Source organism: Zalophus californianus, chromosome 10, assembly GCF_009762305.2.
Source record: "Zalophus californianus isolate mZalCal1 chromosome 10, mZalCal1.pri.v2, whole genome shotgun sequence".
Classification (NCBI taxonomy): Eukaryota; Metazoa; Chordata; class Mammalia; order Carnivora; family Otariidae; genus Zalophus; species Zalophus californianus.
Genome location: NC_045604.1, coordinates 43409030 through 43549257, shown reverse-complemented (window position 1 = coordinate 43549257; position 140228 = coordinate 43409030). Strand labels below are relative to the sequence as shown.

The 140228-nt window shown below is 43.6% G+C and overlaps 2 protein-coding genes and 2 long non-coding RNA genes across 5 annotated transcripts; 3 read left to right on the top strand and 1 right to left on the bottom strand.

Moving 5' to 3' along the window:
- Positions 1-22251: 22251 nt before the first annotated feature.
- LOC113933363 lies at positions 22252-29069 on the bottom strand. Its single transcript, XR_003523332.1, has 3 exons — positions 28958-29069; positions 25079-25185; positions 22252-23048 (listed from the first exon to the last, which is right to left on the bottom strand). It is a non-coding gene; the product is annotated as an uncharacterized LOC113933363 (long non-coding RNA).
- Positions 29070-30689: 1620 nt separating this feature from the next.
- On the top strand, positions 30690-36529 carry RGS16 (regulator of G protein signaling 16). Of its 2 annotated transcripts, none has more exons than XM_027613374.2 (5): positions 30690-30882; positions 31823-31933; positions 32709-32770; positions 33053-33219; positions 34646-36529. In XM_027613374.2, the coding sequence occupies exons 1-5, from the start codon at positions 30839-30841 to the stop codon at positions 34865-34867; spliced, it is 606 nt and encodes a 201-aa protein (XP_027469175.1). In that variant the 5' UTR covers positions 30690-30838; the 3' UTR covers positions 34868-36529. The 2 variants fall into 2 exon arrangements, with proteins under 2 accessions (XP_027469175.1, XP_027469174.1); XM_027613373.2 differs by having other exon boundaries at positions 32706-32770.
- A 6658-nt stretch (positions 36530-43187) lies between these two features.
- Positions 43188-70221, top strand: RNASEL (ribonuclease L). Its single transcript, XM_027613389.2, is given in 8 exon segments — positions 43188-43435; positions 45971-47631; positions 55706-55791; positions 56964-57169; positions 64419-64548; positions 67291-67427; positions 68093-68201; positions 68203-70221. Coding segments are annotated over 7 exon segments (2193 nt in total). The 5' UTR covers positions 43188-43435; positions 45971-46157; the 3' UTR covers positions 68254-70221.
- Positions 70222-108854: 38633 nt separating this feature from the next.
- LOC113931865 lies at positions 108855-139672 on the top strand. The gene is made up of 3 exons (XR_003522899.2): positions 108855-108979; positions 127945-128126; positions 138290-139672. It is a non-coding gene; the product is annotated as an uncharacterized LOC113931865 (long non-coding RNA).
- The last annotated feature ends 556 nt before the right edge of the window (positions 139673-140228 follow it).

Below are 140228 nucleotides of genomic sequence, written 5' to 3'. Positions count from 1 at the left end.
CAGAATCGGATTTAGAAGCCCAGCTCTGCGAATCCAGAACGGGTGCCCCCAGCCCCTGCTTTGCTGTGGACCAGAAAGGAATGCAGGGCTGGGGTGGAGTTTATAGGTGCAGGGGAGGGGAGGAGGTGCTGGAGCTGCGCTGCCCCTGGAGTGGGAAGGATGCATGTCAATGCCAACGCAGGCCGAGGTAGAGGTGAGGGGAGGCTGTGGAAATGGGGGTCAGTTCTTTATCTTTTGCTCGCTCAAAAATCCAGGCTCCTGGAGAAGCTGAAGGCCTGGTGGAAAATGATGGTGGCTGACACGCACTGCAAAGCCGGCTGGAAATTGGATTAGCCGATTATCTGCCCGAACTCTTCCCGAGCTGGGCGTTCAGGAGCCGTTGCGCTCGTTTGTTTTGTTTCTGCCCCGCTCTCGTATTCTCTCTCCATTACGACGGAGATCAGTCCACTGCCATCTCGCTCGGCACGTTCTTCCAAGGGAGGCTGAGTCACGGCCCCGCCCCCAAACCCGGACAAGTGTGGTCTCTGTCTCCCGCAGCTGCAGGGGGCGAGCACATCCGTGGGCTACGGGCTCCAGGCATGCCCTTCCCGCGGAGGGAGAAATAGCCCCATCTCCTCAGGCACTAAGACCCGTCTTGCAGGCATCCAAAGGGGCAGGGGCTCTCCTCTTAAACACGTGACAGAAAAGAACATGGGGGTTCGGATGCCTGAGACTGAATCCTGAAACTGTTACTTATTCTGGGTGTGTGACCCTGGGAAAGGAACTTGGCCTCTCCTAGTCTCAGGTTTCCTATTAGCAAAAGAGGGACAATAGTTCCCATATTTCCAGGCAAGGCGGCTGTGACGATTGGGGAGGAGCTGGGCAAAGCACCCGGGCAGGAGCTGGTCTGTGTTGGTGTCCCCAAAACAGTAGCCACAACTAGTGGAGATCCAGACTCTGGTTTGCAGAGCCTGTCCTGGGGCGGTTGGCAAGTGTATCACGGTAGGTCGAATGTAAGCTTCATTTGAAAAACAGGACCTCTGTCACTAGAACCAAAACAAGGTGCCTTTCATTCAGCAGGGTGCTCTGCCCTAGCCAGGGTATTGGGACCCCTCCTTACATGCCCTATGACCTAAATAGAACAGGGATCACTCTCACTTGTCATTCAGGCTTTCCAATGAGACACACAAAATGCAAACAAATTAACTGAACTTTGAATTGGCAGAGTCTAAAAACAAAATCCCGTGTCTTGCAAAACCAGATCAACTGCTCGGCACTTTTGGTATGCCCTGACCTAGTTTATGCTGGAGCCAGAATTAGACTTTTGACTTGTAGCCTTTGGAGAAACATGGGAAACATAACTGATGGTGGTCATTCTCACTCAAGGTGCAGAGTACTAAGTGGCTCTGGAGTAGGTCAAATGGAGCCCGCCTCGAATACAGAATGGCAGTGTGTTATGTTTGCCGGGATGTTAAGGGAAGTTATCTTAATCCCATGCTTTAAGAATGAAATGGTCAGGGTTTTCCAGTAGGTGCTTTCTCAGGTCAGTTGTAACCAATAATGAGGATGATTTAAATCCACAACTCTGCAGGACCTAGTTTGGCAGCGGCTCCTGAGAAATGGCAAGGAAGAGGTGAGGAGCTAGGAAAGGAGCTTCTAGGACCTTCTGCATCATAATCACATTCAAATCACAGAATCCCCCAGACAGTAGAGTGCTGAGTAGGGCAAACTTCCTCTCCCTGCATGGAGGGGAGAAAGGGAGTTGAGTCCTGGGGAGATGAATAGACAGCAATTACCCAGGAGAATATAGTGGTTCGCTTTCCTGACTCAGGGCTGGCAGTTGCTAGGAGAAAGGGAGTCTTGCAAGAGAAGAGGGGAGGTAGTGCCTGTGGGCAGCCAGGGGAGCTGAGGGACTCAGCCCCTCCCCCTGGCAAATGGCCCTTTTCAGGCAGCTCTGCTGAGGGACTTGTCTCAGCCAGGAGGAAACATTCTCACGCAGAGGGGTGGCATCTGGGCCTGCTTTGTAGCCACGGAGACAGTCTTGCTCTGTCGAGGGAGCAGCTGTTGGCCACCTGCTCACCAGCCTGGGTTAAGCCCTCTTTTGAGGAGCGAGGGAGCCTGGCCTCTAGAATAAAGGATGCGTTCAGCACGGCCTGCCTGGGCCATTAGCTTTGGGAGGTGAGCTGTGAGCGGGGTGCCGCGGCCCGGGTGCTTGTCCCATGTCCCACCCTGCCCCACCTCAGGTCCCACACACAGGGCCCCCTCCACACCCTGGCAGCTGGCCTGCCAGGCTTGTTTTTTGTCTTGGTAGCACCTGCCCCTGCTTCCACTTCCCTGTCTCCGGGGAAGCATCTGTCCCGGAGCCAGACGGGCGAGTTGCAGGCCAGGCGGAGGCCCGTCAGGCTGGGCTGCTGTGGAGAGATTCGGGGGCTTCGGCCTACTGCCCTTGCCCTTCCACAGGGACCAGTCCAGCTTACCCTCCCAGGCCCCACCTTTGGGGGAGTGGTGGTTGGGGGGAGTTGGTGGAGGGGGGCTTGGCAGGGATAGGGGAGCAGGGAGATACTCTTTAAAGCTGTAGGAAAAAATGCTATATATACACATCTACAACCAATCAGGAAAGGGAGGAAAGAAACAGACAAGGTGAGGAAATAGAACACGTCTGACAATCGTCGAGTTGGAGCAGAGAACTTGACGGGGGCCCGCAGTTCTTGATGGAAGCATCACTGCTATTTGTGAAGTGCATACTATAAGCCCACGTTCTACAAACACTTTCTTCCCCCCCCCCCCATCATCACGAGGCAAGGCTATCCCTGTTTTTGCTTTTGTTTTTTTTTAATTGAGCTATTATTGACATCTAACATTTTATTAGGTGCAGGTGTACACCCTCATGATTTGCTATTCGTATATATTGCAAAATGGTCACCGCAGGAGGTCTAGTTAACATGCATCACCTCACATAGTGACAAGTTTCTCTTCTTGTGATGAGAACTTTTAAGATCTACTCCCTTAGCAACTTTCAGACACAGAGTACAGTATTGTTAATTATAGTCACCCTGCTGCACCGGACATCTCTGGGACCGACTTACTTTATAACTGGAACTTACAAACATCCTATTGTTCAATCCTCACCACAGCCCGAGGGAATAGGCATTATTGTCCCATGTTACAGAAAGGTACATGTGGGCCTCAGGGGTTATTGCCATGTCTCCAGGTGAATGGTGGTGTGGGATTGCAGACCGAATGCGTCCAATGAGCACCGAGCTCTTGGCCGTGGCCTTCCATCACTTCCTGGGTCTGGGCTTTGCCTTCCGGAAGAAAAGACCTCTCTAGGTCACTTCTTCTATGGGAGTGCTAAGCCATTTATTTAACTTTTCATCTGTCATTCATCTTCTTCCTCTTTTAACCCAGAGTATAAGCAAGGGCAAGAGTCAAGTCTGAACCTTCTTGGAAGGCAGTCTCTGCTGTCTTCTAGGGCTCTTATCTGATGCACGGTGAACACCTGGATGCTCCCCGATGATCCAAGGTAACACGGGGCTGTCCTTCCTGTGCATAGATATCCCTGACCCTCTACTTATAGGGCTTCGATATTAGTTTTTCCAATTCCAATCTCCCTTAAAACGGATTGCAAATTCCATTAGAAGGTGAAGGCGTGGGTGAGGGCAGGTCTGTGGCCTTGGGATAGAGTGAGGCCTCTGTCCAGAGGAACAGGATCTGCACCTGGGGGCCCTCTGGGGAGGGGTTTTATAGGCCCTGCCATTACTTAAATGTACACAGATCTGGGAATCCTGTAAGCCTGAGGCCAGTGAACAGCTGCTCTGCCAAGGGCGTATTTGCCTGGTAATTCTCATTTTTATTTGAATGCCCATCTGCCCCATCACTGACATCAGAGCACAGATGCAGGTCCTGTTTTCCCTTCCTGTCGCCTCTGCCTGTGGTGTGGCCTTGCACTCAGGATGATTAAATAGCTCTGTGGGTGGCCTCACTCTGTAGTGTGTGTGCCTGGGGTGGGGGGGGCAGGCGGGGCCAGGGCGGCAGAGGATTGAGGCTGCCCATCAGGAAGGACAGGGGAGGCTCTGGCGGGGTGGTGTGGCCCTGGGGGAGGGTGGCACTGGGCAGGGGCAGAGTCTGGGAGCACCTTATGTAGTAAGAGGGAGGAGGTACCCTGGGAACGGGCTGCTTCTGAAACCCAGAAGGCTTTGCCACTTCAGTAACTAAGCAGCCAGCTCTGGGGATTAAAGGGCAAGTGACTTCATCTAGAACCAGGACTGGCTGGAGGTTCTTCCAACCTCTGGAGCTTCCCAAGCCCAGCACAGGCCAAAGCCATGAGGACAGGTATGCAAAGTACTGAAAACATCCAGTAATTATAAGTTCTAGTCTCAAGATAAGATGATAAAATGTAAGGTTCCTTGTTATTCCAATTGCCCCCTACATCCCCTCTCCCCCAGTTCTTCATGGCAGTTATGGATTCAAATCCTGGATCTGGTTATTTACTTGTTGTGTGATCTTGAACAGTTTCCTTAACCTCTCTGAGCCTCAGTTTCCATATCTGTAAAATGGGCCCAGCTCTTTCCATTCCTAGATATATAAACCTCAGAAATATTTTTATAGATGGACACCAAAAGAAGTGTCCAAGACTGTTCTTAGTGGCGCTAAGTAGCAACAGTAGCACTTAGTAACAATAGCAAAAGACTGGACACCACACGAAAGGCCCTCAAAAGAAGAGTAGATAAATTGTGGCCCATTCACACAACGGAATTCATAGAGCTGTGAAAATGGATGACCTCCGGTGATGCGGTAGCAACAGTACGGATGAATCTTGGCAAAATAATGTTAAGCTAAAAAAGCAAGTCCTTTTATTAAAATTTAAATATAATCAAAATAAACAATATATTTTAAGGTTTCCATATATATACAATAAAACTAAAAAAGAACAAGGAAATGATTGCGGATGGGGTTGGCCTGTTGTAAGGGGAGGTAGGGAAGGATTTTTCTTAATCACCTAGATAAAATTATTTATTTTGTTATTTCAAGAGATTATGGACAGGACAGTTGAAGCCAGTCTTAATAGCCTCTTATGAAAATTAACTACAGGAGAGGGCTGGTACATTATTTTAATTTGTGACAATGTAGGGAAGGAACACATGAATAGAGGTAAATTACCATTAGTGTTCTTATTCTTGGGTCAGATGTAGATTCAAGGGTGTTTATCAGATCACTAAAATAAATGATTGAAAAAAAATAATTAAGACCCAAGCATGGATCAATAAGGATAGTATGAATGAATAAAGTATTATAGAGATTAGTTCAGTTTTGTGCACCGAAGTCCATTAAAAACAGGATTGCAGACATTACAGGATTTCATTAAATGAGGCAATGTTCATAACAACCTACTAATGCACTGTCTGGCATCCAGTAGTTACTCAAGAAATCGAGTTGATATATCAATTTTCCCAGCCAACGATGGACCTGATCTTGCTCCCCATAAATCAGGATCCTTAGTGCTTTGGTCCTTTAGGGACGGATCCTAAGTCACTCATTAATTTCCTTCTGCTTCCTTCCTCCCTCCCACTACTCTCCTCTCCCTTACTAGAGCAAAGGAAGCTCACCTATCCTGTGGGACAGACGGATGGGGACAGTATGTATAAGAAGGCTTTGAGACTGTTTAAGTTCTCCCAGGAAACGCTTGCTTTCCTACATGCCCTGCGTTATATCAGTGGTTGGAAGGAACAAGACACAACTCCCGAGTCTGGGCAGCTTCTGCAGGTAAAATGAACACGTGGCCATGCTGCTGGTGTTCAGAGAGGTGAGAGCCCAATGTGGTATGTAATATTCTAGGAGGATGCTGGGGGAGGTGGCCTGGCTTTGCACCTGGAGCAGCATCTGTAGTCTAATGGAAAGAACAGTGGACTTGGACCTGGGGCTGTAAACTTCGGTTAGAAACCTGACCTTTCCCCTTGCTGGCTATAGGTGGGCAAGTCCCTCAGCCTCACTGAGCCCTATTTCCTCATCTGTACTATGCAACTGGGAATAGAAATTAAACACACACACACACACACACACACACACACACACACACACACACACACACACACAAATACAAGGCCACCTGACACACAGCAGGCATCCAAAAACTGTTTGCTGAATCTGAAATCTCTCCAGAGCTCCAGCTTTCCTCCAGGGGATTGATAGACTCAACTCCAGTTAGAGTGAAAATGCCTAATTCAGATTTGACAAGAAAGTGTCATCTTGAGTTTCAGTGCTGTTAAGGTTGGTGAAAGAGCTGGGTGACATCTGTGATGGGTTTGGAAGCAGTCCCCTGATTTCTATCCCTGCATCCCAAGCCTCCTATCTGTGGGAACAGAATACCTGGAGAAGATGTGGCAATCACACGTACTGACCCCTTTTCTCAGCTCTTGTGTCAGATAGGATCAAGGGAAGGAGACAACCACAGCAGGCCTAGAAAGGAAAAGAAGTCACAGGAAAGCAATCCTGGAAAACCCTAATGGTGATGGAAGTTGGGCAGATGGTTTGGGGGTGCGAGTGATTTCACAACCCATGGATTTTTCAAAAATCATCAGGCTTGACCTGAAAGTTACCTCCTCTTCCCTCAAAAAAGTGACTTAATCCAACCCAGCAGCATGATTAGATCTAGGTCTGTGAGACAGACCGGAAGCCCGGGGGTGAACTCTGTGCTTATTTTCAAAAGATATAATGAACACTCATGATGTGTTAGGCATGGTGCTGAGCTTCTTATATACTTAAGAAAAAATCTTCATAGTATCTAACCATCGGAATGTCTCCAACTATTCATTTTCTAGGTGTGAAACAGACCTGGGACAGTTTCTTAGGTCAGATGGGGTTACCCCAAGATCAATAGTGAAAATGTGGGGGCGGAAACCAGGCGCTGGGGTGGAGGTGGCTGCCACAGACAGGAAGTGAGGGCATCCTGTATTTTAGGTCACACCTGCCTGTCTAGAGACGGGGGTGGTGGCTGTGGATTGTGACCAGAGCGCCGTTGTGAGACCTAGAAGGGAGAGCCTGGAGGTCCCTAGTGTCTCCACTGGAAATATGTCCCCCCATTGCCATTACTGACCTTCTCACACCACCCATCCTGCCTCACCATGTGGAAACTGGAGGGTGACTGGCATTTGACTGGGATGAAGGCCTTCATCTGAAGGGATAAACCTTGGTGAGATCTTGAGCACCAGTGGGAATTTTGGGGAAAGGGGGGCCACTTGAGAAAGGGTCCTTTCAGTGTCCTCATCACTCCAAGGGCTCAGAATCTGTCCAGCCTGAAAACATGACCAGCCTCCTCACTCACTGAACCCTCCCAAATATTTGAAACTCCAGGGTGTTTGCCTTTTTTTTCTACATTTAGGAGCTTTTTTTGGGGGGAGGTAAGGTATATGAAGGTGTTTTATAAATAGTAAAAGGTTACATAAGTGTAAGGCAATGCTTTTCTTACTGCTTCCTATGGAGCTTGCTGCAGGCAGAGGCCTCTGATCTCATTCCCACTGGGAGCCTTTCTCCCCTCCTAGGAACCTGGCCCAGATTTGAAGGCCAGGAGTACATATTATGTAAGATTTGGCTAAACTGAATAAAGCCTCTCTTCCCATTTCAAATTTGGTTACGTTTATTTCAATTAAAAATTTGTATTAAGTGTTCACAAGGTGCCCAGGCCCTGTGCATAGCTGAGGACATAACAGAGAGTAAAAGATTGCATAGTTCCTGTATTCAGGGAATTTACAGTCCAGTGGAGTGGCCAGAAAGAAAAAAAGAAAGAAAGAAAGACAAAGTGGAAAACTTTCGGTTAAATGACGTTTCAGTTAAAACCCCAGGATAGGGGCGCCTGGATGGCTCAGTCGGTTAAGTGTCTTCCTTCTGCTCGGGTCATGATCCCAGGGCCCTGGGATTGAGATCGGGCTCTGTGTTCAGCTGGGGGGTCTGCCTCTCTCTCTCTCTCTCTCTCTCTCTGCCCCTACCCCCTCCCGACTTGTGCTCTCTCTCTCTCTCTCAAATGAATAAATAAAATCTTTAAAAAAAAAACAGTACATAAAATGAAGAGGGAAGGCTGCTTTGATTGAGGTGGAGACATAGGAAGGAGGAAGCAAAGGAGGTAGAAAGTCTGGGTCAAGTTGGCTAGGCCTCACCATTTCTCCGCCAGGCCTTTCTAGGGTTTCGCAGAGGCCAGTTCAAAAAGCATAAGGCTTCTAGAAGAAAACAAGAGAATAGTTTTCTGGCTTGAAGATAGGGAAAGCCTTCTTAGGACACAAAAAAAACACTAAGCATAAAAGGGGAAAATGATAAATGAGATTATATAAAAATTTAAAACTTCTGTTCATCAAACGACATTGTTAAAATAAACAGGGAAGCCAGGCTGGGAGAAGATATTTACAATACATATATTAGACAATAAACTTGTAGCCAGAATATGTAAAGAACTGCTCCAACCCAATGCAAATCAAACAAATAACAATTTTAAAAATTGGTCAAAGACTCACATAGACACTTCACGAAAGGATGTATATTAATGGCCAATAAACCAAATTAAAAAAAACTGGTTGACACCATCAGTCATTAGGAAAATGCAAATCAAACAGTTTGCCAACAGCTAACTTTGTAAATAGTGGTACCAGCATTTGAGACAGCTTTGTGTCCTTAACAGTTGGATGGATTCCCAAGAGCCTCTTCATATTTTAGTTATAAAACATTTTCTTATATCCTTTCTCTGCCTCCAGATTATTTTTATCCACAGCACTGAACCCATGAAGGTACAGCTAGATTTTTTTTATAGATGTCAATGGTTATATAATCTTTCACTTGTGGCCTCTGAAGCCTCTTTTCTAAGTTCACAAATGATATATTAATATTTCTCTTTGCCAAGGATCGATCTCTCAATGGGCTGCAGTCCCCGCCCTCTGTAAACACAGAAACCCACGTGACTATTAGCATAGTATCATAATGATTCTCCCTTGCCCATAAACAGCTGCACTTGTGAAGGACAAATGACAACCCAAAAGAGGGCTCAGAGACCCCTGTCCAGAGCTCTAAGAGCTAGGGACTAGGGAACGTTTGGAAAAATTATGCCAAAACCAACAGTGAGGATACATTGCACACCCACTAGAATATGTGAAATGAAAATCCTAATCACAAGGGTTGGCAAGGATGTGGAATAACTGGAATTCTTATACAGTGCTGGTGGGAACATAAGATGGTACAAAGTACTTTGGAAAGCAGTTTGACAGTTTCTTTAAAACTAATTATGGATCTACCCTATGGCCCGGCCACTCCACTCACAGGTCTCAAAACATGTCCACGAAAAAGGCATGTACACAGACGTTCATAACAGCTGTATACACAATAGGCAAAAGCTTGAAACAACCCAGATAAACAGGACGATGGATAAGCAAATCATGGTCTATCGATTCATGGAAAACACTACCCAGCAATGAAAAGGAATGTACTACTGAGAAACATAACTCAAAAAAGAAGCCAGATACAAAACACTGCATTCTGTATGATTCCATTTATGTGAACTTCTACAACAGGCAAACTCATCTTTGATAAAACAGCACCAATAACAGCAAAAACAGAAAAGTAAGTACCTGGTTGCGGACGGGGCGGGATGGGAGCAATGAAACTGTTCATGAGAACAACTCAGAAACAACTAGGAGAATAAGAAACAGCAAAATAAACTTCAGCTCGGTGAAACTAGATAACATCTATAACCCACAATAATATATGGAGACAGCAGATAGAGAAATGACAAATGACTTCCGAGAGGATGGAGGTTGAACCTGACCCCAGAGGGGTAAGGTGAAAAGATGGGGTTGTTGACGGACAAGAGGCAAGTTCATTGGCCTGCAGAGTCCCAGAAAGGCTCAGGTACCAGAGGAATCAGGAGGGAGAAGGAGGGGTGGATGCTGCAGCAGGACTGTTTGAGAACCTGGTGAGAAGTAGTCACTACACCCTCCCCACTACCTCCCTAAGACACAATCATTAGGAACACACAAAGCCCTTCTTTCACTTTTCTGCAAACTCGTACCCTTCTCAAGGCTTAGAGTCGGAGAAATCTAAAGCCAGGGAGATCTGCAGGCTACTTCCATTTTCCCACTCTGCACAATACTTCCCTGACAAAAGAAGGTATAGAGTCAGGTATTTGCTTGAAGAAAAGAAGGGGAAGAGGACATTTTAGGCAGTGAAAAAACCCTCAGATGAATATTGTCAAATATCATCTAGCTACACACATGCGGTACATTATACATCTTCTAGTATTATGCCTTATGCAGTTTTCTACCATAAATGAATCTGTGAGGTAGTGCAGATGCTATTATTCCTCATCTTACTGATAAGGGAAACCGAGGCACAGAAAGATGACATGACCTGTCCAAGGTCACACAACTCATTACTATCTATTCAGAACAAGAGCCCTGGTCCCTTGGTTCCAGGATCAGTATTCCTCCACTATTCAGTGGTAAAAGCTACCCCTCTTCAAATTTATGAGTGGGCAGACAAAAAGGAGAATATGCTGTGATTCCCTTTATACGCAACCCTAGAAAATGTAATCTAATTCTTCGAGACAGAGGGCAGATCAGTGGCTGCCTGCGGACAGGAGAGCAGGGCCAAGTGGGAAGCAAGAGATCACAAAGGGACTTGAAGGAATTTGGGGGGGGGTAATAGATGGCTCACTGAGCTTTTGTTTTGTTTTTAAAGATTTTATTTATTTATTTCAGAGGGAGAGAGAGAAAGCACGAGGGGTGGAGGGGCAGAGGCACAAGCAGACTCCCTGCTGAGCATGGAGCAGGGCTCCATCCCAGGACTCTGGGATCATGACCTGAGCCAAAGTGAGACGCTTAACTGACTGAGCCACCCAGGCGCCTGATTGCTCACTCTTTTATTGTGATGATTTCACTGGCGTTTACATATGTCAAAACATCAGATTTTATACTTTAAATATGTACACTTTATTGTGTGTTGATTATCCCACAATAAAGCTGTTTGAAAAAATATGGGCAGAAATGAATCAGTTGCAGGGAGGCCCTACATTTATCATTTCCACTTTTCGAGCCTCTACAAGACATCAAAAAACATGCTAGACTTACAGAATAATATAGACTCTGCCTTTGTAGCGATATTCAAAAAAGAGAGCCAACATTTACTGAGCATCTGTTATGGACTGATTATTTTTGTCCCCTCCCCCAAATTTGTATGTTGAAACTCTAACCCCCAGTGGGATGGTATTAGGATGTGGGGGCTTTGGGAGATGATAGGTAAAGATGAAATCAGGAGGGCGGAGCCCCCATGATTATGTTAGTGTCCTTATGAGAAGAAGAAGAGACCAAGGTACTCACTCTCTCCACCACGTGAGGACACAATGAGAAGGTGGCTCTCTACAAGCCAGGAGTCTGGCTCTCTGCACGGTATCCATACCATGATCTTGGACTTCCCAGTCTCCAGAATTGTGAGAAATAAATGTTTGTTGTTTAAGCCACCTGGTCTGTGATATTTTTGTTAACTAAGAAACATCTAATGTATTATCTGAGAATTTTCACTGAACCCTATGAGATGGCCATTACCATCATAACCCATCATGTTGGTGAGAAATGCTCAAGCCAGTAATAGTTGGTGTTTCAGGGAGTCAATAACTAACAGTCCTTTTCCCCACTCACGTCCTGAGTTCTGAACTCTGTCTGACTCGGGAGTCAGGCACACAATGATGAAAATGTCAACTTTATTACTGATAAAAAAAGCTGGTTTGGAAGGCTTGGCTGAGAGGTGCTGCCAAATGGGTCTGCTAATAGGCTCTCTTGAACTGAACTGCACTCTGAAATTGCAAGCTTGCCCTGGGGCCCCACTAAACTTAGCATAGAGTAGGGGTTGCAGGCTTTCTGGAGACAAGCCACTTTGGGGATGCCCACTTCCTTTTCCCAAACTCACAGACCAATGTGTTGCTACTTCCATGGGTAGGACTGAGTAAGTTGGGGAACAAGTTGGGGATAGAAGCTACAAATACAACAAAACACAACGAATCAGAAAAACGTATACCCCCAACAGTCAAGAGGGATTCAGACACAGGTCTACATTCCAAAGCATTTACCATTTCAATGGGTTTCATCCTAAAAATTGTGTACAAAAATAATTTCTGTGCACTAGGTTCTAAATTAAACGGACTAATTTCTTTTTTTTTTTTAAAGATTATTTATTTATTTATTTGACGTAGAGAGACACAGCCAGAAAGGGAACACGAGCAGGGGGAGTGGGAGAGAAAGAAGCCGGCTTCCTGAGGAGCAGGGAGCCCGATGCGGGGCTCGATCCCAGGACCCTGGGATCATGACCTGAGCTGAAAGCAGATGCTTAACGACTGAGCCACCCAGGCACCCCAAAATGGACAAATTTCTGTGCATCTCTTCTGCACAGGTGAGCCCATGGTGAGGCAGACTAAGATAAATGCCATGGCCCTTGTCCTCAGGGAGTTCAAGTCCTGATCAGCCATTCTTAAGTTACAGTTTTGGCCTCAACTTGCTTCTTCAGTATGTCTTCCACTGATCCAGTTTGTGCCTTATAATACCACAAACAGGACTACTACATGTGGCCCCAGTACACAGAGCTCAAACCCCTTGCCTTTATTATGCTATTCCTTTTGCCTGGAATCCAGTTCAATATAGTTTTTGAGGGGCGCCTGGGTGGCTCAGTCGTTAAGTGTCTGCCTTCGGCTCAGGTCATGATCCCAGGGTCCTGGGATTAAGCCCCGCATCGGGCTCCTTGCTCGGCAGGAAGCCTGCTTCCCCTTCTCCCACTCTCCCTGCTTGTGTTCCCTCTCTCGCTGTGTCTCTCTCTGTCAAATAAATAAAATCTTTAATATACATATATATATATATATATAGTTTTTGAGCATCTTCTGTGTTAGGACTGCAGGAGTTGGAGCTACAAAGAAGAATCCTATCTGGCTACTGGATATTGCAAAGCTTGGTCTTTGAATGTCTAAACTCTATCCATCTTTCCAGGTCCACTTCCTTTAGGAAGCCTTCTCAGGTTTCCCAGCCAGGCGTGATCTCTGATCTTTGGTTCTTTGGCGTATTTGAATTGTAGCTTTGAGTGGTGCTTCTAACTGCTCATCGGTGACTCCTCAGCCATACCTACCAGGGGGAACACAATGGAAACACTCAATTCCATGACTCATGTCCATAGCAGAATCCTTGAAAAGCTGGTCTTTCATTCTTTCGTCCCAAAATTTTGCTGCCTAACTTACAACGGGCAGAAGAGGACATGTTAATGGGTGGCAAGGCCACCACTTATTGGCCTGCACCTGAATCTTGCTCTGTCACATCCTCCTCTAATTCACCTTTGCCTTAGTAGCTGCTGAAACTCCTTTCACCTTCTGGTTGTTGTGGTTACTGGCCCTCTTTGCCTTCCCGTCAGTTCTCTCACCTCCGCCTCTGCACTTCAAGCGTGAATGAACCTCAGCCAGATGGCCTTGACTTCTCCCACAGCCCACAGTCTCTGTCTACTCTTTCAGCCCATTCCATAGTCCAAGTCCATCCCAGGAAGCAGAGCTGCTCTCGCCCGGGGCCAGAGCCAGATTCTATCTCAGTGCAACCCTAGGGACTCCTTTAGGTTTTTCCGGGTTTAGACTTACCAAATGTCTCCCCAGACCAGGGCATGTGGTCATATCTTTTTTTTTTTTTTCCTGCCTGTACAGGAGCAAGGAGTGGGAGGACCTTCTCTATTACTAAAGAATTTTGGTTTGCAATAAAAATTCAACTCAAACCAGCATTAATAAACGGGGGGAGGGGTTGACCAGAGTATTCAGGAATCCCATGGAAGCTAGACAGGGATGTAACCTGGTTGGGATCGGAAACAATGAACAAAACCTCAGGAACCCAGAGGTCCTGTCTCTCTTCCCACTTTGGTTTCTCTCTGTGTATCTGCCACACTCTTTTCTCTGCTTGCAGACTGTCTTTCTGTTTCCTAGTTCCCAGTTCCCATGGCAAAAAATTGCTAGTAGCTTTCATGTTTATATATGAGTCCTGACACAAAGAAATCGGGAGAGAAAACAGTCTATCTCTCAGTCTTGGGTCTGAAATTCCCAGGTAAGAGCCTGATTGGCTCAGCTTGATTTGAGTGTGTTTCCTGGATCAAGGAAGCAAGAAGGCAGGACACAGCAGCTTCTGCTGCTACTGTGTGGAGGCAAGAGGGGAAGGAGAAATTCCTAGAGAAAGAGGTACTGAAGAGTGTCTAAAGGGGCATCTAAAAAGTGTCTCCTAGACCCTTCTATGGAGTGGAGCACATATCGACAGCCACTGTCTCTAGGAAACAAGTCCCCCCATTCTGCAGCTGGCTACTGGTCACTATTGCTGGTAATATCCTTATTTATAGGTGTTCCCTCTTCCCCAATCCCTAACCCTCCTTAAGCTCCTAGAGGGCAGGGACAGGCTTAGAGCTCTTTGTAATCCACACACCCCCAACACACACACACACGCACACACACACACGCACACGCACACGCACACGTACACACACACACTGCTTATCCAGTGCCTGCACTCAGCAGATTCACCTGGTGGCTGCTGAGAGAATACTGAGATGTACCAATAATTGTTTTGAGCCCCTTATACATTAACTCATTTAATCCTTGAAATAATCCTACGAGGTAGAAACATTTGAGGAGACCGAGGAGGGTAAGTAATTTGCCCAAAATGACACAGCTAGTAGGTGGTAGAGCCAGGATTCAAACCCAGGCAGTGTGATACTCAGGTTTGCAGTCCTAACCTGCAGACACTACCACCTTTCCAGGAATGTTTGGTGAGTTTCTACCTTGCTTCTCAGGTTTTTTCTAGTGAGCCACATCTGTATATGCACACAGGCCGCAGTGTCCCTGGATAAGATGAAAAAGTAGAAGTCAGGAATTAATTGGCCCTCCTTCCTTAGGTGGAATTATCTTTCTCTTTTATGTCCACACCTTACCTGTGTATAGGTAGGACCTGTAATTCTTTTCTCTACTGATCTGTTTATATGTCTGTTTTGCATACATGACCAGTGGGATTCATTTTTAATATTTACTTAACATACTTTTATTTTAAATAAAAGTATTCCTGGGTAATTAGTTTTAAATTATATATGTAGAAAAAAAACATAATAAAAATTAGCTATTTCTTATTCCTCTCTCTCTGCCGCACTTCCTTTTCCAAAGAGAAAATCACTTTCAACTCTTAAGTTATTCATCTGGTATGTCCCCTACATTTCCAACTCACAGAGTGTGCTGCTTGCTTATCAATTTTAGACATTAGTAATAAACTTCCTATAATGGTAATGAGGATTTTAAATTCATGTGCATTCCCTCCTTCTCTTCTTCCAGCTCTCCCCTATTTCTGGTTAACAATGCTTTTGTTATCATAACTGTATAAATATTGTTTACTATTAAGCCAATTAATGTATTTTAATTACATATCGATTCTTGCACACATTTTTTTGTTTTTCCTGGGGTTAATATTGCCTCTAATTTCCCTTTGTTTGGTTTTATATCAACACTTGACTAAGTTCCCTCACATACTCCCATAGCTCTGTGAAACACTACTCGGTAACATTTCCACAGAGTTAAGCCTGTCCGGTACCCCGCACCCAGACGGCTCTCCTGGAGTTCTCGGACTCCCTGATTAGAGATTGGTTGAGCTTTCTGCTCTCTAGCTCTTGTAACCCTTTTCTTTGCCAACTTCCTGAGAATTCCTTTCACCTCTCTTGTCCCCTAATTCTTGTCTCCCACCTATCCTCTGTTTTTATTTTGACAGAGCGTATTTTCCAGTAGTAGCTTTCTAAGAAAGAGTACATTGAAGATAATTTTTTTGCGACTTTTCTGACTGAGAATCTAATTATCTGCCTATTCTTGATTTGGGTAGTACAGAATTCCAGGTTGGAAATGGTTTTCACTTAGAATTCTGGAGGCATTACTATTGTCTTCCATTTTCAATATTGTGATTGAGAAGACTGATGTCATCCTGATTCCTACTCAACATTTTTGGTCTGTTCCCCAGTCCCCCTCACTGTGTTCTCTCAACTTTTAGGATCTCCTTTTTGTTTCAGGGTTCTGAATTTACAATGATGCAGGGCTTGATGTGATTCAATATGAACACTCAATATGAACACATGATAGGCCTTGTCAGTTTGGAGATTTATGCTTGACTTTGGGGAAAATTCGCTTATATTATTTCTTTGATAATTTCTTTCCCACTGTTTTCTGTCTCCCCCTTCCCCCCTTGCATTTCTATTAGTTAGAGATAAGACTCCTAGGCTTTATCCTCTAATTCTTTTTTTTTTGCTATCATATTTTTAATTTCCAAGAGCTTGTACTTTTTCTCTGATTTTTTTTTTTTTTTTTGCAAAACAGAACTCTGTTCTTGTTTCACAAATGCAATATTTTCACCTATTTCTCTAAGGATATTAATGATGGATTTTGTTTTGTTTTAGTTTGTTTATTTTTTATTCTGTTCCCTTCATTGTTTCTGTTTCTCTCAGGTTCCTTTTTGCCATTTGTTTTAGTCTCTTTCATGTTTGAGATTTTGCTCTAAGGTCTGGCAATCCTTGGTTGTTCACTCATATTTAAGAGCAAAGCACTAAGAGTGTCATTGGAAGCTCTGTGTGCATGAGCAGGGCTTTTAGAACACTGTTTTTTTTTTTCCCCCATGGGGAGCCCCAAATGTCGGCATCTGTAAGTCTCCTTTATGAAGGAGTTTTGTCTTACTATTCAAAAGAGATTCCTCTGGGGCTGGGGCAGGAAGGAGTAAAGAGCTTCTTGGTTATCAAAGCAGAGGGGACCTGTGATCTGTTTTCCAGGGTTGTCTCCAGGGAGCAGCAAGATGCTAGAAAGGAAGGGCTGGGAGGGCAAGGGGTCCATGAGACAATACTGTAGAAGGTTCCTGTTCAGCAAAATAAGTAACACAGTAGCAGGGGGCTGCTGGACCTGATCACAGGTAAGGATTATAGCTGTCTGAGCAGAAACCTGAGTGGACACAGGATCAAAGATCAGAGGGCCACTCATTCCTGCTACTTCATGCCTTGGTGCTATAACACCTTGGTGCTTCATAACACTGATACCATTTTGCAGAGAGGTACCTTAGATAGATCTGATTCTTATTTTGTTTTTTGCTTCTCAAGCAGTCTGTGCTCAAATTGAAAAGATTAGGTTAAGCTATAGGAAGTAAAGAAAATAGTTAATGGACTGGGATTCATAGCTGATATATATATATTTGCATATAAACTAATGCCAAGTGTACCAAATAATATTGACGTAAAATAAATTCCTAGGCCTCAAGTGCAAGAGTTCTGGATAGGCTTTTGTTGGCTCCCTGGCTGCCCTCAGCTTCTACATGGCAAGTCTACCTACATCCATCATTGGAGGAGGCTGCAGAATGTGTCTTCCTGCTTGCACATCAACAGGGGATTGCCAACCCTCCAATGGGAAAGGCAAATGAATGCAGCTGAAACCACTAACATTTCTGGAGAGAATTTTAGTCCTTTAGCTTAGGAATCACACGTGTGTGTGCACACAGGTACACATGTATGCACACATGGAGAAGGTTCCTAACTCAAGAAATCAGGGTACAGATGGGGGAACCAAGCTCATTTCCAGGCTGATTCCTGCCCTGGGACCTCCAGGCAGAGCCTCCAGTGCCCCTAGAGATGTAACCACAGTCGCAGGTGTCTGGGGCAGCTGGGGGCTTGCTCTGCTTCTTATATAGTTTGATCGTTCTCGAAAGTTAGGGTGGAGAACAGAGATGGTGTCAGGGCATGGAGGCACACAGGAGGATGGCAATGGGACTGCACTCCCTCCTGAGCACTAGTGGGGAGCCGTCCTCCCTCCTCTCCCCCATCTCCCCGAGAGTCCTCGTGATGAGGCAATGTGTCACCATATTTTCAGCAATTCCGCTAAGTTGTGTCTCAGAGAAGTGAAAGACAAATCTCCAGAGGTTTGCATGTTTGATTCACACCTAGCACGGCAGCTGTCTGCTACCAGGGGAAATACCGCCATGCAGATTTCCAGCAGTAGCCAGAGACTAGGTCTTCAACCTTACAGCCATTTTGCTTGTCTTGTTGTTGAAGCCTTGGGGAAAAGTGTGAATGAGGCAGTACCACCCCTCCTCGCTAGGAATGATCCAGGCACCAGCACTTTGGGAAAATAGAACCCTGGCCGGGGGTGGGGGGCACTTAGCCAGCAGTGGCAATAGCCTCTTCATCATACCCATAGGGGAGAGGCCGCTCTCTTAATAGATGCATACTGATTGCATTCTAATAATACTCTGTGCTTATCTCAAAGGACCTTAACCAGAGAGCCTCATTAAAATCTCATGACAGCCTCATGAAAGATACAAAAGATTCTGTGCTCTGTGTGTCAAAGAGAGAAACTGAGTCCTGAATGACTGGCTGTGTGACCCACGATTAACCTGTAACAAAAAGCTCCAGAGATCCCTATTTATTCTCATTGCCTCTCTCTTTCTTTCTTCATCGTCTTTGAGCAAATTACCCATTTAACAGTACGGTTTATTACTAGACCGCTAAGTATGTACATGGAATCTGATGCATTAAAGCCAAGGAAAAAAAAAGTCCAATTCATAATACAAATGTCTTAGGGGATGATCTTTCTTATCCAGGAGCAATTTTTTCACTTTAAGATGATTCCCCTTGGACGTCCATTAATGGTAAGCTTCCCTGGTACATTTAAATATTGGCTGATGGATCTTTTCACAGAAAAGTAGAGAAGGCAGAGGGGGATGTTATTTGAAGCTGAAGTACCTGGCTGTCAAGGAGCAGTGAAGAGCAGCCAGAGATGAACAATGATTTCTGAAACGATGGTGTAAGCCAATGAGTATATAGAATTGAGTCACAAAAATGCAACTCACACACAGTTTCAGGGCCATATGCATTTTATGAAAATGAGCCTTGTCCTATAGCAGCATAAACCCAGAAGTGTAGAATCCCAGAGAGGCTTTATGGAGCCTTGGTGGGGTAAGGCTCAGGGGGGTGGAGGGGTCTACCTTGACCAAGAAGACACCAGAGATCCCTGCCAAATGGCCTTACAGAGCGTGGCTACCTGAAAGGCTGGGACAGCTGCAGTCCTGGAGTATCAAGAGGGCCATAGGTGATTGGCAGGTAAAGGTCCTAAATCCAGATGGAGTTTATTATTCCCTTCCCCCATGTATGATGTCCTGGATTCGGAAGCAGGGGATCACTTCAGTGCTGAAAATTTGCCTGAATTTTAATGCCCTTGGGAGGCAGCAGGTACTCCTGAGAACATAATAGAGCTGCATTCAGCTATGGGCTCAGCCACTTCCTGGACGGGGTTTCTCACTTCTCCCAGCCTTAGATTCTGCATCTGACAATGGAGACGGTAACTAACTACCTTGCAAAGAGGTGGTAAGCCATAGAAATGATGCCTGTGAAGGATTTGCACTGAACAGGCACTCAAAATTAGTAGCTATTAGTTTTCTTGGCAGAGAGGCTGAAATCCCAATGGGGGGAAAGAGAAAGGCTGTCCCTGCCACACAGGGTTGGGAGAGGACTTCGATAAAGAGCGGATGGATAGTCAACACCCCCTCACACCTCCCCCTCCCTGTGCCTTAAGTGCAGGCTTGCACACATCCAGCAGCACTGGGGCCAGGCCTGGCCGGCACAGCTTGGAACTTTGCATCAGAAGCAGCATGGTGCCAATTAGGTACACCCCTCTGGGGCCTTGAGTCAGGAGCCGGTGATGCAAAACAATGAGGTGGTGGAGAATCCACTTTGGGGCTAGCGGACGGCAGCATCCGCTTTCCAGGGCGGCAGAGCCGGCTGCGGTGTCTGGGGAGTCCCAGCTGTGGTTGTGGAGCGGGCTGAGGCATCTGGTACCTGCTGGTACCTGCTGGGCGTTCATCAGAGTGGTTTTGTGGAGGGATTTTTGGCTGCTGAGCCTCCCTTTGTTCTTATCTGTGTTCTGAGACTGTCTGAAAATTCTTCGGGTTACCCCGAACCGCCTTCAAAAATTTTTTTTTCTCAGAGAAAGTTCATTTCTGTCCTTAGCAACAGGAACTTGACTCGTATACCTTTCCAAACCCCTCAACTTAAAGAAGTTCCCCCTGTTTCTGTTTCCTTGATTGTGTTAGTCATTATTGGCAATCATTTTTCCCAATTTGCTATTTGTTCATGACCTGTTTTCCTTCCCTGAACGCAAGCTGCCTGAGGGACCTCCTCCCCATCCTCACGGGGGGGCCCCTCAACTGCCAGGCACTGAAGTCTGCCCATTTTTTTTGCATAAGCATCCCCAACTTAAGCATTCACAGCCTGGGAAGTCAAGCTTTTCTGAAACCAGTGAGTCATGGAGCCTCTCCCCCAGAGGCCCCTCACTGACTTTCCCCAGCCTGCTGCGGCTCGTGGGACTGCCACTGCTTCCACAAAGAGCTGGTCCTTGGCGGGGCCCAGGGCCTTGGAGGATACAGAAGCATCAGGGCAAAGCATCTCATCCAGACGGATGGAGCTGGGGCTGGGCAGCCACCCAAAACACTGCATTCCTGGATGACCGCTTTTCTCTGGAATCAACGCATGACTTTTTCCATAGCCTCGGTCTTCCAGCTCAGGGGGCTGGGTGCCACGTGAGCCAATTTCTCTGTGTGTGTGCTGCGTAAGTTCACTGGTGGTGCAACTGAGCCTGGGGCAGAGAGTTCAGACATTAGCTGCTCTATTTTAAGATCCCCAGTTTTGTCTGTTTCCCAGCAATCATCACTTGATCAGAGGAAAGGGAAAGAGGGGTGGGGAAAAGGAGGCCCAAGCCAGCTGGGTGGAAATTCCCATTCTTTATGGACGCAAAGCACCTCCCCTGCCCTAAAAACCAGTGACTCAGAATTCTTCACCAGTCAAGGTCAGGACAAAGTCCTGCTCAGTTTAATAACAAAAATCAGGATAGCACTACGTTCTTTGCATGTATCTTAGACTTCTCAGAGCTCATTCACACACTCTTTCCCCATTTCATGGCTAAGACAGACATCATTACTCCCTGTTTACAAGTGAGAAAACTGAGACACAGAGAAGCTGGTGGTTGCCCATGGTCACACAGCTTGCTTAGTCATAGAACCAGTGACAGAGACTAGATCTCCTGAGTTTTAAATTACGTTTTGTCAATCCAGTAAATAGCCATGGTGTTATCTTCCCTCCCTATCCAGGTGCCTTTCCTGTGCTCATGAGCATCCATGTGATGGAGAACGAAGCCTCGGGGGGCTGGAGTACGGTAACTTCCTGTTCCTATGGCTTATTGCTCCTTCAGCTCAGCCTTACAGGAGAGGACATTCATTCATGCAAATAAACAGTTATTGAGTGCCTACTGTGTGCAGCTACTGTGGTTTTGCAGGTTCACAATCTATGGAAGAGAAAGTTGCTAGACACAAAATTACAGGAAAATGTAGTAAAGTGCTGTATTGTTGCAAACACAGAGTGTTATGGGAATGTCAGAGGCAATGAGGAAACTATCAGGGATGAGGTCATTTTTTCCCTCCAACTTATAACTGAATTTTTTCAAGCATATGGAAGAATTAAAAGATGATTTACAGTCACCATTCAGATTCAACCATGGTTTGCCATATTGTCTTTCTCTCTCTCGCGATATACAGATCAGTGGACACAGACACATAGATAGGTAGGCATTTGTGTAGGCATATAGCTGAATCATCTGACAGTAAGTGGTAGGTGTCATGACATCCACTCCCAAGCATTTCAGCACGCATCTTCGAAGAATAAGGGTATTCACAGAGGTGAATTTTGAGTTGGGTCTTGCCAGATAAATAGGAGTTTGTCAGACAAAAGAGGAAGGTCATTCCAGGTCTCAATGACAATGCAAGCAAAAGCAAGTGGGTGAGCAACATGGAGTATTTGGTGGAAAGGTTGAGGGCGTGACCAGAGCTGAAGGGGTAGGGGAGCTGGTAGAAGAACAGGTTGGAGCAACTGATTGGAACCAGACTGTGGAGGAACTGGAATGTCCTGGTAAGGAGTTTCAGGGTGACCCTGGGGAAGGTGGGAGACACTGAAGTCTTTGAAAGAGAGAAATGCCATGCTCTGGTTTATCTTTATCTGGCACCAGAGTAGGTGGAATGGGAAGGACGGTTAGCATATGAGAGGGTTAACATACAAATGTTGTGAAGATGGAGGAAGATTCCAGAGATCACATCCCAGTAGACGGGATTTGGAGGCTGACAGGTTAGGAGGGATGGAAGGGAGGGTCACCGATGGCGAGTGTGATTTCTTTCAAAGGCAGGTGAATAGATGCTTTATTGCCATTAATTAACGTCATTAATCTAGTCAAATGCGGCGGCAGGTACATAATACTGAATCCATTTTAGACAAGTTAAGTATGAAGGCACCTAACTTGCCTTAAACTCTAGCAGGGGCCAGAGAGGTAGGTTTGGTGGTCATCAGCCTACAGACATGGTTACAATAACAACTTACTCTGGAAGAGGCCATCATACAAAAAGAGAGGCGGGTCGAGGCCACAGCCTGAGCAAACCTGTACCAGATGGACAGACAGAAGGCGAGAGGAGTGGCCACTGAGGTGGGAGATGAGCCCCTGTGGCAGCCCCTGTGGCAGGCTCACAGTGAGCATTATATGAGCTCATATGTATGAAATTCCAAACGCCAGGTGAGGACTCGGTAGTTGCTGGGTAAGTGAAGAACCATTTCTAGATTGGAGGGATGTTCTAGACGAACAGCATGGCCCTAGGGTCAAAAGCTGCTGGGGGTCCCAAGGCTGGCCCTCTATAAACTGAGTCTTAGAAGCAGAACATTCTTTTCCTGTGCCTTCTCTACCCTTCCTGAGAAGTGAAGACCAGATTGACCCATAAGAGAAGACAGAACTTCATCTCTCAAATCCTCTTGGAGCTGGAGAAATGAGCGCTTTGAAACCCAGAGCAGGAGAGAGCTTTCTGGAACTCTGGAGGAGGCGGGAGCAGTGTGTGGAGTGAGTGGCTAATGCACGGGTGCTGGAATCAGATGACCCCATGCGGGGTCATTGCTCGGCCTTCCGTTCCTTCCTCAACCTCTCAATGCCTCCATTTCCCCATCTGTAAAACAACAACAGGAGAGTACCATCCCCAGAGGTTAGTGCAAGGATTAAACAAGCTGAAGACTAGAATTAGCATAAATGTAGAGCGCAGAAAATGCTCACTAAAGGCTAGCATAATCACTGTTATTACTGCAGCCTGGGGGTTCGGCAAGCCTGGGGGTTCAGCAAGCCCGGGGATTTGGATCCGGCGGGTTCCCCTGTGGCCACACTTGGAACAGCACAGCCAGAGGGCTGGTGGAGAAGGAGGGGCTCGGGCGGGCTCAGTCACCCAGCTCGCCGCATGTCTCCCTGTGCTCAGATGTGTGGGGCCCATTAGGGAGAGCTTATTTCTTTCTCTGCAAAACATCACGCACCCCCCACTGTGCTCTTCCCTCTGTCCACCTGGGCCTGTTTCTAGGACAGCTGCTGTGTCAGGGGCTGATGGCCTGGGAGCTTGTGAAAGGACCACCTGTTCCCATTGCTCCCCCTGCTCCCTCCCCACTCGCCCAACCGCGCCAGTCCCAGCCTCCGACTGCTCACACAGCACAGCACGTTTCTCCCTCTGCTCAGGTGTCGCGGGCACATTGTGAGAGGCACGTTTCCTTACAACTTGTCCGGCGCCCACAGCTACTGTTGCTGCTCCTCGAGCCTTCTCTGTTTCCTACAAAACTGCTTCTCCTCTGTTTCCCTGCGATGGCCCTCCGCACCTTCACCCCCCTCTCTCTATGGACATGGGGGAGCATGGGAGGTGACTCAAAGGAGGGAGAGAGGCTGCACGGAGGGCAGGTGCCTAACTCCCAGGGGATGGCAAAAGCCCTCCTAGAGCTCCGACCTATCATCTCTGCACGTGCCAGTGATGTTCACATGTTGGGTTTGCTGTTCCACGGGCCTTACATCTCATCTGTGGCTTACGTAAGCACCCAGAAATCCCTAACTAGGGCAGTGTGGAGACAGGGCCTGAAGTAGCACCAGCGTCCGCTGCTCAGAAGCAAGAGTTCAGACCTAGAGTAGCCGGGGGTTGGAACCTGCTAGACAGAACTGGGTTCCAATCCTAGCACCTCCGTTTCCTGGGTATGTCACTTTGGTTGGATTACTTACCCATGGCTGTCTGGTTCGCCATCTGTGGTGGTGTCTATATGGCACTGAGCTCAGCGTTAGATGGCGTTGAGGCCTACAAATGGCAGTTACCCTTCCTCCTAGATGGGGTTTCGAGCAGGCCAGGTGTCAGCCAAGCAGCTGAAGTCTGTTCTTACTGGGTCCAGCCCCCAGCTTCTTCCCAGCACATGCCTCTCCGAAATGCCTATGAGAGGGGGTGAGGGGGCCTAAGTGTGTTGGGGTTTTCCTTGCTCGAGACCATCAGGGAAGTAGAATGATGTGGCACAGATTCCAGCTTAAGCTGGGCTCTGGAACTCTTCATGCCTGTCAGACCCTTCCCTGACTTAGTGCCAGTTTGCCTACCCTGGGGGACTCCAGAAGCCACCGTGGGAGGCACGCCTGGGAGGTGTGTAGTCATGTTTCACTGCGTAATCCGGCCTGTCTGTGACCCATTTCCAGAAAGTTGTCTGGTTGAAGTTCAGCCAAGAATGTCTGTGATCCCCAAGATCCTGGGAAGCTAGGTTGACAATGACCCCGAAGACATCCACTGCATCTAGAGTGGGATGCATTTCCTTTATTCCTCATTCACCATTGAAAAAGTCCCCGTGCTGTGCGGGACACTGGGCTGGGCATCAAGATTCAGGGGGCCAGGCCTCCCTAAGGCCGGTTTAGATCTGCCCAGGAGAGCACCCATATCTCAAAGGTGGCTTTCCAACCACGGAGAGCACATCGTGTGTCTCTGGAATCAGGGATCATCTGATGTGCTGAGGTTTCCTGAGAAAGGGGGGGGGGTGGGTTGGGGCTGAAATTAATGCAGTTGAGGGTTTCCTCTGTGGGGGTCTTTCAGTCCCCTGCCCTACACACACACACACACACACACACACACACACACACACACACACACACACACATTCACACACATAGTTTGAGAGTAAAACAATGCTTCCTCCTCACCTATTCTGTATCCCTGTCCCCCTTGAAGCAACAATTAGGCTGTCGGCAGAGTCTTCCCAGAGAGCAGTGTTCCTTCTCCTTATTCACATCAAGCACAGGGGGTTGTCCTGGTTGAGGAATGTGACAGAGTGAGTTGGTCAGAATTCCCCTTTCCTCCCCAATTAGGGGGTGGCATCTATTAGATTTCCCCCCCCCCGCCCCCCAGTGCTCATTTCCTGTCTGGAAAGAGGCACAGTCCAGCACAGAAACTCCAGTCCCGACTTTCCAGTTCTGTAATCCAAAAGTCCTCACTCCTCAGCCTGGGAAGAATCAGGGGTTGGAATTGTAAACGGCACCTTTCAGTGACAGGCAGGTCCCAGAGCTCCCTTTTTTCCCCTCTGATCTTTCTTCCTAAATGGTTCCTCAGGGCCTTGAAGAATTATTAAATGAGAAAAATTCACATTGTGATAAATGTGTTTCTATGTCTCCAGGCGTGGAAGTGAAATGCTCTCAGGAATATGACATTCGTGACAAAAGTGAACAAAGGGAGTGAGGAGGGAGGGTGAGAAAGGGGAAGACACTTAGAAACCCAGGGTTCTCGGGCACTTCTCCTATTTTGCAGTCTTAGGATGAGACGGGGCTCATTTATTGCCATTAATTTAGTCGGTACTTTAGGGACTGCATCAAAATGATGGCAGGAGCATTTGCAGGTGAGAGCGGAGGCAGCAAGGGACGAGTGTGCCGATAGGCCAGGGACAGGCCCGCTGTGGGGAGGACGCCGGGCACTGGCAGCCAGGGACAATTCAGGAGTCGGGGGCAGGCCGACGGTTGGTTAAGGTGTGGGGTGGGGCCGACCATCACGGCCAGGATGGCAAGCCCACGCATGAGTGTCAGACCACAGACACCTAGCAAGGGGCCTGTGAAGGGCCACAGCCAGCCTTTAAGAATCAAGAAAGCATGAACCCTGGAAGCGCCATCTATCAGCAGTCAGGCTCCAAGGAGGCTGAAGGTGAGCAAAGGTCCCCAGGGCCCAAAACCCCCACAAGACTTTGGGAGCTGAAGATCTGCCTCCCTTGGAAGCTGCCCCAGGGCTCCCTCCAGGTGGGAACCAGGGTCCCGCATGAGCCAAGAGAGATGGGGAAGCACAGCCAACGTTTATTTAGAACATACCCTGAACTGGGTGTGGTGCTACGGGCTGAAGATGAAAAGGTTACCAAGGCAATGGTCCCTACCCTCCAGGAGCTCATAAGTAAACAGACTGGAAATCAAAATTTGGCCTCAAAATTAAGTTCAAAAGTCAAGAAGAGTCAACACTGGTGCTATGGTTCTAGGAGTAAGAATAGTGGTTGCCTCTGATGGGGGGTCGGTAGGACTGGCTGGAAGGAGCATGAAGGGAATTTCTTTTAAAACGAGTAGTACAGACAGGAACGGGATGTTTAGGCCAAGAGAACCTCAGGCTCAGGGCTTTGTACGTGCAAGGTGGCGTGGAGTCGTGGGAACCTGCCAACTGCTGAGTTCGGTTGGGATTTAGGGTGTGAGGTGATGGATATGAGATCAGGTGGTCAGAGCCTTATATGCCGTACAGAGGAGTCTAGACATGCCCTTACCAGCCATGGGTACCACTGACGATTTTCAGCTTCCTCCCCAAGTGGCTGAGACTGCCCTGCCTTGGAAGCTAGGGGTCCATTGGCCTGGGTGGGGAGAGAAAAGCAGGCTTCCCAAACTCCCATGCCCTTGGAGCTCCTCCCAGACAGGAGGGAGGAAAGAGGAAGAGAAGTGGGAGAAGCATAAAACAGCCATCAAAGTGAGCTGCACCCCGTGCTCTGAAGGATCATCGGGAAAAACAATTGTTTGATGTATCCAGCCCCTCTTTCCCGTCTTCAGGCGGGGATCTCTCTCTCTCTCCTTACCGAGCTGCCTCACAGTATGTGCGGCTCCTGCTGTTTTTATGTTCTATCAAACAGTGACATCCAGTTGTGCATCCTACATGCCTGAGAGTCTCTGCTGTATATAGGGAATTTCTAAATCATTCTGCACCACCAAATTACAATTGGCTTTTCCTAGCTATTTCTCCCACGTGGAGCATCCCCCTTCCTACATGTCTGGCATGTTCCGGCTGTATTCCATCCTGCTCAAACCCCACTCTCTCCTCTTTCAATACTGCAGACCCTCCTGGGCTGACCTTTCTTTCTGGACTTCTGTTGCCACTCCTGTCAACAACTTCGGTTCACCCCTCCTTCCCTGCTGTGCTAGTTCCGTTTCCTCCGAGAGGAGGAAATAGAAGGTCATGAAACTCAGCGAAGAGCCTAAAAGTTGTGCGATTTCCCCACCGGCTAGGGAACATAATAAATTCTTAATAAATATTTATCAGTGGATCGATGATTGAATTGGGAACATCCAGACCCCTGTGGGGACCATCTGTGCCAAATCAGAAGCCAAGAAAGTGTATCCATTTCCCCTAACCCTTTTCAGGAGATAAAGGTCTTCTGTGGCCTTCTGCTGAGGGGAGAGCGTGGTGCTGGGGATGGGGAGGGCAGAGAAGCAGAGGCGGGTGGAGGGCCGTGTGGCTGGGATGTCATGGGATAGTTAATCCAGCTCCCGGATGACCCAGGCTGCAGAGCTGTGTCCCCACACCCTCCATGACAGACAGCACAGCTGTGCGGCGAGCGCTGGGCAAAAAACGAGGTCAGGTTCATGTCAAAGCCAGTGCGGTTCACAGGTGGGCTCCATTTGCTGGATTTACAGCAACTGTCGAGTCATTACTGAAATTGCAGACGTGAACCAGCCTACCTGCTGGGAAGAGAATTTGGGATACATTGTGAACTTCAAAAAGTTTATGCCTGGAAACTGAAGAGGTAACCATGGCAACCGGGAAGGCAGGTTGAACTCAGAAAGGGCTCTTCCTCTTGAGCCCCGAGCTTTGTGCTCTTGGATTGGATGTGCCAGACTTCAAGCACCGCTTTGTCTCTCTTGCCTCTTTTGCCTTCTTTGTCGAGTGGGAGAGAGCACCAGCTCAGGAATCTGGAGAGCTGGGCACGATTCAGCTGTTTTCTGATCCAGGGCACTTAAGAGAGGGCACCTTAGGCACTGGCTATTTTGTTGTCTGCAGAATGGAAATTAAAAGGCTCCTCTGGCCTATTCACAGGGATGCAGATGGAACAGGAAGGTTTAGGGAAATTCTGTGCATAATCACGATTATTATTGTTATGTGCCTATGTCTGGGCTGATTCCAACATGGTGCTCCTGAGGGCAAGACCGGGCATTTGATTCATCCATAGACTTGTTTTCGTCGCTTGAAGAGAAGCTGTCCCAGACACCAGCAGCTGAATAATACAATCATGCCCTGGAGCCTGAGCAGCACGGGTGAAAGAGCAGGCCTCACCTCAGCCGACCAACTCCTCCACAGAAGTCCTGCTGATGGCCGCGTGGGCTTATGGAAGAAACAGACATTCAAAAGGCATCCTTCCATTGCCTGGCTGCACACCACAACCCTTGCCCTCTCCCTGCCCCACGCCAATGCAGTCCTGCACTTGAGAGAAAGGAAGAACCGGAGACGGGCGGCGGGGGCGGGGGGCGGGGTGGGGGGTGGTGGGGGAGGCTGACATCTGGGATGATGCTGCCAATGTGTGAGCTGCTCGGCACCGGCCCGTTTACTAACCCACTGGGAGGCTGGGGAAGGATTGGGCTCTACTCTTCAGAGTGCATTATGTTTTGACCAACTGGGTCATCTTCTGCAGGCCCTGGCTTACCCAGAAACTCTCCTTTGACATATGACCCCACATGTTGCTCTGCTTTGGGCCTCTTTTGCTCAGCTGCTATCTCCAGGCCTTCCCGTCCCCTCCCCCTTTGTGGTTTCAACCTTTCGTTCCCCAACCAGGTTTTCTGGGCTGTCTCACCCACCTCTCACAGCTGGGGACCTCTTCTCCTCTTATATCTCTCTCTTCTGACCCTTTATTTCCAGGCCTTGCTGAGGAACAGCAACTCCTAGATGCCCCTCGTGAAATAAAAACCTAAATACCAAGACACACAAAAAACTACTTTTCCTTATTGTCTAGCAATTCCTGTGTCCCTCATAAATAAATCTGAGAGCTAACATTTATTGAGTGCTAACTATGTGTTCAGCACTGATCTAAGCACCTTATTGAGGGTGCTACGGTACACCACCAAGATCCCCTATTTGGGACCCCGGCCCTCATTCTCCAGCCTGTTGTCTGCTGTAGGCTGCCAGCACAGTCCCTCTGGCCTTAACAGAGGGGGTGGCCTTGCTTAAGATTAAGCCACGTTCTTGGAGGCAATCACATTCAATGAATGGTCAATGTGGTACAAGGGCCCTGGGGCCAACTGTGGTCTCTGTTGCAGCAACCTGGCATTTAACTTCTTCCTCTGAGCAACGCTGTTTCCCTCAATCCCTCTCTGGTCTGAGAACTCTCCCTAGCAAGGCTCTGCCTCAGGGGAACTGTGTTTCCTGTCTCCTGGGGAATTCAAACTAAGAACTTACCTAATACTCACATCTTTATGAAATAGGTGTATCATATTTTCATCTTAGAGAAAAGGAAACTGAGGCACAGAAAGGTTAAGGAGCTTGCCCAAGGTCTCCTATCAGTAAGTGGTGGAGCCATGATTCGAAACCTGGGAATCCAGCTCTGGATTCCACACTCTAAACCTCACACGCAGCCTCATTAATAGCAATCCCAAGGGGGAACTGAGGGGCCACGGTGGGAGGCGAAGGGTGCTGTAAGGCCTTTATGGGAAGGTGAGGAGAGAGGGAGGGTATTTCTTACCTTGACCTTAGAGATAAGGACACTGAACTAGCTGCTGCTTAAACCCAGGATCATTCATCACTTTACAGAGGTGTGGGGATTCTAATTTTGGCTGGGAGGGCAGTGGAAAAAGCATGGTAAATTCGTATTTGAATTCTGGCGTAACACTAATTGTGTAATGTTGAGCAAATTAATTAACCTGACACTTAGTAAAAATGCCTGGCTCACAGATGCTCAATAAAGAGCCCCGCCCCGCCCCGTCCTCACCCCACCCCGGGCCATTTGTCTAATTCCAACCCCCAGATCTTGGGTAAGTCTCCTTAACTTTCTGACTCAGTTTCTTCATCTCTGAAACGGAGGAGATGAGATGAGGAGCTGCGGTAAAGGGCTTACTACTTTGCCCCATGAGCATTCGGGTAGGAGCACAATAAATGGTAGTCATCAGTGCAATCAAGACGTTGCCTTGCGCGGCTTGCACTCCTTGCTCCCGTCCGTGAGGACCGAGCAGGATCAGGCGCAGGCTGTGGTCCGCACGGTGTGTGCCTCCCCAGTGCGTCATCCCCCGCGCAAATCCGCCCGCTACCGCTGTGTTGGTTTTCTGATTTTACTAGGGGCCGACGGGTTTTTTTCCTACTAAACTGAGTGGGCGCTTCTCGGGCCGTGTGACTTGCCCGCCGCTCCTCCTTCCGCACCCCGTGCAGCCCAGAGGCGAGAGCAGCCGCGTGCGCCCGGCGGTGCGCAAGTTGCGAGCGCCCCGCCCCGTCGAGCTCCCGGGCCCCGCCTCCACCTTCCCCGCGCGCCGTCCCGCTCTCCGATTGGTCGGCGGAGCTCAGCCCCGCCCCGCTCCCTCCGAGGTAATAAAGGCCGGGGTAGCCGCGACTCCGCGCGTGCTGCCTGATCCAGCTAAAGCGCCTTGACTAGTGCCGCCCGCCGCCCCTGCCCCTCTGCCTCTTCACGTTCGCGGAGACCACTGGAGCCCGTCACCATCCTCCCCACGACGTGCTGCCCTGAACCCGCAGCCATGTGCCGGACCCTTGCCGCCTTCCCCACCACCTGTCTGGAGAGGTAAGAGGAGCTTGTCTCTGGATCTTGACCGCTGCCCGCAGGAAGAAGTCCAAGTCCCCCCCGCCCCCCCCAATCCTTAGGGAGTGGAGCGGCAAGCTTGGGGACCGGGCGGGCGGGAGAATGGGACTCTAGTGACTCGAGTGGAGAGGCAGAGGTCACCTGGGTTCCACGTTTTCAGATGCTTCCCTTAGAGTCCTAGAGAAGCGACGGGCCGAGAGAAGAGAGAAGTAAGAACCACGGGAAGCAGAGGAACCCCTGCTTACTGTCATTCCCCATCCTCTGACAAATGGCAGTCCTCAGCGGACCTGCCGAAGACCGGCTGCAGGAAGAGCACATTGGCATCCGCAGGCAGAACTCCCTTTTCTAGTTTCTTCAGCACTTGGTTTTCATTCTACAGCCCAGATCTAGGAGCATGGCCTGCCCGGGGCCCTGAGATGGCAGGGAGGTGTTTTTTTGGGTCCACCAGTGAGGGATGTGCCCACTTCCCAGGGAGCTACTCAACCACCTCTAGTCCTTGCTGGAGCTGGTGGCTGGGAAGGAAAAGGTGAAGAAAGTGAAAGCAGGAATCAATTTACACACAGTTCCAGAAATCTTCAGGATAAGTCTACAGGGTGCTGAACTGCCTTCTGCTAATCAGCAGGCACAAAGATAGATCAGCGTGACTTAAGTGGGAAAAAGCCCATGTGTGCTGTGCTCTAAACTCAGAAAGTGTAAGTCCTACTGAGGAACAGCTGAAACATTACTTTCTGGGCTGTTTCTGGGCTGGTGATATTAAGAGACAAGCAGAGTTTAAGCCCTGGGAACAGCAGAAGAGTCCTAGGAACGCTTGAGGCTGGAATGAGGGTGACACCAGCCTAAACTCTTCTTCGGGACCCCATAAACCTTTTAGCCCCGGCTGAGCCAATGTAGGATCCTTACGTGTTCCTGCTTTGCCTTTCAGAGCCAAAGAGTTCAAGACACGGCTGGGGATCTTTCTTCACAAATCAGAGCTGGGCTCTGATACTGGGAGTGTTGGCAAGTTCGAGTGGAGCTGCAAACACAGCAAAGAGGGGTAAGTCCTGCTAGCTGGCCTCGGGCCCTGGAGGGGAGGGAGCCAGATTTAGGAAAAGAGCCATAAGAAAGAAGATACAGGGAGAAATTAGGACATGCTAGGGTGGGCCTCGATGACCCCTTCCTGGGGATTTTAGTGAAGATTCCTGCTGGTTTGCTATGGGTGACTGGGTAGGTAGCTCCAGGGTTCTGAGGCCACCAACAGATGTGTGTGTCCAGGGTCGGAATGTCTAGTTACCAGACTGTCCCCCCTGGAGTTGTCATCGTCCGTGCAACCAGGGCTAGGACAGGGTCTAAGAATACTTGAGGCTTTTCAGTCAATGACTCTTCTTCCATTAGCATGCGCTTTGCTATGAGCCCTTTCATATTGAACATCAAGGGTGCAAGGTGGTGTTCTAGTCTCTGGGGTTATGGGTATACTTAATCTCTATTCCTGAGGCCCTGATTTCCATGGGGGAAGTGTAGAAAACAAAGTTCAGAGTCAGAGGAACAGAAACAATTTTGGACAGTGAAGAGACCGTCTTAGAGTTATTTACTGAGGGCCAGAAGGTTCCTGGCTCTGGTTTCTTATTATTGAACTGTCCTCTAGAAAAATACCTGTAGCCTCAACTAAGAGTTTGAGAAGTCAGCTCCAATAATCACCGAGCAAGTCTTTCTGTGAATTATACAACCTCTATCAGAGTTCTGGCTAGGATTTATGCTGTGCATTAGTGTGTTGGTTTTTTTTTTTTTTTTAATTAAAATCTTGGCTTTTTTTTTTTTTTTTTTTTTAGCAGAAACTTCTCAGAAGATGTGCTGGGGTGGAAAGAGTCATTTGACTTGCTACTGAGCAGTAGAAGTGAGTAGGACCCTGTTGTGTCTGTCTGTGGATGGTACATGTGTACCCATGTGCTCTGGAGCCAGCCTGAGGGATGCTGAAAAGCATGGGCAAAATAATAGTCATAGTAATAATGATGATCCCCTAGTGTGCCAGGCTCTGTTCAGAATACAAAGGCAGGTCCTTGTTCAAGAAAATTACATCCTAAAAATAGAGCCATTAACTACAATTGCTGGCTGTCTTCTTTTATTCCCCGCTGTCGTGATGTCTAACCTGTCTCTCCCTCTCTCCCCTCAACCCCAGATGGTGTGGCTGCCTTCCACGCTTTCCTGAAGACGGAGTTCAGTGAGGAGAACCTGGAGTTCTGGCTGGCCTGTGAGGAGTTCAAGAAGCTCCGGTCAGCTACCAAGCTGGCCTCCCGGGCTCACAAGATCTTTGAGGAATTTATCTGCCGTGAAGCCCCCAAAGAGGTCAGAGCCTCAGCATGTTCCGGGGATCCTGCCGCCCTGCCTGCTCCTTCCCCACTGAGGATTGGGGCTGGGGGCTGTCCAGCAGGGGGAGGGTTGGGTTTAAATAGTGATCTTTGGCACGGGGCTGGATGGGCTTCTGGGGCCGGAGACTAGGAAACCCAGGTGCTCTGCTGCTCCTGGTGCCCTTACCCTCAGTCTCGCTGATGGTGCTAGAGGGCTTGGCAGGTGGTGTGGCTTCTGTCCATACCCACTTTTGCAAGCTAAGGCCTTTTTAGAGGCTCAAAACACACGAGTGTGGAGACAGGGCAACCTGGGGACCTTGTGTGACCCGGTTCAGTCCCCTGGCTGACCTGCCTCAGGCTGGCTGGTCCCTGGGCGGCGAAGTTTCGCACCTGCCCTCAGGTCTCCGCGGCGGGCCACCAGCGTTTGCTAAAGCGAGTGGGGCCACCTTGTGGAGAGAGCTAGTAATGCCTTGCTTTTGTCTCCTACGCTGTATTGTATTTTCTGAGCACTCGAATTTTTTCCTTGTTATTCCATAAAGATTTATTGAGCACCAGTTACATGCAAGGCACGGTTATAGTCACTGGGGACATAGCAGGGACAAAAGGTCTCTGCCCTAATAAGAGAAGATGACAATAACCGATGAAATGAGTAAATGCAGGTCAGGGGACGGTGTGTGTTCTGATCCAAGCAAAGCAGGTTTTGATCAAGCACACCCCACCAGAGTATGGGGTGGGCGGACTTGAAGACTTTTTGCTTTACAAAGGGAAGTGAGGGGTGGGCTGTCGCATAAGGTGACAGATGAACACTTCCCTCCCTTCTAAAAGAAGGGAGGGGAGAACATTCCAACCCAGGAAATGGCAAGTGCAAACCCAGCAGCGAGTGGGCCCGAGTGGAGCACTGAGAGTGAGGGAGGCAGACTAGGAGAGGGGGTCGGACCAGTGAGTGGCAGGGCACCAGATGAGGGCCCAGCACGTGCGCTGGCTCTTCCTTTGAGTGACACGGGGGGACGACCCTGACGCTGGCAAACTGACTCGAGTTTTCAAAGGCTCACTCTAGTTGCTGGCTGGAGAACAGACCACAGGAGTGAGGGTCGAGGAGAGAGAGCAGTTAGCAGGCTCTGGCACTAACCTGAGGAGAGAGCTGATGGCGAACTGAACCAGGACTGTCCCGAGGCAGGAATGAAAAGGCGTTAGATTTGTATGCTTGATAACTTTGGGAGATTGGAGGGCAGACCCTGGGTCCGAGGCGCGGACAGGCCCAGAGTTGAAAACCCAGTTAATGGTCAACTCAGGAGACCCCAGGTTCCTGGTTCAGAATCCTGCCAGTCAGCCCGTCCCCCCCCCACCTCCCCCCGCCCTGGCCTGCTGGACCCCTTGCCTGGCCCACCCTCCCCTCACCCATGTGCTTGCCTTCCTCCCCACAGGTGAACATAGACCACGAGACCAGGGAGCTGACCAGGATGAACCTGCAGGCTGTCACGGCCACATGCTTCGATGTGGCTCAGGGGAAGACTCGCACCCTGATGGAGAAGGACTCCTATCCACGCTTCCTGAAGTCCCCTGCTTACCGGGACCTGGCGGCCCGAGCCTCGGCCACCGCTGCCTCTCCAGCCAGCGGCGGCCCCGCAGAGCCCTTGCACACTTGAGCCTCCTGGCAGTGAGGGAGCCAGCCGGGAGGAGAGGTGGGGTCACCCATCCCTGGGGCAGATTCTACCAAACAAATGCGAGAGGACAGCGAAGGAAGATGCCCATCTGGCAGACTCTCCTCCAGATACTGTGGGACTGGATTCCATGCATGAGAGGGTCCCCCCCACCCCCCCCTCCAGGGCCGGCACTTAAGGGCCGAAGGGGAGGGTTGTGTGGGGCTCTCCGGGGAAAGGGAAGGTGGTGAAGGAGTTACCATTGGCTTTTGTCGTTTTCCACGGGGCAAGAAATATTCCGGGGTGGTTTGGGAAACACGGATAAAGGAAACTTGAAAATGAGACAGAGCAAGACGACCAGATCAGCTCTAATGCCTGGCGAGGAGCTGACTCAGACGGCACCCCGTTTCCCTAGTTCCCAGGCTGTCAGGCCCAGAAGGGAGCTGCGGATGCGGTGCCTTCCCACTCTGTCCTCCTCACCTGCCTCTGGGCTGCCCGGGGCCCCCTTAGCTTGCACTTCTTCCCATTCCTGTGTCCAGCCTCACGGTCTTCTCAAGGCCAGAGAACCAATTTGACCCTTGCCCAAAATGAGATTTTTTTTTTATACCTCAAAAACTGGCCTTTGGAGCCCCTTTCCCACATCGGTAGAGAGCCTGGAAAAGGGGCCATCTTGCTCCTGGGAAATTGATCTTGGTGCTCTTGGTGACCTTTGCAGGCGGTCCCCGAACCTGTGCTGGCAGCAAGGTCCACGTGTGGGCAGGGCCCGCGAGGGCCTGTTGCGGGGGTGGGCCCTCCCTCGGCCCCGGCCCCGGCCCCGGCCCCGGGCTGCCCTGGACCGTAGGGCCCATGGGGAGGACGGTGTGGGGCCTCTGCAGTGTGGAATGAGGGAGAAAAGGATCCTAAGACATCTCTTGGCAGTTCCCAAAAGTTCCGTTGAAATCAAGCCAGTATCTTTTGTGGGTGTGAGAACAGGGAGAAAAGATGCCCAGAATGGAAGGGGAACCTTATGTCTCTTTCCTGTGGGTGTGAGGTGCACTTACCGGAGGCTGGGGAGAAGTTGGACCAGGGACCACGATGGCCCTCGGAAGACAGAAGCCGGGGGTGCAGCTGGAGAGAGAGGCTGCTTGGAAGAGCCGGACTGGGGGAAATCAGAACGCGCTGTCACCTCAGGGCAACACCAAACACACATTTTTGTGGTGGGACTTCTGCACGAGCCCAGGCCCCGGAGGTGAATGAACCAGGCAGCCCCCTTCTGCCCTAGGACAAGCAACACTGTTCTCTCTGCACTATGAGCTCCTCCAGGAGAAAATTATTTTAAGTATAATGTGTGGTCGGTTTTGTGACCATTGTCACAGCATATTATTTTTATTACTGTTGTGTTGTTGCTCCTGTTATTTATTATTGTAATTTCAGTTTGCCTCTGCTGGAGAATCTCAGCAGGGGCTGGTCGCCTGACCGTCTCCCTCTCCACCAGACTCTACCTCTGAACGTGCTGGGAACCTCTGAGCACCTGTCAGGGGCTCATCGCCGTTTAAATATTTATTTATTGTTGACAATGGAGCTGGTTTCCTAGATAGGAATGATGTACTTTATCCTTGTTTCCCTGTTTCAGCATGTTATAGTCTTGTAAAATAAAAATAAAACCCAAATATGAGATCCTGTCTGTAAGAGCTGTGTGGTCTGGCTGAGGGAGGGGAGGGGCCGGGGAAAGACTTGGGGCAGAGCTGGCCCCCTGGAGGTCCCTCCCCACGCATGGGAGAGCTCTTGGATCACAGGCAGAGGCCCAAGTGAAAGACCCATGTCTGCCTGGTGACTGGCAGGGTTGATGAGAAGGCGATAGGTGCTAAGGGTGGCCACTTTAGACCAGTTACCAAAGATCGGTAACTTCCTGTAGCCGATGATGGCCCCAACTTGTGTCAGGCTGTTGTGTCGTGTTGATGGGACCCAGTCCACCTGCTGTCATCGGAGAGCCCATGTCCTTCGCCCAGAGCGAACCATTCCCAACTTGGCCTCTCACAACACAAGGGGAGGCTCCCCTTGGTCCAGTAGCCACAGGTGATCAGTTAGATGGTGGCTTTCGGGGCATATTCACTTTTGCCCATTTTTAATTTGCATTAGAATTTCATATAATTCTAAACAGTATTTTGCAAATAATGTCATAGAAGTCTCTGAGATGAGCTATGGGAAGCCACTCTGTACGTAAGGCTGCTCCATTCCATGGGCTGAGGGAGCAAGAAGGTTGAGCTGGGCTTGAAAGAATCTGGGGGTAGGTTTGCAAGGATCATATCTGCTCTTCCGTCACCAATAGCCTTTCTTACCCTACGAATCCCCTCCCCCCTTACCACTATTTAAAAATTCCCTTTCTATTGAATTATCTGTTTGTACTCTCTGGTTTATTAACTTGGAGGTGGATGATATCTAGTTAAAAATGTGGGACGGGGTGAGCTCTGGGTCTTCCTACTGCCATCTTCCCAAGCACTTTTCTTGAATTATCTGTTTGTACACAGATCTGGGCCTTCTATTGGCTTTTATTCCTCCCCTATTGTTAGTCCAGTAAGTGTAAGTGACCAGACTGCAGGGATGGCGGGTAGAAAACCCGGTGGATTCACACTCTAAGCCCAGGTCTAAGGGAGGGTTCTGTGGGCAGCTCCAGGAGGAATTCAGAATTGAGGGGCCTGAGAAGGAAGATTGGATCAGATGCTGTGGCAGGCCCCGATCTCATGGAGTCCTTCCACCAGCCCCGTGAGGTAGGTATGTTAGCCTGTGATTCAGGGGACTGAGGCTCGTGGGGTAAGGAGCAGACCCCGGGCAGCTGGCCAGAGAGAGCAGCGGAGATGGAGATGCGAGGGCAGCCCGGTTCTACCATCGGGGGCGCATATCCGGTGTGCAAGAGACGGGTGTGGAGACTGATGAGGGAAGAAGAAAGCTGGGGACCCGGGGAGGCGGGGAGGTATTCACATTGTCCTCTCTTCCTTCCTTTCTTTCCTCCTTTTTGCCTTTTTACATGCATTCGAATGCATCACGTGTGCCTGGCAAAAAAACCAAAAGCAGTAACTGTACTTTCAACAGAAAGTAACCTCATTTATTTAATAGTGGGTGGGGATTCTGAATATGGTTAGACAAGGGCACCAATGTGCGCTTTTTGAAGCCATGTGGGCAGCCAGTAGGAAAAGGCAGGCGTAATCAGTGAGTGATAGAGAAATGAACGGGGACAATGGACATCCAGTGGCGGCGGTGCATGCTGGTGGGGCCCCACAGTCCAGTGAGACCATCCTCAAGGCTTGTTCCCATCCCACTAACCCCCCCTTCACATAAAAAGTAGTCTTGGCTTCCGTGGTGTGGCTGAAGGTGGTAGGTCCACATTAGAGAGGAGAACTGCTCTTTGCTGACCTTTGACATGTCCCAGGTGTCAGGCTCAAAACAGTCCCATGCTGTAATGCTTCGCTGAGAGTTTAAGGGATTTCCTGAAGATCACACTGCTAGCAAGTGGCTCTGATATCTTTGGACTCCCCAGCTCTGCCTCCTCCCCAGAGCACTCTAGGCTTTGGCTCAGCAGGGCAAGCATTTCCTAAATAGCCTGTGGCTGGCCTCCCAGGCCTCTCTCGCTACTCTCTCCCCTGCTCCTTGAAAACAGATCTGTCCCAGGTCCCAGATTCGCTGTTACTGTCTCACCTTTCCAACTTTCCTGGACCACCTCCCTGCTGTGTCCCCTGCTCTCCTCACTGCTGCCCTCCAGCCACCTCCTTAATCAGCTAGGGAGGCAACTTCCAAGGGCCAACTCAAGGATCTTCCTGGGGAGACTTGCCTGAGCCTTTGGGTCTGATTATGGATGCCTCTCCTTCATGTACCACTGCTGCTGATGCTCACCCGAACTGGAGCACTTAGATCCCTGCTTTCCGCCTCTCTGCCCCTGATGGCAAACTCCTGGGATTAGGCAGGTCTTTTTCTCCCCAGGGCCTTGCATCTAAGCTTTCAGCAAATGGCTCTTGAGTTAATGATTCGTTTCAAATCCAGCAGGAGGAAAGTTCAGATTACAACTATGTCCTGCAGGGTCTTCACACATAACACATTTGAAACCAGGGTCATCATTGTCCCCAACAGATACGCACCGACTTCCATTTCTCTGACCTTGATACACAGAGGCACTGGCCACCCAAGTTCAGGCTTCTCCATCTCTTCCACATGTCATCTCATCCAGTCTTGGAAATGGGTTGAGTCTAGCTTCTCCTCCCCAGGCTCACCGAGACTTCCTTAGAAGAGCCTTTCGCCCTCTCCGGTCTGAGCTATAAAGACAGCTTTCCACCTGGTCTCCCTCTCCTGGCCTCTCCCACGCATTGCCCACACTGCCAGTCTTCATCCCTAAAGCACAGATCTGAGCAGGTCGTGGCTGCACTCAAACCCCTTTGATGGCTCCCCTTTGACTCCCAAGAGAAAGTCCAGATCTGACCATGGCATCTGAGGCTCACTCTGAGCTGACCCAAGTCCCTCTCCTGAGCTGTCTCCTGCCCAGATGGCCTCTAGGCACACGCTGTTCTCTCTGCTTGCAGTGGCCTCTTCCTCTTCTTCTTTTTTAACTGGGGGGTGGTGAGGAGGGGAATGCCCTCCTCTAAACCCAGCAAAAGCATCACCTCCTCTGTGAAGCCTTCCCAGATGTCTACTGCGCAGAGTTATCTCTCCCATGTCCGTGATTCTAGGACACACTCTTTTGACTTTGCTGTCTACACTGCAGGGCGGACTTCACACGTTTTCCTTCCCCTACACTGGTCTCTTTGCGGCCAGAAGCCATATTATCTACCTTGATAAGATGGCACCGAACAGACTGCAGCAAAGCTGTTCACAGCCCTGGCCGTGGAATCAAAATATTTGGGTTGGAATCCTGGCTCATTCTCTGTATGACTTGGGAAGTTATTAGGGTCGTTCGCTCATCGGTAAAATGAAGATAGGAGAGTGAACCCCTCAGAGGAGACATTGAATGAAATAAGTGTTTGGAACAATGTTATTGTCCCATGAATATTAGTTACTATTATTATTATTATTATCTGACTCCTAGTACTTAGGACAGCGCCTTGTACACAGTAGGCAGCAGTCAGTAATCTTGTACTGACTTCTTGAGTAGAATGGAAGAACCAGGGTCCAAGTCTACCTTTCGTTCAAGAACAGTACAGCTGTTTCACTATTGTATATCATCTGATGTGCAGAGCATTACAGAATTTCAAGCGAGGAAATCAAGGCTCGAGCCACTCATCAACTCCCTCAAACCCGGGTCAGCTAGCACTCCTTCCAAATCGGTGCTGTTGCGCCCACGTGACTGGAAGCCACGGCCCCAAACTCTGGCCCATCCTTCACCCTCTGCTGCCCCCCTGTGTCCATATCAGGCAAGGCAAACTTTTTCCTTGGTTTTGCTTGACTTTTGTCCTATTTTGTTTGCCTCCTTCCTTTGGAATGATATCCAAGAGGTATAACTTATAGCTCTCTTTACTAACGCATTTTATTGAATATGTGAACGTTTAATATAAATGAGAATAATTAGCATAACTGTTAAGACAACCAGTGGGTATAGGGTTTAAAACAAGATTTTCTTTAGTCAATAGGGCTAAATTAACTTTAGAAACTGAAGCTCTTAGGTAAAGAGAGAAAGGTGTTCAGGGCATATTAAGGGCTGATCTCAAGGTAATTCCCTTTCACTGAAACTTTTAAATTGGTCCAGCTCTTCAAATTGCTTTAGGGAAGAAAAGAAAGATTTGAAATTTAAATAACGGAGAAGAGATCCCAAGGGTGAGGGATGTAATGCCGTTAGCTGCTAGATGGAGCTAACAGTTTGAATCTCCATCATTTAGAAAAGATACCTCTTGACTTACGGTGTTGGTGATTCCCAAACTTTGGTCACCAACCTAGACAAGGATTTGATTTAAACTTCGAGAAAAGTGATAATGCGTGGATTAATCCCTTATTTGGATTATAATTTGGGCCCCCACTTAAGAGAGAGTTCTGTGCTGGAGAGTATCATTGTCTTAACTTACTCCATCCTGCCGGTTCCAAGGGGCGGTTTCACAGACAATCAAGATTTAGATAGCAGGCTCTGCATCTAGTCCCACATCCGCTACTGATTAGCTGAGCGATCTTCAGCACATTACCGGATTTCTCACAGACTCACTTTTTCCTGTAACCTGTGAATGAGAAATAGGGTTGGCTTCAAAGGACTTTTGTGATGACAGAATGAGAAAATTTATGGAAAATATTCAGCACAGTGCTCCACAGATTATAATCCACAAATTATAGCTATGTATGTGTGATAAGCACTATTCCAGGTGCTTCACATATATCCATTTCTGTAATCCTCACCATATTCCTGTGAGGTAACTTATGTTATTTGATATCACCATATTGCAGATGTAGCAACCAAAGGCCTAGAAGGTTTAAGGAAATTGTCCAAATTCAAAGATTTAGCCGGGGGCTCTATTAGTGAGCTATTGCTGCATCACAAACCATTCCAAAACTCTGGCTTGAAATAATAAGCACTTATTATTGCTCATGAGTCTGTGGGTCAGCTAGGCACTTCTGCTTCTCTGGGCCGGGCTCAGCCAATCTCAACTGGCTTGTTCTTGTGTCTGTGATCCACTGGTGGGCTGGTGAGAGCTGGCTGGTCTAGGTTGGCCTGACTCATATATCTAAGGATTGGCTGGTTGTTGGCTTGGGCAATGGTGGTGTCTGGGCCACGTGTCTCTCTTATCACCCATCAGGCTAGTCCAGGCATCTTCATATGGTGGCAGGGTCCCCAGCCCAGAGTCAAAGAAGGGAGTAATCAGAGTACTTAAAGAGGAAAAAGTATGAAGTTAAATTGTAAAGGGCACGGGTATAGGGAAGGTTGAAAAAAAATGTGGCTACTTTTTGTAATTATTCTATCACACAAAGTGGGAGAGTCTAGATTTGAAGCGAGGTAATCTGGTACCAGAGTCCTTGCTCTGAAGCATTCTGAGACTTAATGCCTTTACATCTGCTAGCAAGAGTCTTGCCATTTCCTGCTCCTGCCTGTGGGCATGGAGTGCCCTGGCAAAAGCCTTCATTCACTGGCAAGTGCTAGGGAGTTTCCAGCCATACCAGCTGTTTGGCCTTGCCCACATTTCTTGCCACTCCTTTGTTTATTCCTTTGGAATTATGCTTTATGATCACTTGGGTCCTGAGCATTTTTGTTTGTTTTGTTCGCAAATTTTAATTTCCTATTTTAGCCACATCTCTACTTCTTCATCTTTTTATTTTATTCTTAACGAGTGACAGAGTAGCTAAGATGAATGTTTACTACAGTCAAAGGAAAGCGGGAAAATCTGGATTTAATCAGCAAAATTGTGATGAAGCTGTGAGAACATCAGTAATATATCTGATTCAGTTTGACCCCACTGTCTTCTTGCCAAGATTGAAGAAGAGGAACTTCTGGTAAGTCCGATGCAAAGAAGGTCCAAAGAAGGGAAGGGTGAGACACGGTGTCCCGATATCTAACATGCTGTGTGTGGAAACAGGAAGCCAAAGGGATGGAGGGAGACATCCTTATATTTAGCCTTGGCCTTGGCCTAGGCTTCTCTCTGCATGTCCTCCCCCTTGGTTTCCCATCCGCTCCTGAGTCGGCTTGCCTATGCTCTTGGTGGTGGCTCCTTCTTCAGAGTCTGGAGCTCTGGACTCAGCCTTGTGCCTGGGGTCTCTGTGGGCAGACTGAAGTCTCCTCCTACCAGAACAGTTGTCACACTCTACATGTCTCTTGGGCCACCCCTCCTTGATTCTCCTGGTTCAAGATGGGCAGGAGTTGGTCTCCCCAGCAAGACTGGCTATTCCTTGAGGACAGGAGTATTTCCCACTGCAGCGTTGAGTACACAGTATGCATCTCAGTGCTAGGAAAGTGGCAAGAACAGAACTTCTAGAGCAGAAAGGAATCTTAAAAACCACGTTACACCAGAGAACTGAGACTCCACATGGTTAAACCATCCACCCACCTGAGTTCACTCCCCTAAAGGGCCCCAGCACTGGCTGCAGGACCAAGTCTTTAGACTGCCAGACTGGTGCCCTTCTGGGGAGGGGGACTCAGGGCCTCTGCGCAGTGAGTGAGTTGAGTGTGCCCAGATGAGTGAGGGAGCTTGGGCTCTGGGTTTATTTAGCTTCTCTGAGCCTCAGATTCATCATCATCAGGGTTGTCAGGGGTTAACTGGGGTCATGTCACTTGTGAAGCAATGGGCAGGGCGCCCCGCACCCAGTCGGTGCTCAATAAATGTTTCTTTACCACTTATTTCCCTCCATAGGGGATTTGGAATAACGTGGTAAAGATGAAGCGGGCTCGGCTCGGTGTGGGCCATCAGATGGGCCCCCTGCAGTCAGAGCGGAGGCCTCGCTGTCCGACCAAGGGTTAAACGCGCTGTGGGCTCCGGGGCGTGCGGCTTTTGCTTCCGGCCTTTGTCCTCACTCCTTGTCTCTCTCCGCCCCACCCCGCGGACTCAGTGATCACAGAGAGTAAGTGCTTTGCTGCTCGCCCCGCGATCTGACGATTGAACGCTCTCCAAGGAAGAGCCGAGGGGCGTCTGAGTTTAGAAGGTAAGAGGGGCTGGAGAGCTGCGGTAGCTTGAGAAATTGTTCCATTTGAGGGATTCCTTGGGCTCCGGGCTCTGGAGACGGAAGGGGGTGAGTGAGTCCTGATCGCCCCCCCCACAACCCCGGAATTCCAGGGTTTGCCCGCAGTCAGTCCAATCCACGCGGTACCTAATCAAGCCGTCTCTCTCTGTCCAGCACCAATGGCGAGAGCGAGAAAACGAAACCGAAATCAGGCTTGTACCTGACAGCGCTCTGGTGGTCTCTTCACTCAGCTATTTCACTTGGGGGTTTCTTCGACTTCCCTTCTCTGCTCCTTTCTTTAGACCAGCCTGTCTCACACCTGTTGTAGCAGGAACTTTGAGCACAAACATGTGTCTCAAAATTTTCATTGCCAGGTGATCGTGCTTTCGTAGCACAATCGATTTAGATCTCTGAGGGTGGGGGCTTGGAGAGTGTCCCGGTGGCCAGGTTGCTGAAAAACGGGTGCTTCGTGGGGTCTGTAGCAGGTGCAGTTTTACAAATCTGCAAGGACCAGTTCCGTGCTGTCTGGTGGCTGAACTGCGGCTCTGTTGCCCTTGAGGGAGGGCAGTTGGACTGACTCAACACCACCAGCTCCCCCATTTGTGTATGGCGAGAGTAGGAATCGCTGAATTTTGTTTTCCTGAAGGGACATTATTAAGTCTCTCAGTTAGTGAATGCCTAATATTTGCCATACTTTATATGCATGAGGGGACGGAAAATTGAGAATAACCTAATGTTACACAATTAGGAAGTAACAGTCTGAAGTTAAATGATCAGGGGTTCAAACTTAAATCTTGTGAGGTTGGAGTCTGAGCTCTTTCCACTTCTCTCTGCTACTTTGAATAGAAGCACACATGCATAAAGAAGACATGCCCAGAGCCAGTAAATGCACTGAGAGGTGTAAGAAATGCAGATTGACACAAAACACATTTTTTTCCCTATTAATGAAGGTTCTTTTTCTTTTAAGAGATCATCTATTTCTAGTGAGGGTATGTTAATATGACACTGGAAGAAATTTATTAAGATAGGTTGAGAATTTTTTAAAACAATGATAATCCTTTTGTTACCGGACAGAGAACCGGTTCCAAACTCAGGTTTGCCTGCTGGCTGCTCACAAATCAGTACTAGAGAGGCAGGTAATGGTGGGAAAGGAAAGGCTGCTTTATTCAGGAAGCTGGCAACCTGGGAAGATGGCAGACTAATGTCTCAAAGACCATCTTCGTCATCCTACGGGAAGCTGGAGGGCTTTAGGGGAAAAGGCATGGGAAAGAGGGTGGGGGTGGGAGCTGCGTGCAGGAGTGGCAGGTGTGCAGGCAGTCAGTCGTATGTCAGTATGACCCTAAACAGGTAGGCTAGCATCTCTAGCAGCTGTTCCTGAATGGAATTAGGCCTTCTCTTCTGGGAAAGTCTGGTCCTTCATTCCTCAAGGCCAGTGGTCTTCAAATCTCAAGGAAAGTAAGTTAGTTCTGCTACAGATCAAGGGACTTAGGTCAGCAAGCAAAGAGTGGATAAGCTTGAAGCCAATTAACACTTAAGACCTGTTGGCATGCTGTTACACTTTGACCAGTCATTCAATTCTTGGAAATCTATCATAAGAAATCTATTACAAGATTTATCATAAGAAAACACACTTTAAAAAGCTAAATTAACTGCAACATTATTTAGAATGGTTAGAAAATTCCAATTTTAAAAATCTTGCTGAAAAGTTGTTTTTAAAAACTGTTTAGTAATAAGGAAATGAAGCAAGTGACTGGTGGCCTATTGCAGAGCCATTAAAAATGTTTTAAAAGACTTTGTGGTAACATAGGAAATTATACAATGGCATTAGATGAAAGAAAGGATATTTATACAGTATCCTCACATAGCATGATCTCAGCTATTTTTAAAAAAAAATTTATAGAAATATACTAAAATAGGGGCACCTGGGTGGTTCAGTTGGTTGGGCATCTTACTCTTGATATCAGTTCAGGTCATGATCTCAGGGTTGTGAGATTGAGCCCTGTGGCGGGCTCCCTGCATAGTGCGGAGTCTGCTTGAGATTCCCTCTCCCTCTGCCCCTCCCCCTGCTTGCACTGTCTCCCTCTCTAAATAAATAAATAAAAAGTTAAAAAAAAAGAAATATACTAAAATCTTTTTTTAAAAGATTTTATTTATTTATTTGTCAGAGAGAGTGAGCACAAGCAGGGGGAACCGCAGGCAGAGGGAGAAGCAGGCTCCCCATTGAGCAAGGAGCCTAATGCGGGACTTGATCCCAGGACCCTGGGATTATGACCTGAGCCTGAGGCAGACGCTTAACCAACTGAGCCACCCAGGAGTCCCCTAAAATCTTAACAATGCCTATTTCTGGGTGGTGGGACTGCAGTGTAAAAATTTTCTTGTTTTTAATTTATATATGTTCATAATATTCTATAGTAAAAAGTTCTATATAAATAAATAGATGTATTTTGAAAAAGTTGCTAGTAAAATTAATTTTTTCTAATTCAAATGCTTTCTCACTATTATAAAATTATAAAATAGCTCATCTCCAGGTGGAATGTTAGAAGACTCCGAGAGTATTTCCTTCCTCATATTGCTGGTCTACAGCCAGATAATCTCTGTTTAACCTGATAGTTCAAAGAGCTCCGTGTCTCTTTGATCAAGTCCCAAGGAGATAAGTTTGCATTTTCTCAAAGGCACAGAGTTGTAGCCAGTGGTAATTACCATCATGGAGACCAAGAGCCATAACAGCCTTCAGGAGAGACCCACACCCTCCAGCAATGAGGAGACATCAGTGGATGGCAATAAGTTAATCAAAGCTGTTAAAGAAGAAGACATCAAGCTGGTCCAACAATTCCTGGAAAGAGGGGCTGATGTTAACTTCCAGGATGAGTGGGGCTGGTCACCTTTGCATAATGCAGTACAAAGTTGCCGGGAGGACATGGTGGATCTTCTGCTTCGTCATGGGGCTGACCCTTGTCTGAAGAAGAAGAATGAGGCCACTCCATTCATCATTGCTGGGATTGTGGGAAATGTGAAGCTGCTCAAACTTTTCCTTTCTAAAGGTGCGGATGTCAATGAGTTTGATGCTAATGGCTTCACAGCTTTCATGGAAGCCGCTGTGAATGGGAAGGATAAAGCCTTAAAATTCCTGTATGAGAATGGGGCAAATGTGAATTTGAGCCGAAAGACAAAGGAGGATCAAAAGAGGCTTAGGAAAGGAGGGGCCACAGCTCTAATGGATGCTGCTGAAAATGGACATGTAGATGTCTTGAAGATCCTCCTTGATGAGATGGGGGCAGATGTCAAAGCCCGTGACAATATGGGCAGAAATGCTTTGATCTATGCATTTAGGAATTCTGATGTTAGAAATGTGGAGGGCATCACTAGCCTTCTGCTGCAGCATGGCGCTGATGTCAATGTGAGGGGAGAGAAAGGGAAGACACCCCTGATCCTGGCAGTGGAAAAGGAGCACTTGGGTTTGGTGCAGATGCTTCTGGAACAAGAACATATAGAGATTAATGAGACAGACAGTGAGGGCAAAACAGCACTTCTGTTGGCCGTCCAACTCAGACTGAAGGAAATTGCTCAACTGTTATGCAACAAAGGAGCCACCACGAACTGTGGGGATCTTGTGATGATAGCGAGGCGCAACTATGACAGTTCCCTTGTAAGGCTTCTTCTCTCTCATGGGGCCAGAGAAGATTGTCCCCCTCCCACTGAAGACTGGAAGCCTCAGAACTCACGCTGGGGGAAGGCCTTGGAACACCTCCACAGAATATACCGCCCTATGATTGGCAAACTCAAGATCTTTATTGATGAAGAATATAAGATTGCTGACACTTCTGAAGGGGGCATCTACCTTGGGTTCTATGAAGGGCAAGAAGTAGCTGTGAAACGATTCTATGAAGGCAGCACACATGGACGACAGGAAGTCTCCTGTCTGCAGAGCTGCCGAGCAAACAGTGACTTGGTGACATTCTACGGGACTGAGAGCTACAAGGACTGTCTGTATGTGTGTCTTGCCCTCTGTGAGCAGACCCTGGAGGAACACTTGGCCAAGCACAGTGGGCAGGCTGTGGAAAACAAGGAAGATGAGTTTGCCCGAAACACCCTCTTATCTGTATTTAAGGCTGTTGAAGAACTACATCTGCGGTGTGGATACACTCACCAGGATCTGTGCCCACAAAACATCTTAATAGGTGAGTCTCCAGTCTTCTCTTAGAAATTGCGGGGTCTTTATTTACAAAAAGAAAGGATTTTCATTACAGGGAGGAAAGGAGTAGAGTAAGTGTGGATTATTCAGTTTGAGGATTAATGCAACAGATTCATAATTAGAGTGCTATCTCTCCTGCTACCAGGTATAACCCTTACCCCATGTGGAGGTGACAGATGCCAATGGAATACCAGGCTAATGTCATATTTCCTTTGGCAAATACAAATATGAAGGTTATGTCTTAGATGGAGTCAGCTCCAGAAATTTGAATTCCTAAAGTAGCCTGCCAGTCAGAGAATCCTGAAGGTGTGTTTCTGCAGCCAAGATGGTAGCCACTGTGAATTTTTTTTAGGTGATTTTATTTATTTATTTGTCAGAGAGAGAGAGTAAGGGCATCCAGGCAGGGGAAGCGGCAGGCAGAGCAGGCAAAGGGAGAAGCAGGGTCCCCTTCAAGCAAGGAGCCTGGTGCGGGACTCGATCCGGACCCTGGGATCATGACCTGAGCCAAAGGCCGAGGCTTAAGTGACTGAGCCACCCAGGCGTCCCTCCACTGTGAAATTTAATGGCAAAACCGAGGTCAAAACTGGGCATGCCAGGATAAGACGCAACAAGTGAAACAGACTCCAAGTGGGCAGAACGAGTCAGCACCCACTGGCCTCAGCCAAAAACAAAATGAAGGAAAGAAACATTAAAGGAAAGAAGCAGAGCTGAGTGTAAAGTCCCAGGAGGTGACGTGGTGCAGTAGGAAGAGTCTTGGCTTTAGCCACGTGTAGGGAGACTTGCGGCCTAGTCACGCCACTTTGTAGGTTTGCAGCCTCAAACAAGTCACTTAGCTCTGTGAGCCTTAGTTTCCTCATTTAAGATGAATAACACCTCTTTCATAAGGTTGTTATGAGGTTTAAGTGCAGTGTGTTAGACAAGTTACCTGTATGTTGTAGGTACTCAGCAAAGGCCAGGTCCTTGTCTAGAGGGCTAAGCAGAAACAGATACCTAATCTACAGACATGTACTGAGATTTAAGGTAGGTGTAAGGGAACAAGACAAAAAGAGGGTTCAGGTATTGAAAGGCAGAGAACAGTATTTAAGGTCCTGGACAAGACCTGGAAGGAAGTAGGTGGACCTCAGAATACAACTGGAATCTGGCTTTTAATTTGAGGACAGGTGCTAGTGGCACTCCTTCCTGGTTTTAAGCAACTTTGTTGGGGAGCCTGACAAAGGCCAGAAATATGTGCAGCTCTACAAAGTGAAGCAGAGTTCTCAAGATGCAGCCAAGGGCAGGGTCCTTCCCAGTTCTAACTGCTGATCTTGATGCAAAAGAGTCACATGTCACATTATAAAGAAAAATTACTTGTCACTACCTCTTCTTCAGAATTTCTGGCACCATCTCTTCTATTCTTAAGCTTGAACAATAGAGAATTGAGAATTGACTCTATTTCTGCCCCCAGGTGGTGAACCTAACACATACTACAGACTATTCTTTGTATTAGATCCCTAAAATGATGGGAAAATATTGTTAAATGAATTCTTAGCTAGGATCAAAATAGCAAAAGAAGTTTTACAGGACAAAATCTTTGAGGAATCATAAAGAGACTGAACATGATAGGATGGGATTAAAGAAAGACACGGGAGCCCAGGACAAATGCAGGATGCCACAGCTAAATATTACTCATAAAAGTAGGAACAGTGCAAAGAAACTCCACTCAGGAGTAATGGAAGCCAGAAGCAGGAGAGGACAAAAGATCAGCTAACAGGTAGATTGCTGCATCAGTAGAAAATAGGAAGATCACACCTTGTGCATTCCCCACAGACCAAGCATCTGTGCCAGGCCTGTCTGTCTGCAGACAGGGCTACTACTTGAGACACTGGGTGGTTGATGATCTCAAGAGAAACAAAGAGCAGTTAAAACCACAAGATTTCTGCCAAAGCACCCTACTAAGTGGCACATCCTGCTTACCCCCTAGTTTCACTGAATAAAACGCAAAGCAGAAGTTCTGACAACTGCCTCCATCTCTCCCCCATGTTGGGTGGCATTAACAGAAGCAACTCAAAGGGATCAGGGATTCTCAACTGCAAAGTAAGGCTTACAGTCAAAAATCACTGAAGATATTTATGAAGTGCTGATACCCTGAAAGAGATGCATGAAATAGAAGAACTTAGACCCAAAGAAACAAAGCTAACTGAGTGTATTAGTTTCCTATGGCTGCTGGAACAAATTATCACAAACTTGGTGGCTTAAAACGGTAGAAATTTATTCTCCCATAGTTCTGGAGGCAAAAGGTATGAAACCAGTTCCACTGGCCCCAAATGACGTGTCAGCAGGGCCAAATTCCCTTTGTAGGCTGGGGTGGCGGGAGACCCTTGCCTCTTCCCCGTTCTGGTGGGCAGCTAGTATTCCTTGGCTTGTGGCATCACTCCAATCTCTGCCTCTGTAGTCATTGCCTTCTCTTCTGTTGTCAGATCTCCCTTTGCCTGCCTTGCACAAGGGTATGTGTGATTGCATTTAGGACTCACCCTGCTAACCCAGGACAATCTCTACTATTTCAAGATATTCTCTCTCTTTTTTTAGAGAGGGAGAGAGAGTGTGAGCAGGGAGGGGCAGAGGGAGAAGAGAGAGAATCTTAAGTAGTCTCCACACTCACCACAGAACCTGACATGGGGCTTGGTCTCACTACCTTGAGGTCATGACCTGAGCCTAAATCAAGAGTCGGATGCTTAACTGATGAAGCCACCCAGGTGCCCACTGTTTCAAAATTCTTAATCACATCTGCAAAGCCCTTTTGTGTGAGTGTGTAACTATATAAAGTAATGTTTGCAGATTCCAGGGATTAGGGCATGGGCATCTACTTAGTTTGCCATCCTGAGTAACCACAGTACTTTAAAGTAAGTATAATTAATAAAACCAGAGAACCAAGATAGGTTATTTCATCCAAGAAGCAACGATAAGCATTGTGAAGAGAACGAATAGAGAATTTGGGAATTTAAAATATAATTGTTTAAAAATTTAAAACTCGAGACTGGATTGAAGATTAAATTAGCAAGCTAGAAGACATGCCCAAGAAATTTTCCTAGGAAATAATAGAAAAGCATAAAGGAGTGGATAGGGAAAAAGGTTTAGAAGTCAAGATTTAGGTCTGAAGTTCTAGTAGGCATTTCAGAGGGAAGAAGAAATGAGGTTGAAGCAATATTTGAAAAAAAAAAAAGTGAGAATGTCCCAGAAATAAAGATAGATATATTTCTCTTATTGAAAAACTCACCAAGAGCTGAGGGTAAGTAAGGAAAAAAACCCATTGAGTCACATCTTAAAGGAGTATCAAAACATCAAGGGAGAGAGAGAAAATCTCAAAAGCTCCCAAGAGAAAACAAATTACCTACATAGAAACCAGAATCAGATTGCTAAGAGACTTCTCTCCTCAGTAACCTGAATACAAAAAAAGGAACTGAGGAGAAAGAACCTACTAACAACTGAATCTTAGTATTCCCCCAGAATTCATATGTTGAAACTCTGCAGATATCCTTTCAAGATAGTGTTTTTATTTCCTTCAGATACACTTCTGTTTTATTTTTAATTTTTTGAGAAACCTTCATGCTGTTTTCTATTGTAGCTGCACCAATTTACATCCCCACCAAAAATACACAGGGTTCCCGTTTGTCCACATCTTCACCAACTCTTGTTATCTCCTGTTTTTTTGATAATTATTCTAACATGTGTGAGATGATATCACACTGTAGTTTTGATTTGCATTTCCCTGAAAATTACTGATATTGAGCACTTTTTCATGTACCTGTTGGCTCTTTTAATGTCTTTGGAAAAATGTCTATTCAGGTCCTTTGCCCATTTTTTAATCAGAGCATTTGATTTTTGCTATTGAGTTGAATGAATTTCATATATATAAATATATATTTCATGTACATAAATATATTTTCATATATAAATTTCACATATATATTTCATATGCATGGAAATTTCATATATATAAATATATATTAATATGTATATTTACTCCATATCAGATACCTGATTCGTAAATATTTTCTTCATTTCTATACATTGCCTTTCATTTTGTTGATGGTTTCTTTTGCTGTGCAAAAGCTTTTAGTCTGATGTAGTCTCACTTGTTTATTTTTGCTTTTGCTGCTGTGCTTTTGGTGTCATATCTAAAATATCATTGCTAAGACCAATATCAAGGTGCTTTTTCCCTATGTTTTCTTCTAGGAGTTTTATGGTTTCAGGTTTTACATTTAGGTCTTTAAGCTATTTCAAATTAGTTTTTGTGAGTGGCATAAGATAGGGGTCTACTTTCGTTCTTTTGCATGTAATTATCCAGTTTTTCCAACATCATTTTTTGAAGAGATTATCTTTTCCCCATTGAGCATTCTTGGCTCCCTTGTCAAATATTAGTTGACTGCCTATGTGTGGGTTTATTTTTGGGCTCTTGATTCGGTTTCATTCATCTTTGTGCCTGGTTTTATACCAGTCCTGTACTATTTTGATTACTAGGTCTTTGTAATATAGTTTAAAACCAGGAAGTGTGATGCCTCCAGCTTTATTCTTTCTCAAAATTGCTTTGGATGGATCAGTGCCCTTATAAAAAGAGCTAGCTAGTTGTCTTTCTACCATACGAGGATACAGCAAGGAAGATGGCTGTCTATACACCAGTATGCGGGCCCTTACCATGAACGCAATGCTGCTGACACCCTGAGCTCAGATTTCCAATGTTCAGAGCTGTGTGAAATAAATCAATTTCTGTTGTTTAAGCTACACCCATCTACTGTAATTTGTTATAGCATCCAGAATTGACTAAGACAACCATCAAATTATACATGATTCAAAATAAATACATATTTTTGATTGAAGTATTATTAACATATGGTGTTATATTAGTTTCAGGTATACAATATAATGATTCAGCAATTCTAGACATTACTCAGTGCTCATCATGAAAAGTGTACTTTAATCCCCTTTATTCCCCCCATCCCCCTACCCACCTCCCCTCTGGAAACCACCCGTTTGTCCTCTGTATTTAAGAGTGTTTTTTTGTTTGTCCTTTTCTCTCCCTTTGTTTGTGAAATCATATGGTGTTTGGCTTTCTCTAACTGACTGACTTCACTTAGCATTATACTCTCTAGGACCATCCATATTGTCACAAATGGCAAGATCTCATTTTTTTGATGGCCGAGTAATATTCCATTATATATGTGTGTATATATGCCACATCTTTTTTACCCACTCATCTATTGATGGACACTTGAGATGCTTCCATATCTTGGTTATTGTAAATAATGCTGCAGCACATAAGTGTGCATATAACTTTTCAAATTAGTGGTTTTGTTTTCTTTGGGTAAATACCCAGTGGTGGAATTACTGGATATATGGTATTTCTATTTTTAACTTTTTGGGGAACCTCCATACTGTTGTCCACAGTGGTTGCACCAATTTACATTCCCACCAACAGTGTGCCTAACGGTTTCTTTCTCTCCACATTATTGCCAACACTTATTATTTATTGTCTTTTTGATTCTAGCCATTCTGACAAGGGTAAGGTGATATCTCTTGATGGTTTTGATTTGCATTTCCCTGATGATGAATGATGTTGAGAATCTTTTCATGTGTCTGTTGGCCCTTTGTTTGTCTTCTTTGGAAAAAAATGTCTATTCAGGACCTCTGCCCATTTTTAATTGAATTGTTTGTGTTTTTTTGGTGTTGAGTTGCATATGTTCTTTATACATTTTTGATATTAACCCGTTATTGGATATATCATTTGCAGATATCTTCTCCCATTCAGTAGGCTCCCTTGTCGTTTTGCTGATAGTTTCCTTTGCTGTGCAGAAGCTTTTTATTTTGGTGTAGTCCCAGTGGTTTAGTTTTGCTTTGGTTTTTCTTGCCTGAGGAGACATATCTGGAAAAATGTTCCTATGGCCAATGTCAAAGAAATTACTGTCTGGTTTTTTTTCTAGGGGTTTAATGGTTTCACGTCTCACATTTAGGTCTGTAATCCATTTTGAGTTTATTTTTGTGTATGGTATAAGAAGTGGTCCATTTTCATTCTTTTGCATGTAGCTGTCCAGTTTTTCTAAGTACCAGTTGTTGAAATACATTTTTTAAACATTTAAGGATCCAGGAAGACTTCCTACCCACAGACCATATATGAAAGAACTGCTAGAGGATATGCATAAGGAAGGAGAGAAAGAGCCTGGTAGAAAATAGTGACTTACAAGCAGCAAAGAATAAACAAAAAAATTAATTGTTTAAGTAACCTAAATATGTGTTATTTTTAATGAAAAATTATTTGTTTATTTAATTAAAATCTTTAATTAAAAAATATCATCTTAGATGATATTGCAGTGCTGGGAGTGAGGATGAAGAGACTCTTGATTCACTGACAGCAGGGTGGAGTGCGCAAATTTTATCCTAACTCTGCCCATCAGCTGTTAGCAGTCTGTGATTCTATAAGTGCAGAAACTAAGTGTAAGAGTTTAAAATTTTTATAGCACTTTAGCAATGTTGATTGCATCTAAAAATAAATAAAAAACCCTGGGGCTCATTAAAAAAAAAATCAAGTGTTAGAAGAGATGTGAAGTGTTCCCTTAGGCACTTGCAAATTTAAGTAGCAGAGAACTCAAAGTGGCTTAAACAGTGAAGGGGATTTATTAGTTGGAATAGCTGAAAGCAGTCTCTGGTTTCCAGTCTGCACCCTCTGCCCCTTCAACCTCATTGCAGGCTACTTTCCAACTTCATTCCTTCTTTCCAGGCTGTCAGGCCTCCTTTCTGTCAGAGTGGAATTCCTCAGGTTCCTTTCTGCCTTGGGAATTCCTATCTGGATTTCTCTCTTCCCTGTTCCATTCTCCCATGTGAATTCTACTGATCTCTGTTCTCAGTGTCCTTTCTTAAAGGAAGACTTTTCTCCCCCACACAGCCATGTGGCTCTTGTTATACACTTTCAGAGCATCCTGCACTTTGGGCTAGCATTTTTAAAGTTGCAATTAGGGTCACCTGGGTGGCTCAACCGGTTAAGCATCTGCCTTCAGCTCAGGTCATGATCCCAGGGGGCTGGGATCGAGCCCCGCATGGGGCTCTATGCTCCGCGCAGGGTCTGCTTGTCTCTTTCTGTCCCTCTCCCTACTTGCTCTCTCTTTTTCTAAAATAAATAAATAAGTCTTAAAAAAAATAAAGTTGTAATTAATTTTACATTCACTCATTGCTCAGAGACTCAAAACTCCACAGGGCCTGTGCTGTGTTCTCCTCTTTCACTGTCATTTTCCCCCTCACTAGACACTTGTTGAATAGTTTAATGGGTTCATTTTTGTTAGACTGTGGGTTTACACCCAACTTTGCTATCTAAGTTCAGAACCAAAGGGGTTTGAGAAGCACACAGTTGTGCTGACCATCCTGCTGCCTGGAGTTACTCGGTTTGCTTTCTTAGACGCCTTCAAGCCAGAAGCAGGAGCTACTCCTTCAAGGACAGGTCACTGACTGGCTCTTCTTTCATCTTGTTCCTGACCTCACCCATCCATGCATCCTTCTTCCTGAGGACTCAGTGGCTTCCTTCAAGGGAGAAAGATTCTGAAGAGGGCAAGGAGGTAGTGGCTCATTTCAAGCACATAGTTAATCCATAATAACTGATTACAGTGTCACAGGGGGCTGTGGTTGGTGGGCTTGATTGAGTGGCGCACTGTGGTAAGCTGCTCTTGGATTTGGAGTCTCATTGGTTAGTTGTTAATTAGCCTTGGGAAGTCAACGTATCTCCTGCCAACAGTCCCTTTATAAATCTGTGCTCATTGCCCCCAGGAATTGCCTGAATGGGGAACTGGTCAACTTTATCCTCATCCTTCCCCATGCCCAGGCCTGGAGAAAATGAAATTTAAATCCTGCCCTTGGCAGATACCTAATAAGTCAAATGACACTGTGCACATGGCTCTTTTGAAGAGTAAATAGCCATGCAGATATAAGCTTTATTATTGCCTTCTTCAGAGATGATAATGCATTGTGGTACATAATTATTTAAGTTAATTACAACATGAAGAGAGAGGATTTTCACTGTATCTCTACAAACTATCCCTTAGATTCCAAGAATGCTGTTTGCCTGGCAGATTTTGATAAAAGCATCAAGTGGACTGGAGAGCCGCAGGAAATCAAGAGAGATCTACAGGTAAATTCTACAATTGGTTTACTTTTCCATCTTTCTGCTTCCTTATTTGTTTCGTTCATTCCCTTATTTCCTATGGCCAGTTAGACGTCATTTCTGTTTTACCTCTTCTAACTTCCAAGGCATTCCCCCAGGGCTTACTGTCTTCACTCTCTTGCGGACAGTGGCATTTCTCTGGGCTGCTGTGGCCCCTTTCTGTATTTCTTTGGCTCTCTCTCTTCCTCCACCAGCTAGATAGGAAATGAATTGAGCATGACATACCTCTTCTAAAATTACCTCCAGGAGGTATGTCCAAATGGCCTCCCAAATTCCTGCATGAGGTATTTCCTGCCTGCAGACAAAGCAGATGGGATTTCTTTTCCCATTTTGTTCAAACTTGTATGCTAAACTCCTAGGAGGGCCAGATACGAAGGCCCTCCGAAACCCATGGGAGGGATGGGATTGGTCCTCAGCTTGAAAGAAACTAATCTTGGCCACAGAGGTTACGAGCTTGAAATAGCTTTTTCTCCTAGAAGGAGACAGCAGAAACAGAGCCTGACCCCTGCAGACCAAAGCTCCCAGGTTGACTCTGACCCTGTCTGGGCAGTTTCCTCCTGGGAGGTTCTCCAGGATGCAGAACGTTCAACCCCGGGGCAAGAGCTCTCCAGCCACATCTGGCCTTTGCTGCTAAAAGGATTTTAGCTCCTTCCGTGATTGGTGTCTTGCCTGCTGTAGGAAGTGCGTATATTGGCCTCCTGCTTGACCTTTCTTCCCTGTCATGGCCTAACTCCTGGAGCTGTCACCGTGTCCCACTGGACCTGGACTGGCTCCTTTATCTGCCATCTCACATAGTCCCAACCCAAAGTCTCAGTTTCCAGCCAGAGTCCTGGCATTTCCCTTGTTGAAAACAGTTTTCCTCTCCCCTGTTTTTTGACATTCGATCCATACTTTAAGGTCCAGCTCAAATTCCTCTTCCTCTAAGCAGTTTGCCCTGACAATTCTGGCTTAGGATTATCTTTTGCTCCTCATAAACCTAAATTGTGGGGACCATATATTGTCTTGAAGGGTTCTACATGTAGAACCTGTAAACTCCTTGAGATTTCTCCCACTTTCCATTTGGTCATAACCTGCACCACACCTCCATACAGAGTGAGAATTCATAGACAGCTTTGGCTTGATTTGTGGCTTTCATGCAGGCCCTTGGACAGCTAGTCCTATATGTGGTAAGGAAGGGAGAGCTCCCTTTTGAGACACTGAAGACTGAAAGTAATGAAGAGGTGATTCAACTTTCTCCAGATGAGGAAACTCGGGACCTCATTCATCAACTGTTTAACCCTGGAGACAATGTGCAGGGGCACCTGAGTGGCCTGCTGGGTCATCCCTTCTTTTGGAGTTGGGAGAAGTAAGTAAAAGTTGATGGCATATTCCAGGCCTCCAGAAGGGAGACAATGAGTGTATTAGTCATGAGATATATATATGTTCAAATGATATATAGATAGACAGATATATAGATATCCAAATGATAAATATAAATATAGATTTACTTATTAAAAATATTTTATTTATTTATTTAGAGAATCTTAAGTAGATACTGCTGTGCTGAGCACAGAACCTGATGGGGGCTCTATTTCAGGACGCTGAGATCATGACCTGAACCAAAATCAAGAGTGAGGCACTCACTCAGGCACTCACGCCTGAGCCACTCAGGCGTCCCTATGTATTTATTTTTTTAGAAAGAAATGCAGTATTAAGGCTGAGAATTCTCACGATCTGCCTCTGCAAGCTGGAGGCCCAGGAAAGTCCATAGTGTAATTTAGTCCAAATGCAAAGGCCAGAGAGCCAGGGGCACTGATGATGTGGGTTCCAGTAAGGGTCTGAAGGCCTGAGAGCCAGGAGCGCTGAGGGCAAGAGAAGATTGATGGCCCATCTGAAAAAAATCAGACAAGAAGGGGTGAATTCCATCTTTTATTCTATTTCTTTTTTAATATTTATTTCAATAAAATTTATTTTTTTACCTTTCTTTTTTTTAAATTTTATTTTATTATGTTATGTTAGTCACCATACAGTACATCATTAGTTTTTGATGTGGTGATCCACGATCCATTGTTTTCATATAACACCCAGTGCTCCATGCAGTACGTGCCCTCCTTAGTACCCATCACTGGGCTAACCCATCCCCCCACCCCCCTCCCCTCTAGAACCCTCAGTTTGTTTCTCAGAGTCCACAGTCTCTCATGGTTCGTCTCCCCCTCCGAGTCCCCCCCTTCATTTTTCCCTTCCTTCTCCTAATGTCCTCCCTGCTATTCCTTATGGTCCACAAATAAGTGAAACCATATGATAATTGACTTTCTCTGCTTGACTTATTTCACTTAGCATCATCTCCTCCAGTCCCATCCATGTGGATGTAAAAGTTGGGTATTCATCCTTTCTGATGGCTGAGTAATATTCCATTGTATATCTGGACCACATCTTCTTTATCCATTCATCTGTTGAAGGGCATCTCGGCTCTTTCCACAGTTTGGCTATTGCGGACATTGCTGCTATGAATGTTGGGGTGCATGTGGCCCTTCTTTTCACTACATCTGTGTCTTTGGGGTAAATACCCAGTAGTGCAATTGCTGGGTCATAAGGTAGCTCTATTTTTAATTTTTCGAAGCACCTCTACACTGTTTTCCAAAGTGGCTGTACCAACTTGCATTCCCACCAACAGTGTAAGAGGATTCCCCTTTCTCCACAACCTCTCCAACATTTGTTGTTTCTTACCTTGTCCATTTTTGTCATTCTAACTGGTATAAGGTGGTATCTCAATGTGATTTTGATTTGAAGTTCCCTGATGGCTAATGATGATGAACATTTTTTCATGTGTCTGTTAGCCATTTGTATGTCTTCAGAGAAGTGTCTGTTCATATCTTCTGCCCATTTTTTGTGACTTGATTATTTGTTTTTTGGGTGTTGGGTTTGAGAAGTTCTTTATAGATCTTGGATACCAGCCCTTTATCTGTAGTGTCATTTGCAAATATCTTCTCCCATTCTGTGGGTTGCCTCTTTGTTCTGTTGACTCTTTCCTTTGCTGTGCAGAAGCTTTTTGTCTTGACGAAGTCCCAAAAGTTCATTTTTGCTTTTGTTTCACTAGCCTTTGGAGATGTATCTTGAAAGAAGTTGCTGTGGTCGATGTCAAAGAGGTTACTGCCTATGTTCTCTTCTAGGATTTTGATGGATTCCTGTCTCACATTGAGGTCTTTCATCCATTTTGAGTTTATCTTTGTGTATGGTGTTAGAGAATGGTTGAGTTTCATTCTTCTGCATGTGGCTGTCCAATTTTCCCAGCACCATTTATTGAAGAGACTTTTTTCCATTGCATATTTTTTTCCTGCTTTGTTGAAGATTATTTGACCACAGAGTTGAGGGTCCATATCTGGGCTCTCTATTCTGTTTCATTGGTCTATATGTCTGTTTTTGTGCCAGTACCATGCTGTCTTGGTGATCAGCTTAGCTTGTAATATAGCTTGAAATCGGGCAACACGATGACCCCAGCTTTGTTTTTCTTTTTCAACATTTCCTTGGCGATTTGGGGTCTTTTCTGGTTCCATACAAATTTTAGAATGATGTTTGTTCCAGCACTTTGAAAAATGTCATTGGAATTTTGATCGGGATGGCACTGAAGGTATAGATTGCTCTGGGTAGCATAGACATTTTAACAATATTTATTCTTCCAATCCATGAGTATGGAATGTTTTTCCATCTTTTTTTGTCTTCTTCAGTTTCTTTCATGAGTGTTTTGTAGTTCCTAGAGTATAGATCCTTTACCTCTTTTGTTAGGTTTATTCTGAGGTATCTTATGGTTTTTGGTGCAATTGTAAATGGAATTGTTTCTCTAATTTCTCTTTCTACAGTTGCATTGTTTTGTATAAGAAAGCAACTGACTTCTGTGCATTGATTTTGTATCCTGCCACATTACTGAATTGCTGTATGAGTTCTAGTAATTTTGGGGTGGAGTCTTTTGGGTTTTCCACATAAAGTATTCATGTCGTCTGTGAAAAGAGAGAGATTGACTTCTTCTTTGCCAATCTGAATAGCTTTTAGTTCTTTTTGTTGTCTGATTGCTGTTGCTAGGACTTCTAGTACTATGTTGAACAATAGTGGCGAGAGTGGGCATCCTTGACGTCTTCCTGATCTTAAGGGAAAGGTTCTCAGCTTTTCCCCATTGAGGATGACATTCACTGTGGGTTTTTCATAGATGGATTTTATGAACTTGAGGAATGTTCCCTCTATCCCTATACTCTGAAGAGTTTTAATCAGGAAAGGATGCTGTATTTTGTCAAGTGCTTTTTCTGCATCAATTGAGAGGACCATATGGTTCTTCTCCCTCCTCCTATTAATGTGTCCTATCACATTCATTGATTTGCGAATGTTGAACCACCCTTGCATCCTGGGGATAAATCCAACTTGGTCGTTGTGGATGATCCTTTTAATGTATTGCTGGATCCTATTAGCTAGGATTTTGTTGAGGATTTAGGAATCCGTATTCATCAGGGATATCGGTCTGAAATTCTCCTTTTTGATGGGGTCTTTGTCTGGTTTGGGGATTAAGGTAATGCTGGCCTCAGAATGAGCTGGAAGCTTTCCTTCTGTTTCTATTTTTTTGAAGTGGCTTCAGGAGAATAGGTATTATTTCTTCTTGGAATGTTTGGTAGAATTCTCCAGGGAATCCATTAGGCCCTGGACTCTTGTTTTTTGGGAGGTTTTTGATCACTGCTTCAATCTCGTTACTGGTTATTGGCATATTCAGGTTGTCAGTTTCTTCCTGTTTCAGTCTTGGCAGTTTATAGGTTTCCAGGAAGGCATCCACTTCATCCACATTGCTCAGTTTATTGGCATAGAGTTGTTGATAATAATTTCTAATAATTATTTATATTTCCTTGGTGTTAGTTGTGATCTCTCCCCTTTCATTCACAATTATTAATTTGGGTCCTTTCTCTTTTCTTTTGGATAAGTCTGGCCTGTGGTTTATCGATCTTATTAATTCTTTCAAAGAACCAGCTTCTAGTTTTGTTGATCTGATCTACTGTGTTTCTGGTTTCTAATTCATTGATCTCTGCTCTAATCTTAATTATTTCTCTTCTAATGCATGGCTTAGGCATCGTTTATTGCTTTTTTTCTAGTTCTTTAAGGTTTAGATTTAGTTGGTGAATTCGGGATTTTTCTATTTTTTGGAGTGAGGCTTGGATGGCTATGTATTTCCCCCTTAGGACTGCCTTTGCAGTATCCCATAGGTTTTGGACCAATGTGTTTTTGTTCTCATTGGTTTCCATGAATTGTTTAAGTTCTTCTTTGATTTCCTGGCTGACCCAAACATTCTTGAGCAGAGTGGTCTTTAGCTTCCAAGTGTTTGAATTTCTGCCAAATTTTTTCTTGTGATTGAGTTCCAGTTTTAAAGCATTATGATCTGAGAATATGCAGGGAATAATCTCAATCTTTTGATATTGGTTGAGACCTGATTTGTGACCCAGTATGTGGTCTATTCTGGAGAAAGTTCCATGTGTGCTCAAGAAGAATGAATATTCTGTTGTTGTAGGGTACAATGTTCTGTATATATCTATGAGGTCCGTCTGGTCCAGTGTGTCATTCAAAGCTCTTGTTTCTTTGTTGATTTTCTGCTTAGATGATCTGTCTATTGCTTAGATGAGGTCTCCTACAATTAACATATTGTTATGAATGTGACTCTTTATTTTGGTTAACAGTTGGCTTATGTAGATGGCTGCTCCCATGTTGAGGGGCCTAGATATTTACAATTGTTAGATCTTCTTGTTGGATAGACCCTTTAAGAATGATACAGTGTCCTTCTGTGTCTCTAACTACAATCTTTAGTTTAAAATCTAATTTGTCTGATATAGGAATTGCTACCCCAGCTTTCTTTTGAGGTCTGCTGGCATGGAAGATGGATCTCCATCCCTTCACTTTCAGTCTGGATGTATCTTTAGGTTCAAAATGAGTCTCTTGTAGACAGCATATGGATGGGTCCTGTCTTTTTATCCAGTCTGCAACCCTGTGCCGTTTTATGGGAGCATTTAGGCCATTCACATTGAGAATGATTATTGAAATATATGAATTTATTGTCATCATGTTGCCTGTGAAGACCTTGTTTTTATAGATTGTCCCTGTAAATTTCTTTTCTATATTTTTCTCCTTTTATAGAACCCCCCTTAATATTTCTTGCAGGGCCGGCCCAGTGGTCATATGTTCTTTCAGTTTCTGTTGGTCTTGGAAGCTCTGCATCTCTCCATCCATTCTAAATGACAGCCTTGCCAGATGAAGTATTCTTGGCTGCACGTTCTTCTCGTTTAGTACCCTGAATATGTCTTTCCAGGCCTTTCTCTCTTGCCAGGTCTCTGTGAATAGGTCTGACATTATTCTGATGTTCCTCTCTCTGTACGTAAGGAATCTCTTCCCCCAACTGCCCTTAAGATGGTTTCCTTGGTTCTAAGATTTTTGAGTTTTACTATTACATGCCGGGGTGTTGGCCTGTTTTCCTTGATCCTGGAAGGGGTCCTCTCTGCCTCTAGGACATGAATGTTTGTTTCGTTCCCCAGATTAGGGAAGTTCTCAGCTACAATTTGCTCAATTATATCTTCTAGTCCTCTCTCTCTCTCTCCACCCCCTCAGGGATCCCAATAATTCTGACATTGGAACGTTTCATGGTGTCACTTATTTCTCTGATTCTATTTTCATGGATTTTGAGTTGTTTTTCCCTAGCCTCCTCTTTTCCCTTTTTATCTATTAAATGGTCTTCCAGGTCACTAATTCATTCTTCTGCCCTGCTTATGCTAGCTGTTAGATTATCTCGATTAGATTGGATCTCACTGGTAGCATTTTTAAATTCTGCCAATTCAGCTTTCATTTCTGCCCTTAGAGACTCTATGTTGTCCTTAATTGATTTCTCCATTCTAGCCATTGTCTTCACAATTGCTAGCTTGGATTCCATCTCTGATATCTTGGTTATATCTGAATCCATTTGTAAATCTTTGGCATAAATCATAATCTCTGAGTCTTTCTTATTTTGGGGGTTCCTCCTCCTAGTCATTCTGTTGAGGGGTGGTTGAGGGAATGTATAGAGTCCAAATTATTGACCACAACCCAAGCAAGATGCACCTGTTTTCTAGGGACCTTAGTGTTGCTGGCCTCTTGTTTTCCCAGCCTGTCTTCTGGGGGAGGGGCCTGCCTCACTGTTACTCAGGCAACCCTGTTTGGGCAGAGTTGCCCTGCCCCCTATGGTGGGGGATGGGCTCAGTGAAAACCGGTTTTGTGGGGCTTTTGTTCTCTGGGGGCTTTCCCTGGCAGCTTTCTGCATCTCTTCTGAGAGAGCAGAAGAGAGCGTTTCCAACTCTCTGCCTCAGAACAGAGAGATGGCCGTCTGTTCTTCAGTGAGCTCTCCAGGCCACACTATCTCAGTTTCTGTCCGTGCTGCTATAAACAGCAGCGTCCTGGGTTGTGCGCCCCTCCACAGGGCTCCCAGTCCTGCCTCCAGGTCAGGGCACATCTCTGCCCTTTGTGCTTCTAACACCTCCAGCCGCCCCCAGTTCGCACACTAGGCCCCGCTCTGGGTTTCCCTCTGGGGGGGCTGCCCTAAAGTCCTTTCCCCACTGCTACCGGTCTGCAAGTCTGTGCCCCAGCCCCAGCACAGGTGGCCATTGCTCATCGGTGGTGTAGGATACCCACAGCCCCCTCCGCCTCTGTTGATCCTCCGACATCTGCCCGTGGAATCCCGGCTCCCTGCTTGTACCTTGAAACCAACTGCCTGCAATATTCTGTTTGTAGAGATCCAGATCTATCTTCTTACATCTCAGGCTGATTTCATGTGTGTTCAGAGTCATCTGGTAGATATCCAGCTCCGTTCCGGGGACTGGTTGGAATAGGGTCCCCTACTCCTCTGCCATCTTTTCCCCTCCTCCATCTTTTATTCTAAATAGGCCATCAGTGGGTTGGATGTGCCCCATTCACATTGGGGATGGTGATCTGCCTTACTGAGTTCACCAGCTCAAATGCGAATCTCATCTGGAAACACCTCACAGATACACCTAGAATAATATTTAATCTGGGCCCCTTGTGGCCAGACAAATTAACACATGATATTAACCATAGTGGTAAGGAGGTGTGGGAATGAGTCAGGCTAGGAATCAACAAACCCAGGCTCTCCTCTCAGTTTGGTATTTCCTGGCTGTGTATCTTTGGATCAGTGACTTAACCTGTCTAGATTCTGTTTTTTTGTTTTCTTTATTTTAAAGATTTTATTTATTTGACAGAGAGATAGAGAGAGAGCACAAGTACGCAGAGCAGTAGGCAGAGGGAGAGGGAGAAGCAGAGTCCCCGCGGAGCAGGGAGCCCGATGTGGGGCTCGATCCCAGAACCCTGAGATCATGACCTGAGCCGAAGGCAGACGCTTAACTGACTGAGCCACCCAGGTGTCTGTCTGGTTTTGTTTTCTGAAGAACAGCAAAAGAGAGAGAGAAAAAGATGCCTGCATGCCTCTCTCATCATGCAGAATTTTTAGAGACATGGTTTTACTACTTTTATCAAAAAGCAAAATGTAACATTGTTTTCCTTCTGAAAAGAGAGGGCAAATGGAATGACCATGATAATTCTGTCATCCTCAGCCGCTATAGGACCCTTAGGGATGTGGGAAATGAATCTGACATTAAACAAGGATTGCTTACAAGGGAGATTGTCCAACTACTACAACCTGAAAAATCTGAATGTTCCAGTTTTGCCCAGTGGACTTCTAAGGTATGAACAGTTCCTATGGTCTGGAAGTTATTCTAGAAATAAGGATCTGTATAATGTGTTAAGTTAGTTTTTCTAACTTTTTTTTTTTTTTACTGTTGGCCTGGCTCAACCAGGGGGTGGAAGAGGTGATTTCCCGGCCCATCTCTCCATCCCAGTCCCCCTCTGCCCTGTTGAGTCCCTGCTCCATCTTTCAGAGGCCGGGCCCCCCTGACAGACAGGCTCTCATCTACACTCCTCTTTAGGAAGGCCTTGTCCCAGCCCAGGAGCCTTTTCCTTTCTTAGGGCTCTTTCCTTCCAACCTTGGTTTTAAGAGAGGCCTGGCTAATGATCTTATTACTACTGTGACAAGAGCAGCTGATTAAATAAGAGTTTAACCCCAAGGAGCTGCTCTACCGTGAGGCTTCTCATCCAGAGAGCGATTGGCTGCCTCTGCTGTCTGTGTACAGCCCTGCTCTGACCAGCCACACACACATCTACCTTCTGCCTGAGAAAACACCGTGAAGAAAAGGTGATCTTTCAAATTCCTCCTCTTCAGGAAAGGGTCCACCTAACTTGAACTAAATATAGTAAAACATAAAAAATCAGCCATCATCTCAATCTAGTGGGTGCTATCAGAACTTTCATTTTTTTTTTTAAGATTTATTTATCTTCAGAGAGAGTGTGTGCATGTGTGTGAGAGCAGGGAGGGGGGAGGGGTAGAGGGAGATGGAGAGACAGAGAGAGAATCTTAAGCAGACTCTATGCTGAGTGTGGAGCCCGAGGCAGGGCTATATCTCTGAGATCATGACCTGAGCCGAAACCAAGAGTTGGACACTTAACCAACTGTGTCACCTAGGCACCTCCCAGAACTTTCATTATTATTACTTAGCAGACATCTATCAAGTACCAGTTACCTGCTGGACACACACGAGGCCATGGGCATGTGAAGCAGAGTACAGCATGGTCCATACGGGGCTGAGAGACCCACGGAAACATTGCCTGTGGGATGCATGCTGAGCAGTCCAGAGACTGTGCAAAGCACTATGGGAGAGTCCATAATCCTCAGCTCTTTGACTGAGACCAACAGCTTCCCTATGCTTTGTCTGATCTAGGACTGCTTCTCCCATACCTCTTTGTTTCTGGGTCTCATTTTGCTTTCCTTCCCTCGCTTGCCCCTAGATGATACATCACACTCATAATTGCTGCCTTGGTGTCCATCTTTCTGGCTACCCTGTAAACTCCACAAGGGAAGAGATTGTCTGTTGTCTTGTCCACTACTGAATTCCTGGCATGGAGTAGGTGCACCATGACTCTGCTAATGAAGGTCTATAAAACTTCAGCTAAGGGGTGCCTGGGTGGCTCAGTCAGTTAAGTCTGCCTTGGGCTCAGGTCATGATCTCAGGGTCCTGGGATCAAGCCCCGTGCCCAGCTACCTGCTTGGCGGGAAGCCTGTTTTGCCCTCTCCCTCTGCCCCTTCCACCTGCTCGTGCTCTCTCTCAAATAAATAAAATCTTAAAAAAAAAAAAGCCTCTTCTAAAACTTAAAATTGTAGAAATAGAGAAGTCTGAAACCAAAGCCAATGACAGTAACAGCTGACAGTTCTCTAAGTGCTGACTATATGGCAGTTATCATTCCCAGGGCTTTATGAGTCTCCACAGTTAATCCTTATAAGAACCTCTGAGTTCATTGCCTCTGTGTCACAGGTGGGCCCATAGAGGCACAGACAAATCACTTTTTCCAACGGTCTAGAGCCAGCCCCAGAGTCTGCCGCTGGGCAGTCTGGCTGCCGAGGCTGTGTGCTAAAGCCACTCCCTGCAGGAAGTGATGGTGCCATCGAGTCCACCAACCCATTTAATGGCTGAGCACATTGAGACTCAGAGGTGTGGCCTGAAATAGCCAGGACTGGAGAGGCAGGGATTGGAAGAACCGGGAGGGAAAACCTGTTCTTTCGTTTCCCAGTGCATCAGTTCTTTCCCCTAAACTTCACTGACTTATATTGAATTTTGACAGACTCAAGTCTTATCTGTTAGTTCCCATGTGAGACTTTGATTTTCTGTTGCTTTTCGTGACTTGCCCATTTTCACGGTCAGATGTTCAGCTTTGCGGCAGCGTGGAGGAGCCAGGTTTTCCAGTGTTTGCTGCTGCCTCCTCTCCACAGGCCGCCCCGTCCTGCCACACAGACAGGCTTTCTAAATATGACAGCCATCAACAAGGGTGCACGCACAAAGAGAGGGGCGTTGACTTGAGAGAAGCTGCTCTGGGACACTTAGAGGCAAGGAGAAACATGAGACCTTTGGAAATAGAATTCAAAACAAAACCGAACAAAAACAACCACCCTCGCTTCGGCAGTGGCTGTCAGGTCTGATGTTAGTCTGAATGAATACTCTTCAAGGGGGAAATGTCATCAGTTACCAACTCGGATGGGTCACTGCAAGGATAAAAATACTGCATAGCATGATGAGCAAATTTCCTAGTATAACAGCCAAAGAATTCCTAAACCATGTTTCAGTATATTTAATTTCTCATGAAAATAGTTCTCTTGGAAAAGAGAGACTGGAATGTAGAGTTCCTTATGATCCTGCATCCAGACACCATTACTGTATAGTATTTACTTCCATTCATTTCTTTCTATTAATTTGCTCTATTAATTAGTGGTAAATTGGGCATATATTCAAATTTGTATTTTGCCTCTTTGTATTAACATCCCATGAGGATTTATTCTGTGGTGCTACCATATTTTTTGCATAATGTTTTGTTTTTTAGATTGACAAATGTGTTATGAAACAAATGAATAGGTTTTATGAGATACGCAAAAAATTACCTTATCAGGACACTGTGCAAGATCTGCTAAAGTTCATCCGGAATCTGGGAGAACATATTAATGAAGAAAAAAATAAGGAGTGAGTATTATTTCTGTTCCTGTAAGTCATATATGAAATGAGGATGATTAAAAAATCCCATTCTAAATTTATATCTGCTATTTGTTAGAAAGAAGAAAATTTGTTTTGATGAAATGAAAAGTAATTCCTTCCCTCTGTTTGGAAAAGGGCCAACACGTTGTAAGAACAATGAATGATGGACGTGCCTGGCAGGCTCTCATCTTCCTTCTTAGCTTTTGCTGAGCCCTCTTGAACAGAAGGGTACTGACTCCCTTGTGGGAAGCAATGCAGGGGAATGGGCAGCTGGGTAAGGTGAATGTAGCACTGTAAATGTCTAAAAAGTAGACCCGTGTTAGTGAAATCAGCTTTTGCTGCCCAAAATGGTAGTTGCAAACTCAAAAAACCTTGCAGTTTTCAGGGCTCTTTTGGATTTTGGAACTGTAGGTAAGAGATTGTGGAACTATATCATCTCCATGTTATGAATGATTAAACTGGGGTTCACAAAAATTAAGTTGCCAATTAGCTGAAGAGTTGTTAGGAGATAAATCTTGTTCTGTCAGATTCCAAAGTCCTGACGTGCTCTGCTCTAGAAATTGAGGGAGCAAAGAGATCTCCGGGCCCAGATGCTATAAAGGGGGAAGATGATCTGGGGGCAACCATGCTAATACATTTGTGTTTCATTTCAGGATGAGGTTGAGAATTGGAGAACCTTTCCAGTATTTGCAGGAGAATTTTCCCGATCTGGTCATGTATCTCTATAAGAAACTACAGAACACAGAATACAGAAAGCATTTCCCCAAAAACTCACAATCCAAACAAGCATTGGCGTGATGAAGGTCAGCCTTGAGTGGTGGCTGAGGTTTTTGCTTTCAGGGAGGCACTTATTTAGCTGTGTGATCCTGGGCACATCACAACTCTCTGGGCCTCTTAACTAACCTGGTTGCTTGCAAGGGTGAGTTAGATAGTGGATGTGTCAGGTCCTGGCACCAGTGCTCAGTATTCCCCACATGTTTATAACCAAAAAAGTATATACTCCAACTACCCTCCTTGTCCTTCTTATAGGTAAAGCTTAGTGGCAGGAGCTGGGTGGGGGGGCATCCTGCTAAGAGTCCTCTTATCAGTTGCACCGAAGGAGTGAGTGCTTAGACCTCTAATGCTTGATTATCTTATTTGGTTCTCCTAATGACCTTGCAAGCTAGGGTTTGTTATCTCCACATAAGAACTGGCAGACTTGAGACTCAGACAGTTTGAACTACTTGCCCAAGATCACACAATTTTTACAGAGCACTGTATAAATGCATGTTGTGTTATTGTTATTACTCACGTGGGTACTTTTGAACTTAATTACCAGCCCAGGGATCTTCTGGATGGATCCCAAAAGGAATATGTCAAGGGGACTCCAGGAAGGTCATTCATTCATTGACTCCACTTATTCATTCATTCAATATTTTTTGAGCACCTAGGATAAGCCTAGGCACTAATTGTATGAATTCCATTCCTTCTAGAACCACCTGCACTGGTTTTCTATGACCTTATGGCAGTAGTTCTCAACTGGGGGCAGTTTTGCCCCTGAGGGGCCATTTGGCAGTGTCTGGGATGCTTTTGGTTTCAAATCTGGAAGATAAAGGGATATTATTGGCATCTGGTAGATGGAGGTCAGGGATGATGCCAAACATTCTACAGTGCACAGGATAGCCCCCCACAACATGAAATTATCCAGCCTAAAATAGCAGTGGTGCCAAGACTGAGAAACTCTGCCTTAAGGGATCAGGACACCTTTGAACTGACTTGGGGCCCAGGACCATGGATTATGTGGACCACCTCACAGAGGAGTGACTTGAATTTGTTTTCTTGTTTTTGAATTTGTAGTGAAACAATTCCAGTGTCAACTCTCCAAGAAGTCCCCTGAGCACCCTCACTTTCCACACCCCAGTCCAAGTGTTCTCTCTGGCTCCCTAGCACCCATAGCCACATCAGAGCATGCTCCTTTCCACCTTTGCATGCTTCTTCCCTACTGGACTGTAAAAGCTCAAGTGCCAATGAGTTTTATATATATATATATATATATAATGAGATATATATATATAAAATGTATTTGTATCATTAATGCTTAGCAAAAAGTCTGCCACATAAATATTCATTGAAAAATGAATGAACCATCTTCATACATGAATAATAATGCTACCTTACATTTTAATGGTGCTTTATAATTTATAAATTACACCTACATATTTTCTCTTTTAGTTTTCAAAACAATCCTGCAAGGTAAATGCTGTTATCCTCATTTTGCAGATGAGGATAGAGGCATGTTGATTTGCTCTAATACATAGCTAGGAAGTATCACTGTCTTGATCTGAACATATTTTCTGGCATTAAGTCTGATGTATTTTCCACTTATCCTCGTTGTGGTGGTCAAGATGGAGCTTTGTAATGGGAGGATCTGGGGAAAAAAATAAACAAACAAAAAACTACAGTATCTTAGGTTCTTTCTGAAGAGAAGGTAACCTGAACCAGGCTTCATTGACTTCATTAAAGTCAAGAAGTGTTGGAAGTTAAACTAAACAAAATTGACATTAATGTCTTCCGCTCTCACCTGTGATTGCATGGATCATTCTCTCCTTGCTAAAAAAAAAAAAAAAAAAAGGAAGTACTGGAAGAAAGAAACTTTAGGCTGTTCTATAAGGTTTTAGAAGCAGGAAGATTGCTTTAGGTTTTAAAATTAAGTTTTGGTTTTTTGATTTGTAGTAAGTACCTGGATATGTCAATCAAAATGCCCATTTGTAAAGCATATTCAATAAAACTTGGAATCATCTTATTAAGTCTGATTTTCTCAAAGTGATATTTTCATTATAAAGAGTAGTGATAAGTATAATAGAAAATGTTCAATGATTAATGCCTGGGTAAGTTTTAAGAAAGGGCATCTTGCTCTTTAGTAATGGAAAAAGGAGGCTATTTTCGCCCTCCAGTTATTCTGGAACAGTAGCCAGCTTGGGTGTCTTTGTAGAGAGGGAAGGAAGGAACTGAACAATTTACCCTCTGCTTTAATTCTCTGAAGGTTTCTGTGGCCACTCTGCAAATATTTCTCATGCAGTTGTCATGATCACAAACATTTAATTGAGTTTGTGGCTCACATTAGGTACTGTGTTAGGCAAGGTGATTCTGTGCCTGGGCTTGTCAAGCAGGAGTGCCAGTTACAGAGAGAAGAGAGGAGGTTGCCCGCCTGGAATGTTCTGGACAAGCAACATAGGAGAGAAAATAATGGTAAAGTAACAAGGTGCTCACTTCTTGAGCACCTGCTGGTTTCCAGTGCCTAATGCTTTTTTTTTTTGAGTTATATATTTTTTCTTTCTTTTTTTAAATTATTATGTTATGTTAATCACCATACATTACATCATTAGTTTTTGATGTAGTGTTCCATAATTCATTTTTTGCATATAACACCCAGTGCTCCATGAAGAACATGCCCTCTTTAATATCCATCACCAGGCCAACACATCCTCCCACCTCCTTCCCCTTTAGAACCCCCAGTTTGTTTTTCAGAGTCCATCGTCTCTCATGGTTTGTCTCTCCCTCTGAATCCCCCCCTTCATTCTTTCCCTCCTGCTATCTTCTTTTTTTTTTTTTAACATAAAGTGTATTATTTGTTTTAGAGGGACAGATCTGTGACTCAACAGTCTTGCACAATTCACAGTGCTCACCATAGCATATACCCTCCCCAATGTCTATCACCTAGCCACCCCATCCCTCCCACCCCCCACCACCCCAGCAACCCTCAGTTTGTTTCCTGAGATTAAGAATTCCTCATATCAGTGAGGTCATATGATACATGTCTTTCTCTGATTGACTTATTTCGCTCAGCATAACACCCTCCAGGTCCATCCACGTTGTTGCAAATGGCAAGATTTCATTGCTTTTGATGGCTGCATAATATTCCATTGTATATCTATACCACCTCTTCTTTATCCATTCATCTGTCGATGGACATCTTGGCTCTTTCCATAGTTTGGCTATTGTGGACATTGCTGCTATAAACATTGGGGTGCATGTACCCCTTCGGATCCCTACAGTTGTATCTTTGGGGTAAATACCCAGTACTGCAATTGCTGGGTCGTACAGTAGCTCTATTTTCAACTGTTTGAAGAACCTCCATACTGTTTTCCAGAGTGGCTGCACCGGCTGTATTCCCACCAACGGTGTAGGAGGGTTCCCCTTTCTCTGCATCCCCACCAATATCTGTTGTTTCCTGACTTGTTAATTTTAGCCATTCTGACTGGTGTGAGGTGGTATCTCATTGAGGTTTTGATTTGGATTTCCCTGAGGCCGAGTGATGTTGAGCACTTTTTCATGTGTCTGTTGGCCATTTGGATGTCTTCTTTGGAAAAATGTCTGTTCATGTTTAGCCCTTTATCTGATATGTCATTTGCAAAGATCTTCTCCCATTCTGTCAGTTGTCTTTTGGTTTTGTGGACTGTTTCTTTTGCCGTGCAAAAGCTTTTTATCTTGATGAGGTCCCAATAGTTCATTTTGGCCCTTGCTTCCCTTGCCTTTGGTGATGTTTCTAGGAATAAATTGCTGTGGCTGAGGTCAAAGAGGTTGCTGACTGTGTTCTCCTTTAGGATTTTGATGGACTCCTGTCTCACATTTAGGTCTTTCAACCATTTGGGGTCTATTTCTGTGTATGGTGTAAGGAAATGGTCCAGTTTCATTCTTCTGCGTGTGGCTGTCCAATTTTCCCAACACCATTTGTTGAAGAGACTGTCTTTTTTCCACTGGACATTCTTTCCTGCTTTGTCAAAGATGAGTTGACCATAGAGTTGAGGGTCCATTTCTGGGCTCTCTATTCTGTTCCATTGATCTATGTGTCTGTTTTTGTGCCAGTACCATACTGTCTTGATGATGACAGCTTTGTAATAGAGCTGGAAGTCCGGAATTGTGATGCCGCCAGCTTTGCTTTTCTTTTTCAACATTCCTCTGGCTATTCGGGGTCTCTTCTGGTTCCATTTCTTTGAAAAAAGTTGATGGTATTTTGATGGGGATTGCATTGAATGTGTAGATTGCTCTAGGTAGCATTGACATCTTCACAATGTTCGTTCTCCCAATCCATGAGCATGGAACGTTTTTCCATTTCTTTGTGTCTTCCTCAATTTCTTTCATGAGTATTTTATAGTTTTCTGAGTACAGATTCTTTGCCTCTTTGGTTAGATTTATTCCTACATATCTTATGGTTTTGGGTGCAATTGTAAATGGGATCAACTCCTTAATTTCTCTTTCTTCTGCCTTGTTGGTATATAGGAATGCCACTGATTTCTGTGCATTGATTTTATATCCTGCCACTTGACTGAATTCCTGTATGAGTTCTAGCAGTTTTGGGGTGGAGTCTTTTGGGTTTTCCACATAAAGTATCATATCATCTGCAAAGAGTGAGAGTTTTGACTTCTTTGCTGATTTGGATGCTTTTGATTTCTTTTTGTTGTCTGATTGCTGTGGCTAGGATTTCTAATACTATGTTGAATAGCAGGTGATAGTGGACATCCCTGCTGTGTTCCTGACCTTAGGGGGAAAGCTCTCACTTTTTCCCCATTGAGAATGATATTCGCTGTGGGTTTTTCATAGATGGCTTTTATGATATTGAGGTATGTACCCTCTGTCCCTATACTCTGAAGAGTTTAGATCAAGAAAGGATGCTGTACTTTGTCAAATGCTTTTTCTGCATCTATTGAGAGGATCCTATGATTCTTGTTCTTTCTTTTATTAATGTATTGTATCACATTGATTGATTTGAGGATGTTGAACCAACCTTGCAGCCCCGGGATAAATCCCACTTGGTTGTGGTGAATAATCCTTTTAATGTACTGTTGGATCCTATTGGCTAGTATTTTGGTGAGAATTTTTGCATTCATGTTCATCAAGGATATTGGTCTGTAATTCTCCTTTTTGATGGGGTCTTTGTCTGGTTTGGGGATCAAGGTAATGGTGGCCTCATAAAATGGGTTTGGAAGTTTTCCTTCCATTTCTATTTTTTGGAACAGTTTCAGAAGTATAGGTATTAATTCTTCTTGAAATGTTTGGTAGAATTCCCCTGGGAAACCATCTGGCCCTGAGCTTTTGTTTCTTGGGAGATTTTTGATGACTGCTTCAGTTTCCTTAGTGGTTATAGGTCTGTTCGGGTTTTCTCTTTCTTCCTGGTTCAGTTTTTGTAGTTGATACCTCTCTAGGAATGCATCCATTTCTTCCAGATTATCTAATTTGCTGGCATATAGTTGCTCCTAATATGTTCTTATAATTGTTTGTATTTCTTTGGTGTTGGCTGTGATCTCTCCTCTTTCATTCATGATTTTGTTGATTTGGGTCATTTCTCTTTTCTTTTTGATAAGTCTGGCCAGGGGTTTATCAATCTTGTTAATTCTTTCAGAGAACCAGCTCCTAGTTTCGTTGATCTGTTCTACTGTTCTTTTGGTTTCCATTTCATTGATTTCTGCTCTGACTTTATTATTTCTCTTCTCCTGCTGGGTTTAGGCTTTATTTGCTGTTCTTTCTCCACCTCCTTTAGGTGAAGGGTTAGGTTGTGTATTTGAGACCTTTCTTATTTCTTGAGAAAAGCTTGTATTGCTATATACTTTCCTCTTAGGACTGCCTTTGCTGCATCCCAAAGATTTTGAACAGTTATGTTTTCATTTTCATTTGTTTCCATGAATTTTTTGAATTCTTTAATTTCCTGGTTGACCCATTCATTCTTTAGGAGGATGCTCTTTAGTCTCCGTGTATTTGAGTTCTTTCCGACTTTCCTCTTGTGATTGAGTTCTAGTTTCAAAGCATTGTGGTCCGAAAATATGCAGGGAACAATCCCAATCTTTTGGTACTGGTTGAGACCTGATTTGTGACCTAGGATGTGATCTATTCTGGAGAATGTTCCATGGGCACTAGAGAATGTGTATTCTGTTGCTTTGGGATGGAATGTTCTGAATATATCTGTGAAGTCCATTTGGTCCAGTGTGTCATTTAAAGTCTTTATTTCCTTGTTGATCTTTTGCTTAGATGATCTGTCCATTTCAGTGAGGGGGGTGTTAAAGTCCCCCACTATTATTGTATTGTTGTCAATGTGTTTCTTTGCTTTTGTTATTAATTGGCTTATATAATTGGCTGCTCCCATGTTAGGGGTGTAGATATTTACAATTGTTAGATCTCCTTGTTGGATAGACCCTTTAAATAGGATATAGTGTCCTTCCTCATCTCTTATTACAGTCTTTGCTTTAAAATCTAATTTGTCTGATATAAGAATTGCCACCCCGGCTTTCTTTTGGTGTCCATTAGCATGGTAAATGGTTTTCCACCCCCTCACTTTCAATGTGGGGGTGTCTTTGGGTCTAAAATGAGTCTCTTGCAGACAGCATATCGATGGGTCTTGTTTTTTAATTCAATCTGATAGCCTGTGTCTTTTGATTGGGGCATTTAGCCCCTTTAAATTCAGGGTAACTATTGAAAGATATGAATTTAGTGCCATTGTATTGCCTGTAAGGTGACTGTGACTGTATATTGTCTGTGTTCCTTTCTGGTCTATGTTGCTTATAGGCTCTCTCTTTGCTTAGAGGACCCCTTTCAATATTTCTTGTAGGGCTGGTTTCGTGTTTGCAAATTCCTTTAGTTTTTGTTTGTCCTGGAAGCTTTTTATCTCTCCTTCTATTTTCAATGACAGCCTAGCTGGATATAGTATTCTTGGCTGCATATTTTTCTCATTTAGTGCTCTGAAGATATCATGCCAGTCCTTTCTGGCCTGCCAGGTCTCTGTGGATAGGTCTGTTGCCAATCTAATATTTCTACCATTGTAGGTTACATATCTCTTCTCCTAAGCTGCTTTCAGGGTTTTCTTTTTGTCTCTGAGACTCTAAGTTTTACTATAAGGTGTCGGGGTGTTGACCTATTGTTATTGATTTTGAGAGGGGTTCTCTGTGCCTCCTGGATTTTGATGCTTGTTTCCTTCCCTAAATTAGGGAAGTTCTCTGCTATAATTTGTTCCAATATACCTTCTGCCCCCTCTCGCTTTCTTCTTCTTCTGAGATCCCAATTATTCTAATGTTGTTTCGTCTTATCGTATCGTTTATCTCTCGAATTCTGCCCTCATGATCCAGTAGTTGTTTATCTCTCTTTTTCTCAGCGTCCTTATTTTCCATCATTTGGTCTTCTAGATCACTAATTCTCTCTTCTGCCTCATTTATCCTAGCAGTTAGAGCCTCCATTTTTGATTGCACGTCATTAATAGCCTTTTTGATTTCGAGTTGGTTAGATTTTAATTCTTTTATTTCTCCAGAAAGGATTTCTCTAATAACTTCCATGCTTTTTTCAAGCCCAGCTGGTATCTTTAAAATCATCATTCTGAACTCTAGTTCCGACATTTTACTAATGTCCGTATTGATTAAGTCCCTGGCAGTCAGTACTGCCTCTTTTTCTTTTTGTTGAGGTGATTTTTTCTGTCTTGTCATTTTGTCAGAGGAGAACAGATGAATCAGAGAACAAAATGTTAACAGGGTAACAACATCCCCAGAAAATATACACTAAACAGAAAAGACCTGAAACCAGAGGAAAAGAAGGGGAAAGAAAGAACAAAGGAAAAAAAAAGATAAAAACAAAACCAAAACAAAACAAAGAAAACAGAATATGATCAAATATGATCAGGCTGGTGCACAGATCAGTGCCACACACTAGATTTTGGGCGTATTTTGGTCTGTCAGAAGAAAGTACCTCCCAAAATTCTAAAGAAAGAAAAACTTATACATGTACAAAAATAAGGGTTAATATGATGAAGGGATGGAATATGACTGTAAAGATGAAAATTATAAAAGATTTTATAAAAGGAATTGAGAAGAAGTTGGTTGAAAAAAGAAAGAAGAGGATTAAAAAAAAAGAGAGAATGTGATCAGTTAGGAGACTAGAACAAAGCCACACACTAGAGATTTAGGGTATATTTTGATCTGTTAGAAGAAACTATATCTCAAAATTTTAAAGAGAGAACAACTCATATATACATATACCAAAAATAAGGGTAACAACTATGAAGGGATAGAATATGACTCTAAAAATGAAACATAAAAAATATTTTTTAAAAGGGTTGATAGGATGTTGGTTGAAAAAGGGAAAAAGAAAAATTAAACAAAAAAAAAACCAGTTAAAAAAATTAACTTTGAAAGACTAAAGAATCATGGGAAAAAAGCCATGAATTCTATGTGCAGTATTCCCCTAGTGCTGGAGTTCTGCCGTTCTCATTGATCGGTAAACTTGGTCTTGGCGGGCTGTTCTTGCTGATCTTCTGGGGGAGGGGCCTGTTGCTGTGGTTCCCAAATGTCTTTACCGGAGGCAGAATTGCCCTGCCCTTGCCGGTCCGGGCTAAGTAATCTGCTCGGGTTTGCCCTTGGGAGCTTTTGTTCCCTGCAAGCTTTCCATACAGCTTTGGAGGACAAGAGTGAAAATGGCGGCCTCCTAATCTCCGCCCCGGAGGAGTCGAGAACTCGGGGCCCCCTTCCTCAGTGCGCCCCCAGAGAAAAGCAGTCAGTCACTCCCATCTCCCCGGTCTCCGGCCGCACTCCGTGGTCACCTGGCCTGTGACCGAGCGTTTCTGTCTCTGGCACACGACCCCGTGTGGAGTCTCCAAAACCAGCAGATCCCTGCATTGTGCTCCCGCGCTGCTCCTCTCGGGGGAGGAAGGGGAGTCTCCCCGGATCTGCCGCTTGTTGGGTCCCTCTGGCAGAGCGATGACCTGACTGTGCCATGGATCACGGTTTATGGCAACCCTGAGCTGAGAGCCTGAGCCTCAGCTCTGTCTCTACAGCCGGCTCCCCCGCTCCAATACCTGGGAGCTCTGCCTCACTCAGGCACCCCCGGTCCTTTTGTGACCCTGAGCGTCCTGAGTCCACACTGTCCCAGTGAGGGTTCTAACCCCACTTATCCACTGGAGCCATGTCCCTCAGTGGAGCAGACTTCTAAAAGTTCCAATTTTGTGCTCTGTGGCTCTATCACTTGCCAGAAGCAGCCAACAGAGGCCCCCTCCCCTGCCATCTATCTTCCCAAATATTGCCTCATATTCCCTTCTCCGCACGTCCTACCTTCCAGAAAGTGGTCACTTTTCTGTTCAGAGAGTTGTTGCTATTCTTTTCTTCAATCTCCTGTTGAGTTTGTAGGTGTTCAGAATGGTTTGATCCCTATCCAGCTGAATTCCTGAGACCAGACGAAATCCAGGTCTCCTATGAGGAGTAGGAGGCCATCTTGCTCTGCTGCCTAATGCTTTTATACATGATGTCTGGCAACACCCAGGACAATCCTATGAGTAGCAATTATTCCCATTTTACAGAAGAGGTAACTACTGTGCAGAAAGGATTGATAAGTTGCCCAGGTTCACATAAGTGGTAAGTGGAAGAGTCAGGATGCAAAACCCAGGTCTGCAAGTCCACAGGGTATGGTCTTGCCGGAGTGCCAAAGATGGTGAGCTCGGGCAGGCTGGATGATTATTGTGAGTAGGGGTTATTGGGGCTTTAATCTGTTCCTCCCAGTGAAGCCTAGGTGGTTACCCATGACCAAAGTTACCCAGTACCTTCATAGCACCAAATCCAAAGGTGCTTCTCTATTTTCATCAGTCTAACAGTTGGCTGCTCTTCTGCTTTGTCACCTGTCCTTAGCACCACTCACCTGCTTTTTCTCCCCGTTGATTGCTCCTCCACAGTGTCCTGTGCCAGCAACTTCTCTGCTCCTCCTCTAAACAGTGAGTGTCCCTTGAACAACTCATTTTTTCCCCTTTCTCCTTAGATAATGTCTTCAAATACCATGACTGATGGCATCATAAGTTGGCAGATGATATTCATGTTTGGAAAATCAGGTTCTACCTATGGATGTTACTACCATCCTCTGCCTAGTTGCCCCCAAATTATTAGTCTTGTTTCTTTCTTTCTTTTTTTTTTTTAAGATTTTGTTTATTTATTTGACAGAGAGAGACTCAGTGAGAGAGGGAACACAAGCAGGGGGAGTGGGAGAGAGAGAAGCAGGCTTCCCGCGGAGCAGGGAGCCCGATGTGGGACTCGATCCCAGGACCCTGGGACCATGACCTGAGCCGAAGGCAGATGCTTAACGACTGAGCCACCCAGGTGCCCTAGTCTTGTTTCTTTCTTTCCACCTGCCAACATCCAATCTATTAAGTCCAGTTGGTTCTCCCTCCAAAATAAATCCCAAATCTGCTCACAACGTGTTGTGTCCACTGGCTGGGTCAAACCACCTTGATTTTTCATTTGGACTGAAGCATGAGCCTCATAACTGATTATTGGACTTCCATACTTGTCCCCTAACATCCTTCCTCTACAAAACGACCTTGAGAAAAAAAAAGAAAAGGAAATCAAATCAGGTCACTTCCCTGCCTAAAATCCTCCAGTGACTTTTCACTGTAGTTGTTTTCATTGTAGTTAGGATAAAGCCCAAACTGTCACCATCACATAACAGGGCCCCAGAACTCTGTTCTCATTGCTTTCACTTGCTCACCTCCTCCCACCCTGGCTTTATCTCTGTTCCTCAAGAATGCTGACACCATTGCCTCCTCAAAGGCCGTGGCTTTTGTGGTCCCCTCTGCCTGGAGTTTTATCCTGCTGATCCTGGCATGGTAATTCCTTTTCATCTGCTAGGCCTCAGCTGCTGTCTTTTGACGGGACTTCCTTCTCCAAAGTTGTTCACAGCTGTCATTATTTTTGAAGACATTATAGCACTAATCACTACCTGAAATTATCAGACGTATTTGTTCACATTTAAAAAACAACTTCTTCCACATTGTGAAGGAAATCAGGAAAATCTTATCAGGAAATACCTGACGTCTGCCAAATCCATGGCTTAACCTACACAAATGGGCATATTTCCCCTGAAAGGTAGAGCTGGAGGTGTCTGGACTTCCTCGCCAAGGTGGGCAGGGTTGGTTTACAGTGGTACCTGCAAGTAGGAGACACCAGGGAGCCCTGGTTGCTGGAGAAGCTTGGGGCCCCATCAGGTAGGCAGTCTAAATGAATGGGGGGGGGATATTAGTTCACCAGTTAAAAGCTGGCACCTTGGAAAGATTTTTTTTTTTTTAAAGATTTTGTTTATTTGAGAGAGAGCATGAGAGGGGGGAGGGTCAGAGGGAGAAGCAGACTCCCCGCTGAGCAGGGAGCCCGATGCGGGACTCGATCCCGGGACTCCAGGATCATGACCTGAGCCGGAGGCAGTCGCTTAACCAACTGAGCCACTCAGGCTCCCCACCTTGGGAAGATTTTCATGGGAAGGGCTCTCTCTACCCTGAGGCCAGTCAAGTGCTTGGGGTCAGTCCTGAGCTTCACAGGCCTGGAATGCCCCCTGCAGGCCAAAACTGGCTGACAGAGCAGACTGCATAGGCATGGGCCCTGCGGATAGGGAATAACCAGGCACCTGGATCAGGGCAAAGTCAGAGAGGCACGGTCACAGGAGGGGCCTATTCGGAGTACAAGGCATCTACCTAATTCTCAGCCTTAACCTACCCAAATGTACATAGTTCCTGAAGGCAGAGCTGTAGGAGGCTTGACTGCCTTAGCAGGACTAGATCTGGCGGGCTGGCTGGAGTAGCCTCCAATAAGAGACACCTGGGAGAATTGATGGCCGCAGAAGCTGGGACTCTATCAGGTAGCCAGTCCACATAGGGCCTGATTATTGCCCATTTCAGTGGCCACCTCAGAGTAGTTTGGTGGGGGGAGGGGCGGGGGGAGGATGGGCTTCCTCCACCCTTAAGGCAATGCAGGTGTTTGGGGATGAGCCATAGTTCCAAAGGCCTGAGGGTCCCAGCTGCCCAAGGGCAGCTGATGGAATGTATACTGCACATGCATGGGAGGCGCAGTCAGGCTTGTCAGGGACCTGGAAGAGGCCTCGGTCACAGCAGAGAGCCTTTGGAGGTCCAAAACGTGGGCCTAATCTCAAGACTTATCTAATAATGTGGAATATTCACTCTGACAGCAAAGCGGGAGGGTTTTCAACTGCCTTGTGGTGGGGGGCACAGGTGGGCAAGAAAGGGCGTCCTCCTTTTGGAAACACCTGGGAGTCATGGGTCCTGGAGAAGCCCTGGACCCCATCAGAGAGCAAGTCCACATGGAGTCTGTCACCCATTTGCAGCTGCCGCCTCAGGGCGATTTTCAGAATGTTGGTTCTCTCCAGGCCAGAGGCTCTGCAGGTGGTTACGGCATGGCTGGAGTTCGGGGTTGGCCCGAGGCTGGCTTATGGGTCTTTACTGCGCAAGTGTGGGCGGGGCAGGTCAGCCAAGTCACTGAAGAGGGCAAGCCTCTGCAGAGGCCGGGTCACTGGAGCGGACTCTTGGGGTTACAAAGCAACTGCCTGGTTACAATCTTCACCTACCTACTAAGTGTGTATATTCCCACTAAAGGCCAAGCCAGAATCCTCCGGACTGCCTTGCCAGGGCTGGATCACATGGGCTGGCTGGGTATCCTAAATAAGAGACACCGGGGAGCCCTGATTGCTGCAGAAGCCTGGGACCCCAGCACACAGTAAGTCCACATGGGTGCCCTTTTTAGCTGGAACCTCAGAGCAATGGGTGGGGGCTCCCTCCATCCCTGAGGATCTGCAGGTGTTTGGGGATGGGCCCTAGCTGTAAGGTCTGGAGGGCCTCCCCTTCCTGAGGATGGCTGATAGAGTACGAAATACACAAGTGTGAGATGCGTTGCTCAGGGAACCTGGAGACCTGGCACTGGGCCCGTGTTGGGAGAGGCTGGGTGAGAAGGGCGGGCTATCGGAAATACCAGGCATCTGCCGGAGTCCTAGCCTTCACCTGCAAGAATGGGCATGTTTCCGCTGAGGACAGAGCCGGAGGATCTGAATTGCTTTGCCATTATGGGCTGGGAAGGCTAGCTGGTGCTGCCTTCAGTAAGAGACCCCTGGGAGACTTGATTGCTGGAGAAGCCCGGGAATTCCATCAGGCCTCGAGTCCCAGTGGAGACGGTTGCCAGTTTCAACCTGCCATCTCAGAAAGATTTGGGGCAGTGGGCTCCCTCCACCCTGAGGCCATTCAAGTGGCTGGGTTCTGGCCGAGAGTGTGCAGGCCCGGAGTGCCCCCGCAGCCCGAGTCTGGCTGACCGTGTCCTGACTGTGCAGGTTAGGGCACCCAGGCACCTGGGGAGGGCAATGTTGGGTGAGGTTGGGTCACCGTAGGGAGCTACTGGGGAACTAAGACATTGGTCTAATGCCTAAGGCCTACCTACCTATTGTTTAAGTTTCCTCCTTAAGGCAGAGCTAGAGGTTTTCTAACTGCCTTGACAGGGAATGGCAGGCAGACAGGGAAAGGGGAGCCTCCATTTGGAGACACTTGGGAGTTCTGGTTCCTAGAGAAGCCCAGGACCCCATTGGCTACCAGTCCACATGGGGACTAACTATCACCCATTTGCAGTTCTGGGCTCAGATAGATTTTCGGAAGCCTCCATGCCAGAGGCTGTGCTGGTAGTTGGGGCCCGGCCAGAGTTTCACAGGCTTGGATGGCCCAGTCTGCCCAAGGCCCGTTTGTGGGCTGCATGCCGTGCATGTTCGGGCCTCCCAGGTCAAGGTAGCCAGAAACCTGGCGGAAGGCAAGTGTCAGGAGTGGCTGGGTCACAGGAGCGGGCTCTTGTACTTACAAGGCATCTGCCTAATTCCAAGCTGTTGCCTACGCAAATGGACATACTCATGCTGAAGGCAGAGCTGGAGGAATCCGGGCTGCTTTGCCCAGGGTGTGCTCCAGTAAGGGACACCTGTGGCCTTAATCATGGCTGAAGCCCGGGACACCAGCAGAAAGCCGGTGTCAGTCCACACCTGGACTGACGGTCACCAGTTTTAAAGCTGCCTCTTCAGTCTGGGTGTGGGCTTTTTACCCTGGATGATCTTCTAGTGATTGCCATTGGCCTGAGCTCCATAGGCCAGGAGGACCCCGGCTCAACAAGATTGGGGGACAGGGTGTGTATCTGTTCATGCAAGGGATGTACATGTCAGGACAGCCAGAGACGTGCACCTGGGCAATATTGGGGGATTCAGGTCTCATGAACGGGCTCTTGGGGGTCCATGACATCTACCTAATTTTAAGCCCTAATGTACACAGATACACATATTTCCCTTGAAGGTAAAGCTGGAATCATCTGGACAGCCTTGCCAAAAGGGGGCCGGGTGGTCAGTCCAGGGGCTAGCCTCCACTGAAACACCTGCAAGTCTTGATTATTGGTAAGCCTGGGACCCCATCAGGCAGCCAGTCTAAACGGGGGCTGGCTCTTTCTAGTTTAAAAGCTAATGCCTCAGAAAGATTTTCAGGGGGTGTGCACCCTCCACCCTGGAGGATATGCAGGTGGTTAGGACCACCCAGAGATGCCGAGGCCTGCAGTTCCTTGGCTGCCCAAGGTTGGTTGATGGAGTGCCTTCTGTGCATGCTTGTATTGAGCATCTAGGGTAGCTAGGGACTTGTTACAGGGAAGGTGTCTGGAGAAACCTGATCACAAGAGATGGCTGTTGGGGGCATAAAGCATCTGCGTGTCCAAGGCTCTAACGTACACTAAATGTGTGTATACCCACAGAAGGCAAGACTGGAGGAAACTGCACTGCCTTGCCAGTGTCAAAATTTTTTTTGGTAAATTTGAAGCTCTAGTTGGCCTTATTAAACGATTTATGAATTGGGCAGCATCCCATCTAGCAAGCAGAGGGGAGCTCCACTGAGCTAAATAAGAGAAAGGTTTTAAAGGCAGAGAGAAGGCATTTAAAAAAAAATAAGAGGAATTTATTAGCAAGGAATGCATTTTTTAGGCAAGTTTGCCTTCCTACGGGGAGTGGAAGAGGTTTATCAGTAAATTTCTTGGTATTGATCAGGAAATTCCATGTTGACTAGTTAAAGGTTACATTCCTGGGGGGTGGGGGGTTGAAACTGCAATTAGGTTATGTACTAAGTCTTGGTTTACTGACTTGGTGCCTTAACCTAAGTGATTCTGGGCCTGTGGTTTTCTTTTTAGTAATTTCCCCCCTTTTGATTAGCCCCAGCTTAACTGAGAGATGGGATCAAAATTTCAGGCATCAGGGCCTCTCTTAGCCGCAGCTCTGCAGTTTTCGATGTTTCCGTTGTTCCTTCACCTGGTATGCATAGGTCATGACTTTTTTGCTTAAACTCTGTGATATTCACAGGTTATGACTTGAGGTTTACTTTAATTTGTCCATCTTCTTCGTTCCTTTTTTGACATTCCAGGTTTAGGGCGATCATTTGCTTGGTGGTTAGTGGCTATACACCTGCATTCAAAGCTTTTGAGGGGTTATTATGATGACTATAAACATGATAATTCCCAATGTTTGGAGTACATTTTGGAGCCATGGTACCCAGGACCCAAACCAATTAAAATTAAACAAGTCAAAGTAAACTCCGCCCCCCCCTCCGAGGAGGGAGTCACTTCTTGAAGCCAAGTGGCTTGTTTTGTGATCTGATGTCACTGAGTTTTAACTTCCCCAGAAGTGTTAACACACGCAGACATACATAGCAGGTGGTGGTGGCCACCACACAGACACCTGCTTGCTTGTTAAAAGATAATCAAGAGGTATCCTATTATCAAGAACAACTTTGGCCAATCTAAAGATCTTTGTTGAGCAGCTTTATTTATTTGCAGTTTCTGCAATAATTTTAAGAATTAAGGAGAAGTTTTTGATTACAGCCGCACTTATATTTCTCCCTAACCAGGGAGGTAGGAACCTGCCCAAAGGAGTGAATCCCGTGAAAGCCTCCTGCTAGGTCTTTTTAACTCAACAATGTAAATTCAGGGTGTCTTAAATGTCTTATTTTGCTTTTCTCCTAGCTTGAAATAAAAGGTTTTATTCAATTCCAGTGGTTACCCCCCTTAGCATGGGCCTGGGAGATAAAGATGGGGGTGTTATTTTTCCAGGCCAATGCCGAACTAAAGGAAACAAAAAGAAGGCCTTCGAAGGGATTTTATGTTCAGTTGAAGTATGGAATTTTGATTCGTTGTCTTGGGTAGAAACAATCTGCCTCAATGTCAGCTACTTCTTTTCCTCATCAATTTGATTTGGAGGTCTCTAGTGTCTGTACAGGACCAGGTGGCAGATGGAGCCTTTTTTAGGCATGTGATGTGTACCCAAGGCTTAATAACTTCTAATTTTGCAGCAGTGTCAGTGGTCAGGAGCACTGGGTAAAGTCCCTTCCCATGGGGCTCAAGAGCTATTTTTCTCTGTTGAACTTTATAAAATATCTAATCACCAGGCTCTAAACTGTGGCCAGCAGGATCCATTGAATTGGAGTCTGGCAAGGTTTCTTTAACCTATGGATGATAGGCGCGACCATAAGACATGAGAGACTTAAGTAGCTGGTCATACTAGCATGGGACAATTCTAAGAAATTTGTAAGGTTTTTGTTAAGGCTTGTATGATTTGCCCAGGGAAGTTCGTGCCTCGGTTAATGGAGATTAAAGATCCATATACCCTACGTGGGAAACACGTTTTTGAACAGCCTCCCTCCCCCCTCCCTCCCTCCCCCGCCACACACACACACTGTGAGGGCACCAGCCTTGTGGCAGGGAAAGGCTTCAACCCGTCTGGAAAAACATACAAAAATAGAACAGTAACAAAAATATATTAGTAACTCAGACTAAGTGGCAGTTGAATGAAGTCTGGCTGTAGATGTTTATAGGCCAGAGGGAGGAGGTCTGATGCTTCCTGGGAAGAAAAACAGTTTTTCCAGGATTATGGACCTGATCAGTCAGACATGGTTTGTAGAATGTTTTTGCAATGCTATAGAAGTTTCCCCACTAATGTGTATTTATAATTTGAGTCATTTTAAGTGCACTTAAATGGGTGAAGGACTATAAACACTAAGCAACAGGGTTTGTTAGGGAGCTGGGATCCAGGTCACCGTCTTGGTTTTTCCATAGCCCTGACTGTTCATTTAATTTACAGCCATTGTTTATGCACTTAATTTCTCTGATTCAGGGCCCAGTGTTGCCATATTATAAGGACATTAGGCTGGCAGAAGTCTGGCAGTGAAGGGTTATTTTTTTTCTGGAAGCAGAATGGACTTTATCTACATGTGCCACAATTTTTATAGATTCTGTTCTTGCTGTCTTTACATGAAAACCAGCTGATGACATATTAACATTTCTTTTTAAAGATTTATTTTCCACAAAACTTTTACAACTTTCTTTATTACATTCTGATTTTGTTCTTTTTTTTTTTTTTAACGACAAGCCTTACCCTAGAACAAGATTCCACTCTTTACCCTTACAAAAAAATGCATCTCCATTTCTTGTACCTTCTGCTACTGAAAGCACATCCTACCTTCCTGGCACATGGACATGTTTCCCTTATTATTTTTAGTAGCTTTAATTACTTACATTAATTGGAATTTTTAACCATTAGAAACCTTAACTCAGTAAAACTCAGTAGTAAGCAATTGTGAACTGTTATACCAGTATTCTTTAGATTTGTAAATTTTTATTTTTTTAATTTTTTAAAAAGATTTTATTTATTTGACAGAGGGAGACACAGTGAGAGAGGGAACACAAGCAGGGGGAATGGGAGAGGGAGAAGCAGGCTTCCTGCTGAGCAGGGAGCCCGATGTGGGGCTGGATCCCAGGACCCCGGGATCCTAATTTGTCCTAATTAAGCCAAAAACATTAAATTAGCCTTAATATCAGGTATTTTTCCCAGATCACCTGAGCCGAAGGCAGGTGCTTAATGACTGTGCCACCCAGGCACCCCTAGATTTGTAAATTTATGAATACATTTTACAGTTTCTAGAAACATATGCTTCTTCATAGTACAATCTTTCAATAAACCACAAAATATGTTTACAAATAGACCCGAATTTATTTTTAGTTTCTCTGTAATGGAAGCCAAAAGTAGATAAACCTATGTTCAGTAATTAATATTTAGTAGCTTATTGTATGTGGAAATAATCTAGATATTAAATGAATTTAATTCATCGGTTAATTTAGTAAAACTTTGTTTCAGGTTACCAAAAAGATTTGGGGAAACTGTTTTTGAGTATATATACCACAAAATATAATAGTTGAAAAAAATGTATGCATAGGGGTGCCTGGGTGGCTCAGTTGTTAAGCAGCTGCCTTTGGCTCAGGTCATGATCCCAGAGTCCTGGGATCGAGCCCCGCATCGGGCTCCCTGCTCCGGCGGGCAGCCTGCTTCTCCCTCTCCCACTCCCCCTGCTTGTGTTCCCTCTCTTGCTGTCTCTCTGTCAAATAAATAAATAATAAAATCTTAAAAAAAATGTATCCATAAACTCTTGTTTTACTTATGTCTAAATCATTTGCCCTCAATAATTATGTTTCAATTACCCATGAAAATTTTATGAGACATCAGATAATATCAGCCATTCTTCCAAGCTATTCTTTTTTTGTTGACAGATCTTATAAGAGGTAATATAAGCTTACTTGGCTATAAACTCAAGAGTAAGAGTTTCATATTTAATATTGATAAATCTAAAGTCCTGTTTATTTTAATTAAGCCAAAAACATTAAATTAGCCTTAATATCAGGTATTTTTCCCAGATCATGTAAACTTGAAAAACATTTGTAGCTGTCCAGTTTTCCTAACACCATTTATTGAAGAGACTGTCTTTTTCCCCCATTATATATTTTTGCCTCCTTTGTCATTTATTAATTGACCATGTAAGTGTGGGTTTTTTCTGAACTGTCCTGTTCCATTGATATATATTTTTTTTAAAAGAAGATTTTATTTATTTGAGAGAGCACACGTGTGAGAGAGTGTGAGCATGAGTGGGGGGAGGGGCAGAGGGATAAGCAGACTCCCTGCTGAGTGGGGAGCCCAATGCAGGGCTCAATCCCAGGACCCTGAGATCAACGACCTAAGCAGAAGTCAAACACTTAACCAACTGAGCCACCCAGGCACCCCTCCATGGATTTATGTTTTAATTTTTGTGCAAGTACCGTGCTGTTTTGATTACTGTAACTTTGTAGTATGTCTTGAAATCTGGGATTGTGATACTTCTAGCTTTGTTCTTCTTTCTTAAGATTGCTTTGGCTATTTGTGGTCTTTTGGGTTTTATACAAATTTTAGGATTATTTGTTCTAGCTCTGTGAATAATACTATTGGTATTTTGAGAAGGATTGCATTGGATCTGTGTATTCTTTTGTAGTATGGCCCTTCTAACAGTATTTTTCCAATCCATGAGCATGATATGTCTTTCCATCTGTGTCATCTTCAAATTCTTTCATCAATATTTTATAGTTTTCAGAGTACAGATCTTTTACCTCCTTGGTTTATTCCTAGGTATTTTATTCATTTTGATGCAATTGTAAATGACATTGCTTTCTTAATTTCTCTTTCTGGTACTTTGTTATTAGTCTATAGGATCACAAGAGATTTCTGTATATTAATTTTATATTCTGCAACTTTACTGAATTCATTTATTACTTCTAATAGTTTTTGGTGGAGTCTTGAGGGTTTTCTATGTATAGTATCATGTCATATGCAAATATTGGTAGTTTTACTACTTCTTCACTAATTTAGATAACATTTATTTAGTTTGTTAGTTTGATTGCTATGGCTAGGACTTCCAGTACTATGTTGAATAAATTGAAGAGAGTGGATCTTCCTGTCTTGTTTCCGATTTTAGAGGGAAAGCTCTGAGTTTGTCACCACTGAATATAATGTTAGGTGTGGGTTTGCCATATATGGCCTTTATTATGTTGAAGTATGTTCCCTCTAAACTCCTCTGTGGAGAGATTTTATCATGAATGGATGTTGAATTATGTCAAATGCTTTTTCTGCATCTATTGAGATGATCTTATGATTTTTATCTTTCCTTTTGTTAATGTGTGTATCACATAGATTGATTTGTGAATATTGAACTATCCTTACCTCCCCAGAATAAATCTCCAACTTGATCATGGTGAACGAGGCTTTTAGTGTATTGTTGAATGAGGTTTGCTAATATTTTGTTGAGGATTTTTGCATCTATGTTTCTCAAGGTTATTGAGCTGTAGGTTTTTATTTGTTTTTGTTTTTCTGTACTGTCTTTGGTTTAGGTATCAGGGAAATACTAGCCACATGGAATGTATGTGGAAGTTTTTCTTCCTCTTCTGTTTTTTGGAATAGTTTGAGAATAAGTGTTAACTCTTCTTTATATATTTGGTAGAATTCACCTGGAGCTGGCCTTTTGTTTGTTGGGAGTTTTTTGATTAGAGATTCAATTTTGTTACGAATAATTGGTCTGTTGAGGTTTTCTATTCTGGATTCAATTTTGGAAGATTGTATGTTTCTAAGAATTCATCCATTTCTTCTATGTTGACCATTTGTTGGCATATAATTTTTCAGAGTAGTATGTTATAATACTTTGTATTTCTATGGTATCAGTTATTTCTCCTCTTTCATTTCTGATGTTATTTATTTGGGTCCTCTCTCTTGTTTTCTTGATGAGTCTTGCTTAAGTTTATTTTATTTTATTTAATTTATTTATTTTTAAGTAATCTCTACACCCAACATGGGGCTTGAACTCACAACCCTGAGATCAAGAGTCGCAGGTTCTTCCAACTGAGCCAGCCAGGTGCTCCAAGTCTGGCTAAGTTTTATCAATTTTGTTTATCTTTTTAAAGAATTAGCTCTTGGTTTCCTTGTTTTCTGTTTGTCTGTGTGTGTGTGTGTGTGTGTGTGTGTGTGTGTGTGTGTCTGTTTCATTTATTTCTACTCTGGCCTTTATTATTCCCTCCCTTCTAGCTTTGAGTTTTGTTCTTTTTCTAGTTCCTTTAGGTATAAGGTTAAATTGTTTATTTGATATTTTTCTTGTTTCTTGAGGTAGGCTGGTATCACTATAAACCTCCCTCTTAGAACTGCTTTTGCTGCATCTCAAAGATTTTGGACCATTGTGTTTTCATTTTTGTCTTCATGTGGTTGTTTTTTTTTAATTTCCTTTTTGATTTCTTGGTTAATTCATTTGTTGTTTAGTAGCATATAGTTAGCCTCCGTGCATTTGTGTTTTATTCCAGTTTTTTTTCCCCCTTGTAACGGACTTCTAGTTTTATACTGTTGTGGCCAGAAAAGATGCATGATAAGATCTTCAGTCTTCTTAAATTTATCAAGACCTGTTTTGTCACTTAACATGTGATCTATCCTGGAGTATGTTTTATGTTCTCTTGAAAAGAATGTGTATTTTGTATGTTCTGTATATATCTGTTAAGTCCATCTGGTCTAATGTGTGATTCAAAGACACTGCTTATTGATTTTCTGCCTGGAGATCTTTCCATTAATGTAAGTGAGGTGTTAAAGTCTCCTACTATTATTGTGTTACTGTCAAGTTCTCCCTTTATGTCAGTTAATATTTGCTTTATGTATTTAGGTGCTCCAGTGTTGGGTGCATAGATGTTTACAATTTTTATATTCTCTTGTTGGATTGACCTCTTTCTCATTATGTAATGCCCTTCTTTGTCTCTTGTTACAGTCTTTGTTTTATTTATTTTTTTTAAAGATTTTATTTATTTATTCATGAGAGAGAGAGAGAGAGAGGCAGAGGGAGAAGCAGGCTCCCAAGGAGCAGGGAGCCCGATGTGGGACTTGATCCCAGGACTCTGGGATCATGACCTGAGCCAAAGGCAGACGCTTAACCATCTGAGCCACCCAGGCGCCCTCTTGTTACAGTCTTTGTTTTAAAGTCTATTTTGTCTGATATAAGCTTGTTTTTTTGCTTTCACTTACGTGGGATATTTCACTTTTAGTGCATATCTTTAGATCTGAAGTGAGTCTCTTGTAGGCAGCATATTTTTTTTTATCCATTTAGTCACCCTGTGTCTTTTGATTAGAACATTGAGACCATTTACATTTAAAGTAATTATTGGTAAGTATGTACTTACTGCCATTTTAATCGTTTTCCATTTGTTTTTGTAGTTCTCTTTTCCTTTCTTCTTCCTCTCCTTGTAATCTCTTTCCTTGTGGTTGATGACTTTCTTTATTGTTATGCTTGGATTTTTTCTTTTTCTTTTTTGTGTACCTTTGTAGGTTTTTTTGTTTGTGCTTACCATGAGTTTCATATATAACATCCTCAGTGTATGGCAGTCCATATTAAGTTTATGATCACTTAATTTCAAATACATTCTAGAAGAACTTCATTTTTTTTAAAGATTTTATTTATTTATTTGACACACAGAGAGAGAGCACAAGCAGAGGGAGTGGCAGGTAGAGGCAGAGGGAGATGCAGACTCCCCACAGAGCAGTGGGATCCCGATGCAGGACTGGATCCCAGGACCTGGAGATCATGACCTGAGCCAAAGGCAGTTGCTTAACCAACTGAGCCACCCAGGTGCCCTAAAAGAACTTAATTTTTACTCCATATTTTATGTGTATGTTTTCATATTTTATATCTTTTTTTGAGTCCCCTTACCTAATTTAAAGATATAATTGATTTTACTATTTTTGCCTTTTAACCTTCATACTAGCTGAATAAATCATTGCTCTACTACCCTTACTACTACCTTTTACTCATGATGTTTTTTCCTTTTATAACTTTCTTCTAATTATGGCCTTTTCTTTTCCACTTAGAAAAGTTCTTTTAACATTACTTGTAAGTTTAATGGTGCTGAACTCTAACTCTTGTTTGTCTGGGGAACTCTTTATGTTTCCTTCTATTCTGAATGATAATCTCATGGGTAGAGTATTCTTTGTTGTAGGTTTTTTTCTTTTTAACACTTTGATCATGCCACTCTTTTCTGACCTGCAAACCTTCTGCTGAAAAATCAGCTAATGGCCTTATGGGGTTTCTTCTGTACATTACTAGTTACTTCTTGCTGCTTTTTAAAATTCTGTCTTTATCTTTAATCTTTAACACTTTTATTTTGTGTCTTGTGGTGTGGCCCTCCTTGCATTCATCTTGTTTGGAACTCTCTGTACTTCCTGAACCTGGATGTCTGTTTTCTTCTCCAGGTTAGGGAAGTTTTCATATATTATTTCTTCAGATAAGTTTTCTGCTCCTTTCTCTCTCTCTTCTCCTTTTGGGACCCTTTTAATGCAGATGTTTGTCTGCTTGATGTTGACCAAGAGATCCTTTAACCTGTCCTCCTTTTATTCTTTTTTCTTTCTGCTGTTCAGCTTGGGTGTTCACATTACCTGTCTTCCAGGTCACTGATCTGTTTGGCATCCTCTAATCTGCTGTTGATTCCCTCTAGTGTATTTTTCATTTCAGTTATTGTATTCTTCAACAGTGATTTTTTTAAAAATTTTCTATCTCTTTGTTGAAGTTCTAAGTTCATCTCTTCTTTTCTCCAATGCAGTAAATAACTTTATGACCATTAATTTGAACTCTTTATCAGGAAGATTGGTTACCTCTGTTTCACTTAGTTCTTTTTCTGAGATTTTGTTCTTTTGCTTGGATCATATTCCTCTATCTCCTAATTTTGCTTCACTTTCTGTGTTTGTTTCTAAGAATTCAGCAGAACACTTACTTCTCCTAAACCTGAAAGAATGGTCTTGTGTATGGTCATTTCCTGTGTAGTCTGTGTGTGCCTGGTGACTTTGGCTGGCTGGCTGGAGCTATGGTTGGGGTAGGATGGGGATCCTGTGGTACTGTGTGCTGGAGTTGCCCTGATGCAATGGCCAGACCTGAAGTGAGCATGGGCTGGGATGGTCCTGAGACTCTCCATGCATGGGGTGCACTGGCTGGGCATCTGAATCTGAAATGGCTGTGGGTTGGGGTCATCTTTTGGCTTTCTATCCAGAGAGCTCCTAAGCAGTACAGCTAAAGCTGAAGTGGGTGCAAGCCAAGGTGTCCTGGGCACTCCATACAAGAGGTACCTGGGAGGGGAGGTTGAAACCAAGGTGGTCATGGGCTGTGTGTTCTCAGGTGCTTTGGAGGGGTGGTTGGAGCCAAAGCAGGCATGAGCTGAGAGGTCTGAGAGTGCTCTCTGCTGGGGTGCCCTAGCAAGCTGTCTGGAGCTGAAGTGGTATGGGCCTGAAATGTACTGGGGTGCTTTGCACCTGTGTCACCTTGGTGACGTGGCTGGAGCTATAGTGAATGCTGAACAGGGATGTCCCAGTGTGTGCTGTGTTGGGGCTTCTTTGGTGGGACAGCTTGGGCTGGTGTGACCTAGGGGCCCAGAGCTCACTGAGGCAGTAGGTCAGCTAGGGCACCTGAACCTGCTCCTATCCATGCTATCAAGGCAGAGGGGAAACATAATCTGTGCCCACCAGGCTCTCTGACCTGGAGAGCATTCCAACAGCTCCCCTGCCACTTGGTGAAGTTCTAGGGTGGGTCTTTTTGTATTCTATCTGGGTTTTTTTGTTTGTTTGTTTGTTTTTTTCCTTTACCCAGTGTGTCCAGGCTGGCTGTAGCAATGGGACTTGCTCCTGTCTAGCAATTTGAATTTTAAAAAAGCCTCTTTTCTTTTTTACCCTTTTAGTCTCAGGTGATTGTGGGCTGTGTTTTCATTTCAGTGGCATGATAAGATGTCAACAGACAGAGAAAGAATGTAAGTTCTAAGAAGGACTTTGGTTTTCTAAAACAACAATTTACAAGCCTTCTGAGATAAATAGGGGAAGTTTTGTGATAGGTACGGGAATAGCTAAAGTTTGAATTGCCTCCAGAGCTGACTTTTGTTTTACAAAAGATTTGTAAGATAAGGATAGTTGCTCTCAATTTCTCAGAGACTTGTATTGTAACTTAAATTACATCGTAAGTTGGTCCCCCTATCTAACTGCATTATTTTTAATGTACTTCTTTTCCACTGGGTACATAGTTTTAATTTAAAATTTTTTTGGCAGTATTGAATAACTACCCCCACCTTGGGTGTAAGATGGGTCCCCAAAGAGGGTGCAAAAGATAGTACCTTCCCAAGATCCAGAGTCACTCCCAATGATAGCCAAAGGAAAGAACCAACAACTTGCATGTACCAGGCAGGCAGAAAGCCAAGCCCAGTTATATAAAATGAGACAAGCAAGAAGGCAATGACTATCTCTGAGAGAGAAAGGATTAATTAACCAGTGGGTTTGGATTTGGAAAGGAAAGGACAGTGTAAAATTTTATCTTTACCTCTTGCCTGGGTGCTACAGACAGAGATTCAGAAGAATTGATTCTGGTAAGAATTTTTACTCTTTGCTGGCTTCTGTCAGTTTTTCTAGGATCCCCTCTATAGGCTCTGGTATCTACCAGAGTTCCCCCTTGGCTATTTAAGGAATAATAGAACAGTTTACCAAAAAATCCCTCAGTGTCATCAATTTTGGCCGTATGAGGACTCTCCTGTCCTTCCATTAACTTGAAAGACATTTGTTTATGGTTGTATAGTCTTTCAGAGTGGACAAACAATTTAGACTAGAGTGAGCACTCAAGAGAGGAAAGAGGGCAATAGTAGGCATTACATCAGTTTTGTAGTCTTTTCTTAGGTACCTCTTACATCTTTAAATTTTCTTTAGCCTTTTGTAATCTTTCAATGAAACTATTTTGGAATTTTGAAACATTCTAGAGGCTTTTCCTTGCCAATTAAAATGGGTATCCCATTCTGTTTAATATAGGAACACTTGCTTTTACATACATTTTTTTTTAAAGATTGTATTTATTTATTTGTCAGAGAGAGAGCACAAGCAGGGGGGGTGGCAGAGGGAGAGGGAAAAGCAGGCTCCCTGCTGAGCAAGGAGCCCCATGCAGGACTCGATCCCAGGACCCTGGGATGGTGACCTGAGCTGAAGGCAGATGCTTAACCAACTGAGCCACCCAGGCGTCCCTTTTGTTTTCTTTTTAACACCACTGTGGAGTCAGGCCAGCTGGCCATCTTGGGTATTCTTCACTAAGAAACATCTGGGAGTCTTGATTACTGGTAAGCCTGGGACCCCATTATGCAGTTATCCAAATGGGGACTGTCACCAGTCTAAAGCTTTCACCTCAGAAAGATTTTCAAGGATGGGCTCCCTTCAATCTGGGGATGGGCCTCAGATGCCCAAGGCAGGATGACAGGGCTCATACTATACATGCTCAAGTCACACAGGTCAGGTATGCCAGGGGCCTGGAACTGGGCAAGTGTCAGGAGAGGCTAGGTCTGAAGACTGGGTTCCAGAGTGTCCATGACATCTGCCTAATTCCAAGCCCTGTGGGGGGGTTACATTACACAATGTGCATATTCCCCCTGAAGGTAAAGATGGAGGATACTGGCCTCTTTTGCCTGAGCAGGGCCAAGAGGGCTAGCTGGGGTAAGCTTATGAATGTATCTAGTAAGTTCTGGTTGATGGAGAACTCCAGGACTCCTTGAGGCAGTAAGTCCAAATGCAGCTTTAGGGTGAATTTAGGGGGTGGTCCCCCTCCACACCAAAGCTTATGCAGGTGTTTGGGGCTAGGCCCTGCTCCATCAGCCTGGAGGGCCCTTGAGGCCTCAGGCCAGCTGAAGGGGTGCTAACTATGCATGCACGGTCAAAACAGTTCAGGGTAGCTAGGAATCTGGAAAAAAGGCACAGATCCAGGGAGGCTGAGTCATGGAACAAGATCTTTTGGACAAAAGGCATCTGCCTCAGTTCAAGCTCTCACCTATACCTTTGTGCATATTCCCTTTGACAAGAGGACTGGAGGATACTGGTCTGCCTTCCTAGGGCAGGGTGGGTGTGCTGGCTGGGGTATTAACTAGTAAGAGACATTTGGGATCCTGGTTGCTAGAGAAGCCCAGGACTCCGTCAGGCAGCAAGTCCAAATTGGGACTGATAGTAGCCAATTTGCAGCTGTAGACTCTTGGTGAATTTTGGTGGTGAGCACCCTCCACTCTATAGCTTGTGCAGGGCTACCAACTGTGCATGCCCTGGCAGTGCAGTTCAGGGTAAACAGGAAATTGGAACCGCTCAAGACTTGGGAGAAGCCAGATCTCAACAGTGGAAGGTTTGGGGTACCTGGCATCTGCCCAAGTCGAAGGCCTAACCTACACAAATGTACTTCTGTCTTCTGAAGGCAGAGCTGAAGGAATCTGGACCTCCTGGCCAGGAAGGGGCCAGTCATACTGGCCAGGGTATCCTTCAATAAGAGACTCTGGGAGCCCTGATTACTGGTAAGTCTGAGAAACCAGCCACAGTAAGTCCACATGGGGACTGTCACCTGTTTCAATTGCTCCCTCAGAGTGATTTTTGGAGTGTGGGCCCCCTCCAACCTTGAGGCAATGCAGGGGTTTGGGGATGGGCTCTAGCTCCACGGGTTGGGAGGGCCTAGGCAGCCCAAAGTGGCTGAAGTGGCACTTACTGCATATGCATGGGCAGTGAAGTCAGGTTAGTCAGGGACCTGGAATGGGGCAAGTATCAGGAGAGGTCATGTCACTGGTGCAGGTTCCTGGGGTACAAGGTATGGACCTAATTATAAGGCCTACCTACCCATTATGCAATATTCCCCCTAAAGGCAGAGCTGAAGGTTTTTCAACTGCTCTGCCAAGGAGAGGCAGGGTGTGCAGGACAGAGTATCCCACCGTGAGGAGCCATGTGGGAGTCTTTGTTCCTTGTTCAGGCCAGGACCCCCTCAGGCAGCAAACCCACAAGATGACTGACTGTTGTACATTTGCAGCTTCTGCCTCAGAGCTTTTTCCCATAGGTGGGCTCCCTTTACCCCCAGAGGATCTGCAGGTGGTTGGGGCCTGGCTAGAGTTCCATAAGCTTGGAGGGCTGGGTCTGCACAGGCTGGCTTCTGGGTACAAACATGTGCAGTCCACACAGGCAGCGTAACCAGGAACTATTACAGGAAAAATATTGGCAGAAGCTGCTCATGAGAGCAGGCTGTTGGGTTTATGAGGCATCTGCCTGATTCCAAGTCATAACCTAAACAAGCGTGCTTATTTCCCCTGAAGGCAGATCAGCAGGAAGCTGGACCACCTTGCCAGGGTGGTGCCAGGCAGAGTGGCTAGGATAGCTGCCTGTAAGAGACACTTAGGAGCCTTGATTGCTGGAAAAGCCCAGGACCTCATCGGCCAGCCAGTCCAAGTGTGGTCTCTTACCTATGTGAAGCTGCCACCTTGGGAAAGGGAAAGGATCCCTCCCCACAGGAGGCTGTGCAAGTAGTTAGGTACTGGCTTGAACTGGAGGGCCCTGGCAGCCCATGGCCAGATGATGGGGTACATACAGTGCGTATGTGGGCCATGTGGGTCAGTGTAGCCAAGGAACAGGGCAAGTGTCCAGATAGGCTGTGTCCTTCGTGAGGGCTTTTGTGGGTCAAAAGTACCTGCCTAATTTCAAGCCCTCACCTTTACAAATACACACATTTCCCCTGAAGTCAGGGCTGGAGGAAATTGGATGCCTTTCTAGGGGAAGGCTGGGCAGATGGGCAAGGGTATCTTTCAGTACGAGACACCTGGGAGACTTGGTTGCTGAAGGAGTCCAGAACCCCATCAGGCAGCCAGTCAAATGGGGACTGAGAGTGTCAAGATTAAAGTTGATGCCTCAGAAAGATTTTGGGAGTGGGCTCCTTCTACCCTGGAAGCTATGTCAGTAGTTGCAAACTGGCTCAAACTACACAGGTCTGGAGGGCCCAAGATGCCCAAGTCTGGCTGTCCCAGTGTGGGCTGCACAAGCCTAGGAAACCAGGGACCCGGAACTGGGCAGTGTCTGGAGAATCCGGGTCTCAAGAGTAGTCTCTTGGGGGTTCGTGGCATCTGCCTTATTCCAAGCCCTAACCAATAAAGATGCACCTGTGGAGGCCAAGGATAGGCTACCCCAACATGTGCCACTTTGGTATATTATTTTGAATCAACATTACTTAAGAAATAGCCAGTGCAAAAGGACACCCAGACCCCCCTTTGTCTCCAGATGGCAGGAAATAAATCTCACATGTGCAAGGTACCCTCCCTGAACCAAGATCTAAGAGACATCCTTATCACCAGAGGTAGGAAATTCGGAGTTGAGAAGGCTGTATAAACAAATCTTGTTACTTTTACTAATTTACTACCTCAGCCCAAATTCTGTTTAGAATTCCTTGCTAATTGAAGGTCCCAAACATAAGTGTTCTTTGTTCTGTCAACTTCTCACAGATTTATTGTTTCTTTGTCTAAAAAGTATAAAAGCTGCCTGCCTTGGTCATTTCTTTGGGTCTCAATTTTATCATGTGCAGTTAAGTAAGCTTTGTTTTCTTCTCCCATGAATCTGCCTCCTGCCTCTTTAATTCTTAGACAAGTTAAAGGAACTTTGAGGGTGGAGGAAAATTTTTCCTCCTCAACAGTTGGCATAGTCAGCAGGATAAACTTCCATGCCTGGACAGTGTTTGCTATGAGGCTGCCGCCGCTGAGAAATCCTGGAACTTCTGAGAAACGGCTGGCAGAGGTAGGAATCCTTACATGTCAGCCCTTGACTCTCTGCCTGCAGGGTCTAATGGAATGAGAGGGGGAAGAGTCCATTTTCTCTCACTTTCTAAATCTAGATTAGGAAGATACATCATTTGTGGAACTAGTTTCTTGGGTTTAGTGACTGGCAAATTTGGTAGAGTACTCTTGGTGTGACTGATCCCTTTCCAGAGATGGTCACTATTTTTCTTTGTCTTTCATGTCATTTGTCATAAAAAGGAATTACCACAGGGAAAAGAGCACAAGTCTAAGCCCTTATAAGCCTGCTGTCCAAGCCAGCCTCACAGAGTGGTGAGTTCATAGTTCTCAGAAGACTGGTGTCTGTTTAGACAAACTTAGCTGTGGGTCTTCTCTGTAAAAACAAGATGTTTTCTCTTTCATCTTGTTCTATGTCCTAAGAGCTTGGCTTTGTGACCAGTGAGAATATCCTCTCTGGTCTCTATCCTCTCTGATGTACTTACTGGGGTGCACCAGGTGGCCAATGGAATAGAGTGTGGTTCTGGAACACAAGGCTACCAGCAGCACTCTCTGTCCAGCCATGCCAGCTCTCAGTGGAGTTTGTCAGAAGAGGTCCCCAGCCCATAAGGGACATTTGTCTCCCAACCTTCATTGCTTGTTAATACTGGAAAGTCCCATTCTAGTAGTGCCTGCCTGGTGTCATGGATTAGCAGGTCTGTGACTGGAGGTGTCTCACATTTTTATGAGAGAACAGAGACACTGTCTTCACTACACCGTCCCTACTGCTTGTGCAATGAACACCTTTTGCTTTCTCAGAGTATTTCTGGGAGTAAACTTTTGGATCATGCACCCCTTCTCTAAGCATGCCTCTTGCATCCGTGGTCTAAGCCTGGAACATTGACTTTGGATCTTTCCATTAAAAGGTGTGTTATTTTGAGTAGTCATGGAGGTTAATAAGCTCCTACTTGTTAATGGCCAGATGATGGATCCTTTAAATTTATTATATTTGAAAGAAGAGAAATTTCTTGGTAGAGAGCTCTCAATTATCTTATTAGTTTAACAGTTAGCCTTAGGGACTCCCTTGATAAGACGAAAGAACAGAAATTAGACTTAAGACCAAATTTAATGTCCACATCCAGTTTAAATCCCCCTTCTCACAATTTGGCCCCATCTACATGTTTTAACTTCCTTTTCCCTATACGATTTACAGAGAGCACTCTGGCCTAATCTCTAGGTTCAAAGTACACAGATTACTTGGAGCGCCTGGATAGCTTAGTTGGGTAAGCGGCTGCCTTTGGCTCGGGTCATGAGCCCAGCGTCCTGGGATCGAGCCCCGCGTCAGGACCCCTGCTCAGCAGGGAGTCTGCTTCTTAAAAAAAAAAAAAAAAGTACAGAGATGACTCATGTAAGTGCTGAAAGCTAGGAAATGAATTTCACACAAGCTCCTGAGACTGGTAGTAAGGCCGGATTTGCTCCTACTTTCCAGGGCTCTGTACTCAGGCTCTGCCAGTTTCAGGCATTCCTATGCGATGTCCTTTGCACATACATCCTAGATGTCCCCCAGCCACCAGCACCAAAAGGAAATTCTTGTCCCCTGAACAGCAGTAGGTCTTTTCAATCTTAAAGCTCTTTACCTCCATTTTCATAAGATCTTCCCAAATTTAGGGAGAAATTATATCAGTGGCCATTCACAACACCCCCTCACAGAGAAAACAGGTGACCAAAATATCTTCTAGGTCTGCCTAAAAATGATCAGCAGAAGGGCTGATGTTCAGGGACTGATAGAAGCCAATGCGGAATTGTGTACTCAGAAACAAGACTTGTTAAAATGCAGACAAAATGAAAGCAGGTGGAGCACAGAGAACTCCAGCTAGGGTCTGGTTATTGATAGATTAATTAGCTGGAATTTTCTGTTGACCCATTCAAGCAATGGGTCAGAGGAGTTGTCATGGCATTCTCTGAGAGGCTATGCTTCCTAGAGGGGTCTTTTCTAAACTCCTTGTAAAGAGGTATAAATCCATTTCTATTTCCCTTGGGTGCAGGGGAACAGATGGTATTTAGGTAAGAAAAAGAATGTGGGAACAGGAGTCACACAGTTGACAAAGGTGGAGGTATTTAGTTGAGCTAATAGGTTGCAACTGGGGAAAGGTTGAAACAAGTTATGAGAACACCTGGTCATAATAATCTAACCTGATAGGTAACATCCATAGGCTTATATTCAGCTGTGGCATTTGGGACTACAGAGAAATTAGTTACAAGACCAAGGGTTCTCTGACATTGTGAATAAATTGGAGTCTCTGGTGGCAGATCTAACACTCAGAGGTTTTCTCTTTTTGCAACAGACTGAGAAATGTCGAGAAGAGTATTACCTCTCGAAGTGAAAGAGAGGGGAAAAACTAGGTAAGAAGGAGCAATAAGAGGAAAAAGATTGAAAAGATTGCTCTACTAAAGCATGATTATTTTTAATAGAGAGCAACTGGGTTTTTTACAAAATTAAAGTATATTTCCTTTCATCCAAGTATATCTTACCTAGTTGTTGACAGCTTAAGAGAAAAGATTTCCTTAAACCTGGAAAAACAAAAGATTAAAAACCAATAATACTTTGGACAACAAGTCAGAAAATTCTAATTCTCTTCATCAGTTCATTCCTATGTAATTAATACTTGTTCTGCTTCAGTCCAGTTTTATTCCCATCTGTTTTGTTGACCTTACCTGATGATTGACAGTGATATTTTTAAGAAGTTTGTAAGGTTTTCATTAAGGCTCACATAATTTTCCCAGTGAAGTGGGTACCTTGATTACTGGAAGTTATGCCTCATGGGAAACACATTTAAAAATATTTAGAATATTTGGAAGAATATTTAGAATTCTAAATATTAGAAATATTTAGAATAATTAGAACACTGCCCATGGTACATGGCAGTTGAATGAGGTCCAGCTGCGGGTGTTCAAAAAATCCAGAGGGACAAGATCTGAGGTCTCTAGGGACAAAAATAGTTTTTCTTAAATGCACTAAGGTGGGTGAAAGAATGCAGAAACAGAAAATGGAGTTTGTCAGGGAGATGGGAGAAACCAATTGGCTATCTTGGGTTTCTCATAGCCCCAAATATTTGTTTAATTTATAGCCCTTGTTTACCCTTCTTAATTTCACTGATTCAGGAACAGATTGTTGCTATGTTACAAGGATATTAGGATGGCAAAGTTTGGCAAGGGGTGCCTGGGTGGAGTAGTTGGTTAAGCATCGACTCTTGGTTTTGGTTCAGGTTGTGATGTCAGGGTCATGAGATTGAGCCTGCATTAAGCTCCATGCTCAGCGTGGGGTCTGCTTGAGATTCTCTCACCCTCTCCTTCTGCCCCTCCTGCTCAGCTCATGCTCTCTCTCTTTCTCTCTAAACTAAATAAATAAATATAAAAAAAAAAGAATGACAAAATTTGGCCATAAGGGGCCATTTTTTTTTTTTTTTTTGCAGAAGTGGAATGAATGGACATTATCCACATGTACCACAATTTTTATGGATTCTGTTGCCTTTGCATAAGAGGCAGCTGGGGCATTTTCCTGATTCTCAAGCTTTGTCTTTTCAATGTGAGCCTCAATTTTGATGATAGCAATTGCAGAAGGCAAAAGAATTTCACATAATTTTTATAACACTTATATACCTATCTATACAAATACAACATAGAGAAAGCTTAGTATTCTTATTTGGCAATGATTCCCATGTAATTTAACATATCAAATAAGCCTAATAAGCTTAACTATCCTTCCGAATGTTCCAGAGAATCTTCTGGAAAAAAAAAAAAAACAGAGTTTCTTCCAGGTCAAAAAACTTCATTTAGAATTTGATTTTGTAAAGTTTGTCAAAAGCATCCAAAAAGATTTTAAAGGTCTTGGTCACATAGGATCATATGTCACTGTGAAACAGTATTAGTTATCTATCTACTTAATCAAAGTGACAAAAGATTTTAAAGGCAAATACAAAAGATTACTTGGTGTTGTTAGCAAAACTTAGCTCTTTTAATATTGAGAAGATATAGTTTTCTTCAGTATACGAAGACCTGATAAACACAGGAAATTATTTTGGTCTTTTTTATAAAGGGACAACTTCCTATGTCTATTTTAGTTTGTCCTTTTTTTCTTTCCCATTCAGTAATAATCAGCTTTACTTTAGGACAAAGTTACCTTTTTTTCCATCAACAAAAATGCATCTCCATTTTTCAGTATTATATTTTCATGGCAATATATGTACTTGCATAAGTTCAAAAAGAATCTGTTCTCCTTGTAACAGGACACAATTAGAAACATTGGTTATATTACCAAGGCTTTAGCTGAAATATCATCTTTGGGAGAAACACACATAGACTCAGATATGACCAGACAGCTTTAAGGAACCAAAGTTGACTTTTTGGAGCCAATAAAGCCCTTTGGAAAAACAAAATGATTCCTTGCTTACAGGGTTCCCAGCAGCTTTACCAGATAAGTAAAGATCACTTCCTGGCAGGTGTGAGAACCTGAGGATATTTTGGAGACCTTGAGAAGAAAGGAAGGAACCCAAATGTATAGGTATAGCAGGGAAAGTCTGATGGCAAATATTGAGATTCTTAGCCTCAAAAGACTGTTAAAAGTTCAATCTGGAGATTTCTTATGAAAAGTTTTAGCAAAGCAGATTCAAAAGAGCCTATATGATCAATTACTGTTCTTGCTGCATTTATGTAAATAATCAGGCCAAGTTTATTAAGACTAAACTTATTTTTACAAATAAATTAGTCTTAATTTGAGCAACTTTGAAAATGAGGGTGACTTCAGAGAGAAAAATTTTCTCAGTAACACACTTTCATGGATATTAGATTCTCACTCTATTGACTTTGAGGTTTGTTTTCTACCTGTAAACTGGACCAGATCTTGAATTCTAGTTTCTATCAGTATCTGGCCTCAACTTTCCAAATAGAATTTCCAATTTTCTCACAACTTTTTTTTTTTTAAGATTTTTATTTATTTATTTGACAGAGATAGACACAGCAAGAGAGGGAACACAAGCAGGGGGAGTGGGAGAAGGAGAAGCAGGCTTCCCGCTGATCAGGGAGCCCAGTGCGGGGCGGGGTTCGATCCCAGGACCCTGGGACCATGACCTGAGCCAAAGGCAGGCGCTTAACGACTGAGCCACCCAGGCACCCCTTCTCACACCTTTTTGACTTCAAATCATTGAGAACTAAAATTGCCCTCCCTCACCCTAACCCCTGCAAATTGAATATGAATGCCTTGCTGTAAACTTCAGGGAAATCCCCACAATAGCTCATGTATAGACAATCTTCATGCCTGTTATGCTGGGCCACTCAATAAGATCACTAGAGACAAACTGCCAACCAGGAAATTCTCTCAGATCGCTCCTGCCTGCCCTCATACTCTCTGAAGATGCTTTGAACCTTACATTTATGCAGGGGATTGTAAATAGCCCCAAGTTCCACACTCCTAGAGGGCCCTAGCTCCCCAAGGCCAGCAAATTGGGTGTATATTGCACTTGCATGAGTCATGCAGATCAAGCTAGGCAGAGATCCAAGTTCCACATGCCTAGAGGGCCCCAGCTCCCCAAGGCCAGCAAATTGGGTGTATATTGCCCTTGCATGAATCATACAGGTCAAGCTAGGCAGAGATCCAAGTTCCACATGCCTAGAGGGCCCCAGCTCCCCAAGGCCAGCAAATTGGGTGTATATTGCCCTTGCATGAATCATACAGGTCAAGCTAGGCAGAGATCCAAGTTCCACATGCCTAGAGGGCCCCAGCTCCCCAAGGCCAGCAAATTGGGTGTATATTGCACTTGCTTGAGTCATACAGGTCAAGCTAGGCAGAGATCCAAGTTCCACATGCCTAGAGGGCCCCAGCTCCCCAAGGCCAGCAAATTGGGTGTATATTGCACTTGCTTGAGTCATGCAGGTCAAGCTAAGCAGAGACCCAAGTTCCACATGCCTAGAGGGCCCCAGTTACCCAAGGACAGCAAATTGGGTGTATATTGCACTTGCTTGAGTCATGCAGGTCAAGCTAAGCAGAGCCCTGGAACGGGGCAAGTGTTGGGAGAGTCTGGGTCATGGGAATGCGGTCTTGGAGGGCCATGAAGTTCTTGTTTAAGACAGTCATGGAGGCTCAATGGATATACCAGTGGGAGGCCACTGATTTGTTATGGATGTTGATAGGGACACTTAAATATCCCAATATGCATTGATCTCCCATTTACCAGCTATCTATTCATATGCCCACAGGAAATGCTGTCTACTGCAGACAAAAATGAAACCAGGTGGAGTGTAAGGGCCCTAGGTAAGGTCGGGTTGATTGATCCTTTCCAGCCATGAGTCAGAGGAGTTGGAGTGCTATTTTGTGAGAGGCTACTCCTTCCCAGAGGAGTCTTTTCTAAAGTTCTTGCAGGTAGGTGTAAACCTGTTGGTATTTCCCTTGGGTGCAGGGGAACAGAGATGGTACTTGGGTAAGGAAAAGAACAGGGGGAGCAAGGTTGTACAATTGACAAGTAGGGAGGTGTTTAGTTGAACTAGTATGGTTATGACTGGGGAAAGGTTGAAACAAGCTATGGGAACCCCTGGTTGTAACAACTTCACCTGACAGGTAATATCCATAGGCTTGCAGGTATAACTGGCAGTGGAATTTGGGACTAAAGGGAAGTTAGTTTTAAAGGACAGACCAAGGGGTCTCCAACATTATGAACAGATCAGAGTTTCTGGTGACAGATCTAATACTCAGAGAGGTTTCCCCCTTTTGCAACAGACTGAGAAATATAGATAAGAGCACTGTCTTTTCAAATGAAAGAAGGGGCAAAAAGCAGCAGCAGGGAGAAGAGGGTAGACAGGCCTGTTCTGATCATCTTGGGAAAGCTCTCTCCTTCAGCTGTCTGCTTGGGTTCCTGGAGATCTTTGCTTTGAGGTCACCAGTTGGTGTGCAGGTCTAGTCAGGGTTTGGTGCTTTCTTTAGATGTGACACATGAATCCAAGAGTCTATTCTTCGGAGTTTGGTGGCGCAAGAGTTGGTATAACAGTACCTGATTAAGGTCTTTCCAATGGGATTGAAGACACTCTTTCCGGAGATGTCTTTTCCAATAGATAAAGTCACTAATTTATAAAGGTGATGTTTGAGGTTTCTGTCTTCCAGAGTGTGCTGTGGAATGATTGCTCTACAAAAGCATGATTATTTTAATAGGAGGAATTAGACCTTTATAATAATGAGGTATATCTCCTTTTATCAACTGTGGGTCAAAGCAGGGGTTTGGAGTATCGGGTTCCTGTTTCAAAGAGGACAGATTCTTACTGAGAATTATGTAACTTATGAAAATGCATACATTGTCATAAATAATAAGAATACTTAATAAGAGCTTAATATTTAATATTAAATATTTAATATGAATTTAATAAGAGTTTCAGAATTCTGGAGAGATCAGGTAGGGAGAAAAAATTAAAGGCTTTAATTTTCATTTAAAGATATACTTTGGGGGCACCTGGGTGGCTCAGTCATTAAGCATCTGCCTTCTGCTCAGGTCATGATCCCAGGATCCTGGGATCGAGCCCCACATCGGGTTCCCTGCTCCGTGGGAAGCCTGCTTTTCCCTCTCCCACTCCCCCTGCTTGTGTTCCCTCTCTCACTGTGTCTCTCTCTGTCAAATAAATAAATAAATAAATCTTCAAAAAAAATTAAAAAAAAAAGATATACTTTACCAAATTGCTGTGAATTATAGATAGCTTATAGAAGAAATAAAACAGAGGTCCTTTAAATCTGGAAAATGACACATTAAAGCAATCTGTTTTCCATTAGAGTTTTAGAAATTCTTACCCAGTTCAGTGTTCATATCTTGAACTTATTAAAACCTGTCAAATCTATCTCATAAATCTCCTTGAGGATGAAGTACTTAAGACAATAACTGTAAATGACAAAAGATTTAAAAATAGCAATGGTTAGAGATCTCATGAGAGTTTATTATGATGTAATTGGCAAGAGAATTTGGTTATTTCTGTGACATACTTTGAGATAATAACAGAAGAACATATCAGATTTTTAGTTTCATACAATTTATAGAACACTTATTTTAACATGTATCTATACAAATATAATCAAAGAAAGTTTAGCATCACTTCTTTGACACTACTTGTCATGTAATTTAACATATCAAATAAGCTTAATTAGTATAGTGTAACATTTCCCTTTTTATAAGGAGAGGGAACAAACCTTTTGAGAAGTTCTAAGGATCTTGTGGAAATACTCATAGTTACTTTTAAGATTTTATGTATAATTTGATTTTGGGAAGTTGGTCAAAAACATCAAAAGGTGTTGGATGATTGACCAAATAAGATTACAGATCATTATGAAGCAGTATTTAATTACCTATTTGGCCAAAGTGACAATAAAGGATTTCAAAGGCAAATACAGAGGGTCACAAAGTTGTAAGAAAAACTTAGCTTTTCTAATATCCAGAAGACTTGGTTTTCTTGAGTACTCAAAGGCCTGTTGAAGACACAATATAGAATCTTTGTTTTCTATGCAGATTACATTAAAGGTAAAGAAAAGCCTTATTGAGAAGAGACCTATAAGAAAACTTGGCTCTTTTATGCATGTGTATTTTTTTTTTAAGATTTTATTTATTTATTTGACAGAGAGAGACACAGCGAGAGACGGAACACAAGCAGGGGGAGTGGGAGAGGGAGAAGCAAACTTCCCGCCAAGCAGGGAGCCTGACAGGGGGCTAAATCCCAGGACCCTGGGATCATGACCTGAGCCGAAGGCAGACACTTAACAACTGAGCCACCCAGGCACCCATGCACCAGTGTATTTTTGATATTAAAACTCTTTTTTTAACTTAAATAAATCCATTCTAATTTTAGGTTGACTACATATAGAATTCCTGCCTCAATATTTATTTTCCATAAACCTTCTACACACCTTTTTATATCTATTTAAAATTAAAAAAAAATTCCGGAGCAATCATTTTACTTTAGAACAAAATTATTTTTTTCTTTTAACTTTACTACCACCACCACCACCACCAACAACAACAAACCTCATGTCCTTCATACCTTTCCTTATCTAAAACACACATTTTACTTCTTTAAACCTATTTTTCATAGACAGTCATTTTTCTTTACTTTTATCATTTCTAGTAGTTTTATTAAAAAAACATTTTTTGGTGACAGTTTTAACTTTGTCAGTTCAAATGTCATTTTCTCATTTTCAAAAACTTACAAAGCTTATCTAGAAAAGAAATGATACAAGGCAGTTGTTACAGAGTAATTGTGGGTTTACTCTTAGAGGATAGCATAATTGCTTGCATTACATTAAAAAATGTAAACTGCTCTTACATAATATATTTATAGTAAACCATATGCTTTTTGGAAATTATGGTATGAGGTTCACTCGTGTTTATAGGCTCATCCTCACTTTGCTTTGTTGCACCGGGAATGATAGAACAGGCAGGGGCAACAGGATCCCCACATTATTGTTGAAGAGGGTCCCTCGTCATTGAGTCGCAGAATCAAGATTTGGAAAAATAAGGCAACTTTTAAACTGATGGCAGAGCTATAAATATCTGGGAAGCCTTCACCAGAATTCCAAGCCTTGCCAGTAGTGATAAGAAATGGGGGAAAAGTCTTTTAAATAGATCGCTGCCTGGGTGCAAATCTGAAAAACCATGGCAACAAAGTGTGAGCCTACCGAAGAGTGAGACAATTTGCCACTGTGTCTGTACAGGGCAGAGAGGGGGTTTGTTTCTGCACTTCCCATTTCAGCTGGCGACGCAGACACTTTTGTTGCTCAACTGTGATATAAGAGCAGTGGTCTTCAAACACGCTGGATCATTCCACAGCAAGAATAAAGTGTATATTATGGCCCATCATATACCTCCATATGTAAAACTATGTAAGTAACTGGGAACCCTGATTGCTAGATAAGCCCAGGACCACATCAGGCAACCCATCTAAGTGGGGACTGACTATTGGCTGTTTAAAGCTGCAACCTCACGAAAATTTTCTGGAGGAGGGCTTTCTTCACCCTGAGGCCACTCAAGGGCTGGGAGTCAGCTGGAGCTCCATTGGCCTGGAATGCACCCTGGAACCCAAGGCTGGCTGACAGGGGGTACTGCACAGGTGCCTGCCATGCAGGTCAGGGTAGCCAGGGACCTAAAACAAGATGCGTATGCCTCCAGTTAAACCTCCTACCAGTCCAACAAGGAACTGCAAGGGGTTCTTAATTTTTTTGTGAATCTGTTTCTTGGCATAGGTTGTAAATTGGGCATAAACAAAGATACATAAAACTGAGCACAATTTGGGGATCTGTATCTAGGCTTGAAAACCCTACATATTAAACTTCAAGGCATAGCCTATTATTGTAGGTTCCAATAAGACCATGACAAGTTTTACTAAGAGAGGTTCCCATATTCTAGGGGTAGAAATATGTGGTATAAAATAGAAGCCTCATGTATTCCATGAAGGACAGTGATATGTGTTATATGCTAAGTTTCCTATACAAATTTTACTATACACCTTATAAGGTGTCCCTGTTCATTTAAAGTCTGGATGTGATGATATCCATGGATCTATTGTTCATAGGTGATTATGGATTAAACTGTGTTAACTGGGACTATAGCAAATTATCAATTTTTTGGCTTATTTATACTTAAAGATATAATTGCCCATTCTGCATCTTAAGCAGCTGCTCTCTTACAAAATGCTAGCACACAGAATAAGTCAGGAGTTCAATCTGGGTTATGTATCCGATGTTGAACTCAACAGTAAGGGAAAAGTAGAAAAGTCAGTACCTGGTTGTCTTGATATATACACTGGGTTATAATAACAAAGGCCAGTTAGTAATTCAGGTGAATCTTCATCCTCCAAGTCAATGTCTAGTAGAGAGTGTTGTTCAGGATCCTTATTGATTCTTGTGGAGATTTCCACTGCTTCATCAGCTTGCCTCATGTATTTGGTTTCTCCATTGATTGAAGCAGAGAGTTCAGACGCTTAACGACTGAGCCACCCAGGCACCCATGCACCCATGCATTTTGGGAAGTTGGTCAAAAACATCAGCTGCAATAAGGTGGCCAGGATGGTGATCTGTAAAGAATGTAGAGGATGTCACAGACAATGGAGTATCTGGACCAGAAGGTCATATTCCACTTTGGAACTGTGGCACAACTACTCTTGCTGGAGCTGTCAGAAGGGTATCCATAGCTGCAGTGAGTATGGGAACCAACAGTAAGCAATAGGCAGAATAGTATAGCCAGCAGGCAGCACGCTGCACTGACCAGCTTAGTTAAAGATGCATAATGGATTCATGCCTACAAAATAAAGGTAGGTGTCCTATAATTTTCTATTCTTCCTTGTTGTTCTTGCCACTCAAGGACATCTATAGTTATTATGGCCATTATTGTCAATATTCCTCCAAGTACAATCATCCTGCTCATGCTAGGCTAAATATTAGGCATCTAGTATAGATAAAATAAAAGATGTTCTTTCATCCTGAAATTGTTATAGAGATATCACATTATTTTCCTTAATTTCATATGATATTCTTTTTCCTTTGGTCACCCAGTAGGTTTTGCTTGTGGCCGGTGCTATTTTCCCCCCATACTGTATATATTAGTATGTTTTTAATTAATGCTTTTCATTTTAATTTAGATTCTGTGGAATTCTTAGCTAATTCTTAGCTCTGTGGATAACTGCAATATTCATTCAATAGTTTTTCCATCCTTTCTATAACTATGATTTAGAGATCTTGCCACCCCCAGATTATTTTAGTCCAAGCTTTCATATCTGGATTGTTAGCAAGTGCTCTATAAGCTTTTGCTTGAGTAAGCCATTCTACCTTTCAATTGATCCAGAGGCAATTGGATTGCAGGGTAAGTTGAAGTTCCAACTTCCTTAGTTCATTCTTATATTCACTTTCCCGTGAAGTGGGTGCTATAATCTGATTTTATAATGGTTGGAATACCATAGGAAGCATCAACATTTCTATCCTGATGGTGGATTTTTAAAAATAATTTTCCTGCAAGGATAGAGTGCTCCTGTTTGTGATCATATGTCTACAATGGTGTATGCATATATTCTTTGATATAGGCAAATGTCCTGTATTAATCAGTTTGTATAATTTTGAAGGGTCTGTCTGCTTTAACCTCATCTGGAGTATTCATTAATGACCCCCAAGCTTTAAACTTTCAGCAATTCTATTTCTTAATTTGAAATGGGAGGTATGTGGTAGGTATATACATATTTCTTTTCTCTAACCATATTCTAATGCCATGTGTGCCAGCATGACCTCTTTGGTGATGTGCCCATGCAAGGACCCTACCATTTGGCATATTTGTGTATTTGGATTTTATATTTCAGTGTCTTTCTTGTTTATGGTTATGTTTTGAATTGGTTACCTCCTTAGCCATGAGTCATTTTTGTTTTTCTGTTTTAAGGTAAATTTTAGGATTCTTTGCTTTGTTCGTTCTCTGGATGAATTTGTCTGCCTGGTTATTAAATTTGGCTACTTCAGAGTTTTCCTGATGTGTAGAGACATGTATGATGAATAGGGAGATGTCAGCCAGTGATATTTTCTGCCACATGTCCTTACCGCATATGTTCTTATTTCCCATTTTCCAGTCATTTTCCTGCTGTGTTCTTGACCCAAGAGCTACTTTTAGCTCTATTAGCTACTGCCTATGGGTCTGATAAAACATATGTCTCATTCTAATTTTCCCTGAGTGTTCAATCATCAATTTTATAATTAGTTCAGTGTTTTGTGCTGATTTTCCAAAGCCTGATTCTGCCAGGGTTAGACCATCGCTGTCCTTAAGGTTACAGCCTGCCAGAATAATTCAGATGACATCATGAGGCTGATCCATCTGTAAACCATGCAATGTTGAGTGCCAAGGACCAGGGTGCCCCCTATCATCCAAGTGCTCATGCTTGGATAAGCTCACCCCTTGGAAATTCCAGCAACTCTACTATTGGCGTTGTAGATATTTCTTCAGTTCATGCAGGTGGTCAAAACTCCATCCATTAGTCCTGTTTGGAAATACACAATTCCCATGTTAGGATTTTATGGTCAGGAGCAGTTCCCCTCTGTTTGTCAGAGGTCTGCTTTACCCACTCCAGAATTGGCTATTGGAGTTTCAGTATAATTTGTTTTTCTGTTAGTGGTGCTGTGATTTGTAGGGTCTCATAGGGTTCAATTGGTTGGTATCTGGTCTTGGACTATGGGAACTTCTTAGTCCTAAATGCAATCTGGTAAGATTTGAGGTCTTGCAATGTTTTAGTTCACAGACACCATGTTGCAAACCCTTGTGAATATAGACACTTTAGATTATAGGAGTCCTCACTAGCTGATGCCAATGTGTTAAAAGTTTGAGAGCTTTTTGAAATAAGTTAAGGCTGTCTCTTGAGTCTCTGTCCATCTGAATTCCCTATCTTCCTTGTTATTTTTCAAGTGTGTTTTGATATTATCCCCATTTAGTGGCACATACTGTTTCCAATATCCAAACAGTCCTATCATTTTCTGAGCTTCTTTTGTGGTAGGAATTGGGGTGCAGTGTATCTTGTTTATGACTGGGTCAGTTATTTTTCTGCCTTCAGAGGACCAAATTGTACCTAGAAATTTTCCTGTAGTGTGGGGTCCTTGGACATTACTTGGGTCAGTTGTCCATCCTCTGAGTATAAGGAACTCTGTTGTAACCCTAGTCTGTTTTTCTAAGTTACCGTAAATAAGCATGTCATCAATACAAGAAATGCTGGTTTGTGTGTGTGTTGTGTTTTCCTGAAAGGCCTGGAATTCCCATGTTAGAAGGTTGTGGGCTATTACTGGGTTGTTCTTCTGTGAAAAGATCCACAACAGCCGTGTTTCATTTTCAAAAAGGAAGGAAAACTTTACTATTATTATTGTAGAAACCTAATAGAAAAAGAGGAAAGGAATCTGCACACAGATGAAGGTAATAGGCAATAAATGAGAAGGCAAAGTCACATCCGATCAGGTACTTCTAACATCCAATCTCATCAGCTGGAAAGCCCGGTGGAAACAGCCAGGCTGGAGTCCCGAGAGGCCTGGACAGAGTGTCCTCTCCTCAGGTGAGCCTTCCAACTGACCATCCCCATAGGGCCATATTCATAGGCCAATAACAGGGTTTGAAGTTAAACATTTGTTGGCCTATGTGCAGTATGGTAAGAGCTGCATTTCTACGTTTTCATGTTGTTATATTTTTAAGGAGCCTCGGCTATGTGTGTCTGCCTCAGATTCCATTCCAGGGGGCCAGCCCAGCCTGGAGCAGGAGGGGATGTGAGGCAAGATTTATAACTTTTGGCACCCAGAACAGAAGGGCCAGTTCTGACCTGGAGGCCAGATAATATATTTTAAGTACCCAGGCTCCCAAGGTTATTCACATAGCATGAGTGTCACAAACATTTCTTAGCCTGCTTGCATACATGTAAGTCCAGATGATCAGTCATACAGGACAAATCATAGAAACATCCAACCACAGGGAACAGTTGTTAAGGTATTCTGTTGCTAACCTAGTAAATATATTTGCCTTCCCACGTGAATGCAGTCATGGGTTGGCTCTCCTTAGCAACTGGAATAGCAAAGAACACGTCAGATAAGTCTATCCCCATGCAATCAGTTCCAGATCCAGTGGTGATATTGCTTATGATAGCACCTCTATCTGGGAGTGCTCCCTCAGCTTGGGGAGATTCTCTGTTTAAATTCCTAAAATCTGTGAATCTATATGACCTGTCTGGCTTTTTGATAGGCCAGACTAAGCTATTTATATGGTGAGATAGTAGGCACAAGAATTTGTTCCTTTACAAGTTCCTGAATGTTTTCCTTATTATTTGTGTCCTATTATATCCATTCCAAGAATGTTTTCTAAATTGGGACTTATAAGGCATTTAGTTTTAAAATCTGTCCTCATTGTTAGGAATCTATGTACGCATGCGTGTGGGGTTAATTTTCCTTCTCATCCTTCAATCGGTCCCTTTTTGTTTAAATTTCCTAAATTAGTAGGATATCTTTGTATCATTGTTATTAGGACCCTGTATCTAAGGACATAGTGGTATATGTAGTATTTTTATTTGCAAAAGAGGTTTCTATTGATATGGCCAGTGTAACATATGAGCAATTGTCTCTGGCTTGAGCCAAAAGGAGAGACTGCTGAATCCCTATGGGGAGCTCAAAGGATTTGCTCTCTTTGGCTAGCAGTGATTGTCTGTTAATGGGATTAGGTTTCATAAAGGGACAGTATTTACAGGAAATGGACTAGTGGGTATATGTGGGTTTATTTTCTGTAGGTCTATTTACTGTACAAGGTGGTTGTTTCTGTTTCTCTGCCTCTCCTATGTAGTTTGTGGGGTATCTATTTGAGTTTCTACTTTTATCATTTGTTTTCAAGGGTGGTGGTCTAAATAGTGTAGGTGGCCAAAAAGGCCTTGTAGATTTGGGTCTAGATGATCTATTTTGATTTGGTCTATTTTTATTAGGTGTAGGTCTGTTTTGTCTACATACGTAAGTGTTAAAGCTATAGCCTTTATCTTTTGCTCTTAAAGTTTTTTTTGTTTTGTTTTGTTTTTTTTTTAGCAATCTGTACACCCAAAATGGGGCTCCAACAACTTCCAACCCCAAGATCGAGAGTCACATACTCTTCCAACTGAGGCAGCCAGGCGCCCCTCTAGCCTTTATCTTGACCTACTTCCTCAGCTGTTCTTAACAGTTTTCCTGTATTTCTGGTGCCTGCAAATACCGTAAATAATGCTCTTCTGTGGGCGTGCAGCTTTTAGACTTTTTAATTTGTTCTGTTGCTTCCACATCTAGCAGTGTGGGTGTCTGTTCCTATCACAAATCACAGTTGATAGTCTTACTTTCATCATATTAGTAGCTTCCCCTGCTGTTTTCTGTGGAGATGTGGTAAGGGATGATTTATTTGGAAGAGGCCATCTTAATCTCCAGGTTGCTGCTACCAAAGATTTTGTAAATTACTATTTTTTCCAGATGCTCTAAGGGGTTGATTCAATGTAGCATAACTAGTAAGGGGTTTGAGGTGCACAATCTCTGCTCCTGTGAGGACCAGGTTTTGTCCTCCTTTGGACCATAAATCTAATAGTCATTGACTTTTTGTGTCACAATCAGTATACTGGAATTCCATTTTAGTTTTTGTTATTTCTTCTCTGGTATAAGCTTTCTCTTTAGTGACTGATTGGTTCTATATTATCATTTGTTATAGTTTTATCTGTTTTCATAGGCCTAGCTTCTAGTTAGTTAAACAGGGTCAAAAGGGTTAAAATAATTGTTAGCTCTGGGTGTGGGTTGGTACCCCAAGGAGCAAAAGGGTCTCCCTCCCCTGAAGATAACTTTTTGTGCTAGCACTTTTCCTTTCTGCCTGTAGGCATCTGTGTAACTTAATGCTCCTAATAAGAGTGCTATAATGTCTTCTTTAATATAGGATATAACTCATTGGGTTGGGTGATCCAGACCAACATCTGGAGTCTCCTTAAGCTTTGTCCAGCCTGTTTTCAATAGGTCTCTATGCATCCTCTGAAGTTAATATATAATCTATTTTACCTCTAAACCACCTCTTGAGTAATTTTGGTGGGGTTAGTGACCAAGGCATATTTTCTATTTCCTCTTGCCCTTCACAACTGTGTTCAAAATAGAACACATATTATAGAAGCCTGCTGATGGGGAAGAAATAGGCAAGTCAGCTAGGGACCTGTTTCAGAAAAACTGTCAGGAGTAGCCAGGTCATGGGAGTGGGCTGCTGGGGGTACAGGGCATCTTCCCAATTCTAAGCCCTAACCTACACCAAGGTGCATATTCTTCCTGAAGACAGAGCTGAAAGAACTTAGACTGCCTTGCACAGTTTGCCTATGCAAACTGGCCTGAGTATCCTCCCATAAGGGGTACCTGGGTGCCTTGATTGCTGGGGAACCCCAGAACTCATCAGAAGACAAGTGAAAATATAGACTATCACCAGTTTAAAGCTGAGACCTCAGGAATATTTTGGGGGTTGGTCTCTCACTGCCGCAGAGGTGATATAGGGAAGATGGGGGACCAGCCAGAGCTCCACAGACCTGGAAGGCCCTTGCATATGCCAGGCAGGACAGTGTAGCCAGGGACCTGGAACATGGAAAGTATCCAGAGAGTCCAGGTGTCAAGAGCAGGCTCTTGGGCGTCCATGGCATCTGCCTATATCCAAGACCCAACTTACACTACTACATATATTCCCTCTGAGGGCAAAGCTGGAGGAATCTGAACTATCTTGCCCGGGTAGGGCCAGCTGGGGTGCCTTTCATTAAGAGGTACCTGGGAGACTTGATTGTTGGTTTGGGGGGAGGAAGAATTTTCTTCTACCCTTCAAGCTGGTCTAAGAATTAAACTGACATGAGATAGATTAACACAAGAAAAAAAGTTATTTTGTACACACAGATGCCCAATAATGAAACTGAGACCCCCCCCCCATGACCAAAACATGCAGCTTTTATAGGTTTAGGCAAAGAAACATAAATCTGTGAGGAATGAACAAAACAGAGAAAACTTAAATTAGCTTTAATTAGTACAAAATTATAAACAGAATTTGGGCTAAAGTAGTAAATTAGTAAAAGTAGCAAGACTTGCTTATTTATACAATCTTGGCTCTGAATACCTATTTCAGGTGATAAGGTCTTTCTATCTCCTGATGTAGGAAGGGTATCTTTCCTATTGGAGATTTATTTTCTCCTATCTGGAGATAAAGAGGGTCAGAGTGTTCTTCCTACACTGGCTGTTTCTTAAAAATGGCATATTTTGGGGTGGCCTGTCCTGGGCCCCTAGAGTTCCCTAGAAACTTCCCTAGAGACTTCACATACTAAAATCTGAGCTGGTCGATTGTTCTATCTCATGGAACCAGTCTCTTAGTGTTGACAATAAGTCAGTTCTGTTAAACCCCTTTCAGGAGGTAGTGATGCATGTGTGTTCCAAAGTTAGGCTTACAATTCAGTCAGGTATTAAGAGGCATTTCTGTGGAAAGAAGAAAAAAACAATGGTTAAGGATTGGAGCAAATTATAAACCAGTTTCAGAGTGCCGAGAGTACCAAGTTGAGAAGAGTTTTAGATGTCAGAGTCAAAGTATCTTTAGATGAACTGAAAACAGGCAGAGGCAAGCTTAGAGATTTTCTTGGTTTTCAGTTTGAATGTCTCTGGTGATCCTTCGAGTGGCCACATAGCAACCTGCACAAAGATCATCCATACATGTGCTGTTGTGATGATTTCCCTGAAGTTTACAGCGAGTCATTCATACTCAGTTTGGAAGGCTTCAGGAAAAACGGCAGATTTAGGTAGGTTTCAATGATTTCAAGTCAAAAGGACGGGAAATTGTGAACATTAGTTTTGAGAACTGTAGCCAGAGTTTGGATGAAACCAGAACAGTTCAGGATCTAGTTGAGTTTACAGGCAGAAATAGAATCTAATATCCAAAAATAAATATTGTTTTAAAGGAAGCATTTTTTTCTCTCTACAATGACCCCATTCCTCTCAATGATAATCACAGTTAAGTAATTTGTTCGCAGATTAAGCATAGTTTCAAAAAACTTGATTATTTACGTAAATGCAGCAAGAGTAGCAATTGGTCATATAAGCTCTTTTAAATCTGCTTTGGTATAAGGAATCTCTAGACTGAACTTTTAGTAGCCCCTTGAAGCTAAAAAGCCAAGCCAAACACTTGCCATCAGACTTTGCAATACCGATGGAGTTGAATTACTTTCTCTCTTTTCAAGATCCCCTAATCTCCTGAGGTTTCTGCATCTGTCAGGAAGTGACCTTTACTCACCTGATAAGGCTGCTGAGATCCTTGTAAGCAAGATATTGGGCTGATATTTCCAAGGGGATTTATTGGTTCCATAATGTCATCTTTAGGTTCATAAAGCTGTCTGGTCATATCAGTCTATGCATGTTTCTCTCAAATATGACATTCTAGTCAAAGCCTTGGTAATATAACGAATGTTTCCAATTATGTCTTGTCACAAAGAGAACAGATTCTTATTGAACTCAGGCAAATATTTCTATGAAACTATAAGAATACTCACTGAGAGAGATTCCAAATCCTGGAGAGATCAGGTAGGGGAAAAAGATAGATGTTTCAATTCTGCTTCCAAAGGTACAATTTATCAAACTGCTGTGAGTCATTAGCTTAAGAGGAAAGGCCTTCCTGTATCTTGAAAACAAAAGATGAAATAACAAGCTCTATTTCAAACAAAAAGTCATAAAAATTATAATCATTCTCAGTTTATTCAGAACCATATGGTTATTTTTTGTTGATCTTGATCTTTTGTTGGTAGTTTTATGAAGCCTTCAGTTTCTCTGTTAGAGTTCTATAAATTCTTACCCAGTTCAGTGGTATGGTCTTAACGTTATTAGAGACCTGTATTCTAGAGTACTTGTCAGAGTCTTTTCCCTGAATCTCCGTAAATGAAGGACTTTTGCAAAAGCATCAGAGTAAATCTTTTGTCTGTAAATGCCAAAAGTCTTAAAAATTGCAGTGGTTAAGGATCTGATTAGAGTTCATTACAATGCAACCAACAAGGTAGTTTGGTTATTTCTGTGACACACAGCACTTCAAGATTAGAACTAGAATTGCAAGTGATAACATACCAGGACATATCAGATTTCTAGGAGTTCCATACAATTTCTAGAACACTAATCTTAACATATATTTAAATATAATCTAAGAAAGTTTATCATCACTTATTTGACAATGCTTCCCATGTGATTTAACAGAAATAAGACAAATTCTTTTATAAGGAGAACAAATCCTTCAAATATTCTAGGAATCCTTGAATATTTTAAAGTTAGTTTGTGGTCAAGACTTCATTTTAAAATTTGATTTTGGGAAGTTTGTCAAATATCAGAAGCTTTGCATATTTGATTAAATAGGATCACAGATCATTATGAAACCATACTTAGCTATCAATTTAACCAAAGTGCCTTAAAGACTTCACAGGCAAACACAGAAAGTTAAATAGCTGTAAAAAGCCTTAGCTCTTTTAATATTAAAAAGAGAAAAAAAAGTAACAAAGACCTGATAAAGACAACACACAGAATCTTTGTTTTTCTAGGTAGGTTGCATTAAAGGTAAAGAAAAACATTATTTAGGGCACCTGGGTGGCTCAGTTGGTTAAGCGACTGCCTTTGGCTCGGGTCATGATCCCGGAGTCCTGGGATTGAGTCCCTCATCGGGCTCCCTACTCGGCAGGGAATCTGCTTCTCCCGCTGACTCTACCCTCTCTGTGCTCTCTCTCTCTCTCAAATAAATAAATAAAATCTTTAAAAAAAGAAAAATTATTTACAATTTTTTATTAAAAGCAGACCAATAATTTAAGTTTATCCTTTTAACAGAAAAACCAAATTTTAATTTTGTACGAGCTTACTTTTGATATTAACTCATTTTAAATAAATTCATTTTAATCTTCCTCAATTGAGCACACATTAAAGTCCCACTTTAAAAATTCCTGTTTCACAAGGCTTTTACAATGTTTGTTTTTCCTCTTTAAATAATAAGCCTCACTTTAGGACAAATTACATTTTTTTTAAAAGATTTTATTTATTTCTTTGACAGAGAGAGAGGGAGAGCAGGAACACAAGCAGGGGGAGTGGGAGAGGGAGAAGCAGGCTTCCCTCCGAGCAGGGAGCCCGATGCGGGGCTCAATCCCAGGACCCTGGGTATCATGACCTGAGCGGAAGGCAGATGCTTAACGACTGAGCCACCCAGGTGCCCTACATTTTTTTTTTCCTTAAAAAATAAAAGGTATGAGGAATAGAAATAAACTCTACCCCCTATGTGGGGCTCAAACTTATGACCCTAGATCAAGGGTCACATGCTTTACTGACTGAGCCAGCCAGGTGCTCCTACTCCTTATACCTTTTTTTTTTTTTAATACCAACAGCACACATACTTTTCTTGCATATGGAGATATTTCCTTTAATTTTAGTAGATTTAACCACATATATTAGAATTTTTAACACTTAGATTTCACTAGATAATAAAGTTTAGAGTCTAAGTGGTAAGAAATTATGAATTGTTGCACCAACATTCTTTAGATAGGTAAATTTATGAATACATTTCATAATTTCTAGAAACATGCTTTTTCATAGTACAAAATTCAGTAAAGCACAAAAAATGTTTACTAACAGACCAAATTTATCTTTAGTTTTTCTGTAATAAGGAAGGTAAAAGTAGATAAACCCAGGTTCAGTAATAAATGTTTCATTATTTAAAGAAGATCTAGATATTCAATGTAATTAATTTAACTCATTACTTAACCTGAAACCTTAAAGTTTTTGTTAGCAAAACATTTTGGAAGCTATTTAGAAAGTTTACCTAAAACTTTTAAATTTATTTTTTTTTAAAGATTTTATTTATCTGACAGAGAGCACAAGTAGGCAGAGCAGCAGGCAGAGGGAGAGGAAGAAGCAGGCTCTCTGCTGAGCAGGGAGACTGATGCGGGGCTTGATCCCAGGACCCTGAGATCATGACCTGAGCCAAAGGCAGACGCTTAACCCACTGAGCCACCCAGGCACCCCAATTTACTTGTTTTTAACAATTATAGTTAGATTACCCACAAGCACTTCATGACATACCCCACAAAGTCATCCATTCTTCCAAGCTATTCTGTTCTTGTTGAAAAATTTTGTAACCTAAACATGAACTTACTTGACTTTCAGTAAACCCAAGCAAAATAAGAATTTATTTTAAAGCTGATAAATTCATTCTATTGAATATTTTCCTAGATCATGTGAACCTGAAATTCGTTTGGACTGTTTCTATTTTGACAATTTTCATAATACTAAATTTTTATATTTTCATAATACTAAATTTTTATAAACATTTAATTTTAAGCCAATTAAATAGAGCTCTTTACAAATGAACTCTGGAAATAACATTGAGAGGTAGAAAAACACCCATTTATAACGCACATACACACACAATACAAAACTCACTAGTTTATAAACAGTTGCCATAAAGTTTACTTGCTCAGATGGCTGAAGTGTTTTTACTATTTGTGGAAAAGACTTTTAAGATTGGTATTTGTCGATGAGGAGCAAGATGGCGGAGGAGTAGGAGACCTGGATTTCGTCTGGTCTCAGGAATTCAGCTGAATAGGGATCAAACCATTCTGAAGACCTACGAAATCAGCAGGAGATCGAAGAGGAGAGTAGCAACAACTCTCTGAACAGAGAAGCGACCACTTACTGGAAAGTAGGACGTGTGGAGAAGTGAATCCAAGGGGATATTCGGGAGGATAGACGGAGGGGGAGGGGGCCTCCGTCGGCCGCTTCTGGCAAGTGATAGAGCCGCGGAGCACAAAATCGGACCTTTTAGAAGTCAGCTCGGCTGAGGGACGTCGCTGCAGTGGCTAAGCAGGGGGTGGAACCCTCGCGGGACAGTGTGGTCTCAGGATCCTTGGGGTCACAGAAAGTCCGGGGGTGCCTGAGTGTGGCAGAGCTCCCAGGTATTGGAGCGAGGAAGCCGGCTGCAAAGACGGAGCCGAGGCGTTGGCTCTCAGCTCGGGGTTGCCATAAACTGTGATCCGCGGCCCAGTCGGGCCACTGCTCCTCCAGCAGGGACCCAACAAGCGGCAGATCCTGGGAGACTCCCCTTCCTCCCCCGGGGAGGAGCGGCACGGGAGCGCACCGCAGGGATCTGCTGGGTTTGGAGACTCCACACGGGGTCAGGTGCCAGAGATAGAAACACTTGGTCACAGGCCCGGTGAGCACGGAGTGTGGCCGGAGACCGGGGAGACGGGAGTGACTGCTTTTCTCTGGGGGCGCACTGAGGAGCGGGGCCCCGAGTTCTCAGCTCCTCCAGGTGGAGATTGGGAGGCCACCATTTTCACCCTGGTCCTCCAAAGCTGTACCGAGAGCTTGCAGGGAACAAAATCTCCTGAGAGCAAACCCGAGCAGCTTCCTTAGCCCGGACCGACAAGGGCGGGGCAATTCAGCCTCCGGCAAAGACATTTGGAAACCACAGCAACAGGCCCCTCCCCCAGAAGATCAGCACGAACAGCCAGCAAGCCAAGACCAAGTTTACCGATCAAGGAGAACGGGAGAACTCCAGCGCTAGGGGAATACTGCACATAGAATTCATGGCTTTTTTTTTTTACCATGATTCATTAGTTCATCAAAGTTAATTTTTGTTAACTGTTTTTTTTTTTTATTTTTCTTTTCCCCTTTTTCAACCAACATCTTATCAATCCCTTTTTTAAAAAAAAAAAAAACTTTATTTTTCATTTTTAGAGTCATATTTTATCCCTTCATAGTAGTTACCCTTATTTTTGGCATATATATATAAGTTGTTCTCTCTTTAAAATTTTGAGATACAGTTTCTTCTAACAGATCAAAATATACCCTAAATCACTAGTGTATGGCTTTGTTCTAGTCTCCTGCCTGATCACATTCTCTCCCTTCTTCCTTTTTTTTCTTAAATCTTCTTTCTTTTTTCAAACAACTTCTTATCTTATCAAGTCCTTTTATAAAATCTTTTATAATTGTCATCTTTACAGTCATCTTCCATCCCTTCATTGTATCAACCCTTATTTTGTACATATATGTCTTTCTTCCTTTAAAATTTTAGGAGGCACTTGTTTCTAACAGACCAAAATATGCCCAAAATCTAGTGTGTGGCACTGATCTATGCACTAGCCTGATCATATTTGATCATATTCTGCTTTTTTTGTATTGTTCTGTTTTTGTTTTTATCTTTTTTTTTCTCTTTCTTTTTTCTCTCTTTCCCTTTCTTTTCCCCTGGTTTCAGGTCTTTTCTGATTTGTATACAGTATATTTGCTGGGGACGTTGTAAACCTGTTAGCATTTTGTTCTCTCATTCATCTATTCTCCTCTGGACAAAATGACAAGACGAAAAAAATCACCTCAGCAAAAAGAACAAGAAGTAGTACCGTCAGCCAGGGACCTACTCAATACGGACATTAGTACGATGTCGGACCTAGAGTTCAGAATCATGACTTTAAAGATACTAGCCGGGCTTGAAAAAAGCGGGGAAGTTATTAGAGAAACCCTTTCTGGAGAAATAAAAGAATGAAAATCTAACCAAGTCGAAATCAAAAAGGCTATTGATGAGGTGCAATCAAAAATGGGGGCACTAACTGCTAGGATAAATGAGGCAGAAGAGAGAATCAGTGATATAGAAGACCAAATGATGGAAAATAAAGAGGCTGAGAAAAAGAGAGAGAAACAACTACAGGATCACGAGGGCAGAATTTGAGAGATAAGCGATACGATAAGACGAAACAACATTAGAATAATTGGGATCCCAGAAGAAGAGTAAAGAGAGAGAGGGGCAGAGGGTATAATGGAGCAAATTATAGCAGAGAACTTCCCTAATGTGAGGAAGGAAACAGGCATCAAAATCCAGGAGGCACAGAGAACCCCTCTCAAAATCAATAATAATAGGTCAACACCCCGACATCAAATAGTAAAACTTACGAGTCTCAGAGACAAAGAGAAAATCCTGAAAGCAGCTCGGGAGAAGAGATGTGTAACCTACAATGGTAGAAATATTAGATTGGCAACAAACCTATCCACAGAGACCTGGCAGGCCAGAAAGGACTGGCAAGATATCTTCAGAGCACTAAACGAGAAAAATATGCAGCCAAGAATACTATATCCAGCTAGGCTGTCATTGAAAATAGAAGGAGAGATAAAAAGCTTCCAGAACAAACAAAAACTAAAGGAATTTGCAAACACGAAACCAGCTCTCCAAGAAATATTGAAAGGGGTCCTCTAAGCAAAGAGAGAGCCTAAAAGCAGCAAAGATCAGAAAGGAACACAGACAACATACAGTTAACAGTCACCTTACAGGCAATACAATGGCACTAAATTCATACCTTTCAATAGTTATCCTGAATTTAAAGGGGCTAAATGACCCAATCAAAAGACACAGGCTATCAGATTGGATTAAAAAACAAGACCCATCGATATGCTGTCTGCAAGAGACTCATTTTAGACCCAAAGACACCCCCACATTGAAAGTGAGGGGGTGGAAAACCATTTACCATGCTAATGGACACCAAAAGAAAGCTGGGGTGGCAATCCTTATATCAGACAAACTAGATTTTAAAACAAAGACTGTAATAAGAGATGAGGAAGGACACTATATCCTACTTAAAGGGTCTATCCAACAAGAAGATCTAACAATTGTAAATATCTATGCCCCTAACATGGGAGCAGCCGATTATATAAGGCAATTAATAACAAAAGCAAAGAAACACATTGACAACAATACAATAATAGGGGGGGACTTTAACACCCCCCTCACTGAAATGGACAGATCATCTAAGCAAAAGATCAACAAGGAAATAAAGACTTTAAATGACACACTGGACCAAATGGACTTCACAGACATATTCAGAACATTCCATCCCAAAGCAACGGAATACACATTCTTCTCTAGTGCCCATGGAACATTCTCCAGAATTGATCACATCCTAGGTCACAAATCAGGTCTCAACCAGTACCAAAAGATTGGGATCATTCCCTGCATATTTTCAGACCACAATGCTTTGAAACTAGAACTCAATCACAAGAGGAAAGTCGGAAAGAACTCAAATACATGGAGGCTAAAGAGCATCCTACTAAAGAATGAATGGGTCAACCAGGAAATTAAAGAAGAATTAAAAAAATTCATGGAAACCAATGAAAATGAAAACACAACTATTCAAATCTTTGGGATGCAGCAAAGGCAGTCCTGAGAGGAAAGTATATAGCAATACAAGCCTTTCTCAAGAAACAAGAAAGGTCTCAAATACACAACCTAATCCTACACCTAAAGGAGCTGGAGAAAGAACAGCAAATAAAGCCTAAACCCAGCAGGAGAAGAGAAATAATAAAGATCAGAGCAGAAATCAATGAACTAGAAACCAAAAGAACAGTAGAACAGATCAACGAAACTAGGAGCTGGTTCTTTGAAAGAATTAACAAGATTGATAAACCCCTGGCCAGACTGATCAAAAAGAAAAGAGAAATGACCCAAATCAACAAAATCATGAATGAAAGAGGAGAGATCACAACTAACACCAAAGAAATAAAAACAATTATAAGAACATATTATGAGCAACTCTATGCCAGCAAATTAGATAACCTGGAAGAAATGGGTGCATTCCTAGGGATGTATCAACTACCAAAATTGAACCAGGAAGAAATAGAAAACCTGAACAGACCTATAACCACTAAGGAAATTGAAGCAGTCATCAAAAATCTCCCAAGAAACAAAAGCCCAGGGCCAGATGGCTTCCCAGGGGAATTCTATCAGACATTTAAAGAAGAATTAATACCTATTCTCCTGAAACTGTTCCAAAAAATAGAAATGGAAGGAAACCTTCCGAACCATTTTATGAGGCCACCATTACCTTGATCCCAAAACCAGACAAAGACCCCATCAAAAAGGAGATTTACAGACCAATATCCTTGATGAACATGGATGCAAAAATTCTCACCAAAATACTAGCCAATAGGATCCAACAGTACATTAAAAGGATTATTCACCACGACCAAGTGGGATTTATCCCTGGGCTGCAAGGCTGGTTCAACATCCGCAAATCAATCAACGTGATACAATACCTTAACAAAAGAAAGAACAAGAATCATATGATCCTCTCAATAGATGCAGAAAAAGCATTTGACAAAGTACAGCATCCTTTCTGGATCAAAACTCTTCAGAGTATAGGGTTAGAGGGTACATACCTCAATATCATAAAAGCCATCTATGAAAAACCTACAGCGAATATCCTTCTCAATGGGGAAAGGCTGAGAGCTTTTCCCCTAAGGTCAGGAATGCGGCAGGGATGTCCACTCTCACCACTGCTATTCAACATAGTATTAGAAGTCCTAGCCACAGCAATCAGACAACAAAAAGAAATCAAGGCATCCAAATCGGCAAAGAGGAAGTCAAACTCTCACTCTTTGCAGATGATATGATACTCTATGTGGAAAACCCAAAAGACTCCACCCCAAAACTGCTAGAACTCATACAGGAATTCAGTAAAGTAGCAGGATATAAAATCAATGCACAGAAATCAGTGGCATTCCTATACACCAACAACAAGACAGAAGAGAGAAAAATCAAGGAGTCGATCCCATTTACAATTGCACCCAAAACCATAAGATACCTAGGAATAAATCTAACCAAAGAGGCAAAGGATCTGTACTCAGAAAACTATAAAATACTCAGGAAAGAAACTGAAGAAGACACAAAGAAATGGAAAAACGTTCCATGCTCATGGATTGGGAGAACCAACATTGTGAAGATGTCAATGCTACCTAGAGCAATCTACACATTCAATGCAATCCCCATCAAAATACCATCCACTGTTTTCAAAGAAATGGAACAAATAATCCTAAAATTTGTATGGAACCAGAAAAGACCCCGAATAGCCAGAGGAATATTGAAAAAGAAAAGCAAAGCTGGCGGCATCACAATTCCGGACTTCCAGCTCTATTACAAAGCTGTCATCATCAAGACAGTATGGTACTGGCACAAAAACAGACACATAGATCAATGGAACAGGATCGAGAGCCCAGAAATGGACCCTCAACTCTATGGTCAACTTATCTTTGACAAAGCAGCAAAGAATGTCCAATGGAAAAAAGACAGTCTCTTCAACAAATGGTGTTGGGAAAATTGGACAGCCACATGCAGAAGAATGAAACTGGACCATTTCCTTACACCACACACAAAAATAGACTCCAAATGGTTGAAAGACGTAAACGTGAGACAGGAGTCCATCAAAATCCTAAAGGAGAACACAGGTAGCAACCTCTTCGACCTCAGCCGCAGCAACTTCTTCCTAGAAACATCACCAAAGGCACGGGAAGCAAGGGCAAAAATGAACTATTGGGATTTCATCAAGATAAAAAGCTTTTGCACAGCAAAAGAAACAGTCCACAAAACCAAAAGACAACCGACAGAATGGGAGAAAATATTTGCAAATGACATATCAGATAAAGGGCTAGTATCCAAAATCTATAAAGAACTTATCCAACTCAACACCCAAAGAACAAATAATCCAATCAAGAAATGGGCAGAAGACATGAACAGACATTTTTCCAAAGAAGACATCCAAATGGCGAACAGGCACATGAAAAAGTGCTCAACATCGCTCAGCATCAGGGAAATCCAAATCAAAACCTCAATGAGATACCACCTCACACCTGTCAGAATGGCTAAAATTAACAAGTCAGGGAACGACAGATGTTGGCGGGGATGTGGAGAAAGGGGAACCCTCCTACACTGTTGGTGGGAATGCAAGCTGGTGCAACCACTCTGGAAAACAGTATGGAGGTTCCTCAAACAGTTGAAATTAGAGCTACCATTCGATCCAGCAATTGCACTACTGGGTATTTACCACAAAGTAACAAATGTAGGGACCCGAAGGGGTACATGCACCCCAATGTTTATAGCAGCAATGTCCACAAGAGCCAAACTGTGGAAAGAGCCAAGATGTCCATCGACAGATGAATGGATAAAGAAGAGGTGGTATATATACACAATGGAATATTATGCAGCCATCAAAAGGAATGAGATCTTGCCATTTTCAACGACGTGGATGGAACTGGAGGGTCTTATGCTTAGTGAAATAAGTCAATCAGAGAAAGACATGTATCATATGACCTCACTGATATGAGGAATTCTTAATCTCAGGAAACAAACTGAGTGTTACTGGAGTGGTTGGGGGTGGGAGGGATGGGGTGGCTGGGTGATAGACATTGGGTAGGGTATGTGCTACGGTGAGCGCTGTGAATTGTGCAAGACTGTTGAATCACAGATCTGTACTTCTGAAACAAGTAACGCAACATATTTTAAGAAAAAAGAAAAAGAAGAAGATAACAGGAGAGGAAGAATGAAGGGGAGTAAGTCAGAGGGGGAGACGAACCATGACAGATGATGGACTCTGAAAAACAAACTGAGGGTTCTAGAGGGGAGGAGCATAGGGGGATGGGTTAGCCTGGTGATGGGTATTAAAGAGGGCACATTCTGCATGGAGCACTGGGTGTTATGAACAAACAATGAATCATGGAACACTACATCAAAAACTAATGATGTAATATATGGTGATTAACATAACAATAAAAAAATTAAAAAAAAAAGATTGGTATTTGTCCTGGGAATTAATCTTACAGAGGTTGTGCTAGAGTTCGTGCATGAGAGCTATTTTAGCAGTTTTCATTTTAGAAAGTGCTCTTCCCTTTTTGCCCCTTCAGTCTCAGGTGACTGGGGGCTGTGTTTACATTGCAAAGCCATAAGGTTTATAACTTTAAAGGACAGAGAAAGAATGCCAGTTGTTGTTGTTTTAAAGAGATTCAGTGTAATTGTTATCTTTTTGAAGCACGGGGCAATTTTGTTCTAATATCCTGATCTTTTGTAATATCTGCAAGCATTTTGAGAGAAATAGACCAAGTTTGGGGTTATTAAAGACCAGCATTTCTGGTGTTGTAAAGATCTGCAAGGCAGAGGCTGTTTTTACCTCCCTCCCAGGAACTGGATTACAGCCTGAATACTAAGTGACTGAGTCACCTTTTTAAATTAAACTAGATACTTCATATCAGGGAGATTTTACCTAAAATGGGAATCAAGAGACTTAGGACTTTGTAAAGTCTGTATAAAGTATTTTAACAAAAGCCTTCTTTCTGAGTACACAATTCAAACTTGGCTTCTATTAGTCCCTGAACATCAATCTTCTGCTGATCATTTTCAGGCAGACCTAGGAGATGTTTTGGTCACCTGTTTTCTGTGTGGGGGCGGTGAGGGGTGGTGTTGTGAATGGCCACTAATCTTCCTAATTCCTCTCTAAATTTGTGAAGGAGGAGGATGGAGGTAAACGGGCTTTATGATTGGAAAGATCTGCTGTTGTCCAGGGGACATTAATTCTTTTGTGTTGGGGGGGGCGGGTCTAGGATGGCAGAACCTGAGTACAGAGCCCTGGAAAGTAGGAGCAAATCCGGCCTTACTACCAGTCTCTGGAGCTTGTGTGAAATTCATTTCCTGACTTTCAGCACTTACATGAGTCATCTGTGTACTCTGAGCCTAGACATTAGGCCAGAGTGCTCTCTGTAAATCATATAGGGAAAAGGAAGTTAAAACAGGGAGGTGGCACCAGAGGGTGAGAAAGATAATTTGTTAGATGTAGATCCTAATTTTTGTGTTAAGTCTAATTTCTGTTCTTTCATCTTGTCAAGGGAGTCCCTAAGGCTGTTATACCAATAAAACAATTGAGAGATCTCTGTAAAGAATTTTTTCTTTCAGGTATAGCCACTTTAAAGAACTCATCTTCGGGCCATTGATACGTAGGATCCTACTAATCCTCAATTGCTACTCAGACCAATACAAATTTTTTATGGAAAAACATGGAAGCAATGTTCCAGACCGTGGACACAAGAGGTAGCCCTAGGAAGGGCACAGATGATGCAGGCCCTGTGATACACAAGGTATACTCCCCAAAGTAGTTTACAAAGCAAAAACATTTTTTTTTTTGCATAGGCAGTAAGGATGGTGTAGTAAGGCAGCATCTCAGAGGTCTCCTGAAATTGTGAGACACCTGTAGTCGCAGACCCACTCATCTGTGACACTGGGCAAGCGCTAGTGGAATGGAACTTTCCAGTACTAACAAGCAACAAAGATTAAGATGATAAAGGTCCCTTAGGGGCTGGGACTTCTTATCACAAATTCCCCTGACAGCTGACACAGCCAAACAAAGAAAATGCTGCCTGTAATTTTGTGTCTCAGAATCCCATTCTATTCACCTGGCCACCAAGGCAAACCTAGGTCAGTGCACCCTCTGGATTGTGGAGACCAGAGGGAATAATCTTCCTGGTGATAAAGGCAAGCTCTAAGGACACAGGAGACAAAGGAAGAACTTCATTTTGTTTTCACATAGAGGACCCAAACAGCAAATTTTGTCCAAACAGATGCCAGTCTTATAAGAACCACGAACACACCATTTTCTGAGGCTGGCTTGAACAGTAGTCTTCTAAGGGCATAAGACCTGTGTTCTTTCTCTATGGTAATTCCTTCTTATAACAAATGACTCCAAAGACAGAGACAAAGAAAAACCATGACCATCTCTGTGAGGAAATGGATCAGTCATACCAAGAGTACTTTACCAAATTTACCAGAATCACTAAGCCCAGGAAACTAGTTTCACAAATATTTTCTCCTTCTGATCTAAATTTAGAAAGAAAGAGAAGATAGACACTCACCAATCTCACTCCATTAGACCAGGCAAGCTGAGATCAGGAGACTGATGTGATAATGATTTCTACCTTCTGCCAAGGATTCTTACTTTCTGCTGGCTGTTCATCAGATGTTCTAGGATTTCTCAGCTGCAAAAGCCTCAAAGCAAATAGTATCCAGTGAGGGAAGTTTATCCTACTGACTATGCCAAATGTTGGGGAGGAAAACTTTTATTCTACCCTTTGAGATTCTTCTAGGTGGCCTAAGAATTAAATTGATATGAGACATTAATAGAATTAAAAACCCCAAAGTTTATTACATGTGCACAGAGGCCCAATATTAAAATTGAGACCCAAAGAAATGGTCAAGTCATGCAGCATTTTTTTTTTTAAGATTTTATTTATTTATTTGACAGAGAGAGACACAGCAAGAGAGGGAACACAAGCAGAGGGAGAAGGAGAGGCAGAGGGAGAAGCAGGCTTCCCACTGAGCAGGGAGCTGATGCGGGGCTCGATCCCAGGATCCTGGGATCATGACCTGAGCCGAAGGCAGATGCTTAACCGACTGAGCCACCCAGGCGCGCCACGTGCAGCTTTTGGGTGTTTTAGTCAAAGAAATCTAAATCTATGAGGAAGTGACAGAATAAAGAAAACTTATGTTCAGGAGCTTTGATTAGTAAGGAATTCTAAACAGAATTTGGGCTGTGGTAGTAAATCAGTAAAAGTAACAAGGGTCATTCACATAGGCTTCCTTGGTCCTGAATTTCCTCTTATGATAAAGATGTTTCCAAACCTCCTGGTACAAGGAGGGTCCTTCATGTGAGAGATTTACTCATTGGTTTCTGGGGAAAAGGAGTATCAGAGTGTTCTTCCTGCACTGGCTGTTTCTTAAGTAACTTTAAATTATTAATATGCAGTTGTTGAACATTTTGGGGTGGGCTGCCTTGGAACCCTGCTCTGGTAAATCTGTGACCCCACCAGGCAGATCAAATGAAGACTGTCCAGTTTAAAGCTCCCTTCCCAGAAAGATTTTCTTGGTGTGGATTTTCTCTATGCTGGAGAGTAAGCAGGTGGTTTGGAAAGGTTGCATCTCCACAGCGCAGAGGTCCTAGGCTGCCCAATGCCAGCTAATAGGTAGGTACTCTGCATGCATAGACTACACGGATCTGTTAAGGTGTCAGGCAATGCCAGTCACAGAAGTGGGCTATTAGGGGTATAAAGTATCTTCCTAATTCCAAACTCTGACCTACACCAATATGCATATTCTCTCAACAGCAGAGCTGTGGGAAACTGGACCACCCTGCTTGGGTATAGCCTGGCAGGCTGATGGAATATCCTCCAACAAGAGATAACTGGGAGCCTTGGTAACTGGTCCCATTCTGGCAAGGCAGACTGGTTTCCTCCAGTGATGCCTTCAGGCGGAATATGGGCATTTGTTTAGGTTAGAACTTGGAATTAGGCAGATGCCATGGACCTCCAAGAGCCTGCTCTTGACACCTAGACTCTCTCAACATTTGCCCCATTCCAGGTACCTGGCTTCCCTGGCCTGTGTGGCTGGGACATGTGCAGTATATACCCTGTCAGCCAGCCATGGGTAGCCAGGCCCCCAGCCGTGTGGAGCTGGGGCCAGTAGCCAACCATTTACATAGCTTCCAGAGCAAAAGAGAATCCACCCCCAGAAAAATCTTTCGGTGGTGGCAGCTTTAAAATGGCTACACTCAGTACATATTTGGACTGGTTGCCTAACAGGGTCCGAGGCTTCTTCCATGTGTCTATTATTGGAGGATACCTGGTCCAGTCTGCTCAGCCCCATCCGGCAAGGCAGTCCAGTTTTCATCAGTTCTGCTGTCAGGGGGATTCTTCACATTTATGTAGGTTATGGCTTGGAATTAGGTGATGCCTTGTACCCCCCAAAAGCCCTCTTCAGTGACCTGGCCTCTCAAGACCTGTGCTCTATTCCAGTTGTCTACCCTGAAGTGAACTGCACCACATGCTCAGGGCACATCCTGTTGGCCAGCCTTGGGAAGCTGAGGCCCTCCAGGCCTGTGGAGCTGAGGCCCGTGCCTAATCATCTGTATAGTCTCCAGGGCAGAGGAAGCCCACTGGTCATAAATCTTTTTGAGACAGCAACCAATTCCCATTTGGATTGGTTGCCTAATGAAGTTCTGGGCTTACCACTGATTGAGGCTCCCAGGTGTTTTTTAGTGAACGATCCCCTGGCCGGCCAGCCAGCCAATTGGCCTCATCCTAGAAAGGCAGTCAGATTCCTCCGTTGCTGTGTATTGGTCTGATACAATTTCAAATCTACTTGTTTATGACAGACAAAAAGTGCTTTCAGAGGTAAAGTTGTTTTGATATAAGAATAAAGTGAAATGTGTCAGGAAGTCAACATCTCATCTGTTCTCACTGATGAGAACTAGTAGCTCAGCAGCTGAGGGGCCCCACTGAGGGCTTATCAATAAAAACACATGAAGAAGTAAGTATGGCAAGGGTACATTAGTCTATGAATACTGAGAGTTTGTGAGCTTGATCTGCACAAGGGTATACTTTGCTGATCTAAAATAGCTCTCAGAAAACACTGGGGCAATTAGTTCTTGCCATGATCAAGGGTATTCCTTTACTGATGGTGGCAAAAACCATGCAGAAGGCTTGCTAAGGACATCATCTTGCCCATCAACACTCTGGCCATCAATCCCTAGCAACCTGCTCTAGCAACACAGGACTCTCTCCGCTGCAGCAGCAGCTGGATGTCAGCTCTCAGTCGACTAACCTGTCTCTCTCCAGTATCAACTCCTATCAAGTGTTAAAAAAAAAGAAACAAGTAGTCCAAAATGGAGTCCTTTGCCCTCAACCACAGTAAACCAAGACTTAATGAATTTTCACCATATCCCGGGAGTGTGATCTTCAATTTGAAATTTCCTGATCAGCACCAGTGAGGTGACATGGTAACAAACCCCGCGGGTCCCTTTCCCCTTAAAAGAAGATGTCTTGGCCTGAAACACAATCCTTTCTTTTGCTAATGACTTCCTTGCTCTCCCCTCCTTCTTATAAAAACCTTTCATTTTGTACAACTCCTTGGAGCAGCTCTTTGCTAGATGGGAGGATGCCTTATTCATGAATTGCTTAATAAAGCTAATTAGATATTCTAATTTGCTAGGTTGAATTTAGTTTAACAAAATGTTCACTTCGCCTAAATTTAGACTATTCCTTTCATTGCCCTTTGCCAGGAACAATAGTATGATTAATCTATCATTGATTTGGAATATATTTCTTTGTTGGCTTATTAAAAGACATTATTGTATATGCTATTGGCTTGTAAAATTCCACATTGAAATATAGAACACTTAAAATTTGGTGCTAATGTTGCCCACAATAGTTCCTTTTTTTTTTTTTTTTTAAGATTTATTTGGGGGGTGGACAGAGGAAGAGGAAAGAACGAATCCTCAGGCAGACTCCCCACTGAGCACAGAACCTGACATGGGGCTGAATCCCAGGACCCTGAGATCATGACCTGAGCTGAAATCAAGATTTGGCTACTTAACCGACTAGCCACTCAGGCACCCCCACCCAATAGTTATCTTAATACTGATTAACCATATTAAAAACCATTTGGAATGCTCTATTAAGCATCTTGATAAAATATCATAGATCTTTGTGACTGGCAGGAGTAAATAGTAAATGTGTCTTACTCACAAACCCTACCAAAATTACTCAAGAGGTGGTTTAGGCATAGAATAGGTTGTGTGTTAACTTCTGAAGATCCCTAGAAACCTATTGAAGACTTAGTCTGGGCAAAACTTTAAGGAAACTCCAGATGTTGGTCTGATCATCCAACCCAGTTATATCCTGTATTAAAAAGAAAGAGCAACTGGAAAAAAAAAAAAGAAGATAGCAGGAGGGGAAGAATGAAGGGGGGTAAATCAGAGGGGGAGATGAACCATGAGAGATGATGGACCCTGAAAAACAAACTGAGGGTTCTAGAGGGGAGGGGGTGGGGGGATGGGTTAGCCTGGTGATGGGTATTAAAGAGGGCACGTTCCGTGTGGAGCACTGGGTGTTATGCACAATGAATCATGGAACACTACATCAAAAACTAATGATGTATGGTGATTAACATAACAATAAAAAATTTAAAGAAAAGAGCAACTAAGGAAGACATTATAGAGCTCTTCTTAGGAGCATTAAGATACATAGACACCTACAGGTAGAAAAGAAGAGTGCTAGTGAGATAGGGAAACTGAAGGACTCTATAAAAATCTGTTTTTCCTCCTTCTCCTGCTTCTATTCTTGCTAGAACATTCACCCCCACTTCACACATGCCTCATAATGCAGATAGTATAGGTCTTCTTTATAAGGGACAAGCAGTTAATGATTTCTCTAGAATAGATAACATCTAAAGAAGGACAAGATAAAGCCATCGTGCACATATTCTAGAACACCAGCACTACACATCTCAATGCCAAGACCTCCTGGCTCCAAGAAATAACACATATGCCCTCGTCTTTGTTCTAACCAGTTCCTGGATGCCTGAGAGGACACATATAACAAACTCACAATCCTCAGTAAAAACCCCAGATCCCAAGCAAAGATGAGACTCTCTTTTGCTTTCTGAGTCTCCCAGATACTTCGTCTGTATCTTTATTCTCTATATACCTTTGGTTAACTCTGTTTTCACTCTTGTAGCTCACATGTCAATTCTATCCCGTGTGCAGTCATCACTGGCACAAAAAGGTATCTCCAGGGTAGACAGAAACACAGATCCTTTTGCCTCTAAGGGCACTAATCCACATCCTGAGGATGATAATTATTTTAACTCTTTTGACACCAGTAACATTAACTAGAAGCTAAGCCCATGGTAATAGACAAAATGATAAATTTGATAATATGGAACCAATCAGAGTCACTGGAGAGCTTATACCAGACAAGAAATGGTAACAATTAAAATAGAATTCTAACAAACTGATTTGGTCACAGAAATTCAGTGGCTATTAGATTTATGTTTCAAAGGAGGACAAAACTTAATCCTCACAGAAACAGAGGTTGTATACCTCAAACCCATGACCACTAATGCTAAATTGAATTAACATCTTAGAGCATCTGGAAAGGATAATATTAATCTACAAAGATCTTCATTTGGGTAGCAGCAACCTGGAGATTAAGATGGCCTATACCTAATATATTATCCCTTAAAACATCTCCATGGAAAACAGCAGGGGAAGCTACTAATATGATGAAAGTAAGACTATTAACTGTGATTTATGATAGGAACAGACACCCACACTGCTAGATGTGGAAGCAACAGAACAAATTAAGAGGTCATCTTCTAAGCTGCATCCTCATAGGATGGATCCACATTATTTGCAGGCACCAGAAACACAGGAAAACTGATTAGTATGAACAGCTCAAGAAGTAGGTCAAGATAAAGGCTAGAGGAGCACCTGGCTGCCTCAGTCGGAAGAGTGTGCGACTCTTGATCTCGGGGTTGGGAGTTGGAGCCCCACTTTGGGTGTAGAGACTGCTAAAAAAATAAACTTTAAAAGCAAAAGATAAAGGCTGTAGCTTTAACCCTCATGTATGTAGACAAAACAGGCCTACACCTAATAAAAATAGACTAAATCAAAATAGATCTAGACCCAAATCTACAAGGCCTTTTTGGCCACCTACACCATTTAGACCACCACCCTTGAAAACAAATGATAAAAGTAGAACCTCAGATACCCCACAAACTACATACGAGAGGCAGAGAAACAGAAACAACCAGCTCATACTAACAGACCTACAGAAAATAAACCCACATATACCCACTAGTCCATTTCCTGTAAATACCGTCCCTTTATAAAACCTAATCCCATTAATAGACAAATCACTGCTAGCCAAAGAGAGCAAACCCTATGAGCTCCCCATAGGGATTCAGCAGTCTCTCCTCTTGGCTCAAGCCAGAGACAATTGCTCATATCAACAGAAACCTCTTTTGCAAATAAAAACACTACCTATACCACTGTGTTGTTAGATACAGGGTCCTAATAACAATGACACAAGGATATCCTACTAATTTAGAAAACTTAAGCAATAAAAAGGGACCGATTTAAGGATGAGAAGGAAAATTAACCCCACACACATGGGTACATAGATTCCTAACAATGAGGACAGACTTTAAAACTAAATGCCCTATAAGTCACAATTTAGAAAACATTCTTGGAATGGATATAATAGGGCACACAAATAATAAGGAAAACATTCAGGAACTTGGAACAAATTCTTGTGCCTACTATCTCACCATATAAATAACTTAATTTGGCCTATCAAAAAGCCAGACAGGTGATATAGATTTACAGATTTTGGGAATTTAAACAGATAATCTCCCCAAGCTAAGGGAGCACTCCCAAATATAGGTGCTATCATAAGCAATATCACCACTGGATCTGGAACTGATTGCATGGGGATAGACTTATCTGACGTGTTCTTTGCTATTCCAGTTGCTAAGGAGAGCCAACCCATGACTGCATTCACATAGGAAGGCAGATGATACCAGTTTTCTAGGTTACCAACAGGATATCTTAACAACCCAGTAATAGCCCACAATCTTCTAACACAAGAATTCCAAGCCTTTCAGGAAAACACAACACACACACAAATTAGCATTTCTTGTACTGATAACATGGTTATTTATGGTGATAACTTGAAACACCTGGGTTACAACAGAGTTAATTCAATTCTCTACACTCAGAGGATGGACAACTGACCCAAGTAATGTCCAAGGACCCCATACTACAGGAAAATTTCTAAGTATAATTTGGTCCTCTGAAGGCAGAAAAATAACAGACCCAGTCATAAACAAGATACATTGCATCCCTATTCCTACCACAAAAGAAGCAGCTCAGAAACTGATAGGACTGTTTGGTTGCTGGAAATAGCACATGCCACTAAATGGGGATAATATCAAAACACATTTATAATAGCAAAAAAGATAGGAAATTCAGACAGACAGAGACTCAAGAGACAGGCTTAACTTATTTCAAAATGCTCTCAAACTTTTAATACATTGGTATCAGCTATTGAGGACTCCTAATATAAACTAAAGTGCCTAGGGGTGCCTGGGTAGCTCAGTGAGCATCTGCCTTTGGCTCCAGTCATGATCTCAGGGTCCTGGGAGGGATCCCCCTGTTGGGTTCCCTGCTCAGTGGGGAGTCTGCTTCTCCCTCTCCCTCTGCCCCTCCCCTCAGCTCATGCTCCCTCACACTCTTTCTCAAATAAATAAAATCTTTTAAAAAACCAAGAAACTAAAGTGCCTATATTCACAAGGGTTTGCAACATGGTGTCTATGGACTAAGACATCGCAGGAACTCAATTTTACTAGATTGAATTTTGGACTAAGATTTTCCCATGGTTCAACAGGTATCAGTGAATTGTAAGACTCAACTGGCACAGTATGAGGCCCTGAAAACTACAGAGCCACTAACAGAAAGTAAGTTAATTATACTTAAACTCCAATAGCCTGTTCTGGAGTTAAGCAGACCCCTGAAAAACAGAGGGGAATTATTCCTGACCATAAAGTCCTAACATAGAGAATGTCTGTTTCCAAGCAGGACTAAATGATGGAGGGTCAGCCCTCTGCATGAACTGAGTAAACCTCCAAAATTCCGGAAGTGGACTTTACAGAATTTCTGAGGGATGAACCTATTTAAGCTTGAGCAGTTGGGCAATGGAGACAACTCTGGTCCATGGCACTCAATGATGAATGGGTTTTAGATGGATCGGCTTCCATCACACCATCTAAAGAAGGCTGGCACACTGTGGCCTTGAGGACTAATGATGGTCTTGACAGAATCAGGTTCTGGAGAACACAGTATGATGAACAAATAGCCATAAATTGATGAATGAATAATCTGTTAAGGGAAGTGAGTGAGGTATATCTTTTCTCAGACTCATGGACAGTAGCTAATGGAATAGGAATTTTGGACATGAACATGGTGGGAAAATTACTGTAAAATACCAAATAAGAACATAATGAGGTAAGGACATAGGGCAGAAAATAGCACTATCTCCTTATTTATCACAGATGTCTCTACACCTCAGAACTCTGAAGTAACCAAACTTAATAACCAGGTAGACAAATTCAGTAGGTAAAGAGGTAGAAATGTGTCAAAGTTTAACTTAACTAACCCAATAATTTATGGCTAGTGAGGAAACCAATTCAAAGCATAACTTTATATAAGCAAGAAGGACAATGGGCTTACAACCTGAACACACAGCTATGCCAAATAACAGAATCATTCTATGGGCACAGCATCAAATAGGTCATGCTGGCACACATTGCACTAGAATATGGTTAGAGGAAAAAGACATGTATGTACCATTAAATACCTCCAATTTCAAATTAAATATGAGAATTGCTAAAAGTTTAAAGCATGGAGGTCATTAATAAATACTTCAGATAAATCAGACTATTCAAAATTATACAAATGATTATATAGGACACCTGCCTATATTAGAGAATAAACTGTATGCATGCATCATTGTAGACACATGGTAAGTACGATTACCCTATTCTTTCAGGAAAATTAATAAAGAATCTACAATCTGAGCATTAGAAATATGGATGCTTGCTCTGGTATCCCAACCATCATAAAATCAGAGCACCACTTTATAAGAACGTGAGTATAAGACTGGGCAAAGAAATAAGGCACGGGGCGCCTGGGTGGCTCAGTTGGTTAAGCAACTGCCTTCGGCTCAGGTCATGATCCTGGAGTCCCGGGATCGAGTCCCGCATCGGGCTTCCTGCTCGGCAGGGAGTCTGCTTCTCCCTCTGACCCTCTCCCCTCTCATGCTCTCTATCTCATTCTCTCTCTCAAATAAATAAATAAAATCTTAAAAAAAAAAAAAAAAAAAAAAAAAAAAAAAAAAAAAAGAAATAAGGCACAATGTGGAACTTCCACTTATCCTATAATCCTACATCCTCTGGGTCAACTGAAAAGTATAATGATTTGTTCAAGCAAAAGCTTAGGTTGCTTCCTAACAATCTAGATGTGAAAGCTTGGACTAAAACAAAATGGGAGGTGACAAGATCTCTAAAGCATAGATATACAAAGGATGGAAAAACTCCTATTGAATGTAAATACACACACACACACACACACACACACACACACACACGTTCCCTAGAACTTTAGGCCTACAAAATAAAAGCCACTATGCATCTTCAACTCTAACAATATTATGAAGTGGATCAGTGCACCATTCTGCTTGCTGGCCATACTATTTTACCTATTGCTCAGTATTGGATATCATACTTATTATATGTATGGGTTTCTCTTCTAACAGTTTCAGCAATAGTAGTTATGCTATCATTCCAAAGTGGAAGGCACCTTCCAGTCCCAATACAACTCCACTGTCTGTGATATCCTCTACTTCCTTCGCAGATCACCATCCTGGGTCACCTTATTTTAAATGAGGACTCGACAGCATCACTAGCATCATCTATACTACCAAGCCCAACCTCTCCATCTCACCTGTCAGGATCAGCACTATCTGCTCACTGAGAAACCTTTAATCAATGGAAAAACCAAAGACTCAGGGAATCTGATGAAGCAGTGGAAGTCTCCAAAGAATCTCTTAAATGATATCCCCTACTAGAGACTGACTTGAAGGATGAAGACTGGCCTAAACTACTAATTGGCCCTTGTTATAACCCAGCTTATATACCAAGACAATCAGATATTGACTTTTCTATGTTCCTTATCATATCTTACTGAATTGAGTACGCAGATACATGGCAGACTGTGAAAATAACCTCAATTTCATTTCTGAGATACTTTCTGTGCCAGTATTTTGTAAAACAGTAGCTGCTGAATAGGCAGAATGAGCAATTGTATCTTTAAATATTAATAGGCCAGAAATTGATCAGTTACTACACTCAATTAACTGAATCCATATTCATCTATTAGAAAACAATCAATCAATCCATGGATACCATGTTCAGTCTTTACAAGAATAGGGACAACCTGTTAGGTGTATAGCAACATGTAGAAAACTTAGCATATAACACATATCATTATCCTTTATGGTGTACATCAGGCTTCTCTCTCACACCACAAGTTTCTACCCTCAAGAACATGGGAATTGAGGTTAGTAAAACCTATCCTGGTCATATTGGAACGTACAATAGTAGGCTATGCTTTGAAATTTAGTATGCAGAACTTTCAAGCCAGATACAAATCCTGAAATTATGTTCCATTTTATCCATATGTCCAATTTATAACCTATGCCAGAAACAAATTCACTAAAGGAAGGAAATTCTTGCAGTTCCTTGTTGGACTTGCAGGAGGTTTACCTGGAGGAACGATGGCAGTCACTTTTTTATTAACATACTTAATTGTGAAAAGCTGAATACTTTTCTATTAAGATCAGGAATAAGACAAGGAAGTCCACTCTGTATTTTTACTCACATAGTGCTGGAAGTCCTGCTGCACCAATCAGATATGAAAAAGAAATAAAGGGCATACACAATGGTAAGGGAGAAGTAAAACTGTCACTATTTGCAAATGACATGATTCTATACATATAGAAAATCGTATAGATTTTCTATACAATTTTTTTGTATAGAATAATTTTTTGTTCCTACAAAAAATTATTAGAATAAATGAATTCTGTAACGTTGCAAGATAAAAAAATAACATACAGAGCCCTGTTATATTTCTATGCACCAATAGCAAAGTAGAAGAAATAGAAATTAAGAAAACAACTTCCCTTACAATTATACCAAAAAAGGATAAAATACCTAGGAGTAAATTTAACCAAGAAGGTAAAAGACCTATAGTCTAACACCATAAAACACTGACCAAAAAAATTGAAGACACAAACAAATGGGAAGATATACCATGTTCACAGATTGGAAGAATATTGTTAAAATATTTGTATTACCCAAAGCAAAATCTATAGATTCAATACAGACCTATCAAAATACCAATTGCATTTTTTATAAATAATCCTAAAATTTGTATGGAACCACAAAATACCCAAATAGAGAAAGCAATCTTGAGAAATAACAAAACTGAAGATATCACATTCCCAGATTTCAAGATACACTACAAAGCTACGGTAATCCAAACAGTGTGGTACTGGCACAAAAATAGACACATCTATGGAACAGAGGAGACCTGAGAAACCCATGCTTGTATGATTAATTACTCTATCAGAAAGAAGGCAAGAATATACAATGGGTAAATATAGTTTCTTTAATAAATGGTGTTGGAAACACTGGACAGCTACATGCAAAAAAATGAAACTGCTTTCTTACACTATACATAAAAATAAACTCAAAATGGATTAAAGACCTAACTGTGAGACCTGAAATCATAA

Bases quoted from the DNA above. Each gene is read 5' to 3' on its own strand.
- RGS16 (XM_027613373.2), top strand. From the start codon at position 30,839: ATGTGCCGGACCCTTGCCGCCTTCCCCACCACCTGTCTGGAGAG. The intron at 31,934-32,705 runs GTAAGTCCTGCT...TTTTTTTTTTAG, and splicing joins TGCAAACACAGCAAAGAGGG to CAGAAACTTCTCAGAAGATG. The intron at 32,771-33,052 runs GTGAGTAGGACC...CCTCAACCCCAG, and splicing joins CTTGCTACTGAGCAGTAGAA to ATGGTGTGGCTGCCTTCCAC.